The 119,214-nt window shown below is 44.0% G+C and overlaps 2 protein-coding genes across 2 annotated transcripts; both read right to left on the bottom strand.

The window, feature by feature from the left end:
- Positions 1 to 13,074: 13,074 nt before the first annotated feature.
- LOC117530535 (scavenger receptor cysteine-rich type 1 protein M130-like) lies at positions 13,075 to 46,901 on the bottom strand. Its single transcript, XM_034193428.1, is given in 7 exon segments — positions 13,075 to 13,146; positions 13,471 to 13,556; positions 23,037 to 23,366; positions 39,622 to 39,712; positions 39,714 to 39,913; positions 39,996 to 40,301; positions 46,775 to 46,901. Coding segments are annotated over 7 exon segments (1,212 nt in total).
- A 49-nt stretch (positions 46,902 to 46,950) lies between these two features.
- On the bottom strand, positions 46,951 to 116,029 carry LOC117530534 (scavenger receptor cysteine-rich type 1 protein M160-like). Its single transcript, XM_034193427.1, has 7 exons — positions 115,849 to 116,029; positions 94,176 to 94,208; positions 93,969 to 94,079; positions 87,199 to 87,507; positions 86,826 to 87,116; positions 70,310 to 70,635; positions 46,951 to 47,013 (listed from the first exon to the last, which is right to left on the bottom strand). Exons 1-7 carry the CDS (start codon positions 116,027 to 116,029, stop codon positions 46,951 to 46,953), a joined length of 1,314 nt encoding a protein of 437 aa, XP_034049318.1.
- Positions 116,030 to 119,214: the final 3,185 nt, after the last annotated feature.

Genomic DNA, 119,214 nt, shown 5'->3' with positions numbered 1-119,214 from the left:
ATTTTTAGATTTCTCCAGAGTTGTTCAGTCGGATTCAGGACTGGTCAGAGCGCTCTGGAGCAGGTTTTCATCCAGGATGTCTCTGTACTTTGCTGCATTCATCTTTCCTTCAATCCTGGCACTGAAAAACATCTCCACAGCATGATGCTGCCACCACCATGCTTCACTGTAGGGATGGAACCTGGTTTCCTCTAAATATGACGCCTGACATTCAATTGGCAATAATCAAAGGATTATTGACGATTATGATTGTTTTTTTTGGGGGGGGGGGGGGGTCATGCTTTTTAAGCTTGTGTTTCTTACACAGTCACTGATGAGGGCAGTGTGGGAAGATCTGGAGATGGTCTACAGGCTGCCCTCTGCTGTTAATGTGATGACTGTTTTAAATAAATCTCTGGGTAGGATGGCTTCAGTGCAGAGACAGTTTCCCTGAGGGGATTAACAAAGTTCAAATTATTAAATGATCATTATTAAAGCTATAGGGCCTTTCAAGTTTCACAAAACTGAGAAAGTTTAGTTCCTACTGAAATCCAAGCATTATTATGTAGGTTTATTTTTGTAACATGTTACAAAATTAGAACTCATTTTAATGAAAAGGACTTATTTATCTGGGGGGGCTTCCATAGTGAATCCTGTCTTTTCCTTCATTGCTGTCATGTAGATTAACTACAGCAGGAAGCAAGTGTGCGGATGCATTATGTTTTCAGATTACCTGTGACCCATTTTACATTAACCTCCATAAGATTTCTTTTAAATCACTTTCATATCTACCAAATGATGGTCATAGTATCTCATCCCCTGAATTTCTCCCCCTCAGGGGTTGAAATTCTTAACTGTTTCCAGACAGCATGGATTTTGATCATATTGGCAATATCATGTTATGAATCCCTTATCTAAATGCTAAGGAATAAAATTATAGTGGTGCCAAAGAAAATTCTTTTTAATGACTTAAATATTAAAAAAACCCAGTGGCACTATACTTTTAAATAACTGGACAAACTTCACCTGGACCTTTTTTTCCCCTGATCATTAGGCTCATGGAAGCAGGAAGAGAAAGAGGAGGCAGGAGAGTCACTCCCAAGTCCTCCAGGAGGAGCTGGATCACACACTCTCCACAACACCTCAGAACCTGAATGATGGGAGCTCCAGACCTCAGATCTCCACCTCACAGAGACACCTGGCAGGAGTCCAGCAGGAGGTGAGTCCTGAACCCCAAAGATGCTGCTAAACCATAAATCCCGCAGAGATCTCACTTCTCTAGAGCTCCTTTCAGCTCCAGTTGGTTCTAACTGTGGCTGAAACTGGTGTTTTTTTTCCATCAGTCAGGAGCTCAGTGATCCACCTGCATCAGTGTCAAAGATCTGTTCCTTCATTGTGTCCATTTCTGTGTTAGGCTCAGAGGAGGAGGAGGAGCACAGAGACGGGAAGCAGCCTCAGAGTCCTCCAGGAGCTAGCAGAAAACAGCTTCAGTGGAAACGCTGCTGTCCTGCCTGGAAACAGCTCCAGTCCTCAGACCTCAACCAGAGGCCTGGCAGGTGTCCGGCAGGAGGTGAGTTTCTCCTCCAACACAGTGCCACAATGTGCACCTCCTTAACTGACTGAAGACAAATGAATGGTCTGTTTCGAGCTGCACTCTAAGCCCTTTGTGTCCAACAGGAGGACACGTGGTCCAGAGACTTGGCGCTGTTTGAAGCCGAGGCTGTGGACTTCCTGGTCACGCCCCTCTCTCCTGGATTCTACGGGCCCCTGCCCGGTGGACTCCCACAGGACCAATTCGACATGGTGGTGACCAGCCTGCTTGGATGGATGTTTGATACACCGTACAACCCGGAGATGTGACCAGAAAAACATCAGACGCACAAAAAACCTTTATCACTGTGAAAAAGTCAAAGAAAGAATGTATATGTTTTTTAATATCTGTCTATAAATTGTGTGTAAATTATTATTCATAAATATATTTGTAAAGTTCTAACAGCGTCATTCTTTAAATTCAGATGTTTTTCTGAGTAAAATGTTTCATAGATTAGGAGCTGTTTGTTAAAGTGTTATTACCTCAACCAAGTAGGTAGTAAGATACCAGTTCATTAACCTTGGTTGAGTTATTCATTCATTCATTCATTCATTCATTCATTCATTCATTCATTCATTCATTCATTCATTCATTCATTCATTTTTATGCTGCTTTTCTGGCTCTGGGACATGGTGGCAGCAGAATAATAATAATTATAACCAGGCCACACTTGCCCGTCCTCAGCAAAGGTCCCAAATCTCTTCGTGGAGGATCCAGAGGTGTTCCCAAACCAGCTGCGACATATAACCCTTCTAGTGTTCCTTGGGTCATCCTCTGGGCCTCCTCCTAATTGCCCAAAAGACCTCCTGAGGGAGACAACCAAGTGGTTAGTGTTGATGGTCTCACATCACTTAGAAGGAAAAAAGTTGCATTTCCTTGCAGGAGCCCCACCAGGGATTTTGGAAGATTTTGATACTGTTTTACATAAAACTCACTCACTCCTCTTCAGTTAATGGAGTTAATGGTCACGGGAGGCTGGAGCCTATAACAGCAGTCATAGGCCGTGGGGCGGGGTTCACCCTGGACAGGACGCCAGTCTGTCGTGGGGCCATATACAGATAAACAAACACATTTACACCTGCACACACACCTATGGACAATTTAAAGTTTCCAGTCCAATTAACCTGCACGTCTCTGGATTTGGGAGGAATTCAGAACGTGCATCATTTTTTGAGCAGAGCAACTTGCTAAACGTTTGCCTGCATTGATTTATCTCAAACAACAGTGAAATGTATAAATCCAGAGTTTTCTTCAGAAATTGTCCAGAAATTGTCCAGAACTGGCCTGGCAAACATGCTGGAGTCCCCCAAACAGAGGTGGATAATTCTGGTTTCTGTGAGTAAAAGTCCCACACTGCTTTTACCTGTGCACCAAAAACAGGTCATTTCACTAATTAGCTCGTTTACCTGCCTGAAGACATTAACTCATTCAAATATGCTGGTTTAGTGGGTGGATCCAAAAAATATGTGGCTGGACTTTTACTCACAGAACCCAGGATTACCTGCCTCTGACCCCAACCAAAGGGGTCAGAGGTGGGTAGAGGAGAAGAAAAGAGGAGATAGGCTCTGGAGAGAAGGGGAATGAAAGTCAGTACGGTGCATCCCAAAAGTATTCACAACACTTCAGTTTTTCAACATTTTATGTTACAGCCTCATTCCAAAATGGATGGAATATTTTTTCCCTCAAAATTCTACATACCTCACAATGACAATGTGAAAAAGGTTTGTTTTTTTAGATTTTTTTCAATTTTTAAATAATAATAATAATAATAATAATAACAACAACAATAATAATAATAATAATAATAATAATAATAATAATAATAATAATAATAATAATAATAATAATAATAATAATAAAAGCACATGTACATAAGTATTCACAGTCTTTGCTATGAAGCTCAAAATTGAGCTCAGGTGCATCCTGTTTCCACCGATCATGCTTGAGATGTTTCTACAGCTTAATTGGAGTCCACCTAGGGTAAATTCAGTTGATTGGACATGATTTGGAAAAACACACACCTGTCTACATATAAGGTCCCACAGTTGACAGTGTATGTCAGAGCACAAACCAAGTATGAAGTCTAAGGTATTTTCTGTAGACCTCTGAGACAGGATTGTCTTGAGGCACAAATCTAGGGAAGGGTACAGAAACATTTCTGCTGCTTTGAAGGTCCCAATAAGCACAGTGACCTCCATCATCTGTAAATGGAAGAAGTTTGGATCCACCAGGATTCTTCCAAGAGCTGGCTGCCCAACTAAACTGAGCGATTTGGGAGAAGGGCCTTAGTCAGGGATGTGACCAAGAACCCGATGGTCACTCTGTCAGAGTTGTTCCCAAGCCAGCTGGGACATAGAATTCGTCCAGCATGTCCTGGGTCTTCCTGGCCCCTCCTTGCAGTTGCACGTGCTTGGAAGACCTCCCTAGAGAGACAACCAGGGGACATCTTCACCAGATGCATGAACCACCTCAGCTGGCTCCTTTTGATGTGAAAAAGCAGTGGCTCTACTCTGAGTCCTTCCTGGATATTCAATGTTCTCACATTGTCCTGGAGTGTAAACCCAGATACCTGACAGAGGAATCACATTTACACCTCTTGTATCCATAATATTGTTGTTTTGGTCAGTACCCAAAGCTCATGGCCATAGGTGAGGATAGGAGCATAAATTAAGATTGTTGCTTCATGAAGACTTTTTTTCTTAAATGTGTTTTAAATTTAAACAGTTTAAACATAACTGTAAAAAAAGGTAATGAACTTTTTCTAGGACTTTTTTGACAGGTTAGTTTACTTCCACGTTTGTTACCTATAAACAGTTCAGCATTCAGACGTATTGTATTTGCATCAGTTTGTCATTTCCTTTGGAGACCTGGACTTGATCTTCTCTCATGAATTCAGTTTTTATCAGACTGTTCTTTGTACTGTTTCTTGTATTGTTTCTGTTCTGTTGTATTTGTATTGTATTGTGTTTTTGTATAGTTTTGATCTGGGTCATCAGTGAAAATGAAGTTTCTCAGAGGCAGGTGGCACCAAATAGGAGCAGATGTTCCAAAGCCTTCTTCCCAGCTCAGGGTGTCCTCTTCTCACACCCAGAACTCTGTCAGGGAACTGTTTTTAAAACTAGATGATACATCGCATAGCGCCTCGCTCAGGTCAGTGAGTAGTGTGCTGTAGGGAAACTGTAAGTATGTTTCTGATCTGGTTCAGGTGCTTCAGACTTCCATCAGGAAATTATGAACTCGGAAATCATGTTAAACAAGAGTTCATTCAGAATAAAACATCCCACTGAGGGAAAACAGCTAAATCTCTTCAACATATCTGTTTTCTCGAGAAAACCACTGTTTCAGTCATAAAGTTTTAAAGTCGTGGAGTCTCTGGTTTGCAGAGTGAGACTCAACACATTCAGTTCAGTAAAAATATCTGCTTGATATGAGAGATTCATTCTTAAAGTGGCAAAAGGCGACAGTCTCGATCACAGAGCATGTGTATGCATGGAGCATTGCTTGTAGTAGTGCTTCGAGCATGTCATGGTGCTCAGCCAGGAGAAGATTGTGTAATTGTAATTAGGATGGTTAAATGCAGAGGACAGGTTTTGTTGTATGTATATATGTGCAATGACAATAAAGTTTCTATTCTATTCTTCTTGTGATTCTGCCCCATCAGCCCGTTTGGCTGGGTTTTTGAGTTGCCTTTATTTCTGTCTTAATTGTATGTGGGTTTGTTTGTGTTCTGATCTCATGTGGTTGGGTTTTCTTTTGGGGCCTTGCTATTTTGTTTTCCTGGCACCTTTGATTATTGTGTGATCACCGTTCCATTTTAGTGCAGCAGATAACTGAAACAATCCTTCACATGGCGATACAAGCACCAGATTTGGCATGAAGGTTCTTCAGTGTTTGAGAAAAAAGTGCTGGCCACGTGACAATCCAATATGACAGCCAGGTTGGGGTCAATGAAGAATGACACAGGGTCAAAATTTTAAAATGCTCCAATCACATTAAAAGCTTTACCAAATTATGTGTCTGATCACAAAGATTCCAAAAAGGTATACTTTGGACTATCTATGACTGAATGTTATGGAGTTATGGGGTAAAAACAGCAAAAATGGTGACAAAGGTCAGTTTCAGTTTGCACGGGAGTCAAAAGTTAAAGTTGCTCCAATTTTTGTAGAAAGTGGTGCAAAATGTTGGTTGAACTAATAGGATTAATAAATGGAATTGTTTTGACTGTGTTGAATGCTTGGTTTGCAAAGTAAATGTCAAACAATGTTGATGTACATTGGATTCTATGACATATGACGTATGTTACCCTGTAACGTGACAACTGAGCATGACACATGGTGCAAACTATTCCTTTTAAAACCCCTATTAACTCAACCAATATTTTGCATCACATTTTACAAAAATTGGAGCAGCTTTAACTTTTGACCCCTGTGCAAACTGAAACTGACCTTTGTCACCATTTTTGCTGTTCTTACCTCATAACTCCGTAACATTCAATCATAGATCATCCAAACTATACCTTTTTGAAGTAGTTATGCTCAGACAAATAATGTGTTATACTTTTCAAGATGATTGGAGCATTTTTAAATTTTGACTCCTGTGTAATTCTTCATTGACCCCTACCTGACCACCATATTGGATGTTCAAGTGGCCAGGACTTTTTTCTCAAACACTGATTTATGAAGAACATTCGTGCCAAATCTGATGCTTGTATGACCATGTGAACAATTCTGGCCAAAAGTCATACTTATCTGCTCCACTATTTAGTTCTGTATCCCATTGGCCATTTAGTTTCCTTTCCAGGTGCTCTTGCTCTGAGTCGCCTCTTGGTGTCGCCCTGTGATCCTGTTTTATTTTGCACTTCATTCAACAGTCACTTAACATTAATTAATTTTCTGGACAACATTTTCAGTATGTTTATTTCTGTTATTTTGGGAGTTTCTGTTGTAGTATTATCTGAGGGTTTCTTTCTTGGATCAGTTCTGGTTTTACACATTTGGTTCTGTAGTCTATCTGGATTTATGTCATTTTCTGTTTCTTCTTTTACTGTGGTACTTGAGTTAGATTTATGTTGTATTTATCTTTAGGCTCAGGTTTTATTTTCAGTCACCTTATGTTCAGCGTTCACCTGCTTTTTGTCCTTCCTCAGTTTCCTTACCACACCTGTACTAAGTGGCTCGTTTATTTAAGTCCTCACCTGTGCTCGGTTCCTTGCCGTCTGATTCTCTCGTGCTGTGAGATCGCTGTTGTTCCTGTGTCTTCAGGTTTTGCGAGTATTTTGTGCAATTATTGCTTTTCCAGCCCCTTATCAAGTTTTTGTCTTTGTTCCACTAAGTGCCTTTCCTCCGTGGGTGTTGAATGCTGGTTTTTTTCCTGTGTGGATTTTTTGACTACTGGATTTCACCTGTAAATAAATCACTTTGGATTGGAACTTATCCTTTAAGTTTTGCTGCCTGCATTCTGGAGCTTGTTTTCTGACTATTTACAATAATAACTATTCTATTCTATTCTTCCTGGACATCTTATGCAAGTCCATGAGTGGCTTTCCACACATTTCTTGTGTTTTTAATTATTATTTACACACATAGTACATACATCTTCAACCACTTATCCAGGATCAGGTCATGGGGGCAACAGTTCCAGTAGGGGACCCCAAACTCCCTTTCTCAGACCACATTAACCACCTCTGACTGAGGGATCCCGATGTGTTCCCAACTCAGTGTGGAGATATAATCTCTCCACCTAGTCCTGGGTCTTCCCTGAGGTCTCCTCCCAGCTGGTTGTGCCTAGAGCACCTCCGTAGGGAGGTGCCAGGAGGCATCCTTACCAGATGCCCGAACTACCTCAGCTGGTTCCTTTCAATGGCAAAGAGCACAATGAGCTTCTCACCCTATCTCTAAAGGAGACACCAGCCACCAGCTGCTTGTACCCGTGACTTAGTTCTTTTGGTCATGACCCAACCCTGATGACCACAGGTGAGAGTAGGAACAAAGATTGACCGGTAGATTGAGAGCTTCGGCTTTTGTCTCAGCGCCTGAGGTACCTGAGGAACTCCTTCACCTGGGCCAAGACCCCATTCCCTACTCGGAGTCGGCAATCCATCGGTTTCCTGCTGAGAACCATGGCCTCCAATTTAGAGGTGCTGATCCTCATCCCAGCTGCTTCACACTCATCTGTGAACCGATCCAGTGAGTGTTGGTGCTCACAAGCTGATAAAGCCAACAGGACCACATCATCTGCAAAAAAGCAGTGATGAGACCCTGAGCACACCAATCTGAAGACCATCCTCCCCCCGAGTACGCCTCAATATCCTGTCCATGAATATCACAAACAGGACTGGTGACAAGGCGCAGGGTTCAACCCTCACCCGAAACGAGTCTGACTTGCTGCTGAGCCCCCGAACGCAGCTCTCGCTTTGTGAGTACAGAGATTGGATGGCCCTGAGAAGAAAGTTCCAGGGAATTTTATTATGTATTTTACTTTGTTATTATTGTTTTCAGTGCTTTTTCTGTCTAAAGTCGGGGAAATTTTCACAGCCTCTTTCACATAAAAACAATGTAATATTCTACATCCATACTGTGTGTGCAAACATGATGTCATGTCAGCCACGTCAGCGACGCTGAACATCTGTGAGAGAGCCGCGCAGCATTTGAGTGCAAATGCTTGTGCCTACAAAGAACGCGTGCAGCTCGACGTTCCTGTGTGCTGCGCGACATGTCGGTGTCCCTCACAGAGTATGTGTGCGGACTGCTCAAGATTCATGGCTTTATTTTTGCTGCCACTCCAGACAACATTCAGCGGACGGTTGGCTGTCATGCGCGCACGTGTCAGGAGGACTGATTCAGCAAGATTCCACATGACAAAGTTATCACCTTTTCGCCTGTTTTCATGCGATTTTTGTCTTGCGTCAGTCAGATACGAGCCTCAGGATGGAGCCGCCAGACATGAGGAGACAACGGAGGCCAAAGAAAGAAGGTTTATGGATGTGACAGAGGAAGATGCATCTCCACATGGTGTACGTGCTGATCTGTGGCACCAGCGTGTTCCCAAACCTCACTGGATGAGAAAATATTTTGTTTCTCGATCAAACAAAAGTCAACAGACATCAGAAGGACATGAGTGCAGATCTTTAATGACAGAATTCATTTCTTTACAAATAACACAGCACACAATAATATTGACACATTTTAACATATCTGGAATCATAAGCCACCTGTGCTTATGTAAGCCCCTTTCACACCGCGGCCAACGTAGACTTGCACAGCGTACCGTCTACACTGAGTTAATCAGCTATACGCCGTTTTTGCTCCCCCATGCAGCAGTATGCTAAAGACTACACGAGGAGGACACAAGAAATTAAACGTTTAATTTTTTTCGGCGTAGAGCACTGAACACAAAAAGTACGCAGTTTTTAAGCGAGTCTACACAACACTGCGCTACTGTACACCTAGCCTCCGCAATTCTACACACCAGGCCGAAAAATCCTGTACATACTGTACCTGGATTAATAGATTTTATTCATCCTGCTGGACTTTGCTGGCAGTCAAGTTTCAAAACCATGGAAGAAGAAGAGGGAGATTCCACATTCAGAGGACATATCCACGTCCAGTCCTCATGGACAGATCTCCAGCAGAAAGACAATTTCACATCCACCGTACACTTCTCATGCATGGATCGCGTGCAACATCGCCGCTACAGCTCGCAGCTTTCTTTCACCTCCTCCAGTTTGCTCACGATTGCAGCAAGTGTAAAGTCCTGTTGCAGGACCTTTGTGGCCGGGACGGCGGTGGGATCTAACCTGAACGGCTTGCACTAAAGACCATTCCTCTACCAGGTCAGCCAAAGGGGAATTCCCCATTAGCCAAGCTAGCGGGAACGTCTTTTCAATCAGGACCCGGGACCTTCATCCCGCTACAGTCCTTTAATTCCTGCTCACGGACAAATCTCCAACGGGAGAACATGTCCACCGTCCACTTCTCAGGGGGGATCGCACGTGCGACCGCCACATGTAGCTCCGCTTTGCTTCGCTTTTATTTCACCTCCTCCAGTTCTCGTACGAGTGCAGCAAGTTAAGTAGTCCATTAACTCTTGCTCACGGACAAATCGGAAGCGAGAGGACATTTCCACATCCAGATTAATTCCACACTGATGGATGGCTAGTGAGGGGACATATCCACTGTCCATTCCTCATGCACGGAGCACACACGCGGTTGCCGACGGCCACTGCAGGCACTTTCACCTCCTCCAGTTCTCTCACTATTGCAGCAAGTAAAGTCCATTAACTCCTGCTCACGGACACATCACCAGTGGAAGGACGTGTCCATGTCCAGGTTAACTCCTCATGGATAGATAGTCAACAAGGGGACATGTCCATATCCACTTCTCATGCACAGAACACATGCGTGGTTGCCAGCGGTTGCTCCAGACACTTTCACCTTCTAAGTTGTAGCGTGCATGCACGTGTGCATGCACACGTGCATGCGTGCACAAAAGGACTGTTTTGTGCGTAATTCACCGACTCAGACATTGTTCAAAAGGAAATGCAGTAACACTTGGTTTCCTGCTTTACTCAGGGACATGTGATCCAGCTCTGTGGATCCAACCTGTTCTCACACGAATGTCCGCTGCTGCGGATGACTTAAACTTTTTCACACCTTCATGCTCAAAGTCACATGCGTCTGTGAACTGCCATAACACGTGGTTTTCAAGTGCCACTCCGACAGCTGTGATTTCCACTGCTTTGTTTTAAGGGTGAGAGTCCATAGCAGGAGTATTTAAGATGTGTGCCTTAAAAGTGATGCTGCTGGTTTTTTTTACTTTTCTGTGATTAACGCACACACTATGTGGGTTTGAATGTAGCACTCATCTCCTATTACTGCTTCCGACTCAGTTTCTACAAAGTTCTCTCACGATTGTTGCACATTAATAAAGTCCATTAACTCCTGGAAATAATGTCTTCTGACTTTTTCCAGTGTATCAAATCCATCATCTCTCTCTCTCTCTCTCTCTCTCTCTCTCTGCATGCAACGTGAGTGCCGTTCATGTACCGTTTTGAGAACGGAGTGCATTTCCACACTGTCAAAAAAAAAAAAGTAAGTAAGCCGGAGTGGACAGAAAAAACAATGTGAGAGCTACAACCCCTGGCAAAAATTATAGAATCACCGGCCTCGGAGGATGTTCATTCAGTTGTTTAATTTTGTAGAAAAAAAGCAGATCACAGACATGACACAAAACTAAAGTCATTTCAAATGGCAACTTTCTGGTTTTAAGAAACACTAAGAAATCAGGAAAAAAAATTGTGGCAGTCAGTAACGGTTACCTTTTCAGACCAAGCAGAGGGAAAAAAAAAATATGGAATCACTCAATTCTGAGGAAAAAGTTATGGAATCATGAAAAACAAAAGAACGCTCCAACACATCACTAGTATTTTGTTGCACCACCTCTGGCTTTTATAACAGCTTGCAGTCTCTGAGGCATGGACTTAGTGACAAACAGTACTCTTCATCAATCTGGCTCCAACTTTCTCTGATTGCTGTTGCCAGATCAGCTTTACAGGTTGGAGCCTTGTCATGGACCATTTTCTTCAACTACCACCAAAGATTTTCAATTGGATTAAGATCCGGACTATTTTCAGGCCATGACATTGACCCTATGTGTCTTTTTGCAAGGAATATTTTCACAGTTTTTGCTCTATGGCAAGATGCATTATCATCTTGAAAAATGATTTCATCATCCCCAAACATCCTTTCAATTGATGGGATAAGAAAAGTGTCCAAAATATCAATGTAAACTTGTGCATTTATTGATGATGTAATGGCAGCCATCTCCCCAGTGCCTTTACCTGACATGCAGCCCCATATCATCAATGACTGTGGAAATTTACATGTTCTCTTCAGGCAGTCACCTTTATACATCTCATTGGAACGGCACCAAACAAAAGTTCCAGCATCATCACCTTGCCCAATGCAGATTCGAGATTCATCACTGAATATGACTTTCATCCAGTCATCCACAGTCCACGATTGCTTTTCCTTAGCCCATTGTAACCTTGTTTTTTTCTGTTTAGGTGTTAATGATGGCTTTCGTTTAGCTTTTCTGTATGTAAATCCCATTTCCTTTAGGCGGTTTCTTACAGTTCGGTCACAGACGTTGACTCCAGTTTCCTCCCATTCGTTCCTCATTTGTTTTGTTGTGCATTTTCGATTTTTGAGACATATTGCTTTAAGTTTTCTGTCTTGACGCTTTGATGTCTTCCTTGGTCTACCAGTATGTTTGCCTTTAACAACCTTCCCATGTTGTTTGTATTTGGTCCAGAGTTTAGACACAGCTGACTGTGAACAACCAACATCTTTTGCAACATTGCGTGATGATTTACCCTCTTTTAAGAGTTTGATAATCCTCTCCTTTGTTTCAATTGACATCTCTCGTGTTGGAGCCATGATTCATGTCAGTCCACTTGGTGCAACAGCTCTCCAAGGTGTGATCACTCCTTTTTAGATGCAGACTAACGAGCAGATCTGATTTGATGCAGGTGTTAGTTTTGGGGATGAAAATATACAGGGTGATTCCATAATTTATTCCTCAGAATTGAGTGATTCCATATTTTTTTTGCCCTCTGCTTGGTCTAAAAAAGTAACTGTTACTGACTGCCACAATTTTTTTCCTTGATTTCTTCTAGTGTTTCTTAAAGCCAGAAAGTTGCCATTTGAAATGACTTTAGTTTTGTGTCATGTCTGTGATCTTCTTTTTTTTCTACAAAATTAAACAACTGAATGAACATCCTCCAACGCCGGTGATTCAATAATTATTGCCAGGAGTTGTACAAACGTGGCAGAAAGCAACTGAAAGCAAGACTAGGAACGTAACCACATGCAAACACACACAGCCTACACACAGACAACACCAAAAGTTGTACAATTTTCCAGCATACTCCATATGCATCACAGCGCAAATGTATGCAAGCCCAGTGAGAAAGGGGCTGTAGTTGTAATCACAAACTATTCAACATACCAGCTTTAAAAAAAAAAAAAAAAAAAAAAAAAAACATTTCAAGTGATTAAAAAAGAGATGCTGTGCACCTTTTTTCCTGGAGGCATTGAATTCAGCTGTATGCACTCCATTCTCATTTAGAGAACATGAAAAAAGATGCTGGTGCCCTAAAAAGCAAACAATCCAAAAAATCTATACAAGCCTAAAAAGCACAGTTTCTAAATAAATCTATCAGATATAGAATTTATGCTCAAGATTTATAAAAGCCTTTATTTGGAACTTTCTGGATTTAAAAAAATGGAGTCATCATCAAATTACAATCAGAATGGGAAAAAAAAAAAACCCAAAACAATCAAACTGGTCCAGCCTTCAGCATCATCGTTTTGATTTCTTCTTTAATTGATGCTGTGATTTCATTTGGAATTTAATGCCTGTAAATTTATAAAATGGTTTAAATCAGTGAGGCTTTATGGCAGCTAAGAAATCTTCCTGGATTCAATGAGACCTTCTCTGAGGTTCTACTGGGGCTGCTGGACTTCTTCTTCTTCTTCAGCTGGGCCTTCTTCAGTGTTCACCTGCCTGACGGCCTTCTGTGGAAACAAGACAGCACACAGGTCTGGCGCCCTCTTCTGGCCCAATGCAATATACACAGGCTGACTCCTTCAAGACTGACCAACCCTTCTCCTGGAGATCACCTAACCTGCACATTTTCCATGTGTACCTCCTTGAACTGCAGCTGATTAGTGAAGTCTAATGTTTATGAGCTCTTGATTGGCTGCACACATCTGACCTAGTTAATTCACAGAGGGTGGAGGAGGGAGATCTGCGACACATGCAGGGCAGGTGATCTCCAGGAGCAGGGTTGGAGACCCCTGTGTCAGACAGTCCTTTCATGGATTAACATGGTCCCATACCTTCCTGCAGAAACAAGTGGATATGATGACCATCAGCAAAGTCAGCAACATGCCGACCACCAGTCTGATCACAGCAACGGTTTGATCTGCAGATTCACACAATATCATGAGTCCGTTAAATAAAAACACGAGAGCTGAAATCCCCTAAATTACACCCGTTGATTCAGTTCTGAGGGAAGAAGGTCACCTGGTCCTCTCTGGACACTGATGTCAGACATGAATTACTCATCTGTCAATCTGGAAAAAGATTTGTACTTTCCATCAAGCAAATTCAAAGTTCATCATTGTCTTTGTTCATGACACCATTCTTCTCTTGAGCTGGGCTTCCATTATTTAGTTGGGAAAAAAAATCATATTTTCAGAATGTCAACAAAATACAATTGTTGTGGCTGGGGGGCCTGGCTGCCTTTTGTTTCTGTCTTCTGTGCTGTCTTTTGTTTTTCCTTCCAGGTGGTACGCGTTTAGGACTGAGTGGCTGTGTGGCTGAGTTTTCAGGACCTCACCCTGATCACCTGAGGCTGATCAAGTGCAGCTCGTCAGGACTCACAGCTGTGGTGCAGCTACACGGATTGGAGCATGGTGGCATTTAAGTCTGGAGTACACAGTGTGTATTGGCCAGAGACTCGACCTTGTGACCAGACGGGTGAGATCGTCGTCTCGAGAGCCATCTCATCATCAGTGGATGCAGAGAACGTCCAGGTTTGATGCATGGTCTGTGAAAGAGGAGGGGGTGAGGTCTCACGCTCGTCAGCACACTTCCTGAGGTACGTTAGGTTTTTGTGACTAACATTTGTACAGTCAGTAAATGTGGTGTCCCTCACACCTTATTATATTGAGCTGTTATGTTAGTTGTTTAATCAGCTTCCACTGCAGTTACGTTTGTGAACAGGGTGTTCCATGCCTGCAGGGTGGGAAGCTGATTAGTAATTAAGCCAGAAAGTGTTTGCTGTTTATGTACACCTTTGAGTGGTCTCTCTGTGTGTGGAGTGTGGACTCACATGATGGTTTCTTCTTTCACAGACTCGGTTTGTCGCGGCCACCTGGGGGGTGTCGGCGGGGTCCTTGGGTCCGAACAGTTTCTGGCTCCGGACTGTTAGTGCTGCTGGGAGCACACCGCAATTCCACCTCGCAGACCGCGCACTTATTTGTTCGTATTTTCCACCTCACTGTTATGTAATTAAATTTTGTTATCCTTTGTACCGTGCTCTGCTTATTTCATACTGGGTCCTTCAAACGCTGGTCGGTTCTCCGGGCTGCGTCCGACACATAACAACAATAGTGAAGAGTGATGAAAGGTCATCTTGTGACAACTGTCATTTCACTGAGGACTACCATAAATCCATCCATCCATCTGCTTACTCCAGTTAAGAGTCACAGGGTGCTGGGGCCTGTCCCAGCAGTCACATGGTGTGAGGTGGGGTAAACCCTGGACAGGACACCATATAGACAGACACACACACACACACACACACACACACACACACACACACACACACACACACACACACACACACACACACACAGTCAATTTAAAGTTTACAATTCACCGAACGTGCACGTCTTCGGTGGTTGGGAGGAAGCCAGAGGGAGCCCACACAAACACAGAGAGAACATGCAAACTCCACAGAAAGACCCAGTCGGGAGGTGATCCCATGACCTTCTTGCTGTGAGGCAACAGTGCTAACCACTAATCCACTGTGCTACCCCACTGAGGACATTTCATACTTCTTTAGAAGTCAATGTTGCCACAAAGTTATCTCTTACAGGGTGCATCCAAAAAGTATTCACAGTGCTTCACTTTTTCCACATTTTATTGTTACAGCCTTATTTTAAAATTGAGTAAATTCATTTTTTAACCTCAAAATTCTACTCAAAACACCCCATAATGACATGATTTTTTTATTTTTGCAAATTCTTTTAAAATAAAAAACTAAGAAATCACATGTACATATGTATTCACACCCTTTGTTAAATACTTTGTTGATGCACCTTTGGCAGCAATTACAGCCTCACGTCTTCTTGAATGTGATGCCACAAACTTGGTGCACCTATCTTTGGGCAGTTTTGTCCATTCCTCTTTGCAGCTCCACCAGGTTGGATGGGGAGCATTGGTGCACAGCCATTTTCAGATCTCTCCAAAGATGTTCAGTCAGATTCAGGTCTGGGCTGTGGCTGGGCCACTCAAGGAAATTCATGGAGTTGTCCTGAAGCCACTCCTTTGATATCTTGGCAGTGTGCTTAGGGTCATTGTCCTGCTGCAACATTCATCAAGTTTTGACAAGAAGCAGAAAGTTTGACCACATTACACCAATTCTGATATCTCTTCATTAGCTTCCTTTCTCTGTGAGGTCAGATTTTAAGGTTCTGTTACTAACCTATGAAATTACTCATGGACTAGCACCTCCCTACATAAATGACCAAATTACCCCCTACATACCGGCCCAGGCTCTGCGTTCTCAGGGGGCAGGACTAGTTTGTGTCCCAAGGGTGAATAAAAAGTGCTGGCCACAGAACCTTCTCTTATCGGTTCCCTGTTTTGTGGAATGATCTCCCTTTGGAGATAAAACAGTCAGATTTCGTAGAGACATTCAACTCAGACTTAAGTCTGGACACATTTTTTTCTCCTTCTTATATGGCTAGCATACTGGCATAGTATATAACTATGCTTCCTATCTCTTTAACTCTATTTAGTAATGGAAGCAGGTCTGTTATGTGGGCCGCTGAAGAGGAGGTACTGCTGGCCCACCACCACCAGAGGGCGCCCTGCTTGGAGTGCGGGCTCCAAGCAGGAGAGGGCGCCAGACCCAGAGGAAGTGACAGCTGTCACTTATCGCACCAGCTGTCACTCATCTACACCAATACATAAGCCGGACTGCAACTCCACCTCCCCGCCGAGAAATCGACTACCAAGAGGTAATTTCTCTGCTGACTGACACGTTGTGTAATAATCTGAACTTCTGTTGCAGCCGTTTTCCTGGTGTGTTGCCTTGTCTGTGGGATTGGCGCTTGGTGTGACAGCGACGGCTTCGCCTCACACCCCAAACCAGATAAGTGGTTAACCAGGAGCTGCACGAGTGTGTGATTGGAGGTGGAGGTGCTCCCTCCTAACTGTGTACAGACTGTGGACTACTGAGTGTGCGGACTCACACTCATTCATCTTATCTCTGCTTTCTGCCAGCAGTACCAGGGTCGACAGCCGAAGACAGAGGCCACCTGGGGACTTGGGACTTGGCGGCTCCGGTGTTCTTCAGACCGTTGGTGGTGGAAGCCGTGTGGGACGCGGCTTCTCTCTCGTCGGGGGTCTTCTATCTTCGAGCCTGCCCACATGTCACCTGGTGTTAATTGACTTTACAATTTTTGTGTGTTTAGTTGTGTGTTGTCACAACAGTAAATTGTTAATTTTTGGCTTATTCATTGTCCGTTCTTTAGCGCCCCCTGTTGTGGGTCCGTGCTACGACACCTTCCCAACAGGATTTCTCGGCCAATCGTCATGGACTCCGAGGGGCGTCAACTCGAGCTTGAACGGCCAATGGAAGAGCCAGGAGCGCAGGCGTCAGCGGGAGGCGTGTTGAATGAGCTGCAGCAAATCTTAACCTCCTTCAAGGCTCGGCTGGATTTAGTGGCCGAGCAGGGTGGAAGCGCGCGATCAGGGCGCTGCTGCAGTCACTCCTCTGGCTGGTCCTGGGCCTGTAACAGACGTTCCACTGGTCGTTCAACGACCCCCCCCTCCGTCCCCTGAAGCATACATAAGCCCTCCGGAACCGTACGGAGGCTGTGTTGAGACATGCGCAGACTTCCTCATGCAGTGTTTGCTCGTCTTTTCACAGCGTCCTGTCATGTACGAGTCAGACACCAGCCGGGTGGCTTATGTTATTAGTCTGCTTCGAGGAGAGGCACGCGCCTGGGCTACGGCGCTTTGGGAGCAGAATTCACGGCTCCTAACGTCTTATGCTGAGTTTATACGGGAGTTCAAACAAGTTTTTGACCATCCCAACAGAGGCGAGACCGCTTCGAGCGTGCTGCTGTCAATGAGACAGGGGCGCCGCAGCGCAGCCGAGTATGCAGTCGACTTCCGCATCGCGGCAGCGAGGTCCGGCTGGAATAACGTTGCGCTCCGCGCCGCCTTCGTAAATGGACTGTCTCCGGTCCTGAAGGAGCACCTGCTGGCTAAGGAGGAACCGCGGGATTTTGACGGGCTTGTCGATTTGGTTATACGCTTAGACAACCGTTTGAATGAGCATCGTCGGGAGCAGGCCGGGGGGCATGACCGGGCACGAGCCGTCCCTCCCCCTTCCGGTTCCGAAAGGGTGACGTCGTCCCCACGCTTCACTGCCAGAGAGCTCCGTGTGGCTACAGCTCCCCCTGCTGAGGAGGCTATGGACACGAGCAGGGCCAAAATAAAAACAAACGTCAGACAAAGGAGGCTGGCCCGCGGGGAATGTTTTGTCTGCGGCTCTTGTGAGCATATGCAGAAGGACTGCCCCAAAATGGTCAAACTACAACGCCCGTCCTTAGAAACTGGGCTAAGGGTGGGTCATAACACGCATGCGGGGAAACCCCGCAAATCTGCACGAATCCCAGTAATGATCCTTTGTGGGGATTTAACCCTTCACGCCCCAGCACTGGTAGACACGGGGTTGGAAGGGAATCTGCTGGATAGCGGATGGGTAAAGGAAGTAGGGCTCCCCCTGGTGGCTCTGCCGGCACCATTGCAGGTACAAGCACTTGATGGCACCCTGCTTCCATTAATTACACATCAGACACAGCCAGTGACCTTAGTTGTGTCTGGAAATCACAGGGAGGAGATCGTGTTCCATGTAACACCTTCTACCTCCCGAGTGATTTTGGGATTTCCATGGATGGTGAAGCACAATCCTCGGATAGATTGGCCGTCTGGGGTTGTGACGCAGTGGAGCGAAACCTGCCACCGGGAGTGTTTAGGATCCTCGGTTCCTCCCGGCACGACAGCTAATGAGGAGGTTAAAGTCCCCCCCAATCTATCGGCGGTGCCAAAGGAGTACCATGATCTTGCTGACATTTTCAGCAAAGATCTGGCGCTCACTCTTCCCCCGCACCGACCGTACGATTGTGCCATCGATTTGGTCCCGGGCGCTGAGTACCCGTCCAGTAGGTTGTACAACCTCTCACGTCCGGAACGCGAATCAATGGAGACCTACATCCGGGACTCTTTAGCTGCCGGGCTGATCCGGAACTCCACCTCCCCGATGGGTGCTGGTTTCTTTTTTGTGGACAAAAAGGATGGCGGACTCCGTCCATGCATTGAATACAGAGGGCTGAACGAGATCACGGTTCGCAACCGATACCCGTTACCTTTGTTGGATTCAGTGTTCACGCCCCTGCATGGAGCCCAAATTTTCACTAAATTGGATCTTAGAAACGCGTACCACCTGGTTCGGATCCGGAAGGGAGACGAATGGAAGACGGCATTTAACACCCCATTAGGTCACTTTGAGTACCTGGTCATGCCGTTCGGCCTCACTAACGCCCCCGCGACGTTCCAAGCTTTGGTAAATGACGTCTTGCGGGATTTCCTGCATCGGTTCGTCTTCATATATCTGGACGATATACTCATCTTTTCCCCGGACCCTGAGACCCATGTCCAGCATGTACGTCAGGTCCTACAGTGGTTGTTGGAGAACCGGCTGTTTGTGAAGGGCGAGAAGTGTGAGTTCCACCGCACTTCTTTGTCCTTCCTGGGGTTCATCATCTCCTCCAACTCCATCGCCCCTGATCCGGCCAAGGTTGCGGCGGTGAGAGACTGGCCCCAACCAACAAGCCGCAGGAAATTGCAGCAGTTCCTCGGCTTTGCAAATTTCTACAGGAGGTTCATTAAAGGCTACAGTCAGGTAGTTAGCCCCCTGACTGCCCTGACCTCCACCAAGGTCCCCTTCACCTGGTCGGATCGGTGCGAAGCCGTGTTCCAGGAGTTGAAACGCCGGTTCTCGACTGCCCCAGTTCTGGTGCAGCCTGATCCTGATCGCCAGTACATAGTGGAAGTGGACGCCTCTGACTCAGGGATAGGAGCCGTGCTGTCCCAGAGCGTGGAGGCTGATAAGGTTCTCCATCCTTGTGCCTATTTTTCCCGCAGGTTGACCCCAGCTGAACGGAACTATGACGTCGGCAATCGGGAGCTCCTCGCGGTGAAGGAGGCTCTTGAAGAGTGGAGACACCTGCTGGAGGGGGCATCGTTGCCTTTCACAGTTTTCACGGACCATCAGAACCTGGAGTACATCCAGACCGCCAAGCGGCTGAATCCCAGGCAAGCCCGCTGGTCTCTGTTCTTCGGGCGCTTTGACTTCCGGATCACGTACCGCCCCGGGACCAAAAAACAAAAATCAGATGCATTGTCCCGGGTGCACGAAGAAGAAGCCAAAGCGGGGCTGTCGAACCCCACCGAGACCATCATCCCCGAGTCCACTGTCGCCCTGGCAAGGAGCCCGGACCCGGGGACCGGCCCCAAGAACAGAATGTACGTCCCACCAGAAGCAAGAGCTGCCGTATTGGACTTCTGTCACGGGTCCAAGCTGTCCTGTCATCCCGGAGTGCGTAGGACCGTGGCAGTAGTCCAGCAGCGCTTCTGGTTGGCGTCCCTGGAAACCGACGTCCGGGACTACGTCCAAGCCTGTACCATCTGCGCCAGGGGCAAGGCAGACCATCGGAGGACCTCGGGACTCCTCCAACCCCTGCCGGTGCCTCATCGCCCCTGGTCTCACATCGGCCTGGACTTCATCACGGGCCTCCTGCCGTCCCAGGGCAACACCGTTATTCTCACGATAGTGGACCGGTTCTCCAAGGCGGCCCACTTCGTGGCCCTCCCGAAGCTCCCGACGGCCCAGGAGACGGCAGACCTCCTGGTCCACCACGTCATGCGGCTGCATGGGATACCATCGGACATTGTATCAGATCGTGGTCCCCAGTTCTCTTCGCAGGTGTGGAAGAGTTTCTGTAAGGAGCTGGGGGCCACCGTGAGTCTCTCGTCCGGGTACCACCCCCAGACAAACGGCCAGGCAGAGCGGGCTAACCAGGAGTTGGAACAGGCCCTTCGCTGCGTCACCTCCGCGCACCCGGCGGCCTGGAGTCACCATCTGGCCTGGATCGAATATGCCCATAACAGCCAAGTCTCGTCTGCTACCGGCCTCTCCCCTTTTGAGGCATGTTTGGGGTACCAGCCCCCATTGTTCCCGCTGGTGGAGGGAGAGGTCGGTGTGCCCTCAGTCCAGGCCCACCTCAGGAGGTGCCGCCGGGTGTGGCGGACCGCCCGCTCTGCCCTGTTAAAGGCCCGGACGAGGGCCAAGACCCATGCGGACCGCCGGCGTTCCCCGGCCCCCACATACCAGCCCGGGCAGGAGGTGTGGCTCTCGACCAAGGACATCCCTCTTTGTGTTGACTCTCCAAAACTGAAAGACAGGTTCATTGGTCCATTCCGTATCCTCAAGATCATCAACCCGGCCGCAGTGAAACTCCAACTCCCGGCTTCACTGCGGATTCACCCTGTTTTTCATGTTTCCCGTCTGAAGCCACACCACACCTCGCCCCTCTGTGCTCTGGGACCTACGCTGCCTCCTGCCCGGCTCATCGACGGGGAGCCTGCTTGGACAGTCCGCAGGCTCCTGGACGTCCGTCGTAAGGGCCGGGGGTTCCAATATCTGGTGGACTGGGAGGGGTATGGACCTGAAGAACGCTCCTGGGTGAAGAGGAGCTTCATCCCTGACCCGGCCCTCCTGGCCGATTTCTACAAAAGACACCCGGACAAGCCAGGTAGGGCGCCAGGAGGCGCCCGTTGAGGGGGGGGTCCTGTTATGTGGGCCGCTGAAGAGGAGGTACTGCTGGCCCACCACCACCAGAGGGCGCCCTGCTTGGAGTGCGGGCTCCAAGCACGAGAGGGCGCCAGACCCAGAGGAAGTGACAGCTGTCACTCATCGCACCAGCTGTCACTCATCTACACCAATACATAAGCCGGACTGCAACTCCACCTCCCCGCCGAGAAATCGACTACCAAGAGGTAATTTCTCTGCTGACTGACACGTTGTGTAATAATCTGAACTTCTGTTGCAGCCGTTTTCCTGGTGTGTTGCCTTGTCTGTGGGATTGGCGTTTGGAGTGACAGCGACGGCTTCGCCTCACACCCCAAACCAGATAAGTGATTAACCAGGAGCTGCACGAGTGTGTGATTGGAGGTGGAGGTGCTCCCTCCTAACTGTGTACAGACTGTGGACTACTGAGTGTGCGGACTCACACTCATTCATCTTGTCTCTGCTTTCTGCCAGCAGTACCAGGGTCGACAGCCGAAGACAGAGGCCACCTGGGGACTCGGGACTTGGCGGCTCCGGTGTTCTTCAGACCGTTGGTGGTGGAAGCCGTTTGGGACGCGGCTTCTCTCTCGTCGGGGGTCTTCTATCTTCGAGCCTGCCCACACGTCACCTGGTGTTAATTGACTTTACAATTTTTGTGTGTTTAGTTGTGTGTTGTCACAACATTAAATTGTTACTTTTTGGCTTATTCATTGTCCGTTCTTTAGCGCCCCCTGTTGTGGGTCCGTGCTACGACACCTTCCCAACAAGGTCTCTGCCTCACTTCTAATAAATTCTGGGTCTGTTAGTGAAGCTCAGTTCTAGCTGTCGGCCATCATCTTAGTATTCTCTCTGCTTCCCTGTCGATTTACTGCTGGTGAACTCATACCATTGGTGCAGTTATTTCTGGCCGATTGATTCTGCTCTTTTTCTCTCTGTCTGAGGCAATGAAGGCATTGTGCAAGGCTTATGGCTGCACACCACAGGATGCTGGACTGATCACGGGATGTTGGCTGAAGCTTATGCAGCACACTGCAGTCTGCTTTTGGAATGTACTCTTCCAAGAGGACAGCTTGTGCTGTGGTCCACTGGTGACGTGATGGATGGATGCTGGCCCTGCACCCAGGGCACTGCACTCACGACACCCTGCTTGTGGTGCCAATGACTGCATGCTCATCTCAAAAATACACTTTGTTTTTGATGCTATTCTGGTTTTTCTTCTTCCTATTTCTTTAGCTTGATACAACTTTGTAAAAACCTTGTAACTGTAAAAATGGCCTAACCAGGGATGCCCAAGTTTGGTTCTTGAGATCTACCTTCCTGACACTCTCTTAGGCTCAGTTAAAGCCTGCTAACGAGCCTTTCATTGGATTCAGGTGTGTTGAAGCAGGGAGACAACTAAGTGTGTCAGGAAGGTAGATCTCGAGGACAGATCTTGGGCACTCCTGGCCTAAACAGTGGGTCACCCCGCTAAGTCTGGTCTGCTTGAGGTTTCTTCCTCAACATCATCAGAGGGAGCTTTTCCTTACCACTGTTGCCTGTGTGCTTGCTCTAGGGGTCGAGTAAAGTTAGACCTTACTCATGTGAAGCGCCTTGAAGCAGCTTTGTTGTGATTTGGTGCTGTATAATAAAACAAATTAAATTGAAATTGTAAAATCTTTTTGCAGTATTTGGGCCAACCTGATGTGTGATGGTTGAATCATTTCTGAGGCTATGAACAGTCATCATCATGTTTGTGGTGGAGCTCCATCTTACCTGAGACCGCCAGAGACACCAGATGACTCTCAGATGAGAAGTTATGAGAAAAAACGTGGATATGATAAACACAGCTGTAGTTTCCTTGGTGGGTGTAGTCTGCAGCAGGATGCGGGAAGAGGGCGGAGTGATTGACAGCTGGCTTGGTGGAGTTCCATGTTGTGTTGGTGGAGGTGAAGATGAGCTGGAAGGAGCCTCCTGGGTACTGTGGCTGGATGGAGCAGCTGACGGTGAAGGGTGAGCCTCTGAACACCTGAAACTCTTGCTGGTGGACTTCAGAAGCCCCGCCCACAGTGGAATACAAAGAGATGCTTGGCTGAACCAGCAGGTCTGAAAAGATCAAGAGGTCATTTTACATTAGCTTCATGTGGATAATGCACAAGAGCAGCGTTGCTTTCAGTCCCGATAAAATGCAGCAAACGTTTTCAGAGACAGTTTAGTACTTTACTGTGTTCAGCAAACATTGAAACGATGACAGCTGAGCCATTTGTGGTTTAATGATTTGGTAGCTATATGAAAATATAACTCAGCCACATGGGGAGAAGAAGCTGGTGTGTTCTGAGTGCGCGTCTCAAGCCCAGATAAATGAGGACAGCTGTGTCAGAAAGGGCATCCGATGCAAAATTGTAACAAAACCAAACGTGCGGCTCACAAATCTAATCTCCATAATCCCACCCATAGCCATGACCACATACACATTCATACCTATAACACTATAAAGTATCTAATACTCTAAAATATACGTATGAGTAAGAGACACAACAGTTATTGCACTAAATACTGTGATTTCTGCAGTCTGTCCACAGCTCTGGGAAAAAAACTTGTTTCACAATCCGTTTGCAGGGTGTAGGAGGTCTACAGAGCTTTTCACACCAAGTATGCAAACATGGTGCACATCACTCAAAAAAAACCCCATTATTTTTAATGAGGATCTTTGCCCTAATGGTGCATCGCAGTGCAATGCGCAAATTCAAGCTTGCACAACACTTGGCTGTGAACGTGTACCGCTGCTTGATGTCAAACTCACTGCGGTCAAAGTTCAACTCAATCCAACTTTTGCGGCTGCGCACTGACATATCTTCACACATTCAATCAAAACGAAGCATCAGGCCAAAACATGCAAGACAGCAGAGTGCAGAAAGGTGTGTCAGAGGAGCATCAAAACTACTAATTTATGCATAGATGTTTTGTAAATAAAATTCTTACAAATTTGTTTTTTTTTTTTTTAATCAAGATTAACTTCTGATTACTGTACATTTTGAAGATAAAACTTTTCTTATATTAGAAAACTTGATATAGTTTGAAGTAAAAAAATGGTTCTTTAGAAATGTTTGATGTTCGTCTGTAAATTAAAACCATAACGTATCTGTTGCTATTGTTTCAGATGAGATGATTTCTTGATTAACATGATAATGAACCTTATCATCAATTTCCTTGGTGGAAGTCACTGAGGTAGTCAAATTATGCTGCAGTAGCAAAGCCCTAGGTGCTGGCTCCAGGTGTGGAAGAACTGTCTTGGATGAGACGTCTCTTCAACATTGGTCTGGGACAATGCCAAAGGATTGGCAAACCGGGGTGGTGGTCCCCATATTTACAAAAGGGGACTAGAGAGTGTGTGCCAATTACAGGGGCATCACACTACTCAGCCTCCCTGGTAAAGTCTACTCCAGGGTGCTGGAAAGGAGGGTTCGGCTGATATTCGTACCTCAGATTGAAGAGGAACAATGTGGGTTCTGTCTTGGTCGTGGAACAACCAACCGGTCTTGCCCCAAGTGAAGGAGTTCACGTACCTTAGGGTCTTGTTCATGAGTGAGAGGACAATGGAGCGTGAGATTGGCCAGAGAATTGGCACAGCAGGGGCAGTATTGCATTTGCTTTGCCGTATTGTCGTGACGAAAAGGGAGCTCAGCAAAAAGGCTGATGCTCTCGATCTACTGGTCAATCTTCATTTCTACTCTCACCTATGGTCATGAGGGTTGGGTCATGAACGAAAGAACTCGATCGCTGGTAAACATATCTGAAATGGTTTTCCTCAAGAAGATGGCTGATGTCTCCTTTAAACATAAGTTGAGAAGCTTGACTATTCATGAGGAGGTTGGAGTATAGCCACTGCTCCTTTGCGTTGAAAGCAGCCAGCTGAGGTAGTTCGGTCATATGGTCAGAATGCCCCCCTAAGCGCCTCCCTAGGGAGGTGTTACTGGCATGTCCAGCTGGGATGAGACCACGGGGAAGACCCAGGACTAGGTGGAGAGATTATATCCCCACAGTGGCCTAGGAACACCTCAGGATTCCCCAGACAGAGGTGGTTAATGTGGCCTGGGAAAGGGAAGTTTGGAGTCCCCTCCTGGAGCTGTTGCCCCATGACCCGATCCTGGATAGCGATGGGTATTGATAGGATATTATCGATATCGATGCCATTCCGCTTATTGATCAGATTTTTTATTAATTCTCTTATCAATACCTCTTGTGAATTTTCTGTATATTAAAAGTAGGCTTTACAGGTTTTCTATGTTAACAACATTTTATGGAGTCTTAAAGTCAATAAATATGAAATTGGCCACTGGATCCTAGATCTCTGAACAGAAATGCAAATAAATAAAATCTGTACATGGTCACTGGATCCTTGATGTACATGATGGATCCTTGAGCTCTGGACATAAATAAAATCGGCACATGATGATCTCTGGACAGTAATAGAAATAAACAAAATCTGTAGTTTTTGTGAAAAGCATTTCCGTTCAGATATCAATGAGATAAATTTAACTCCATAGTTTCTGAGCTGAGCTCTTCAGCCGACTGCACTGCATGTCAACATCAATGTAATTCATAAAGAATGCAGGATGTCTCATACTGGAAGAAAAAAATGGTTTTGGTTGGTTGCAGTTTTTTTGTCTGTATAACAGCATTTGGAAAGAGGTGTCATTTGATTTAAAACGGCGACTCTCTTTGAAGTTATTAATTCCGACAAAAATCTGCGTGGCTCTATGGAGCTGTGCACTTAGTCTCACAAAACAGAGGATATTATTATTATTATTATTATTATTATTTATTTCCTTTACCTGATGGGCAACTTCAGTTTATGCAGCGGCTGGTGCTCACGCCAGAGAACATTGCGTAAAACTCCGGTGTGGAACAGAGGACGATGTTATGTGTCGGACGCAGCTCGGAGAACCGACCAGCGTTTGAAGGACCCAGTATGAAATAAGCAGCATCCGCTGTTGATGAGATGGCTCCCGAGACGACGATCTCACCCGTCTGGTCACAAGGTCGAGTCTCTGGCAAATACACACTGTGCACTCCAGTCTTAAATGCCAACATGTTCCAATCCATCCAGATGCACCACAGCTGTGAGTCCTGACGAGTCGCAGGTGATCAGGGTGAGGTCCTGACAGCCTCAGCAACACAGCCACTCAGTCCCAAACGCAAGCCACCTGGGAGGAAAACCAAAAAACAGAAACAAACCGGCAGCCAGGCCCCCCCAGCCATATAACAGACGATTCTTGTTTCTTGCCCTCAAGTCCCAGTTAGTGACTTTAATCCACACCAAGGTGACTCATGATTGACATCTTTAAATGGCTTCATGAAAGGGGTTCATGAAGGAATTGTGGACCTGTCGCTTCTGAAAACCAGTGAAGCAGAGAACCAGTGAACAGCGGGTTGAAGCGCTGCTTCATTGCTTCAAGCTTCAAGCTTCAAACAGCTGCAATCAGCATAGAGAAATTATCATTTTCCCAAAAAACACCCTCAAAAACAACAGCCACTCTGGTGTCCCGAACTGAAGGACCGATAAGGGAATCGTTAAGCAACAAGGCTGTTGATGTCAGTGGATCGAATCATTTCTTAACAATATTTTAAAGGAACTGGTATATGATACCCAAACAGCTGAAGATGAGTGAGTGATGAAATCGGATGTTTTATTGAAATTGGCATTACAGTGTACATAATACTGGCCCACCCACCCCCTCTTCAGGCAGAGATGCACGTGGAGTGCCCTGGCTGGAGAAAGCCAAGGGGACACCCATGCTTACTGTTGTATGTCTGTTATGAGGTTTTAGGTGGTCTCGTCTGCCTTTTGTCAGCCTCTGTTTATATCTGTTTTCACTCTTCTCAGTTCCACTGTCTGTTTCTGTGTTCACTCTTCTTCTGCCCTCATCTACTCTGTCTACCTCAGCCCCTGATTCCTCTGCTTCTCTTGATCTCCCTCTGGTGTTTTGGTGGCTTTCTTACACGTCTGTTCCCCTAGCTGTCTTGTGAGTACACAGTTTTTTGCTGCGTTTATCCCTTGTGTTTATTGTCTGGAGAAGATTGATATTTTAGTGTTTTCCCTTTGTTTGAAGAAAGAAGAGTTATGTCTTTACTCTCCTTCTGTTAATGCAATTGTTGGACTTTGTTTTATGAATGCTTTTGCCCCAGAAGACTGAATGTCTGCATTATTGGTGCACTCCTTCCTGACTAGAGTTTGTTTTTTGATGAATTGTCCTTTGAGGAGAAAGTTCCCCAGCCTGTTGGCACTGACACCCAAGGCTGATATTGCACCGATACTAAAAGACAACATGGGAGTTTTCTGTCTACCTTTGAAAGCTGAAGTTCCTGAGTTATTCTGCACTGATACTAAAAAGTATTTGAGTTTCCATCTGCACTTGTAAGAAGTTACTTGAGTTTGTCTGCATATGCTCTAAGAAGATTCCTAAGTTACTCCACTCTTCTGGGAGATAAAATCCTCTTTTGTCCAAAATTGATATTAAGGAGGATTTCTGAGTTTTATATGCATGAGAAGTAACCAGAGATTTTGTCAGCACTGATTCTATGACGAGTCTGGAGTTCCTGGTTGCACTTCGACACCTGAGGCTGGGCCGGCACCACTGCAGTGGAAGAAGCCTGGGTTGTTGACTGCACCTTAAATACAAGAAGAATTTGTTCCTCTGCACTCCTGACAAAGAAGAGAAGTCCTGAACTTTGTCAGCCCTGACATCTTTATCTCTATTTCTGGCTCCACCACCGAAGCATGATAGAATGGACCCACCAAAGATGACCCTCGCAGTCAGCCTTCCCAAGTCAGTTACCTTTCAGTCTTTCAATGAACAATTCTTGATCTGCTATAATTCATTCCACAGTACCACAAACAAGAGACAAAGGAAGAGATACCTGATTACAGCCCAGGCACTAGTTGGTGCCCATCCATGGGCTGTGAAAGTCCTTCCAGAACTCTCATCAGTAGAGACGGTGTTGAGGAAAAAAAACCCAGACTGGGCTCTAGATTCCTTAACATACCTGAGGGGTTTAGACAGCTAGGAATCACCCATTCCTGAGGAGTCCCACACCACACCACCTGCTGTCTCTTCATCGTCCTCCTGAATGACACGGCCCTCTTCACTGTGGATGGCGCCAGTCGCCATTTATGACTTAGGCAGGGGCCCGCGGCCAGAGAAGAGGAGCCATGTCAAGTCCATCAAGAGAGAACTCTGTAGCTCTAATGAAGAGGTGGAGAACACTCTTACTAGCACCGTCAAAGACTTTAAAATGAATCAAGAGCCTATCATGGAAGTAATCCTAGAGCAGCAAGCCGCCACCTCTCCTGAGGACACCGCTGCTCTGATTCATCTCGTCCAGCTGCAGTCACTGTTGTCTTCAGCCAAGAATTTTTTGTCTCTGAATATAGCTTCCCTAGCTGCTCATATATCTGACTTATGGGAACTTTTTATCAACTCCTGGAGTCCTCCACACCTCATCCATCTTTTGTCGCCACCTTCATCTCAACAATCTGCACCACGTTCAAACTCCTCCAATCATCCTTCTCATCTAATCCAGCCCTCCAACCATGTCTGCGATCGGCGGACCTCCTCCACTGACGGTCTTTGAATCTCCACAGCACAAGGACTCATGTATTGATTCCTGGTCTCTGCCCTCGCCAGGCACAGACTGTGGCTCAGGTGGAGCCAAGAATAAGAGGAACAAATGCCGATCTGCATCTGGTAATTACAAGCCCCAGTCAGTAGTGACAGCTGCTGCTGTCCTACCTGCAGCTGAGAGAAACAAGGAGGGGCAGGCTGACCTTCCACTCAAGTTGTCCTCTGACCTCCGGGGGGGTGGGGGGGGGTGTTTGTCTAACCAGCTGTGAGTTTTCTTGCAGGTCACTTGGTGAGCACCATGGCCCGATCCTGAGGCAGAGAAGTTCCACAATGGCCCCATTGATGTCACTGAGGGGAACTTCCTTCCAGTCCATGATGACATTAAAGGGGGGGTGCCTGTCTCCCCTCTGGAGGAAGTCCCAAAGGAGACATTACTTTCTCTCCCGGACAGTATCCAGGAGGGGCCATGTTGATCCGTGGTTGAGCTGATTTCTGGCTGCGAGTTGGGGAAGGGATTATCTAACTATTGTACTGACTGTCTCAGGCCTGAGGAAGCAAGGGCTGTCTGTCTGGGTCCAGGAAGCGTCACTGGGGGGTCAAATCTCCCGGCTCCCAATGGAGTGACCCAGAAGATGGCAGCTTCATCGCTAGACTACGTCAGGGAAGCGGGGCTGGACCTCCCTACTCACAAGGACAATGCTGGTAAAGTGGGGATGGAGGATGATAGTAGAGAAGCTTGAATCTTCGACTGCACTGGGTTGCTTGACGCGAGGACGTTTCGCTTCAAATCACAGAAGCTTCCTCAGCTAAAATTCTTGTTCTGGTAGTTTGACTTCTGTCTTGACTCTTGTAGAGAAGAATAAACAGACGCCAACAAAAGCTGGAGTTTTTTAAACCTAACCAGACCCCTCCTACCGAGAGGCCGACTGCTATAGGCTAGTGACTAAACAATAGCTCTAATTAGCACCTATTGTGCTCTAGTTAGCACCCTCCTAATGACAGGGCAGCTGTCCCTCCTAATGATGGGACAGAAGCCTCTCCTGATGGCTCCCTTGACGACTCTCCTGATGACGTGAATGACTCATTACCATGAACAAAAGACTGAAACTGCTTTGACCTGAGTACCCCATTGTAAAACAGGGGACAAAGCGTGTCTCAGACCCCCTCCCCGATTAAGGCTGGGTTTCAACTGTTTCACATAGAATGCTTCCTTGACACCTCTCTCAAAACATTTCTTCTCTCTGGCTAAGATTTTAACTTCCTTGTCCTCAAATGTGTGGTTAGTGTCTTTCAGGTGGAGATGAACTGCAGACTGAGGTCCATTTGCGCCCTCTCTGCAGTGCTGGTATAGCCTTTTGTGTAAAGGTTGCTTAGTCTCACCTATGTAGTGTTCATTACAGTTTTCCTGACATCTGATAGAATACACTACATTGCTCTGTTTGTAACTAGGGATCCTGTCCTTAGGGTGAACTAATTTCTGTCTCAAGGTGTTAATCGGTTTAAAGTAAACTGGGATTTTGTGCTGTCTGAAGATCCTCTGTAGTTTTTCCCCTACTCTTGCTAAATAAGGGAGAGACACTCCTCTTCTTCTTGTCTCCGTCTCCTGTCTATCTGGTCTCTTTGTTTTCTGGGACTTCTGCACTTTGTCCAGGGACCATCGTGGATACCCACATACTGTGAGGGCTTTCCGTACAAGTTGTTGTTCTTTAGCCCTTCCCTCTGCATTTGTGGGCACCTGTAGGGCTCTGTGTTGAAGAGTCCTGATCACCCCGAGCTTGTGTTCAAGGGGGTGGTTTGAGCCAAAGAGCAGATATTGGTCAGTGTGAGTGGGTTTTCTGTAAACCCCTGTCTGGAGCTGTCTGTTCGCTCCAATCGTAACATCACAGTCCAAGAAGGCTAAATGGTTGTTTCTGGCATCCTTACGTGTGAAATTGATATTGGAATCCACCGAGTTGATATGTTCTGTAAAGTCCTCAACCTCCTGTTGCTTGATTTTAACCCATGTGTCATCGACATATCTGAACCAGTGACTGGGAGAGATGCCCGTGAAAGACATCAAGGCTGTCTTCTCCAAGGCTCTTGCTCCATGTACAGATTGGCTACAATGGGGGATACCGGAGACCCCATCTCACAACCATGGATCTGCCTGTAGTAATTCCCCCTAAACAGGAAATACGTGGTGTTAAGACAGATCTCCAATAGTTGGCAGATGTGGTCTGGTGTGAGTTTGGTCCTTTCAAGTAGAGACACATCCTCCAGCAGTCTCTGCCTCACAGCTGAGATGGCCTCAGCGGTGGGGATGCAGGTGAACAACAATGTCACATCAAATGACACCATAGTTTCATCTGCCTCCAACTGCAGGTCCTTGATCTTGTTCACAAAATCTTGTGTGTTCTCCACATGGTGGTCTGAGTTACCCACTAGAGGAGCCAAAATCCACTTGAGGTGCTTGGCCAAATTGTATGTGATGGAATCTGTGCTAGATACAATAGGCCTGAGTGGCACGTCCTGTTTGTGGATTTTGGGCAGTCCATAGATGCATGGACTGGTGTCCCCAGGGTACAGTCTGTATTATGTCTGCCTGTCGATGAGTCCCTCTTCTCCAGTTTTGGAGGTAGCTAATGATTTTCTTCTTATAGCTGCTCATGGGGTCTCTCTTCAGACGTTCGTATGTACTGGAGTCACTGAGCAAGTGACTGTTTTTTTTTCATGGTAAGGAGTCATTCACATCATCAGGAGAGTCGTCAAGGGAGCCATCAGGAGAGGCTTCCGTCCCATCATTAGGAGGGACAGCTGCCCTGTCATTAGGAGGGTGCTAACTAGTGCACAATAGGTGCTAATTAGAGCTATTGTTTAGTCACTAGCCTATAGCAGTCGGCCTCTCGGTAGGAGGGGTCTGGTTAGGTTTAAAAAACTCCAGCTTTTGTTGGGGTGTGTTTATTCTTCTCTACAAGAGTCAAGACAGACGTCAGACTACCAGAGCAAGAATTTTAGCTGAGGAAGCTTCTGCGATTTGAAGCGAAACGTCCTCGCGTCAAGCAACCCAGTCCAGTCGAAGATTCAAGCTTCTCTACTATGGAAACCAGCTGGACAACTGAGAGCCCACACAGAAACAAAAGATGGAGGATGATCATGTTTATGTACCATTTTTTGTAGGCCTAAGGTAGCCTCAGCACCTGATGATGTCGAGAAAGTGGGGCTGGACATCATGATGGCACCGGTGGGGTGGGGCTTGATGTCTCCACTGCCACAGATGTTGATGGGATGGGGATAGAGGTGCTCTTCTCAACCCCAGTGGAGAACTCCTCGGAGTTGGACGCTCGCCCTCCTGCCTCCACTGGGAACTCCAACAGACCATCAGAGGATAACAAAGGAAATGATGCTAGTGGATTTGTGACAATATACGGGTGATTCTTTAACTACGGGCACTATTGGCCTTGTAAATGTAATTTCCACCACACCATTGCCTTACAATATAAAGCGCCTTGGGGCAACTGTTTGTTGTGATTTGGCACTATATACATGTGCTCTGATGTCACTGTTTATCTCCATAGAAACTACCCAAACAATCTTTCATACAAACTGTTTAAAGGGACATTACAGTGTTGTGGTGGAAATTACGGCAATAGTGTGGGACAACTACATTTTGTTTAAAAAAATCACAACAGTTGTATGACACTGAATACCCCAATTATGTTTTGATTATTTTACTGATATTTTATTCAGAGATATTTTAAAACATTAGAAAAAATGTTTTTTTTTACCATTCATTTTTATCATTGAAGATCAAAAGTCTGGGTGTGGGACAAGCACAAAATGGCAATATTTGCAAATAATGATGCTGAAAAAAGGTGAAAAAGTCATCATAGACTACTAGAACAAATTTCTTAAAACACTTTCATTGTAAAGATAACTATAAAAGTGTGAAATTTCCCCTTTTTTCTGTTTTTCATACAATATGATCAAAGGACATAATAAGTGCCGGTAGTCTAAGAATCACCCATACACTTGATTTTTAGTCCACCTGTCAGCTCACCACGGTCTCATAAAGCCTCTAGGTCCAAGAGGAAGGGGTTATTTACTCTGGTGTGTCATGACCGTGTTGTTGTAATACTACTGCTCCTTTTCTAGGTTTGTGGTCACGCTCATCCTGACCTCACAGGGGATTTGGGAACAAGGGGGAGAAGGCAGATTTAGTTTGTGGTGTTTAGACCAATCCGCCCCTATTGGGCCAGCCTCTCCTGTCCAGGCTTAATCTTGTCTCTCCATCATCTCCTTGTTTCCAGACCAGTCCCAGTTTTATGTCTCCTGGTTTCCAGACCAGCCCCGTGTCTTTGTCTACTGGTTCCTAGACAAGTTCCAAGTTGTTGGCTCTCACTGCGGTATTGTATCACTTCCTGTTCCGGAGCACAGCGGTGTTTTGCTGTATCTGTTAGCTGTTTAATCTGCGCAGTTAGATTGATCTAGTTAACTAGATAACGATTTGTTTCACAGTGTAATCTTCACGTGTCTTAACTAAAGCACTCCCTCTGCTGAATCACCTCTAAATTATTTACACATTATTCACTTTGTGTGTTTTTAGGAATCCGCTAGCTTAGCGCAGCTACTAGCTCTTAGCCGATTTAGCATGGCGGCTTCTCCTGTCTCTCCCGCACTTTTCTGCTCTGGATGTGACATGTTTAGTTATTCTTCGGCCTCCTTTAGCAGTAATGGTACTTGTAATAAGTGTAGCTTATTCGTAGCTTTGGAGGCCAGGCTGGGCGAATTGGAGACTCGGCTCCACATCGTGGAAAATTCTACAGCTAGCCAGGCCCCTGTAGTCGGTGCGGACCAAGGTAGCTTAGCCGCCGTTAGTTCCCCTCCAGCAGATCCCGAGCAGCCAGGAAAGCAGGCCGACTGGGTGATTGTGAGGAGGAAGCGTAGCCCTAAACAGAAGCCCCGTGTACACCGCCAACTCGTTCACATTTCTGTTTTTCCCCACTCGGCGACACACCCACCGAGGATCAAACTCTGGTTATTGGCGACTATGTTTTGAGAAATGTGAAGTTAGCGACACCAGCAACCACAGTCAATTGTCTTCCGTGGGCCAGAGCAGGCGACATTGAAGGAAATTTGAAACTGCTGGCTAAGGCTAAGCGTAAATTTGGTAGATTGTAATTCACGTCGGCAGTAATGACACCCGGTTACGCCAATCGGAGGTCACTAAAATTAACATTGAATCGGTGTGTAACTTTGCAAAAACAATGTCGGACTCTGTAGTTTTCTCCGGGCCCCTCCCCAATCGGACCGGGAGTGACATGTTTAGCCGCATGTTCTCCTTGAATTGCTGGCTGTCTGAGTGGTGTCCAAAAAATGAGGTGGGCTTCATAGATAATTGGCAAAGCTTCTGGGGAAAACCTGGTCTTGTTAGGAGAGACGGCATCCATCCTACTTTGGATGGAGCAGCTCCCATTTCTAGAAATCTGGCCAATTTTCTTAAATCCTCAAAACCGTGACTATCCAGGGCTGGGACCAGGAAGCAGAGTTGTAGTCTTACACACCTCTCTGCAGCTTCTCTCCCCCTGCCATCCCCTCATTACCCCATCCCCGTAGAGACGGTGCCTGCTCCCAGACCACCAATAACCAGTAAAAATCTATTTAAGCATAAAAATTCAAAAAGAAAAAATAATATAGCACCTTCAACTGCACCACAGACTAAAACAGTTAAATGTGGTCTATTAAACATTAGGCCTCTCTCTTCTAAGTCCCTGTTAGTAAATGATATAATAATTGATCAACATATTGATTTATTCTGCCTTACAGAAACCTGGTTACAGCAGGATGAATATGTTAGTTTAAATGAGTCAACACCCCCGAGTCACACTAACTGCCAGAATGCTCGTAGCATGGGCCGAGGCAGAGGATTAGCAGCAATCTTCCATTCCAGCTTATTAATTAATGAAAAACCCAGACAGAGCTTTAATTCATTTGAAAGCTTGACTCTTAGTCTTGTCCATCCAAATTGGAAGTCCCGAAAGCCAGTTTTATTTGTTATTACCTATCGTCCACCTGGTCGTTACTGTGAGTTTCTCTGTGAATTTTCAGACCTTTTGTCTGACTTAGTGCTTAGCTCAGATAAGATAATTATAGTGGGCGATTTTAACATCCACACAGATGCTGAGAATGACAGCCTCAGCACTGCATTTAATCTATTATTAGACTCAATTGGCTTTGCTCAAAATGTAAATGAGTCCACCCACCACTTTAATCATATCTTAGATCTTGTTCTGACTTATGGTATGGAAATTGAAGACTTAACAGTATTCCCTGAAAATCCCTTCTGTCCTGATCATTTCTTAATAACATTTACATTTACTCTGATGGACTACCCAGCAGTGGGGAATAAGATCCATTACACTAGAAGTCTTTCAGAAGCGCTGTAACTAGGTTTAAGGATATGAGTCCTTCTTTATGTTCTCTAACGCCATATACCAACACAGTGCAGAGTAGCTACCTAAACTCTGTAGTGAGATAGAGTATTTCGTCAATAGTTTTACATCCTCATTGAAGACAACTTTGGATGCTGTAGCTCCTCTGAAAAAGAGAGCTTTAAATCAGAAGTGCCTGACTCCGTAGTATAACTCACAAACTTGCAGCTTAAAGCAGATAACCCATAAATTGGAGAGGAAATGGCGTCTCACTAATTTAGAAGATCTTCACTTAGCCTGGAAAAAGAGTCTGTTGCTCTATAAAAAAGCCCTCCATAAAGCTAGGACATCTTACTACTCATCACTAATTGAAGAAAATAAGAACAACCCCAGGTTTCTTTTCAGCACTGTAGCCAGGCTGACAAAGAGTCAGAGCTCTATTGAGCTGAGTATTCCTTTAACTTTAACTAGTAATGACTTCATGACTTTCTTTGCTAATAAAATTTTAACTATTAGAGAAAAAATTACTCATAACCATCCCAAAGACGTATCGTTATCTTTGGCTGCTTTCAGTGATGCCGGTATTTGGTTAGACTCTTTCTCTCCGATTGTTCTGTCTGAGTTATTTTCATTAGTTACTTCCTCCAAACCATCAACATGTCTATTAGACCCCATTCCTACCAGGCTGCTCAAGGAAGCCCTACCATTAATTAATGCGTCGATCTTAAATATGATCAATCTATCTTTGTTAGTTGGCTATGTACCACAGGCTTTTAAGTTGGCAGTAATTAAACCATTACTTAAAAAGCCATCACTTGACCCAGCTATCTTAGCTAATTATAGGCCAATCTCCAACCTTCCTTTTCTCTCAAAAATTCTTGAAAGGGTAGTTGTAAAACAGCTAACTGATCACCTGCAGAGGAATGGTCTATTTGAAGAGTTTCAGTCAGGTTTTAGAATTCATCATAGTACAGAAACAGCATTAGTGAAAGTTACAAATGATCTTCGTATGGCCTCAGACAGTGGACTCATCTCTGTGCTTGTTCTGTTAGACCTCAGTGCTGCTTTTGATACTGTTGCCCATAAAATTTTATTAAGAGATTAGAGCATGCCATAGGTATTAAAGGCACTGTGCTGCGGTGGTTTGAATCATATTTATCTAATAGATTACAATTTGTTCATGTAAATGGGGAATCTTCTTCACAGACTAAGGTTAATTATGGAGTTCCACAAGGTTCTGTGCTAGGACCAATTTTATTCACTTTATACATGCTTCCCTTAGGCAGTATTATTAGACGACATTGCTTAAATTTCATTGTTACGCAGATGATACCCAGCTTTATCTATCCATGAAGCCAGAGGACACACACCAATTAGCTAAACTGCAGGATTGTCTTACAGACATAAAGACATGGATGACCTCTAATTTCATGCTTTTAAACTCAGATAAAACTGAAGTTATTGTACTTGGCCCCACAAATCTTAGAAACATGGTGTCTAACCAGATCCTACTCTGGATGGCATTACCCTGACCTCTAGTAATACTGTGAGAAATCTTGGAGTCATTTTTGATCAGGATATGTCATTCAATGCGCATATTAAACAAATATGTGATGCTGAGTGATGCTGAAAAACTAATTCATGTATTTATTTCCTCTAGGGTGGACTATTGTAAGTCATTATTATCAGGTTGTCCTAAAAGTTCCCTGAAAAGCCTTCAGTTAATTCAAAATGCTGCAGCTAGAGTGCTGACAGGGACTAGAAGGAGAGAGCATATCTCACCCATATTGGCCTCCCTTCATTGGCTTCCTGTTAATTCTAGAATAGAATTTAAAATTCTTCTTCTTACTTATAAGGTTTGAATAATCAGGTCCCATCTTATCTTAGGGACCTCATAGTACCATATCACCCCAATAGAGTGCTTCGCTCTCAGACTGCAGGCTTACTTGTAGTTCCTAGGGTTTGTAAGAGTAGAATGGGAGGCAGAGCCTTCAGCTTTCAGGCTCCTCTCCTGTGGAACCAGCTCCCAATTCAGATCAGGGAGAACAGACACCCTCTCTACTTTTAAGATTAGGCTTAAAAACTTTCCTTTTTGCTAAAGCTTATAGTTAGGGCTGGATCAGGTGACCCTGAACCATCCCTTAGTTATGCTGCTATAGACTTAGACTGCTGGGGGGTTCCCATGATCACTGTTTCTTTCTCTTTTTGCTCTGTATGCACCACTCTGCATTTAATCATTAGTGATCGATCTCTGCTCCCCTCCACAGCATGTCTTTTTCCTGGTGCTCTCCTCAGCCCCAACCAGTCCCAGCAGAAGACTGCCCCTCCCTGAGCCTGGTTCTGCTGGAGGTTTCTTCCTGTTAAAAGGGAGTTTTTCCTTCCCACTGTCGCCAAGTGCTTGCTCACAGGGGGTCGTTTTGACCGTTGGGGTTTTTTCCGTAATTATTGTATGGCCTTGCCTTACAATATAAAACGCCTTGGGGCAACTGTTTGTTGTGATTTGGCGCTATATAAATACAATTGATTTGATTTGATTTGATTTTTGTTTCCTGGTTCTGAGACCAGCACCAATTTATTACCTTCTGATTTCCAGACCAGTCCCACATTTCTGTTTCCTTGTTTCCAGACCACTCCCGGTCTTCGGACTGGTGTGCCTCCCTGTGGTAGGCCTTTCTCCAGCCACTGGGGTCCTCAACACTGAAGCACCTGTGCTTTGGATAATGCCATACAGTTCCCTCACAATGCAAGTAATACTCCTCGTGTTCATCTCCCTAAGTAACCAGTTGTTTGATACAAAGTTATTCCATTCCAGTTGTTCCCAAAGATCCTCCAAAGAAACTCACCACCAAAGACACCCAGTCATTGCAATCATACATTACGACAGGACCATTAAGACTTGGACCTTTGTTCTACTATAAAGAGGTTGGACTTGCCACAGTATTGGTGAATAAGACCCTTCACCTGTGTTTCCATCAGGGTCACTGCAGTAGGTCCAGCATCAGTGTGCATGTTGATTTGGCACAGGTTTTACACTGGATGCCCTTCCTGACACAACTCCACACGACATAGAGACTGGGCAGCGGGGGCCTTGAACCAGGAAATATCTGCACTGGAAAAAAGCACCCTAACTGGTAGACCCCCCTCCCCCGCTGGATAATATATACTTACTATTGAATCAGAATTGAATTTATTGACAAGTAAGTTCACACATACAAGGAATTTGATTTGGTGTTACTGGTGCATAAACAACAATGAAAAAGAAAAGGAAAAATACTTCTGTAAGAAGTAAAAGTCAAATAGTGGTATTTGAACTATCCATTTTTTTTCTTTGAAATCTTAACAGTGACAAATATATTTTTTGCAGTGAAATAAGAGTGGAAAATTTGTTTAGGTGTGTGGAGGCAGGAACCAGAAATGATTATGCTTTATGATTTATTTATTTATTGATTTATTATGTAAATAATATGCTTTATGTACTGATAAATAAGAATTTACTCAAACAGCAGTTTTCCCTCCCATCATGTTAACTGTACTACAACCCCAATTCCAATGACCTTGGGACGTTGTGTGAAATGTAAATAAAAACAGAATACAATGATTTGCAAATCCTCTTCATCCTATATTCAATTGAATACACCACAAAGACAAGATATTTAATGTTCAAACTGATGAACTTTATTGTTTTACTGCAAATATTTTCTCATTTTGAAATGGATGCCTGCAATACGTTTCAAAAGGTTGGGACAGTGGTATGTTTACTACTGTGTTACATCACCTTTCCATCTAACAACATTCAATAAGCGTTTGGGAACTGAGGATACTAATTGTTGAATCTTTGAAGGTGGAATTCTTTCCCATTCTTGCTTGATGTACAACTTCAGTTGTTCAACAGTTTCGGGGTCTCCGTTGTTGTATTTTGCACTTCATAATGTGCCACACATTTCAATGGGCGACAGGTCTGGACTGCAGGCAGGCCAGTCGAGTACCCGCACTCTTTTACTATGAAGCCACACTGTTGTAACAGCGTTAAAACGTGTTGCAGGCAACCATTTCAAATGAGCAAATATTTGCATAAAAACAATAAAGTTTATCAGTTTTAAGATTAAATATCTTGTCTTTGTGGTGTATTCAACTGAATATAGGTTGAAGTGGATTTGCAAGTCAGTGTATTCTGTTTTTATTTACTTTTTACACAATGTCCCAAAACTGGGGTTGCAAAAAATCTCTGTTTCTTGTCTCCTCTGTGTCTGCTGCCATCTAGTCTTCTCCATTTGATCTGAAATGAGCGTGTTGTCTTCAAAAGCCTCACAGAGGAACTGATGGACTGACCTGAACAGGTGATCTGATGGCTGTAGGAAGAGGAAACTGAAGTACCACAGTCCCTCAGTGCAGATCCAGCCTGAACACACACAGATGTGGTCCCTCCACGCGGGTCTGTTTGATGCAAAATATGTCCTATTTGTATAAACAGCAGAGCCACAGTCCAGATGTTGACACACCACACCTGCTGTCTTCAGAGACCAGTTGCGTCCCCCGTCATCCACCGGTCTCCAGTCTTCCTGGACTTTGACTTCCAGTGTCCCGGCACAGCGACTGGCTCCTCCTGCCAACCTGAAAGGCTCTGAACACAGACAGAGTTGTGAGTAAAAGAAGGAAGGTGAGTTGGACTTGAAGCCAAATCAAAGCTGCAGCTCCTCTTCTACCTGAACAGGTGAGTCCAACAGCTTTAGCAGGTGAGCAGGTGTTTCTGTCTGAGCCTGAGCTTCCACAAGCCAAAAGACCAGACTCCTTTCCTCCACACTGGAACTCTTTGGTCCACTTTGGAGCCGCCACATCTCCATAAAGCGCCCCCTGGAGGACTACAGGAGGCCCACAGCCCAGCTCCCTGCAGACCACCTGTGCATCCTGCTGGTCAAAGTCATCTTCACACACTGAGGACCAGGACTGGTTCCACTTCACCTCCAGTCTGCCTGAACACAGACTGGACCCATTAACCAGTCTGACAGAGTCTGGATGCAGAAACACACATGAAAAGATCTTTATTTCCTGTGATTAGCTGGACAAGCACAGGATTAATGGACTCAGTCAGTCTGTGAGTCTAAAGAATTCCCACCACTAAATATATAAATCTGTTTCTTCTCTGACATGTTGGGTTCTGATTGATACAGGTGGGGAAAGTCATGTTGGAGTCGAGAGTCCACCTTTAGGGCTGCTTCACACATAAAAGTCCGAAACAGCGCAAAACAGTTCAAAATTACCACACGAAACATCGTGCTGACGGGCAGGCATGCATGAACCCGGTGCAAGAGCAGAACACGCGCGTCCAGTTACTTATTTGCCTCACTGTACACTGTTAAACCGAACACATTTTAATAAAATAATTAAGTTAATGTAACTCAAACTTTGAAAAAGTTATTTTCACTCATTTCCATTAATTAAACTAGCTCAAAAATGAATTGTTGTCATAACAACTCAGTTCCTTTAAGTGCATTTAAAGTTTTGGGGCATTTAAGTGTTGGTGATGTATTATTTCCAGTGCATTCCATTCACTCATTTAATTGAGTTTATGTAACGGAGGCCAGCAGGGTCGCTGTGCATATGTAGTTAGTAAACCTCACTCCCAAGAGTTCAGAAGTCCTGGGATTTAGCCTTCTGGTTAGAGAGTCCGACTTCCATGCTGGAGATCGTGAATTTGCGTCCCGAGGGGAGCGAATGGGCAGAGTCTTAACAACACAATGCAGAGTCAACAAGCAAACAAAAGAATGCATCAAAAAAATGTAGTGCCCATTTTTTAGGCAGAAATTTGTCACTTTTTTATTGAAAAACATAAACTAGATTTACATAAGTTTAATTAACTATAAATGAAGTTACTAAAACTTTAACAATTAAATTATTGAAAATTATTTTATTTAAGTTGGCAAACTCAAATGGTTTAAGGCAATCAGCCGACTTGTGGAGTACTCAGTGCACAGGCGTCAAACAGTCTATTCAAACCCAGTGCAAGCATCTCTTAGTTATGCTGCTATAGACTTAGACTGCTGGGGGGTTCCCATGATGCACTGAGTGTTTCTTTCTCTTTTTGCTCTGTATGCACCACTCTGCATTTAATCATTAGTGATTGATCTCTGCTCCCCTCCACAGCATGTCTTTTTCCTGGTTCTCTCCCTCAGCCCCAACCAGTCCCAGCAGAAGACTGCCCCTCCCTGAGCCTGGTTCTGCTGGAGGTTTCTTCCTGTTAAAAGGGAGTTTTTCCTTCCCACTGTTGCCAAGTGCTTGCTCACAGGGGGTCGTTTTGACCGTTGGGGTTTTTCCGTAATTATTGTATGGCTTTGCCTTACAATATAAAGGGCCTTGGGGCAACTGTTTGTTGTGATTTGGCGCTATATAAATAAAATTGATTTGATTTGATTTGATCTCTACAAAGACCTTTACTGTGAAGGTCACAGTGTCTTTGGGTCTCATTCACATACAGTGCATATTCCAGGGGCAGCTGACCACTAGAGGGTGCTAGTGTGCTGACCCCTCAAAATATGGAGAAAAGAAAACATACTACAACATAAAAACAAATAAAATAAAAAGTGAAAAAGTATGGTTTGCTCAGAGTCAGGGAATGCACGTTCCTGACAGTATTCATTAAAATGCATTTCCCAGGTTGAGGATACAGAGAAAAAAAGGTCAATGCTGAGATAAGTGAATGTTGCTAGAAGTTCACCACTTTCCCCTCATACAAATAAATGTCTGATGGCTGAATCCAGGAAGTCATTAAAAACCAGGGCCCATATGCACGAAGCAGCCTAAGGCTAAAAATAGATCCTAGTGATGTTATGATATGATATTCTAAGAAAACATTTCTTAAAATTTTATGTTAATTTACTGTCTTAATGTATTTATAAATTGTTTAGGTTCTTGTTATCATATTCACACATTAATACTATCATTATTTTTTATCATTATTATGAGTATTTATATTTTATTTTATTATTACTTCTATTTTGTCATTTGATAATTGGCATGTGAAACAGTGTAACAATTCATTTTGTGGTGAACTGTGTGAAATAATGAAAGACAAGCGAGTGCTTTTGTCTTTTGGGCACTCTGCCACTAGGAAGCACTGTTATTTTTAAGATAAAACAACACAGGGATGACATCAAACACGATACACTTTTCACTTATGGTGACAACATGGTGACACACACTAAACCAGGGGTGGGCATCGAGGGCCGAGACACTGCAGGTTTTCCATACAACCATTCACCTCAGCAGGTGGGTTGCTGATGAGCTTCTCCTCTGAACATAAACACCTGGTTGTCAATGAAATCACCTGCTGAGACACCTGATCATTAATGAAATCACCTGCTGAGGTGACTGGTTGCACGGAAAACCTGCAGTGTCTCGGCCCTTATGGCACATGATTGCCCACCCCTGCACTAAACCAAATGAACTACAAAATCACAATAAATCAACAACACTAACAACATTTTTAAACTAACATGAACCCCAATAACAACATTTAAAACCCCCAAACCCAGAACTCCCATAATGTATTGCAGGACAAGAATTTACAGGTTTAGTGACTGGCCTGGCATCGCTCCAAATTAATTATGCTGAGTATCATCATCATCATCATGACATTAAATAATTTTCATGATTACACATTTCTTAATGAAGTTATATGATTAGTTGATTTTACTGTTCATTCATATGTAGGAGCACAGAGTGAATTTATTTTTTTTATTTCCCCTTCCCTTTCTGTGACAACCAATCACAGCTCTTACAGGACCACATCATACCTAGCAACAGGGTCAACCCTGCCTCCTCACTAAGATAGGAGTTTCTGTCAACTCCTTGCCCAGAGTTGCTCTCAGACACCTCTTGGATCTCTCTTGGGCTGGGAGTCCTTCCTTTCGCCCATTAATGTCGGCGACATAAACATATTATTTACTGTTGTTGTCAATTACATTGATCATTCAATAAATCTATCGAGCTTGAATACAGAAGTTTCTGTTCTTAATATTGTACTTCGTAATGATATTTTCATGAATACTTTTAATAAGCCCATATATATGTACCATTAAAGCCTACAGTAGTTTATCATTAACAAATTGTGTCAGTCTATTTAATCCTCTGGAGTCGACGCCATCGTATACGACGGCTAAGGACCAAGCTTTACTAAATTATAAATAACTTTTGAATGATATGAGATAGAAACTACTCTTTTTTGCTGAAACGTTAACTCCACGGACATTCGAGCCAGCCATTGGCCATCTTTGTACTCCTCATAAAAGCTGTGTAATGACGTGCACAATGTGAGTGTCCAATCGGAATTTGTTCACCGTCACATGGTTTTCCAAAATCCAATCGTACGGCAGATTTACCTCACATGAAAGCCAAAGATCGTTTTCAGGAGTGATATGTTACTAGTTGGCCCATTTGAATAGCCCCCTGGGTGCTCCAATAAGTACATACTATTAGTACATACTCAGTGTGCCCTGTGCCATTACGCACAGCAATCAGTGAAAGCAGGAGCAGAGAGAGAGCCTCTGATGACAATCTCACATGCTCAAACAAAGAGTGCGTAACTATCAGGATTGCTCCACTAGTTTGCTTATGAATGTTACTGGATAACATCTTTCTCTGCGTAAAGCACTGTTTACCATATCAATGGACAACAACATGCATAGACCATTTTGTATATATTGTTCAAAATATGCATTTGTGTTTATTGTTTGAACCTTTTTGTTGTGCAGTCTTTCACACAAGACCGCAAATTACCTTTATAAAGTGTCAAAACAGTTGTTTATTATAGTTTGCTGTGAGTTTTGAATAAATGTGTGTGGAAAATTATTTTCTACTTTATGGTGCAAACCAACGTCGTGATGAAGCCTCACAGGACATGTTGGGGCATGTCCAGCTCATGCACAATTTCTCGGATACGCACACGACTAAAAAGCTACCGACAGCCGTCTGAAATCCATCTCAAAGCCGTCCTGTGAGACCAACACGGAGGTGGTTTTGTCCCGCGCAATGAGCGGCACGGTGGCGCATCCGTCTGCTTCTTTTTCCATGAAAAAAACTCCTGTAAGAGTGGAATGTGCCGAAAAAGTGCTGATGTCCATGCCTTATGCCTTTTTTGTGGAAGTCAGACGATGTCCCGGATCAACAAAGCCTTCATGTTGGAAATGATCTGGTTGTTTCAGCGGGGTGTCAGCCTGACGAACGGCGCTCGGAGTGCGCTGTGCTCTCAGACGCTGTGGGCGGTCTTTAAACTGGCTGGAGCACTCCTTAATCTGTGTAATCCCCATAAAATGGTCCCTGAAAGCCATCTGAATTTTCCGAATGGTGTCCACCTGGAGGTCTCTCACAGTTTCTGGAAACATTTGACGCAGCAAAGCTCCAAATCATTCAGACATTTATTCGCAATAAAAATCCGACGAGAGGGGTGGACCACTGCTCACACAAAGCCTGCTCACAGGCGAATGACGCAAACCGACAGGCATGAAAAAACTCACACATGCGCATGAAGGTTCAAGCTTGGCTGATGCAATCACACGTGATTCAAATCCATATGGTTTTTGCAAAAAATAAAAAGGTCCGATACTTTTCTGACAGACCTCGTATATTTTTGTAACATATTTACAATTATATTATGTACTTACATTGAGCTTACTAAATAAACTCACGCACGCATACACTCTTGTCATATGTAGATAATCGGCATGCGAAAGAGGTTCAAACATTTTCAAGCTGTATAACAAATGATTTCATTTTGCTGAGTTTCCTCATCATGACATTTATTTTCACAATTACACATCTTAATACAGCAGCAGCCGGTCAGCTCTGTTTGAGCCTGATCCCATCAGCTGTCAGAAGCTAAGCAGTGTGGGATCTTGTTAGTACTTGGATGGGTGACCTCTTTGAAACACCAGCAGCTGTGTATGTTTCTCCAGATGAAACTGCAGTTGTGTCAGGAAAGGCATCCGGCGTAAATCTTGTGCCAAATACTAAAGTGGATCTGGCTGTATCCGCTGTGGTGCCCCCAAACAAAACGGGGGCAGCTGAATGGACACCAACAGCAACAACGACATCTTAATACAGTTCAGGTTATATGATCAGTTGATTTCACTGTTGCTTCATAACTAGGAGCATAGAGGGCATTTATTTTTTATTTCTCCTTCCCTTTTTGTGACAACCAATCACCCCCCCCCCCCCCCAACACTGGGGTCAACCCCACCTCCTCACAAAGATAGGAGTTTCTGTGCCCTCGGACACTTCCTGGATCACTCTGAGGCTGAGATTCCTTGGATATGGGCCCTGGATCTTAGTCTTGATCCAGACAATCGCAAAGCCAGAGACTCTGATTCCTCACTCCACTCCTGAAGTGATATAATCAAGGTATCCATTGATTGCCAAAGATCACAGCTTACCCACAGCGTAACGGTCAGAAAAACTTTGTGCACAACAAAAGCTCCTTAAGTCACTGGTTTCCACAACCCGACCCAACAGCCAGTCCATGAAAAACACCTGAACACTGTAGCAGCCAGAACACATCCCTGAGGAAACACCAGTTTCAATAAGGAAAAAGTCTCTGCCTCTGGTCCGTACAGCGGACACTGTGTGTGTGTGTGTGTGTGTGTATAGGCCGGCTGTGATGTTTGATCTGCTGTTTCAAATCACCAAGACAAGCATTCCTACTGCAGCTGCTCCATGTGTACATGTGAAGAGTTCAGATGCAAAACCCAGTAAGTATTTTTTTTTTTATGGAGAAAAATGCAGTTGAAAATGGAGATTTAATTTAAAGGAAACCATATTCAGAAATGCACAGACTTTCATTAATAAAATGAAAACAGTTTGTTCAAATTCTTTCATATTTTGCACACTGATGGTCCATTGACAGCCAAGTACATGTTGGCCTCAACTAAAAATTTCTGGTTTTGGAGATACTGGATTTGCGTCTGAACTCTTCATGTTGTAACGGTGTGTGTGTGTGTGTGTTTCTCTATGATCCTGGTGTGAGGTGCATTCCTATCACACAGACGCCACAGTGTATGTCACATTTTCCCCATTAGAGAGAAGACAAAGAATGCATTTTTTCATCTGCACAATATAGTGAAAATTAGACTGATTCTGTCTGTGGTTGATGCTGAGACAATGATTCATGTTCTGGTTTCATCGAGAATTGACAGATGGAAAGTTCACGTCTCAGTCCTTCCGACCACAATTGTTCTGCCCCCTTTTACAATCCAGTGAAACCAGTAATTGTTACGGAGACAGATAGAGAAAGACTCTGAACACATCACTGTGACTTACCTGAACAGGTTATCTGAAGGCTGGAGAAAGATAGAAATAATGGTACCACACAGTCCTGCAGTGCAGATCCAGACTGAGCACAGTCAGAGATCATCATCCACACGTGTTTGTACGAGACATCATTTGGACTTCCTGTATTGAGCACAGTGCCACAGTCCAGAGCTCGACACACCACCCCTGCTGTCTTCAGGGACAGTGCAGTCATCCACTGGTCTCCACTCTTCTTGGACTTTCATCTCCAGGGTACCAGCACAGCGACTGGCTCCTCCCACCAACCTGACAGGATCTGAACACAGACTCATGAGTACAATAAGTAAAGTGAGACTATTAAACTGAAAACTTTCAATGATTTTACTGTTTGTATTTCGGCCGTTGTATTACCTGTTGAGTTTTGTGTTGCTCCAATCTGGAGTCCTGAGGAGACAATCAGAAAATAATCAGGAAACTATGAAAAAGGACGTCAGATGGAGTAGAGTGAGAGGACAGACGCTGTCACCTTCCTGCTCCAGTGGTTGAGCACAGCTAACTAAAAGTTAGCTTGATAACCGTTTAAAAAAATTAGCAGAAGGTACAGCTTAAAAGCTAAAAAACTTGCAGTATTGACTTCAGTACTGACAGCTACTGACACATCAATGAGCCAGCACTTCTGTCTCTAATCAGCCTTCTCTCAGCGAAAAGAGACGTGGTGACTACAGAGGAAGGAAAGGAGGGAAAAAATATTTTATACACCATGCAGACTTGCAGGCACATCACACAAGTCTTGCACAGGCAGACAGTTTTGACTTATGGTTAAAATTTTAAAGAAACTAATTCCAGACAAGTTATTGAAATTAATGTCACCTCTGTCATTTTACAAAGTGAAAATATCAGTTATATGTTTTAGTTTTAAAGTAATGCACTAATTTTGAAGACACACATACACCCACACATACACACACACCTTCAACCACTGATTTATGTAGCACATAAATCATGAACACTCTTGATTCTTAAAGCTACAAGTACAAGATACTACAACCCCAATTCCAATAAAGTTGGGACATTGTGTAAATGTAAATAAAAACAGAATATAATGATTTGCAAATCCTCTTCAACCTATATTCAATTGAATACACCACAAAGACACGATATTTAATGTTCAAACTGATCAACTTTATTGTTTTTGTGCAAATATTTGCTCATTTTGAAATGGATGCCTGCAACACATTTCAAAAAAGTTGGGACAGGGCAACAAAAGACTGGGAAAGTTGATGAATGCTCATAGAACACCTAATTGGAAACAGGTGAGTGTCATGATTGGGTATAAAAGGAGCATCCCCAAAAGGCTCAGCCATTCACAAGCAAAGATGGGTGAGGATCACCACTTTGTGAGCAACTGTGTGAAAAAATAGTCCAATAGTTTAAGAATAATGTTTCTCAACGTTCAATTGCAAGGAATTTAGGGATTCCATCATCTACAGTCCATAATATAAGGATCACCACTTTGTGAACAACTGTGTGAAAAAATAGTCCAATAGTTTAAAAACAATGTTTCTCAATGTTCAATTGCAAGGAATTTAGGGATTCCATCATCTACAGTCCATAATATAATCAGAAGATTCAGAGAATCTGGAGAACTTTCTCCATATAATCGGCAAGGCCGAAAACCAACATTGAATGCTTGTGATCTTCAATCCCTCAGGCTGCATTAAAACTGACATCACTGTGATTGTTATCAGTGCAAAGTTCAAAAGCCAGCATCTGTGATGGTATGGGAGTGTGTTAGTGCCCATGACATGGACAACTTACACATCTGTGATGGCACCATCAATGCTGAAAGGTACATCCAGGTTTTGGAGCAACACATGCTGCCATCCAAGCAACGTCTTTTTCAGGGACGTCCCTGCTTATTTCAGCAAGACAATGCCAAGCCACATTCTGCACGTGTTACAACAGTGTGGCTTTGTAGTTAAAGAGTGCGGGTACTAGACTGGCCTGCCGCAGTCCAGACCTGTCGCCCATTGAAAATGTGTCGAGCATTATGAAGTGCAAAATACGACAACGGAGACCACAGACTGTGAACAACTGAAGTCGTACATCAAGCAAGAATGGGAAAGAATTCCACCTACAAAGCTTCAACAATTAGTGTCCTCAGTTCACAAATGCTTATTGAGTGTTGTTAGAAGGAAAGGTGATGTAACACAGTGGTAAACATACCACTGTCCCAGCTTTTTTGAAACATGTTGTAGGCATCCATTTCAAAATGAGCAAATATTTGCACAAAACAATAAAGTTTATCAGTTTGAACATTAAATATCTTGTCTTTGGTGTGTATTCAATTGAATATAGGTTGAAGATTATTTGCAAATCATTGTATTCTGTTTTTATTTAGATTTTACACAACGTCCCAACTTCATTGGATTTGGGTTTGTACAAGTCGTTATCAGTTTACCCAAGTGTACTTACACTTTTTGCTACACATGAAATTGTACACCAAGTACACGCTTTTGTTTTTTGTTTGGTTTTTTTTTGGTATGCCTGGCTGTCAGTATAAATTTAGTATACTTTAAGTATAATCTGTTAAATATATCTCTGATAAGTACACAAGTAAACTGAATATATACTTGCTTCTTTTTGTAAGAAAAAGTCCATAAAACAGCAGCCGAATGGCAGAATGTGGCCCCATACTAACATGAATGTAATATAGCTTCAGACAACAACAACAACAACAACAACAGTGAAGGAAACCGGCAAATCTTTCATCAGTGCCTTCATTCATTCAGTCAGTCATTTCCAGATCATTTCTATCATTATCAGGGTCTGTGTTGTCAAGGCAGTAGACTAAAACAGCTCATCCTATACTTCCTTATCCTCAGCCAAGTCCTCTAATACAGTGAGTTAAATAAGTATTTGATCCACTGTCCATTTTGGAACTTTTCCCACCTACAGAGAATATGGAAATCTGTATTTTCTTATTGTAGGTAAACTTCAACTGTGAGAGAGAGTCTAAAAAACGAAAATCAGAAAATCACGTTGTATGATTTTTAAATAATTAATTTACATTTTATTGCATGAAATAAATATTTGTTCACCTACCAACCAGCAAGAATTCTGGCTCTCACAGACCTGTTAATTTTTCTTTAAGAAGCCCTCTTATTCTGCACTCTTTACCTGTATTAATTGCACCTGTTTGAACTTGTTACCTGTATAAAAGACACCTGTTCACACACTCAATCAATCACACTCCAACCTGTCCACCATAGCCAAGACCAAAGAGCTGTCCTTAGGACACCAGGGACAAAACTGTAGACCTGCACAAGGCTGGGATGGACTACAGGACAACAGGCAAGCCGCTTGGTAGAAGACAACAACTGTTATGATTATTTATTAGAAAGTGGAAGAAACACAAGATGACTGTCAATCTCCCTCGGGTCTGGGATTCCATGCAAGATCTCACTTTGTGGGTAATGATGATTCTGAGAAAGCTCAGAACTACACGGGGGGACCTTGTCAATGATCTGAAGAGAGCTGGGACCACAGTCACAAAGATTACATTAGTAACACACTATCCCGTCATGGTTTAAAATCCTTTAGGACAGCTAGGTCCCCCTGGTCAAGCCAGCACATGTCAGGCCCGTTTGAAGTTCACCAGTGACCATCTGGATGATCCAGAGGAGGCATGGAAGAAGGTCATGTGGTCAGATGAGAACAAAATAGAGCTTTTTGGGATCATCTCTACTCGCTGTGTTTGGAGCATGAGAACAACCCCAAGAAAACCATCCCCACCATGAAGCATGGGGTGGAAACATTATTTTTGGGGATGTTTTTCTGCAAAGTGGACAGAACAACTGACTATTGACTATTGAAGGGAGGATGGATGGGGTCATATATCGCCAGACTTTGGCAAACAACCTCCTTCCCTCAGTAAGAGCATTGAAGATGGGTCATGACTGGGTCTTCCAGCATGACAATGTCCCCAAACACACAGCTGGGGCTGCAAAAAAACAAGGCATTAGGGAAAATGCAACTGGACAGACATTGAAATGGAAGATCTGTACAAAGGTTTTGGACTTCTGCCATTGGTGTCACTGCCAAGTCTCCAAGACTACTGTAAACAAAATAATATTTTGTCTGTGCCCTTTCCAGTGAAAGTAATGTCCAGAGACAGACTTAGATCAATATTCTGGAACATCCACCTAAGTGATCCAGATCAGGATGTAGAAAACGGACAGAAAAAAGGGAACAGCAGGTAATGATAAACTGTTTCGAGTCAGGCCTCTTTATGATGACATCCTCAGTGCCTGCAGGCTTATTACCACCCGAGGAGGAAGGTGGCAGTGGATGAAAGGATGGTGGCAATGAAGGCAAAAACTGGAATGACTCAATATTTGAAGGACAAGCCAACAAAATGGTATCAAATACTTATTTCATGCAATAAAATGCAAATTAATTATTTAAAATCATTCAATGTGATTTTCTGAAGTTTTCTTTGATTCTGTCTCTCACAGTTGAAGTGTACCTATGATAAAATTCAGACCTCTCCATTCTTTGTAGGTGGGAAACTTGCAAACTCGACAGTGGATGAAAGACTTATTTGCCTCACTGTGTATCCAACATCCACACCTTCAAGGCCACTGAAGGTTTCAACCATTTGCTGTTGAAAAGCCTCTGGGGCTCTTGAGCTCATGTGTTGTGCTGCTCAGATTTGCGGTGATTTCCTCTGCAGTAGGAAGGACGTAGCTTTCTCTCCTTACAGCATCATTTAACCTCTTTCAACTCCACGCAGATACATCCCTTTACAGTCTTCATTGGAACTGGAGCCACAGGTGCACACCAGTTAGGAGGTTCAGTCACTCTGCTTTTTTTTTTTTTTTTTTTTTTTCAGAGTGGTTATGTTAGTGGTTAGTGGTTATGTGAAGCCATTTATTGCCAAACAACTGTTTACGCTTTTTAAATCATAATGACAACAGAAATTAACCAAATAACATCAAATGTTTACATACCCTGGTGATTTTGGCCTGATGACATGCAACATCAGGCTGGACTGGGGAAATTTTTCAGGCTGAGCATTTTTAACCAAGACCAGGACATCACCAGGTATCAAAGGGGAAAAATTAAGCCTGCTGTGACAGTGTTTTTTTTTTTTTTTTTTTTTGGTCCCTTAACCGATCAATGTGCACCAGGAGACACATACATTTTAACACTATAAGAAGCATTATGAAAAGTTCTCCCGAATACAGTTATCATAGGCTTATCAAAAGTACGATCTACTGACAGTAGGTCACATTACTTTTTAGACATAATAAGCCGTCATTTCATTCAGCTTGTTACTTAAATTTAGAAATAGAAATTATATAACAACATTTGTTATAGAAATACTGTAGGCTATACTATAATATCATTACTTGTGTGATACAATTCATCATATAAAGCAAGAATGACTGGATGACTGGACCAATGACGGGATACAAGGTTGAACTTTTGAAACTGCAATACACAAAAAGGCCATAAGATGGAGACAGTTGTCTATCTCACTACAAGCTACAAGTAACATCAAGGATTTCTTTTATTACCAATTTGTGTTGCTAATCATTTTAGAGAATGGACTCTTCAATTTAAAGTAAAATGTTAGGTATGTGAAATTATGCCAGGACTTGGGAAAATACATTTTAGACAGGGACACCGTTATACCACGCCACCGCACCGCGCAAAACAGCATACTTCATATGACCGACGCACGACCGTCACACAAATAGAATAAAGAATAAAGAAACAACCTGGCGGTGATAGCATGGTAGCTAGCCATGCACACCATCTGCACAGGTTACATTGCTAGGCTAGGTTACGTGACTGGCAGAGTTAGCACGAACGAAAATAATATCCAACCTTAATTCATATCTGAGTGACCCAGTTAGACAGCACTTTACTTAGGATCAGAAGATCAGAATGTCTCTCTCACACACAGATGTCTGATTTATGAACAAGTTAGGTTGCTGTTCATCAGTTAATAGCTTAAGTTAACCTTCACTTACCGTCATGGCCGTAGTGGTCCCCGCCTCACTTTATAGTCACCCTTTCTTGACTTCAATGAAAATATATACTTGTTTTATAAAAGTAAAATAAAGACCTCTTTCTTGACCTCATATTTAAACTGTTGAAGCACTGTAACAGTAAAACTTGTAATTTCTAAACTACATTGTTAATAAATGTAACTATTAAATTCTTTCTAACATTTTTCTACCATTTCAATTTTCTCTAAACATTTTACTTGTCGAAATTATTATTATTTTAAGTAGTATTAGTAGTTGTACTAAAAAATGCTTCAAAACGGGACCTTTAATCTAGGGGTGCTGTGAGGGGGGGACATCCCTGCCCCACGCCCCCATTCCATCTGGATTCGCCCCTGCTTTGGCGTTGAGCACAAAGAATGGATAACATTTATTTATGCAGAAAACATGACCAGATGTACAGGTCAGAAAGTTTTATTGCATTTTCACATCTTGCGCTCCCCAGAAAGAGAGTTTAGGTGCATTTGAGTGGAAAATAGTATTAGCTGTTGACGCGTCTCGGAGGATCAGCTGTTTTTAACGAGCAGATACGGAGCGGCTCAGCTCAGCTCTAAATAGAGGAAAAAAGCATAAAAATGTCCTTTGTAAAGCTCAGTGGAGGTGTGCTGTATCACCGCACCTTTAAGAGGGTGACACGAGTCGTAGCTGCTACAAAAAAAAAAAAAAAACAAAAAACGCGGATTGAAAAGCTCACAGCTCGCATTACTTCATTAAAAAAAATAAAAATAAATAAAAAAATAAAATCTGCAGGCCAGTTGGCCATCAGGCCAGCGGGCAAATGCCTGGTGTGCAATACTATTAGTCCAGCGGTGGCACACAGGTTGACACAAACGGGTTTGACTGGCTACTAAAGGTAACCATCCTCATCTGTGATCTGTTTGCTTGTAATGCGTGTGTGTAAAAAAGGTCAAGTTTCTGGACTCCAGACAGACCCTGGCATCTTCATCCAGTGCTGCACTGATGTTTCTGGTTTCTAAGTCATGAGGAAGGAAGCAAAAGAATTATCAAAGAAAAGGTATTTGACTGTATAAAAGAAGGAAAGGGATATAAAATGATATCCAAGGGACTGAGAATGTCAATCAGCAGTGTTCAAAACTAAGTGTTCGAATTAAGAAGTGGAAAATTAGGGATTCTGTTGGAACCAACCACAGTGAGGTAGAACAAGAAAAATATCAACAACTGCCAGGAAAATTGTTTGGGATGCAAATAAAACCCCCAAAAGCTTCATTTGAAATATAGGACTCTCTGAAAAAAAGTGGTGCAACTGTGTAGCACATAAATCATGAACAACTTGATTCTTAAAGCTACAAGATACAGTATGGTCCATAAGTAATTGTGGCAGTAGCACAATGGTGGCGAATAAAACCATTTGGTAATTTCATTAACATTTAAAATTACAGCCAGTTTTAAAGGATGTAAGTAAGTGGACAACTTAAATATAAGGATTATTGTTTGTCATAGTGACAGCACAGATGGGATGATTTGGAGACAAAAGTCAGAGAGGAGAGACTGAGATGAGTACAATAAGGAGGCACTTGAAGAAAAATGGGCTGTATGGTCAAGTTGCCAGAAGAAAGCCATTAGTACGCAAGTGCCAAACAGCACAGAGAACAAAGTCATTTGATGATGAGACCAAAATGTAACTTTTTGGCCACAACGATAAACGTTGTATTTGGAGAGGAGTCAACTCGGCCTATGGTAAAAGGTACACCCTTTGTACTGTGAAGCATAAAAGTGGCTTGCTGATGTTTTGTGGATGTGTGAACTACAAAGGCACAGAAAAACATGGTCAAGGTTGATGGCAGGATGAATGCAGCATGTTATCAGAAAATACTGGAGGGAAACTTGCACTCATCAGCAGTGGTGGTCCTAGAGTGATTTACTCCCTGGGTGAAACCCCCTGCGTGCACCCCCCCCGCACACACTAACATGGCCACCCACCTCCATGAAAACACTAACTTCGTCCAGAACACTCACAATCCCACAAATTAACTCACAACAGCTACTTTCAAGAACAAATTTCCGGTATTAATGTCTACTGCAATAACAAAGATAAACAATAATTACTTCAATAAAGTTTTTGAACATAAAAAAACAAAAGACTCAGTGACTTCACATTACAACTATGTACAGCACAGGTATTTAAAAAGCACAACTGCACTACAGCACCACCCGATGGTCAAAATATTGCACGTCATTCAGTTTTACCAACAGAGTGCACTATGCATTATCATAGAGTACCATTCACCATAATGAACAAGACTTAAACCTCCATTAAAGTCGCACCATAAAATAACAAAAGAAGTTAAACAATCCGTATATTACAGAATACCATGAAGTGACAAAAAATGTACAAAAAAAAAAACCTATAAAGTGGCAAAAATGGTAAAGCGCAATCATGTATCATAAATAAATGAACTAACGACAGAGGTAAATTCTATACCCATTACTGTACACATAAGAAGAAATAACAAACACTATTGTGTATCATCAAGGCAAAAATGGCAAACCACAATAATTGTCATAAATAACAAGAAGTGCAAAAGAAGTAAGAGGAAAACAGTCTATATACAAAAGTTTGCAGGAGGGCATCATAATTGTTTGCCACAGTGTTCACTATCCGTGATGTGAAATTCCATTGAGTAGGAGCATTTCTGGGCAACCTTGAGCAGCCTGCAGACTCAAGAAAAGACATCCTCTTTGTGGATTTTGAGAAAAATGTGGCAAACCAGAGAGTGATGCAAAAAATATTCTGCACTCAGATAAGCATTTAGCCCCCTGAGACAGAACCAGATTCAGTCTGTGTGCATAGCAATGCACAAACATTGCACTGGGGGCTGCTGCTTTAACTTTGGCCTGCAAACCATTGAGAGCTGAAGCCATGACAGCAGCCATGGCTTCTTCGTAAGGAAGACTATCAAATGATGCTTCGCCAAAATCCGGTCACAACATTCAAATTGTCTGCCATTATGTGCAGCTTGCTACCTAGCTAGCTCGCTAGCTGGGACTGGCGCGAGGCTAGTGTGAAGTTTGTCCGCCTGTGAGTGCTTTGTGACGGTGAAGGAGCTAGCAGCACCCGCTGCTCAGTAGGGACAGAAACTGCGATAGAGTCAGAAAGAGTGATATTAGTCTCCAAACACAAGCAGCTACAAAAAAAACAAACACCAGAAATAGAAGCTCGATTTGTTGCTAGTCGTTTTTGCCGCTAAGAGAATTAGGAAAGTCTCCGGTTCAACTCAGAACAGAATGAAAATTAAAAAATGCTCCCACAGATGTTACACCAAAAGATCGCTGATTCGCTCATTTCGCTGTCAATCAAAAAGGGATTCAGCCTCAGACAGATCATCCATCATCATGCAGAAGCTGAGCGTCCGGGCCAGCCCACTGCCCCATAGACCCCCAGACACACTTAGCGTCCGATGGGCGGGACAAAGCCCAGCATTTATCCAATGACTCGTCTCGTTTTGCTGCAGTCTTTGCTTCGCTATTAAACTCTGTGGTCGCTCAGCGTCCACACTGTTTAAACACTGTGAAGCTGCGAGAATACGTAAATCAATACATACCTTTTTCCTTTGCTCGTTTTCCTCTTCTTTCTTTTTCTTTTGAAATTGGGCACCTGATGGCTTTGATCGTTTCCTAGCCATGATTATGTCTTACTCCGTTTCGACCACCTCCTCGTCCAAACATTGAATGATTCCCCCCTCCCCCTGCACAAACTCTGCACTGTGCAGCGTTGCTCACCTAACGCGAGAGGTGAGATGGGGGGCGCTCTGCCGTAACGTAACCACGAACTCCCCCGTCAGGACCCCCCCCCCCCGTTTTTTTTTTTTTTTTTTCCGCACGCTTGTGCCGCCCCCCTTGATGCCGCCCCGGGCAGCTGCCCGGTCGGCCCGCCTCCAGGACCGCCCCTGCTCATCAGCCTGGAAGCCGTGCATCGGATGTACTTGGACATTCCAACATAACAACGATCCAGAACACAAGGCCAAGTTGACCTGTCATTGGCTACACCAGAATAAAGTGAAGGTTCTGAAGTGGCCAAAACAAACGTATGTCAAAGGACACAGGAACAGTTTTGTTCCACAGGCCATCACACTGATGAACAATTTAACATGTCAAAAAACAAACTAATTCATATACCTCATGTACAACTTAACTTCAATCTGTTTGTCTGTTTCACACGTTTTTATTCTCTTATTTATTTTATTTTCTTGCACATTTAATTTGCACTTTTTTCTTTTTTTTTCTTTTGCTTTTTACTGTGAATTATTTAGTGTTTAGTGTATATTTATACATGCCATATAGAGAGAGCGCAGCTCAAATCAAAGTGAAATTCCTTGTGTTCTCTGGATACTTGGCAATAAAAGCTATTTTAATTCTGATTCTGATCCTTGCCACCTCAGCCTCCTGACCTCAGTATCATTGAGCCACTCTGGGGATATCTCAAACGTGCAGTTCATGCAAGACAGCCCAGGAATTTACAGGAACTGGAGACTTTTTCCAAGAAGAATGGGCAGCTTTACCATCAGAGAACATAAAGAGCCTCATTGACAAAACACTCCAAGTTGTCATTTAGGTTAAAGCTTGGAGTGTTTTGTGAACACACACTGCTCCAGCAGTGGCTCCAGGCACATTTTGTTTAATGTGTGGAGATCAACGTTCACTTCGGTTTCTTTTGTTTTTCTGAGGAGGTGCCGTCGGGTGTGGCACTCGACCGCTCTTCCCTGCTCAAAGCCCGGACGAGGGCTGTTAAGGATTTTTATTATATATATATGTTATCACTGTTAAACATTTGTTGTACCTTCGTTTTTCTTATGAAAACGGTGTTGTGCTGTTTGCACTTCACCCTGAGAATGTGTGTTATTCAACCTTGTTTTAGCTTTGTCTTCTTTCTCATGAGAACGGTGTTGTGCTGTTTTGCACCTGTCTTAACCAAGCCTGAGAATTCAATTTTGTTTTAGCACTCTGGGTCAATCTGAGATGGGAATGAAGGGCTGGATGTACTTATTATTATAATATAACTTTGTTTTCGCAGCCTCTTAACGACTGGGAGTAAGAGAACGTTTTGACTGTTGTGATGTGGTGCTTAGTGTGAAGGAGTGTGAAGGACAGGACACTTCAGGCAGATGCAGAACAGCTGATAACTGCAACAGATGAACGAGATGTGCTGACCTGTGTAAAAGAAAGTGTCCTTCCTTACAGCTGCACTTATTGACGTATGCGTTTATGTTACGGGAAGAAACTTGTCTTGCGTCATCACCCCACCCTTAGGACAAGTTTTTTGTTTATGTGATGAGGGCGTCTCTTAATAAAAAGAGCGGAAAAGCAGGCCAGACTTTAGTGTAGCCTTGGTGTACAGCCTGGCCGCACTCCGCGCGTAAAATTTGACTTTCTGTCTCACTGGTGTTTCTTGACTCTGTTTGTCTTGTTAAAGGTTTTAAAAATGTTTGGAGTGAAAATACCCAACATTGACTGGGGCTCGTCCGGGATCTCAACAATACCGGAGGTGTCCAGCGGAGGTCGTCAAGTCCAGACGTAAATCCTTGGCCAAGGTCCGATCGATTGATCGTGTCTGCCATTGTCGACCACCGTTGGCATCGTCTGGTTGACGAGATTTTCCCGAAGAAGACAGACAGGAAGTCGAGTCAGTGAGTAGAATTTCTTTGTAAACAGTACCGAGTGAGTGGTGATCAGATCACATAAACAGTTAAATTCCGCAAGCGATGATACAGAATCGTCTGTTAATGCAAAGCAGTTAAACTCTGTAAGGAGGGTGCGGACTCCTCTGTTATATACGCATACCGGTAGGGGATAAAAATGATCACATAAAACAGTTAAACTCCGTAAGCGATGATACAGAATCGTCTGTTAATGAAACACAGTTAAACTCTGTAAGGAGGACGGACTCCTCTACGGTTGCGAGGGACGCAAGTAGTTAAATTCCGGAAGGAGGATACGGACTCCTCTGTTTTAATCTAAAGGAAATCCCGGGTAGTACGTGCACTGTAAAAAAGCAGTTAAATTTGGCAGGGACGGCGGAGTCCCCTAATGCAGGACATTAGTTAAATTTCACGGGAGGGCGAGCTCCCCTGGGCTAAGAATACGCGTACGATATTAAAAGTGTTTCTATGTGTAAATAGTGTTTTGTGTAAGTGTAAATAACTGTGTGAAAGTGTAATACTTTGGACAACGTTAGTGACAACCGTGCGTGTGGAAGCAGAGGCAAGTGATTCCGCTTCCTACGGGGAGGTGAAAGGAATCAACCACACGACGGCAAATTAATTGTCACGTCCAAAGAAAGTGTGAAAACTTCAGATTTAGAAACCCTAGGTGTGCCCCCGTCTGAAGTCCAAATTATAACAAGGGATAATAAAAATGGGGGGTAAGACGTCTATAAATAAGGGAAATTTATCAACTGACGACTGGAAATTTATGGAAGCAAGAAGAATCCAAAAACAACAAAAATTGGAGACCTGGATTAATAAACATGACTTTGACGGACGACTGAACCTGATCAGTATACAGAAGCTAAAGAAGGAGTTAGAACAGCAACATAAAGGTGATGAGAAAAAGATGCAGAAAGTAGGGGCAGATTTAGTGGCATTTTGGGAGGAAGAAGCAGAGAACAGACAGAAGGGAGCAGAGAAGCGACGATTAGAGAAAGCAAGGAAAAAGAAAGCTGTAGGTAAGGCAGAAGAAGATGTGATAATTCAGCACAGAGAACCAGAACAGCCTCAACAATCACCGCTGGCTGGATCGTCGGTGACAACAACACCTTTATCTCCTCTACCAGAGGATGACGATGTACCGCCACCCACAGTATGATTTAGCAGTAAAACCTAAGGTAAAAAGTGAAAAACCAGAAAAACCAGAAAAACCACAAACACGCAGTCAAGCGAAAGTGCCCACAGCCCCTCCCATGGTGGAACACAGTGACCAGGAGGTGCCTATCCTATGATAGAAGTACCAAATCCTCGTGCAGGAATAGCAGGACAGCGATCAACCATGCTCGTATATCGAACATGGATGCTGATAATATCAAAGCAGCAGTCGACATGATACCATCGCCACATGTCGATATGAGGGATTTATGCAGGATATAGAAAACGTTAGAAGTTCTTACCACCTTAGTGGACCTGAAGTCCAACAGGTGTGGATGAAAGCATGTGGCCCTAAAATGGAGTCAGATACGTGGAGACTGGAATCCTGCAGACCAGGATGGCGTACCATTGCCACATGATGATCCAGTCTTGAAAACAAGAGTGGAAGCTATGATTACACGGGCAAAAGGTGTGTTAGGACCAAAGATAAATTATACTGAAATTACCAGGACAACTCAGAAAGAAGGAGAACCATGGATAGAGTTTAGATGCAGATTTGAGAGTGTATTTAGAGTCCATAGTGGCATATTGCCAGGAACACCAGTGTATGAAAACAAATTGAAAATGTTTCACCTGTGAAGCTGACAATGACCGATTTGATTCATGATGGCAACTCAACAGCTGTCATAACAGTAACAGGTGCCACTGAAGATGTTTTAAATTGAGATTCACAGGTATGCCATTACATGTGTCACTTTGTAACCATATTTGACAGAATGGCAAGAATTGGGACTGACAGTCTAACAGCTTTGTCAGCCACTGATTGGAGCAGAGTTGGACCACGAACGGAGTTCAGTCCATCAACTAAATTGTATAAAGTGCCAGTTAATGTCTCATTGGTGCTGACAGCTGGAACACACATTGATGTGTCCACTTCACAATCCTGAGTGTTTCAGTTGAGTCCTGAAGAGGATGATCTTCTCTCTTCTGTACCATCAGGATTGTGGACAACAGGTCCTTCAGACGTAGGACTGAAAAAATGCACAACCTGTAGTTATAAGACCAAAAACAGAATACAGACCATGTGTAAGACAGTATCCATTGAAACCTGATGCAATTGAAGGAATCAGGCCGGTAATAGAGAATTTATTAACAGCAGGAGTAATAGTGCCATGTCCAGATTCACCATGTAACACACCCATATTTCCTGTAAAAAAAGGCTCCGCCCTCAGTGGGATGGAGATAGATTCAAGATCTGCAGGCAGTAAATGCTGCTGTGATTAAAAGAGCACCATGTGTACCAGATCCGCACACACTGTTAAGCTCATTGAGATTAAATTCTAGTTGTTTTTCTGTAATAGATATCAGTAATGCATTTTTTTTTTTTTCTGTACCAGTACACCCAGATAGTCAATTCTGGTTTGCTTTACCTTTAAAGGACAACGATATACATTTACCAGATTACCGCAGGGTTACGCAGAGAGTCCAACTATTTATTCTCAAGTCATGTCAGCATGTTTAGCCAATTTCGTTCCACCGGCAGATAGCCAACTATTAGTGTATGTTGATGACATTTGATGCCTCTGACACACGAGAAAACTGCTAACTGACACAGTAGCATTATTATGTTTCTTATTTGATAATGGCCACAAAGTGAGTAAAAACAAAGTTCAGTTGTGTAGGGATAAAGTAAAATATTTAGGACATTATCAGCCACAGGGCGCACGATCCTGTCTGACAGGAAGGAAGCAATTTTACACGCTCCAAAACCACAAACCAAAAGCAGATGATGTCATTTTTTGGACTGACTAATTACTGCAGGGCATGGATTCCCTGCTATGCAGAATTGACTAGTCCACTTTCTGATTTGATGTACAAGGATGATATTTCAATGTCACCGTGTTGGAATGGAACAAAGAAGCTGAGGAAGCTTTTGTAAAAGTAAAACAAACATTAGTGTCATCCACAGTTTTGGCACTACCAGATTATAGTAAACCATTCATTCAAACAGCTGATTGTAAGAATGAGTCCATGACTAGTGTTTTGGTTCAAGTGTATGGCTCAAAATTGAGGCCAGTTGCCTACTACTCATCTAAATTGGATGCAGTGGCAAGTGCTCTACCACCATGTGTACAGGCTGTTGTTGCAGCTTTAGGCTGTTCAAAGTAGCAGTAATGGCTATTCCATCAGTTGACACTGGAATTCCACATGCAGTTTCTGCACTTCTGTTGCAGAAAAAATGAGCCTTTTGTCCCCAGCAAGACATCTTTCGTGCATGTCCTTGCTATTATCACAACCACACTTACGGTAGAGCGCTGTACGACATTGAATCCATCCACATTGATACCCTACCTGGGATGGTGAGCGCACAATTGTCTTGATGTAGCTACGGTCTGTACGAAAGCACGCCCAGACCTCCAGGACACACCCATCCCAAACAGTACAATTGTGTATGTGGATGGTTCTTCCACTGACAAAGCTTATGGACAAACACAATCTGGATATGCTGTTGTCACAAATTCAGAAGTATTGGATTCTGCTTCATTGCCATCGTCATTTTCAGCACAAGCAGCTGAATTAGTTGCTTTAACTGCAGCTTGCTATCTGTTTAAAGGTACGGCTGTATCAATTTATACAGACAGCCAGTACGCTTTCAGCACAGTGCATGTGTTTGCAAAACTGTGGGAGGAGCGTGGAATGGTGAATCATCTGGAAAGCCAGTGACATGCCACTCTCCTAACTGCCCTACTGCAAGCTGTGAAGTTGCCTCAACAAATTGCTATATGCAATGTGCGGCTCACACCAAAGGCTTGACAGTGTAGTCAATTTAAAGTTTACAATTCACCGAACGTGCACGTCTTCGGTGGTTGGGAGGAAGCCAGAGGGAGCCCACACAAACACAGAGAGAACATGCAAACTCCACAGAAAGACCCAGTCGGGAGGTGATCCCATGACCTTCTTGCTGTGAGGCAACAGTGCTAACCACTAATCCACTGTGCTACCCCACTGAGGACATTTCATACTTCTTTAGAAGTCAATGTTGCCACAAAGTTATCTCTTACAGGGTGCATCCAAAAAGTATTCACAGTGCTTCACTTTTTCCACATTTTATTGTTACAGCCTTATTTTAAAATTGAGTAAATTCATTTTTTAACCTCAAAATTCTACTCAAAACACCCCATAATGACATGATTTTTTTATTTTTGCAAATTCTTTTAAAATAAAAAACTAAGAAATCACATGTACATATGTATTCACACCCTTTGTTAAATACTTTGTTGATGCACCTTTGGCAGCAATTACAGCCTCACGTCTTCTTGAATGTGATGCCACAAACTTGGTGCACCTATCTTTGGGCAGTTTTGTCCATTCCTCTTTGCAGCTCCACCAGGTTGGATGGGGAGCATTGGTGCACAGCCATTTTCAGATCTCTCCAAAGATGTTCAGTCAGATTCAGGTCTGGGCTGTGGCTGGGCCACTCAAGGAAATTCATGGAGTTGTCCTGAAGCCACTCCTTTGATATCTTGGCAGTGTGCTTAGGGTCATTGTCCTGCTGCAACATTCATCAAGTTTTGACAAGAAGCAGAAAGTTTGACCACATTACACCAATTCTGATATCTCTTCATTAGCTTCCTTTCTCTGTGAGGTCAGATTTTAAGGTTCTGTTACTAACCTATGAAATTACTCATGGACTAGCACCTCCCTACATAAATGACCAAATTACCCCCTACATACCGGCCCAGGCTCTGCGTTCTCAGGGGGCAGGACTAGTTTGTGTCCCAAGGGTGAATAAAAAGTGCTGGCCACAGAACCTTCTCTTATCGGTTCCCTGTTTTGTGGAATGATCTCCCTTTGGAGATAAAACAGTCAGATTTCGTAGAGACATTCAACTCAGACTTAAGTCTGGACACATTTTTTCTCCTTCTTATATGGCTAGCATACTGGCATAGTATATAACTATGCTTCCTATCTCTTTAACTCTATTTAGTAATGGAAGCAGGTCTGTTATGTGGGCCGCTGAAGAGGAGGTACTGCTGGCCCACCACCACCAGAGGGCGCCCTGCTTGGAGTGCGGGCTCCAAGCAGGAGAGGGCGCCAGACCCAGAGGAAGTGACAGCTGTCACTTATCGCACCAGCTGTCACTCATCTACACCAATACATAAGCCGGACTGCAACTCCACCTCCCCGCCGAGAAATCGACTACCAAGAGGTAATTTCTCTGCTGACTGACACGTTGTGTAATAATCTGAACTTCTGTTGCAGCCGTTTTCCTGGTGTGTTGCCTTGTCTGTGGGATTGGCGCTTGGTGTGACAGCGACGGCTTCGCCTCACACCCCAAACCAGATAAGTGGTTAACCAGGAGCTGCACGGTGTGTGATTGGAGGTGGAGGTGCTCCCTCCTAACTGTGTACAGACTGTGGACTACTGAGTGTGCGGACTCACACTCATTCATCTTATCTCTGCTTTCTGCCAGCAGTACCAGGGTCGACAGCCGAAGACAGAGGCCACCTGGGGACTTGGGACTTGGCGGCTCCGGTGTTCTTCAGACCGTTGGTGGTGGAAGCCGTGTGGGACGCGGCTTCTCTCTCGTCGGGGGTCTTCTATCTTCGAGCCTGCCCACATGTCACCTGGTGTTAATTGACTTTACAATTTTTGTGTGTTTAGTTGTGTGTTGTCACAACAGTAAATTGTTAATTTTTGGCTTATTCATTGTCCGTTCTTTAGCGCCCCCTGTTGTGGGTCCGTGCTACGACACCTTCCCAACAGGATTTCTCGGCCAATCGTCATGGACTCCGAGGGGCGTCAACTCGAGCTTGAACGGCCAATGGAAGAGCCAGGAGCGCAGGCGTCAGCGGGAGGCGTGTTGAATGAGCTGCAGCAAATCTTAACCTCCTTCAAGGCTCGGCTGGATTTAGTGGCCGAGCAGGGTGGAAGCGCGCGATCAGGGCGCTGCTGCAGTCACTCCTCTGGCTGGTCCTGGGCCTGTAACAGACGTTCCACTGGTCGTTCAACGACCCCCCCCTCCGTCCCCTGAAGCATACATAAGCCCTCCGGAACCGTACGGAGGCTGTGTTGAGACATGCGCAGACTTCCTCATGCAGTGTTTGCTCGTCTTTTCACAGCGTCCTGTCATGTACGAGTCAGACACCAGCCGGGTGGCTTATGTTATTAGTCTGCTTCGAGGAGAGGCACGCGCCTGGGCTACGGCGCTTTGGGAGCAGAATTCACGGCTCCTAACGTCTTATGCTGAGTTTATACGGGAGTTCAAACAAGTTTTTGACCATCCCAACAGAGGCGAGACCGCTTCGAGCGTGCTGCTGTCAATGAGACAGGGCGCCGCAGCGCAGCCGAGTATGCAGTCGACTTCCGCATCGCGGCAGCGAGGTCCGGCTGGAATAACGTTGCGCTCCGCGCCGCCTTCGTAAATGGACTGTCTCCGGTCCTGAAGGAGCACCTGCTGGCTAAGGAGGAACCGCGGGATTTTGACGGGCTTGTCGATTTGGTTATACGCTTAGACAACCGTTTGAATGAGCATCGTCGGGAGCAGGCCGGGGGGCATGACCGGGCACGAGCCGTCCCTCCCCCTTCCGGTTCCGAAAGGGTGACGTCGTCCCCACGCTTCACTGCCAGAGAGCTCCGTGTGGCTACAGCTCCCCCTGCTGAGGAGGCTATGGACACGAGCAGGGCCAAAATAAAAACAAACGTCAGACAAAGGAGGCTGGCCCGCGGGGAATGTTTTGTCTGCGGCTCTTGTGAGCATATGCAGAAGGACTGCCCCAAAATGGTCAAACTACAACGCCCGTCCTTAGAAACTGGGCTAAGGGTGGGTCATAACACGCATGCGGGGAAACCCCGCAAATCTGCACGAATCCCAGTAATGATCCTTTGTGGGGATTTAACCCTTCACGCCCCAGCACTGGTAGACACGGGGTTGGAAGGGAATCTGCTGGATAGCGGATGGGTAAAGGAAGTAGGGCTCCCCCTGGTGGCTCTGCCGGCACCATTGCAGGTACAAGCACTTGATGGCACCCTGCTTCCATTAATTACACATCAGACACAGCCAGTGACCTTAGTTGTGTCTGGAAATCACAGGGAGGAGATCGTGTTCCATGTAACACCTTCTACCTCCCGAGTGATTTTGGGATTTCCATGGATGGTGAAGCACAATCCTCGGATAGATTGGCCGTCTGGGGTTGTGACGCAGTGGAGCGAAACCTGCCACCGGGAGTGTTTAGGATCCTCGGTTCCTCCCGGCACGACAGCTAATGAGGAGGTTAAAGTCCCCCCCAATCTATCGGCGGTGCCAAAGGAGTACCATGATCTTGCTGACATTTTCAGCAAAGATCTGGCGCTCACTCTTCCCCACCGCACCGACCGTACGATTGTGCCATCGATTTGGTCCCGGGCGCTGAGTACCCGTCCAGTAGGTTGTACAACCTCTCACGTCCGGAACGCGAATCAATGGAGACCTACATCCGGGACTCTTTAGCCGGGCTGATCCGGAACTCCACCTCCCCGATGGGTGCTGGTTTCTTTTTTGTGGACAAAAAGGATGGCGGACTCCGTCCATGCATTGAATACAGAGGGCTGAACGAGATCACGGTTCGCAACCGATACCCGTTACCTTTGTTGGATTCAGTGTTCACGCCCCTGCATGGAGCCCAAATTTTCACTAAATTGGATCTTAGAAACGCGTACCACCTGGTTCGGATCCGGAAGGGAGACGAATGGAAGACGGCATTTAACACCCCATTAGGTCACTTTGAGTACCTGGTCATGCCGTTCGGCCTCACTAACGCCCCCGCGACGTTCCAAGCTTTGTAAATGACGTCTTGCGGGATTTCCTGCATCGGTTCTTCTATATCTGGACGATATACTCATCTTTTCCCCGGACCCTGAGACCCATGTCCAGCATGTACGTCAGGTCCTACAGTGGTTGTTGGAGAACCGGCTGTTTGTGAAGGGCGAGAAGTGTGAGTTCCACCGCACTTCTTTGTCCTTCCTGGGGTTCATCTCCTCCAACTCCATCGCCCCTGATCCGGCCAAGGTTGCGGCGGTGAGAGACTGGCCCCAACCAACAAGCCGCAGGAAATTGCAGCAGTTCCTCGGCTTTGCAAATTTCTACAGGAGGTTCATTAAAGGCTACAGTCAGGTAGTTAGCCCCCTGACTGCCCTGACCTCCACCAAGGTCCCCTTCACCTGGTCGGATCGGTGCGAAGCCGTGTTCCAGGAGTTGAAACGCCGGTTCTCGACTGCCCCAGTTCTGGTGCAGCCTGATCCTGATCGCCAGTACATAGTGGAAGTGGACGCCTCTGACTCAGGGATAGGAGCCGTGCTGTCCCAGAGCGTGGAGGCTGATAAGGTTCTCCATCCTTGTGCCTATTTTTCCCGCAGGTTGACCCCAGCTGAACGGAACTATGACGTCGGCAATCGGGAGCTCCTCGCGGTGAAGGAGGCTCTTGAAGAGTGGAGACACCTGCTGGAGGGGGCATCGTTGCCTTTCACAGTTTTCACGGACCATCAGAACCTGGAGTACATCCAGACCGCCAAGCGGCTGAATCCCAGGCAAGCCCGCTGGTCTCTGTTCTTCGGGCGCTTTGACTTCCGGATCACGTACCGCCCCGGGACCAAAAAACAAAAATCAGATGCATTGTCCCGGGTGCACGAAGAAGAAGCCAAAGCGGGGCTGTCGAACCCCACCGAGACCATCATCCCCGAGTCCACTGTCGCCCTGGCAAGGAGCCCGGACCCGGGGACCGGCCCCAAGAACAGAATGTACGTCCCACCAGAAGCAAGAGCTGCCGTATTGGACTTCTGTCACGGGTCCAAGCTGTCCTGTCATCCCGGAGTGCGTAGGACCGTGGCAGTAGTCCAGCAGCGCTTCTGGTTGGCGTCCCTGGAAACCGACGTCCGGGACTACGTCCAAGCCTGTACCATCTGCGCCAGGGGCAAGGCAGACCATCGGAGGACCTCGGGACTCCTCCAACCCCTGCCGGTGCCTCATCGCCCCTGGTCTCACATCGGCCTGGACTTCATCACGGGCCTCCTGCCGTCCCAGGGCAACACCGTTATTCTCACGATAGTGGACCGGTTCTCCAAGGCGGCCCACTTCGTGGCCCTCCCGAAGCTCCCGACGGCCCAGGAGACGGCAGACCTCCTGGTCCACCACGTCATGCGGCTGCATGGGATACCATCGGACATTGTATCAGATCGTGGTCCCCAGTTCTCTTCGCAGGTGTGGAAGAGTTTCTGTAAGGAGCTGGGGGCCACCGTGAGTCTCTCGTCCGGGTACCACCCCCAGACAAACGGCCAGGCAGAGCGGGCTAACCAGGAGTTGGAACAGGCCCTTCGCTGCGTCACCTCCGCGCACCCGGCGGCCTGGAGTCACCATCTGGCCTGGATCGAATATGCCCATAACAGCCAAGTCTCGTCTGCTACCGGCCTCTCCCCTTTTGAGGCATGTTTGGGGTACCAGCCCCCATTGTTCCCGCTGGTGGAGGGAGAGGTCGGTGTGCCCTCAGTCCAGGCCCACCTCAGGAGGTGCCGCCGGGTGTGGCGGACCGCCCGCTCTGCCCTGTTAAAGGCCCGGACGAGGGCCAAGACCCATGCGGACCGCCGGCGTTCCCCGGCCCCCACATACCAGCCCGGGCAGGAGGTGTGGCTCTCGACCAAGGACATCCCTCTTGTGTTGACTCTCCAAAACTGAAAGACAGGTTCATTGGTCCATTCCGTATCCTCAAGATCATCAACCCGGCCGCAGTGAAACTCCAACTCCCGGCTTCACTGCGGATTCACCCTGTTTTTCATGTTTCCCGTCTGAAGCCACACCACACCTCGCCCCTCTGTGCTCTGGGACCTACGCTGCCTCCTGCCCGGCTCATCGACGGGGAGCCTGCTTGGACAGTCCGCAGGCTCCTGGACGTCCGTCGTAAGGGCCGGGGGTTCCAATATCTGGTGGACTGGGAGGGGTATGGACCTGAAGAACGCTCCTGGGTGAAGAGGAGCTTCATCCCTGACCCGGCCCTCCTGGCCGATTTCTACAAAAGACACCCGGACAAGCCAGGTAGGGCGCCAGGAGGGCCCGTTGAGGGGGGGGTCCTGTTATGTGGGCCGCTGAAGAGGAGGTACTGCTGGCCCACCACACCAGAGGGCGCCCTGCTTGGAGTGCGGGCTCCAAGCACGAGAGGGCGCCAGACCCAGAGGAAGTGACAGCTGTCACTCATCGCACCAGCTGTCACTCATCTACACCAATACATAAGCCGGACTGCAACTCCACCTCCCCGCCGAGAAATCGACTACCAAGAGGTAATTTCTCTGCTGACTGACACGTTGTGTAATAATCTGAACTTCTGTTGCAGCCGTTTTCCTGTGTGTTGCCTTGTCTGTGGGATTGGCGTTTGGAGTGACAGCGACGGCTTCGCCTCACACCCCAAACCAGATAAGTGATTAACCAGGAGCTGCACGAGTGGTGATTGGAGGTGGAGGTGCTCCCTCCTAACTGTGTACAGACTGTGGACTACTGAGTGTGCGGACTCACACTCATTCATCTTGTCTCTGCTTTCTGCCAGCAGTACCAGGGTCGACAGCCGAAGACAGAGGCCACCTGGGGACTCGGGACTTGGCGGCTCCGGTGTTCTTCAGACCGTTGGTGGTGGAAGCCGTTTGGGACGCGGCTTCTCTCTCGTCGGGGGTCTTCTATCTTCGAGCCTGCCCACACGTCACCTGGTGTTAATTGACTTTACAATTTTTGTGTGTTTAGTTGTGTGTTGTCACAACATTAAATTGTTACTTTTTGGCTTATTCATTGTCCGTTCTTTAGCGCCCCCTGTTGTGGGTCCGTGCTACGACACCTTCCCAACAAGGTCTCTGCCTCACTTCTAATAAATTCTGGGTCTGTTAGTGAAGCTCAGTTCTAGCTGTCGGCCATCATCTTAGTATTCTCTCTGCTTCCCTGTCGATTTACTGCTGGTGAACTCATACCATTGGTGCAGTTATTTCTGGCCGATTGATTCTGCTCTTTTTCTCTCTGTCTGAGGCAATGAAGGCATTGTGCAAGGCTTATGGCTGCACACCACAGGATGCTGGACTGATCACGGGATGTTGGCTGAAGCTTATGCAGCACACTGCAGTCTGCTTTTGGAATGTACTCTTCCAAGAGGACAGCTTGTGCTGTGGTCCACTGGTGACGTGATGGATGGATGCTGGCCCTGCACCCAGGGCACTGCACTCACGACACCCTGCTTGTGGTGCCAATGACTGCATGCTCATCTCAAAAATACACTTTGTTTTTGATGCTATTCTGGTTTTTCTTCTTCCTATTTCTTTAGCTTGATACAACTTTGTAAAAACCTTGTAACTGTAAAAATGGCCTAACCAGGGATGCCCAAGTTTGGTTCTTGAGATCTACCTTCCTGACACTCTCTTAGGCTCAGTTAAAGCCTGCTACGAGCCTTTCATTGGATTCAGGTGTGTTGAAGCAGGGAGACAACTAAGTGTGTCAGGAAGGTAGATCTCGAGGACAGATCTTGGGCACTCCTGGCCTAAACAGTGGGTCACCCCGCTAAGTCTGGTCTGCTTGAGGTTTCTTCCTCAACATCATCAGAGGGAGCTTTTCCTTACCACTGTTGCCTGTGTGCTTGCTCTAGGGGTCGAGTAAAGTTAGACCTTACTCATGTGAAGCGCCTTGAAGCAGCTTTGTTGTGATTTGGTGCTGTATAATAAACAAATTAAATTGAAATTGTAAAATCTTTTTGCAGTATTTGGGCCAACCTGATGTGTGATGGTTGAATCATTTCTGAGGCTATGAACAGTCATCATCATGTTTGTGGTGGAGCTCCATCTTACCTGAGACCGCCAGAGACACCAGATGACTCTCAGATGAGAAGTTATGAGAAAAAACGTGGATATGATAAACACAGTAGTTTCCTTGGTGGGTGTAGTCTGCAGCAGGATGCGGGAAGAGGCGGAGTGATTGACAGCTGGCTTGGTGGAGTTCCATGTTGTGTTGGTGGAGGTGAAGATGAGCTGGAAGGAGCCTCCTGGGTACTGTGGCTGGATGGAGCAGCTGACGGTGAAGGGTGAGCCTCTGAACACCTGAAACTCTTGCTGGTGGACTTCAGAAGCCCCGCCCACAGTGGAATACAAAGAGATGCTTGGCTGAACCAGCAGGTCTGAAAAGATCAAGAGGTCATTTTACATTAGCTTCATGTGGATAATGCACAAGAGCAGCGTTGCTTTCAGTCCCGATAAAATGCAGCAAACGTTTTCAGAGACAGTTTAGTACTTTACTGTGTTCAGCAAACATTGAAACGATGACAGCTGAGCCATTTGTGGTTTAATGATTTGGTAGCTATATGAAAATATAACTCAGCCACATGGGGAGAAGAAGCTGGTGTGTTCTGAGTGCGCGTCTCAAGCCCAGATAAATGAGGACAGCTGTGTCAGAAAGGGCATCCGATGCAAAATTGTAACAAAACCAAACGTGCGGCTCACAAATCTAATCTCCATAATCCCACCCATAGCCATGACCACATACACATTCATACCTATAACACTATAAAGTATCTAATACTCTAAATATACGTATGAGTAAGAGACACAACAGTTATTGCACTAAATACTGTGATTTCTGCAGTCTGTCCACAGCTCTGGGAAAAAAACTTGTTTCACAATCCGTTTGCAGGGTGTAGGAGGTCTACAGAGCTTTTCACACCAAGTATGCAAACATGGTGCACATCACTCAAAAAAAACCCCATTATTTTTAATGAGGATCTTTGCCCTAATGGTGCATCGCAGTGCAATGCGCAAATTCAAGCTTGCACAACACTTGGCTGTGAACGTGTACCGCTGCTTGATGTCAAACTCACTGCGGTCAAAGTTCAACTCAATCCAACTTTTGCGGCTGCGCACTGACATATCTTCACACATTCAATCAAAACGAAGCATCAGGCCAAAACATGCAAGACAGCAGAGTGCAGAAAGGGTGTCAGAGGAGCAAAACTACTAATTTATGCATAGATGTTTTGTAAATAAAATTCTTACAAATTTGTTTTTTTTTTTTTTAATCAAGATTAACTTCTGATTACTGTACATTTTGAAGATAAAATATTAGAAAACTTGATATAGTTTGAAGTAAAAAAATGGTTCTTTAGAAATGTTTGATGTTCGTCTGTAATTAAAACCATAACGTATCTGTTGCTATTGTTTCAGATGAGATGATTTCTTGATTAACATGATAATGAACCTTATCATCAATTTCCTTGGGGAAGTCACTGAGGTAGTCAAATTATGCTGCAGTAGCAAAGCCCTAGGTGCTGGCTCCAGGGTGGAAGAACTGTCTTGGATGAGACGTCTCTTCAACATTGGTCTGGGACAATGCCAAAGGATTGGCAAACCGGGGTGGTGGTCCCCATATTTACAAAAGGGGACTAGAGAGTGTGTGCCAATTACAGGGGCATCACACTACTCAGCCTCCCTGGTAAAGTCTACTCCAGGGTGCTGGAAGGAGGGTTCGGCTGATATTCGTACCTCAGATTGAAGAGGAACAATGTGGGTTCTGTCTTGGTCGTGGAACAACCAACCGGTCTTGCCCCAAGTGAAGGAGTTCACGTACCTTAGGGTCTTGTTCATGAGTGAGAGGACAATGGAGCGTGAGATTGGCCAGAGAATTGGCACAGCAGGGGCAGTATTGCATTTGCTTTGCCGTATTGTCGTGACGAAAAGGGAGCTCAGCAAAAAGGCTGATGCTCTCGATCTACTGGTCAATCTTCATTTCTACTCTCACCTATGGTCATGAGGGTTGGGTCATGAACGAAAGAACTCGATCGCTGGTAAACATATCTGAAATGGTTTTCCTCAAGAAGATGGCTGATGTCTCCTTTAAACTAAGTTGAGAAGCTTGACTATTCATGAGGAGGTTGGAGTATAGCCACTGCTCCTTTGCGTTGAAAGCAGCCAGCTGAGGTAGTTCGGTCATATGGTCAGAATGCCCCCCTAAGCGCCTCCCTAGGGAGGTGTTACTGGCATGTCCAGCTGGGATGAGACCACGGGAAGACCCAGGACTAGGTGGAGAGATTATATCCCCACAGTGGCCTAGGAACACCTCAGGATTCCCCAGACAGAGGTGGTTAATGTGGCCTGGGAAAGGGAAGTTTGGAGTCCCCTCCTGGAGCTGTTGCCCCATGACCCGATCCTGGATAGCGATGGGTATTGATAGGATATTATCGATATCGATGCCATTCCGCTTATTGATCAGATTTTTTATTAATTCTCTTATCAATACCTCTTGTGAATTTTCTGTATATTAAAAGTAGGCTTTACAGGTTTTCTATGTTAACAACATTTTATGGAGTCTTAAAGTCAATAAATATGAAATTGGCCACTGGATCCTAGATCTCTGAACAGAATGCAAATAAATAAAATCTGTACATGGTCACTGGATCCTTGATGTACATGATGGATCCTTGAGCTCTGGACATAAATAAAATCGGCACATGATGATCTCTGGACAGTAATAGAAATAAACAAAATCTGTAGTTTTTGTGAAAAGCATTTCCGTTCAGATATCAATGAGATAAATTTAACTCCATAGTTTCTGAGCTGAGCTCTTCAGCCGACTGCACTGCATGTCAACATCAATGTAATTCATAAAGAATGCAGGATGTCTCATACTGGAAGAAAAAAATGGTTTTGGTTGGTTGCAGTTTTTTGTCTGTATAACAGCATTTGGAAAGAGGTGTCATTTGATTTAAAACGGCGACTCTCTTTGAAGTTATTAATTCCGACAAAAATCTGCGTGGCTCTATGGAGCTGTGCACTTAGCTCACAAAACAGAGGATATTATTATTATTATTATTATTATTTATTTCCTTTACCTGATGGGCAACTTCAGTTTATGCAGCGGCTGGTGCTCACGCCAGAGAACATTGCGTAAAACTCCGGTGTGGAACAGAGGACGATGTTATGTGTCGGACGCAGCTCGGAGAACCGACCAGCGTTTGAAGGACCCAGTATGAAATAAGCAGCATCCGCTGTTGATGAGATGGCTCCCGAGACGACGATCTCACCCGTCTGGTCACAAGGTCGAGTCTCTGGCAAATACACACTGTGCACTCCAGTCTTAAATGCCAACATGTTCCAATCCATCCAGATGCACCACAGCTGTGAGTCCTGACGAGTCGCAGGTGATCAGGGTGAGGTCCTGACAGCCTCAGCAACACAGCCACTCAGTCCCAAACGCAAGCCACCTGGGAGGAAAACCAAAAAACAGAAACAACCGGCAGCCAGGCCCCCCCAGCCATATAACAGACGATTCTTGTTTCTTGCCCTCAAGTCCCAGTTAGTGACTTTAATCCACACCAAGGTGACTCATGATTGACATCTTTAAATGGCTTCATGAAAGGGGTTCATGAAGGAATTGTGGACCTGTCGCTTCTGAAAACCAGTGAAGCAGAGAACCAGTGAACAGCGGGTTGAAGCGCTGCTTCATTGCTTCAAGCTTCAAGCTTCAAACAGCTGCAATCAGCATAGAGAAATTATCATTTTCCCAAAAAACACCCTCAAAAACAACAGCCACTCTGGTGTCCCGAACTGAAGGACCGATAAGGGAATCGTTAAGCAACAAGGCTGTTGATGTCAGTGGATCGAATCATTTCTTAACAATATTTTAAAGGAACTGGTATATGATACCCAAACAGCTGAAGATGAGTGAGTGATGAAATCGGATGTTTTATTGAAATTGGCATTACAGTGTACATAATACTGGCCCACCCACCCCCTCTTCAGGCAGAGATGCACGTGGAGTGCCCTGGCTGGAGAAAGCCAAGGGGACACCCATGCTTACTGTTGTATGTCTGTTATGAGGTTTTAGGTGGTCTCGTCTGCCTTTTGTCAGCCTCTGTTTATATCTGTTTTCACTCTTCTCAGTTCCACTGTCTGTTTCTGTGTTCACTCTTCTTCTGCCCTCATCTACTCTGTCTACCTCAGCCCCTGATTCCTCTGCTTCTCTTGATCTCCCTCTGGTGTTTTGGTGGCTTTCTTACACGTCTGTTCCCCTAGCTGTCTTGTGAGTACACAGTTTTTGCTGCGTTTATCCCTTGTGTTTATTGTCTGGAGAAGATTGATATTTTAGTGTTTTCCCTTTGTTTGAAGAAAGAAGAGTTATGTCTTTACTCTCCTTCTGTTAATGCAATTGTTGGACTTTGTTTTATGAATGCTTTTGCCCCAGAAGACTGAATGTCTGCATTATTGGTGCACTCCTTCCTGACTAGAGTTTGTTTTTTGATGAATTGTCCTTTGAGGAGAAAGTTCCCCAGCCTGTTGGCACTGACACCCAAGGCTGATATTGCACCGATACTAAAAGACAACATGGGAGTTTTCTGTCTACCTTTGAAAGCTGAAGTTCCTGAGTTATTCTGCACTGATACTAAAAAGTATTTGAGTTTCCATCTGCACTTGTAAGAAGTTACTTGAGTTTGTCTGCATATGCTCTAAGAAGATTCCTAAGTTACTCCACTCTTCTGGGAGATAAATCCTCTTTTGTCCAAAATTGATATTAAGGAGGATTTCTGAGTTTTATATGCATGAGAAGTAACCAGAGATTTTGTCAGCACTGATTCTATGACGAGTCTGGAGTTCCTGGTTGCACTTCGAACCTGAGGCTGGGCCGGCACCACTGCAGTGGAAGAAGCCTGGGTTGTTGACTGCACCTTAAATACAAGAAGAATTTGTTCCTCTGCACTCCTGACAGAAGAGAAGTCCTGAACTTTGTCAGCCCTGACATCTTTATCTCTATTTCTGGCTCCACCACCGAAGCATGATAGAATGGACCCACCAAAGATGACCCTCGCAGTCAGCCTTCCCAAGTCAGTTACCTTTCAGTTTCAATGAACAATTCTTGATCTGCTATAATTCATTCCACAGTACCACAAACAGAGACAAAGGAAGAGATACCTGATTACAGCCCAGGCACTAGTTGGTGCCCATCCATGGGCTGTGAAAGTCCTTCCAGAACTCTCATCAGTAGAGACGGTGTTGAGGAAAAAAACCCAGACTGGGCTCTAGATTCCTTAACATACCTGAGGGGTTTAGACAGCTAGGAATCACCCATTCCGGGTCCCCACCACACCACCTGCTGTCTCTTCATCGTCCTCCTGAATGACACGGCCCTCTTCACTGTGGATGGCGCCAGTCGCCATTTATGACTTAGGCAGGGCCCGCGGCCAGAGAAGAGGGGCCATGTCAAGTCCATCAAGAGAGAACTCTGTAGCTCTAATGAAGAGGTGGAGAACACTCTTACTAGCACCGTCAAAGACTTTAAAATGAATCAAGAGCCTATCATGGAAGTAATCCTAGAGCAGCAAGCCGCCACCTCTCCTGAGGACACCGCTGCTCTGATTCATCTCGTCCAGCTGCAGTCACTGTTGTCTTCAGCCAAGAATTTTTTGTCTCTGAATATAGCTTCCCTAGCTGCTCATATATCTGACTTATGGGAACTTTTTATCAACTCCTGGAGTCCTCCACACCTCATCCATCTTTTGTCGCCACCTTCATCTCAACAATCTGCACCACGTTCAAACTCCTCCAATCATCCTTCTCATCTAATCCAGCCCTCCAACCATGTCTGCGATCGGCGGACCTCCTCCACTGACGGTCTTTGAATCTCCACAGCACAAGGACTCATGTATTGATTCCTGGTCTCTGCCCTCGCCAGGCACAGACTGTGGCTCAGGTGGAGCCAAGAATAAGAGGAACAAATGCCGATCTGCATCTGGTAATTACAAGCCCCAGTCAGTAGTGACAGCTGCTGTCCTACCTGCAGCTGAGAGAAACAAGGAGGGGCAGGCTGACCTTCCACTCAAGTTGTCCTCTGACCTCCGGGGGGGTGGGGGGGGGGTGTTTGTCTAACCAGCTGTGAGTTTTCTTGCAGGTCACTTGGTGAGCACCATGGCCCGATCCTGAGGCAGAGAAGTTCCACAATGGCCCCATTGATGTCACTGAGGGGAACTTCCTTCCAGTCCATGATGACATTAAAGGGGGGGTGCCTGTCTCCCCTCTGGAGGAAGTCCCAAAGGAGACATTACTTTCTCTCCCGGACAGTATCCAGGAGGGGCCATGTTGATCCGTGGTTGAGCTGATTTCTGGCTGCGAGTTGGGGAAGGGATTATCTAACTATTGTACTGACTGTCTCAGGCCTGAGGAAGCAAGGGCTGTCTGTCTGGGTCCAGGAAGCGTCACTGGGGGGTCAAATCTCCCGGCTCCCAATGGAGTGACCCAGAAGATGGCAGCTTCATCGCTAGACTACGTCAGGGAAGCGGGGCTGGACCTCCCTACTCACAAGGACAATGCTGGTAAAGTGGGGATGGAGGATGATAGTAGAGAAGCTTGAATCTTCGACTGCACTGGGTTGCTTGACGCGAGGACGTTTCGCTTCAAATCACAGAAGCTTCCTCAGCTAAATTCTTGTTCTGGTAGTTTGACTTCTGTCTTGACTCTTGTAGAGAAGAATAAACAGACGCCAACAAAAGCTGGAGTTTTTAAACCTAACCAGACCCCTCCTACCGAGAGGCCGACTGCTATAGGCTAGTGACTAAACAATAGCTCTAATTAGCACCTATTGTGCTCTAGTTAGCACCCTCCTAATGACAGGGCAGCTGTCCCTCCTAATGATGGGACAGAAGCCTCCTATGGCTCCCTTGACGACTCTCCTGATGACGTGAATGACTCATTACCATGAACAAAAGACTGAAACTGCTTTGACCTGAGTACCCCATTGTAAAACAGGGGACAAAGCGTGTCTCAGACCCCCTCCCCGATTAAGGCTGGGTTCAACTGTTTCACATAGAATGCTTCCTTGACACCTCTCTCAAAACATTTCTCTCTCTGGCTAAGATTTTAACTTCCTTGTCCTCAATGTGTGGTTAGTGTCTTTCAGGTGGAGATGAACTGCAGACTGAGGTCCATTTGCGCCCTCTCTGCAGTGCTGGTATAGCCTTTTGTGTAAGGTTGCTTAGTCTCACCTATGTAGTGTTCATTACAGTTTTCCTGACATCTGATAGAATACACTACATTGCTCTGTTTGTAACTAGGGATCCTGTCCTTAGGGTGAACTAATTTCTGTCTCAAGGTGTTAATCGGTTTAAAGTAAACTGGGATTTTGTGCTGTCTGAAGATCCTCTGTAGTTTTTCCCCTACTCTTGCTAAATAAGGGAGAGACACTCCTCTTCTTCTTGTCTCCGTCTCCTGTCTATCTGGTCTCTTTGTTTTCTGGGACTTCTGCACTTTGTCCAGGGACCATCGTGGATACCCACATACTGTGAGGGCTTTCCGTACAAGTTGTTGTTCTTTAGCCCTTCCCTCTGCATTTGTGGGCACCTGTAGGGCTCTGTGTTGAAGAGTCCTGATCACCCCGAGCTTGTGTTCAAGGGGGTGGTTTGAGCCAAAGAGCAGATATTGGTCAGTGTGAGTGGGTTTTCTGTAAACCCCTGTCTGGAGCTGTCTGTTCGCTCCAATCGTAACATCACAGTCCAAGAAGGCTAAATGGTTGTTTCTGGCATCCTTACGTGTGAAATTGATATTGGAATCCACCGAGTTGATATGTTCTGTAAAGTCCTCAACCTCCTGTTGCTTGATTTTAACCCATGTGTCATCGACATATCTGAACCAGTGACTGGGAGAGATGCCCGTGAAAGACATCAAGGCTGTCTTCTCCAAGGCTCTTGCTCCATGTACAGATTGGCTACAATGGGGGATACCGGAGACCCCATCTCACAACCATGGATCTGCCTGTAGTAATTCCCCCTAAACAGGAAATACGTGGTGTTAAGACAGATCTCCAATAGTTGGCAGATGTGGTCTGGTGTGAGTTTGGTCCTTTCAAGTAGAGACACATCCTCCAGCAGTCTCTGCCTCACAGCTGAGATGGCCTCAGCGGTGGGGATGCAGGTGAACAACAATGTCACATCAAATGACACCATAGTTTCATCTGCCTCCAACTGCAGGTCCTTGATCTTGTTCACAAAATCTTGTGTGTTCTCCACATGGTGGTCTGAGTTACCCACTAGAGGAGCCAAATCCACTTGAGGTGCTTGGCCAAATTGTATGTGATGGAATCTGTGCTAGATACAATAGGCCTGAGTGGCACGTCCTGTTTGTGGATTTTGGGCAGTCCATAGATGCATGGACTGGTGTCCCCAGGGTACAGTCTGTATTATGTCTGCCTGTCGATGAGTCCCTCTTTCTCCAGGTTTTGGAGGTAGCTAATGATTTTCTTCTTATAGCTGCTCATGGGGTCTCTCTTCAGACGTTCGTATGTACTGGAGTCACTGAGCAAGTGACTGTTTTTTTTTCATGGTAAGGAGTCATTCACATCATCAGGAGAGTCGTCAAGGGAGCCATCAGGAGAGGCTTCCGTCCCATCATTAGGAGGGACAGCTGCCCTGTCATTAGGAGGGTGCTAACTAGTGCACAATAGGTGCTAATTAGAGCTATTGTTTAGTCACTAGCCTATAGCAGTCGGCCTCTCGGTAGGAGGGGTCTGGTTAGGTTTAAAAAACTCCAGCTTTTGTTGGGGTGTGTTTATTCTTCTCTACAAGAGTCAAGACAGACGTCAGACTACCAGAGCAAGAATTTTAGCTGAGGAAGCTTCTGCGATTTGAAGCGAAACGTCCTCGCGTCAAGCAACCCAGTCCAGTCGAAGATTCAAGCTTCTCTACTATGGAAACCAGCTGGACAACTGAGAGCCCACACAGAAACAAAAGATGGAGGATGATCATGTTTATGTACCATTTTTTGTAGGCCTAAGGTAGCCTCAGCACCTGATGATGTCGAGAAAGTGGGGCTGGACATCATGATGGCACCGGTGGGGTGGGGCTTGATGTCTCCACTGCCACAGATGTTGATGGGGGATAGAGGTGCTCTTCTCAACCCCAGTGGAGAACTCCTCGGAGTTGGACGCTCGCCCTCCTGCCTCCACTGGGAACTCCAACAGACCATCAGAGGATAACAAAGGAAATGATGCTAGTGGATTTGTGACAATATACGGGTGATTCTTTAACTACGGGCACTATTGGCCTTGTAAATGTAATTTCCACCACACCATTGCCTTACAATATAAAGCGCCTTGGGGCAACTGTTTGTTGTGATTTGGCACTATACATGTGCTCTGATGTCACTGTTTATCTCCATAGAAACTACCCAAACAATCTTTCAAACAAACTGTTTAAAGGGACATTACAGTGTTGTGGTGGAAATTACGGCAATAGTGTGGGACAACTACATTTTGTTTAAAAAATCACAACAGTTGTATGACACTGAATACCCCAATTATGTTTTGATTATTTTACTGATATTTTATTCAGAGATATTTTAAAACATTAGAAAAAATGTTTTTTTTTACCATTCATTTTATCATTGAAGATCAAAGTCTGGGTGTGGGACAAGCACAAAATGGCAAATTTGCAAATAATGATGCTGAAAAAAGGTGAAAAAGTCATCATAGACTACTAGAACAAATTTCTTAAAACACTTTCATTGTAAAGATAACTATAAAAGTGTGAAATTTCCCCTTTTTTCTGTTTTTCATACAATATGATCAAAGGACATAATAAGTGCCGGTAGTCTAAGAATCACCCATACACTTGATTTTTAGTCCACCTGTCAGCTCACCACGGTCTCATAAAGCCTCTAGGTCCAAGAGGAAGGGGTTATTTACTCTGGGTGTGTCATGACCGTGTTGTTGTAATACTACTGCTCCTTTTCTAGGTTTGTGGTCACGCTCATCCTGACCTCACAGGGGATTTGGGAACAAGGGGGAGAAGGCAGATTTAGTTTGTGGTGTTTAGACCAATCCGCCCCTATTGGGCCAGCCTCTCCTGTCCAGGCTTAATCTTGTCTCTCCATCATCTCCTTGTTTCCAGACCAGTCCCAGTTTTATGTCTCCTGGTTTCCAGACCGCCCCGTGTCTTTGTCTACTGGTTCCTAGACAAGTTCCAAGTTGTTGGCTCTCACTGCGGTATTGTATCACTTCCTGTTCCGGAGCACAGCGGTGTTTTGCTGTATCTGTTAGCTGTTTAATCTGCGCAGTTAGATTGATCTAGTTAACTAGATAACGATTTGTTTCACAGTGTAATCTTCACGTGTCTTAACTAAAGCACTCCCTCTGCTGAATCACCTCTAAATTATTTACACATTATTCACTTTGTGTGTTTTTAGGAATCCGCTAGCTTAGCGCAGCTACTAGCTCTTAGCCGATTTAGCATGGCGGCTTCTCCTGTCTTCCCGCACTTTCTGCTCTGGATGTGACATGTTTAGTTATCTTCGGCCTCCTTTAGCAGTAATGGTACTTGTAATAAGTGTAGCTTATTCGTAGCTTTGGAGGCCAGGCTGGGCGAATTGGAGACTCGGCTCCACATCGTGGAAAATTCTACAGCTAGCCAGGCCCCTGTAGTCGGTGCGGACCAAGGTAGCTTAGCCGCCGTTAGTTCCCCTCCAGCAGATCCCGAGCAGCCAGGAAAGCAGGCCGACTGGGTGATTGTGAGGAGGAAGCGTAGCCCTAAACAGAAGCCCCGTGTACACCGCCAACTCGTTCACATTTCTGTTTTTCCCCACTCGGCGACACACCCACCGAGGATCAAACTCTGGTTATTGGCGACTATGTTTTGAGAAATGTGAAGTTAGCGACACCAGCAACCACAGTCAATTGTCTTCCGTGGGCCAGAGCAGGCGACATTGAAGGAAATTTGAAACTGCTGGCTAAGGCTAAGCGTAAATTTGGTAAGATTGTAATTCACGTCGGCAGTAATGACACCCGGTTACGCCAATCGGAGGTCACTAAAATTAACATTGAATCGGTGTGTAACTTTGCAAAAACAATGTCGGACTCTGTAGTTTTCTCCGGGCCCCTCCCCAATCGGACCGGGAGTGACATGTTTAGCCGCATGTTCTCCTTGAATTGCTGGCTGTCTGAGTGGTGTCCAAAAAATGAGGTGGGCTTCATAGATAATTGGCAAAGCTTCTGGGGAAAACCTGGTCTTGTTAGGAGAGACGGCATCCATCCTACTTTGGATGGAGCAGCTCCCATTTCTAGAAATCTGGCCAATTTTCTTAAATCCTCAAAACCGTGACTATCCAGGGCTGGGACCAGGAAGCAGAGTTGTAGTCTTACACACCTCTCTGCAGCTTCTCTCCCCTGCCATCCCCTCATTACCCCATCCCCGTAGAGACGGTGCCTGCTCCCAGACCACCAATAACCAGTAAAAATCTATTTAAGCATAAAAATTCAAAAAGAAAAATAATATAGCACCTTCAACTGCACCACAGACTAAAACAGTTAAATGTGGTCTATTAAACATTAGGCCTCTCTCTTCTAAGTCCCTGTTAGTAAATGATATAATAATTGATCAACATATTGATTTATTCTGCCTTACAGAAACCTGGTTACAGCAGGATGAATATGTTAGTTTAAATGAGTCAACACCCCCGAGTCACACTAACTGCCAGAATGCTCGTAGCATGGGCCGAGGCAGAGGATTAGCAGCAATCTTCCATTCCAGCTTATTAATTAATGAAAAACCCAGACAGAGCTTTAATTCATTTGAAAGCTTGACTCTTAGTCTTGTCCATCCAAATTGGAAGTCCCGAAAGCCAGTTTTATTTGTTATTACCTATCGTCCACCTGGTCGTTACTGTGAGTTTCTCTGTGAATTTTCAGACCTTTTGTCTGACTTAGTGCTTAGCTCAGATAAGATAATTATAGTGGGCGATTTTAACATCCACACAGATGCTGAGAATGACAGCCTCAGCACTGCATTTAATCTATTATTAGACTCAATTGGCTTTGCTCAAAATGTAAATGAGTCCACCCACCACTTTAATCATATCTTAGATCTTGTTCTGACTTATGGTATGGAAATTGAAGACTTAACAGTATTCCCTGAAAATCCCTTCTGTCTGATCATTTCTTAATAACATTTACATTTACTCTGATGGACTACCCAGCAGTGGGGAATAAGATCCATTACACTAGAAGTCTTTCAGAAAGCGCTGTAACTAGGTTTAAGGATATGAGTCCTTCTTTATGTTCTCTAACGCCATATACCAACACAGTGCAGAGTAGCTACCTAAACTCTGTAAGTGAGATAGAGTATTTCGTCAATAGTTTTACATCCTCATTGAAGACAACTTTGGATGCTGTAGCTCCTCTGAAAAAGAGAGCTTTAAATCAGAAGTGCCTGACTCCGTAGTATAACTCACAAACTTGCAGCTTAAAGCAGATAACCCATAAATTGGAGAGGAAATGGCGTCTCACTAATTTAGAAGATCTTCACTTAGCCTGGAAAAAGAGTCTGTTGCTCTATAAAAAAGCCCTCCGTAAAGCTAGGACATCTTACTACTCATCACTAATTGAAGAAAATAAGAACAACCCCAGGTTTCTTTTCAGCACTGTAGCCAGGCTGACAAAGAGTCAGAGCTCTATTGAGCTGAGTATTCCTTTAACTTTAACTAGTAATGACTTCATGACTTTCTTTGCTAATAAAATTTTAACTATTAGAGAAAAATTACTCATAACCATCCCAAAGACGTATCGTTATCTTTGGCTGCTTTCAGTGATGCCGGTATTTGGTTAGACTCTTTCTCTCCGATTGTTCTGTCTGAGTTATTTTCATTAGTTACTTCCTCCAAACCATCAACATGTCTATTAGACCCCATTCCTACCAGGCTGCTCAAGGAAGCCCTACCATTAATTAATGCGTCGATCTTAAATATGATCAATCTATCTTTGTTAGTTGGCTATGTACCACAGGCTTTTAAGTTGGCAGTAATTAAACCATTACTTAAAAAGCCATCACTTGACCCAGCTATCTTAGCTAATTATAGGCCAATCTCCAACCTTCCTTTTCTCTCAAAAATTCTTGAAAGGGTAGTTGTAAAACAGCTAACTGATCACCTGCAGAGGAATGGTCTATTTGAAGAGTTTCAGTCAGGTTTTAGAATTCATCATAGTACAGAAACAGCATTAGTGAAAGTTACAAATGATCTTCGTATGGCCTCAGACAGTGGACTCATCTCTGTGCTTGTTCTGTTAGACCTCAGTGCTGCTTTTGATACTGTTGCCCATAAAATTTTATTAAGAGATTAGAGCATGCCATAGGTATTAAAGGCACTGTGCTGCGGTGGTTTGAATCATATTTATCTAATAGATTACAATTTGTTCATGTAAATGGGGAATCTTCTTCACAGACTAAGGTTAATTATGGAGTTCCACAAGGTTCTGTGCTAGGACCAATTTTATTCACTTTATACATGCTTCCCTTAGGCAGTATTATTAGACGACATTGCTTAAATTTTCATTGTTACGCAGATGATACCCAGCTTTATCTATCCATGAAGCCAGAGGACACACACCAATTAGCTAAACTGCAGGATTGTCTTACAGACATAAAGACATGGATGACCTCTAATTTCATGCTTTTAAACTCAGATAAAACTGAAGTTATTGTACTTGGCCCCACAAATCTTAGAAACATGGTGTCTAACCAGATCCTTACTCTGGATGGCATTACCCTGACCTCTAGTAATACTGTGAGAAATCTTGGAGTCATTTTTGATCAGGATATGTCATTCAATGCGCATATTAAACAAATATGTGATGCTGAGTGATGCTGAAAAACTAATTCATGTATTTATTTCCTCTAGGGTGGACTATTGTAAGTCATTATTATCAGGTTGTCCTAAAAGTTCCCTGAAAAGCCTTCAGTTAATTCAAAATGCTGCAGCTAGAGTGCTGACAGGGACTAGAAGGAGAGAGCATATCTCACCCATATTGGCCTCCCTTCATTGGCTTCCTGTTAATTCTAGAATAGAATTTAAAATTCTTCTTCTTACTTATAAGGTTTTGAATAATCAGGTCCCATCTTATCTTAGGGACCTCATAGTACCATATCACCCCAATAGAGTGCTTCGCTCTCAGACTGCAGGCTTACTTGTAGTTCCTAGGGTTTGTAAGAGTAGAATGGGAGGCAGAGCCTTCAGCTTTCAGGCTCCTCTCCTGTGGAACCAGCTCCCAATTCAGATCAGGGAGACAGACACCCTCTCTACTTTTAAGATTAGGCTTAAAACTTTCCTTTTTGCTAAAGCTTATAGTTAGGGCTGGATCAGGTGACCCTGAACCATCCCTTAGTTATGCTGCTATAGACTTAGACTGCTGGGGGGTTCCCATGATCACTGTTTCTTTCTCTTTTTGCTCTGTATGCACCACTCTGCATTTAATCATTAGTGATCGATCTCTGCTCCCCTCCACAGCATGTCTTTTTCCTGGTTCTCTCCCTCAGCCCCAACCAGTCCCAGCAGAAGACTGCCCCTCCCTGAGCCTGGTTCTGCTGGAGGTTTCTTCCTGTTAAAAGGGAGTTTTTCCTTCCCACTGTCGCCAAGTGCTTGCTCACAGGGGGTCGTTTTGACCGTTGGGGTTTTTCCGTAATTATTGTATGGCCTTGCCTTACAATATAAAACGCCTTGGGGCAACTGTTTGTTGTGATTTGGCGCTATATAAATACAATTGATTTGATTTGATTTGATTTTTGTTTCCTGGTTCTGAGACCAGCACCAATTATTACCTTCTGATTTCCAGACCAGTCCCACATTTCTGTTTCCTTGTTTCCAGACCACTCCCGGTCTTCGGACTGGTGTGCCTCCCTGTGGTAGGCCTTTCTCCAGCCACTGGGGTCCTCAACACTGAAGCACCTGTGCTTTGGATAATGCCATACAGTTCCCTCACAATGCAAGTAATACTCCTCGTGTTCATCTCCCTAAGTAACCAGTTGTTTGATACAAAGTTATTCCATTCCAGTTGTTCCCAAAGATCCTCCAAAGAAACTCACCACCAAAGACACCCAGTCATTGCAACATACATTACGACAGGACCATTAAGACTTGGACCTTTGTTCTACTATAAAGAGGTTGGACTTGCCACAGTATTGGTGAATAAGACCCTTCACCTGTGTTTCCATCAGGGTCACTGCAGTAGGTCCAGCATCAGTGTGCATGTTGATTTGGCACAGGTTTTACACTGGATGCCCTTCCTGACACAACTCCACACGACATAGAGACTGGGCAGCGGGGGCCTTGAACCAGGAAATATCTGCACTGGAAAAAAGCACCCTAACTGGTAGACCCCCCTCCCCCGCTGGATAATATATACTTACTATTGAATCAGAATTGAATTTATTGACAAGTAAGTTCACACATACAAGGAATTTGATTTGGTGTTACTGGTGCATAAACAACAATGAAAAAGAAAAGGAAAAATACTTCTGTAAGAAGTAAAAGTCAAATAGTGGTATTTGAACTATCCATTTTTTTTCTTTGAAATCTTAACAGTGACAAATATATTTTTTGCAGTGAAATAAGAGTGGAAAATTTGTTTAGGTGTGTGGAGGCAGGAACCAGAAATGATTATGCTTTATGATTTATTTATTTATTGATTTATTATGTAAATAATATGCTTTATGTACTGATAAATAAGAATTTACTCAAACAGCAGTTTTCCCTCCCATCATGTTAACTGTACTACAACCCCAATTCCAATGACCTTGGGACGTTGTGTGAAATGTAAATAAAAACAGAATACAATGATTTGCAAATCCTCTTCATCCTATATTCAATTGAATACACCACAAAGACAAGATATTTAATGTTCAAACTGATGAACTTTATTGTTTTACTGCAAATATTTTCTCATTTTGAAATGGATGCCTGCAATACGTTTCAAAAAGGTTGGGACAGTGGTATGTTTACTACTGTGTTACATCACCTTTCCATCTAACAACATTCAATAAGCGTTTGGGAACTGAGGATACTAATTGTTGAATCTTTGAAGGTGGAATTCTTTCCCATTCTTGCTTGATGTACAACTTCAGTTGTTCAACAGTTTCGGGGTCTCCGTTGTTGTATTTTGCACTTCATAATGTGCCACACATTTTCAATGGGCGACAGGTCTGGACTGCAGGCAGGCCAGTCGAGTACCCGCACTCTTTTACTATGAAGCCACACTGTTGTAACAGCGTTAAACGTGTTGCAGGCAACCATTTCAAAATGAGCAAATATTTGCATAAAAACAATAAAGTTTATCAGTTTTAAGATTAAATATCTTGTCTTTGTGGTGTATTCAACTGAATATAGGTTGAAGTGGATTTGCAAGTCAGTGTATTCTGTTTTTATTTACTTTTTACACAATGTCCCAAAACTGGGGTTGCAAAAAATCTCTGTTTCTTGTCTCCTCTGTGTCTGCTGCCATCTAGTCTTCTCCATTTGATCTGAAATGAGCGTGTTGTCTTCAAAAGCCTCACAGAGGAACTGATGGACTGACCTGAACAGGTGATCTGATGGCTGTAGGAAGAGGAAACTGAAGTACCACAGTCCCTCAGTGCAGATCCAGCCTGAACACACACAGATGTGGTCCTCCACGCGGGTCTGTTTGATGCAAAATATGTCCTATTTGTATAAACAGCAGAGCCACAGTCCAGATGTTGACACACCACACCTGCTGTCTTCAGAGACCAGTTGCGTCCCCCGTCATCCACCAGTCTCCAGTCTTCCTGGACTTTGACTTCCAGTGTCCCGGCACAGCGACTGGCTCCTCCTGCCAACCTGAAAGGCTCTGAACACAGACAGAGTTGTGAGTAAAAGAAGGAAGGTGAGTTGGACTTGAAGCCAAATCAAAGCTGCAGCTCCTCTTCTACCTGAACAGGTGAGTCCAACAGCTTTAGCAGGTGAGCAGGTGTTTCTGTCTGAGCCTGAGCTTCCACAAGCCAAAAGACCAGACTCCTTTCCTCCACACTGGAACTCTTTGGTCCACTTTGGAGCCGCCACATCTCCATAAAGCGCCCCCTGGAGGACTACAGGAGGCCCACAGCCCAGCTCCCTGCAGACCACCTGTGCATCCTGCTGGTCAAAGTCATCTTCACACACTGAGGACCAGGACTGGTTCCACTTCACCTCCAGTCTGCCTGAACACAGACTGGACCCATTAACCAGTCTGACAGAGTCTGGATGCAGAAACACACATGAAAAGATCTTTATTTCCTGTGATTAGCTGGACAAGCACAGGATTAATGGACTCAGTCAGTCTGTGAGTCTAAAGAATTCCCACCACTAAATATATAAATCTGTTTCTTCTCTGACATGTTGGGTTCTGATTGATACAGGTGGGGAAAGTCATGTTGGAGTCGAGAGTCCACCTTTAGGGCCGCTTCACACATAAAAGTCCGAAACAGCGCAAAACAGTTCAAAATTACCACACGAAACATCGTGCTGACGGGCAGGCATGCATGAACCCGGTGCAAGAGCAGAACACGCGCGTCCAGTTACTTATTTGCCTCACTGTACACTGTTAAACCGAACACATTTTAATAAAATAATTAAGTTAATGTAACTCAAACTTTGAAAAAAGTTATTTTCACTCATTTCCATTAATTAAACTAGCTCAAAAATGAATTGTTGTCATAACAACTCAGTTCCTTTCAGTGCATTTAAAGTTTTGGGGCATTTAAGTGTTGGTGATGTATTATTTCCAGTGCATTCCATTCACTCATTTTAATTGAGTTTATGTAACGGAGGCCAGCAGGTGTCGCTGTGCATATGTAGTTAGTAAACCTCACTCCCAAGAGTTCAGAAGTCCTGGGATTTAGCCTTCTGGTTAGAGAGTCCGACTTCCATGCTGGAGATCGTGAATTTGCGTCCCGAGGGGAGCGAATGGGCAGAGTCTTAACAACACAATGCAGAGTCAACAAGCAAACAAAAGAATGCATCAAAAAAATGTAGTGCCCATTTTTTAGGCAGAAATTTGTCACTTTTTTATTGAAAAACATAAACTAGATTTACATAAGTTTAATTAACTATAAATGAAGTTACTAAAACTTTAACAATTAAATTATTGAAAATTATTTTATTTAAGTTGGCAAACTCAAATGGTTTAAGGCAATCAGCCGACTTGTGGAGTACTCAGTGCACAGGCGTCAAACAGTCTATTCAAACCCTGCAAGCATCTCTTAGTTATGCTGCTATAGACTTAGACTGCTGGGGGGTTCCCATGATGCACTGAGTGTTTCTTCTCTTTTTGCTCTGTATGCACCACTCTGCATTTAATCATTAGTGATTGATCTCTGCTCCCCTCCACAGCATGTCTTTTTCCTGGTTCTCTCCCTCAGCCCCAACCAGTCCCAGCAGAAGACTGCCCCTCCCTGAGCCTGGTTCTGCTGGAGGTTTCTTCCTGTTAAAAGGGAGTTTTTCCTTCCCACTGTTGCCAAGTGCTTGCTCACAGGGGGTCGTTTTGACCGTTGGGGTTTTTCCGTAATTATTGTATGGCTTTGCCTTACAATATAAAGGCCTTGGGGCAACTGTTTGTTGTGATTTGGCGCTATATAAATAAATTGATTTGATTTTTTTTGATCTCTACAAAGACCTTTACTGTGAAGGTCACTGTCTTTGGGTCTCATTCACATACAGTGCATATTCCAGGGCAGCTGACCACTAGAGGGTGCTAGTGTGCTGACCCCTCAAAATATGGAGAAAAGAAAACATACTACAACATAAAAACAAATAATAAAAAGTGAAAAAGTATGGTTTGCTCAGAGTCAGGGAATGCACGTTCCTGACAGTATTCATTAAAATGCATTTCCCAGGTTGAGGATACAGAGAAAAAAAGGTCAATGCTGAGATAAGTGAATGTTGCTAGAAGTTCACCACTTTCCCCTCATACAAATAAATGTCTGGTGGCTGAATCCAGGAAGTCATTAAAAACAGGGCCCATATGCACGAAGCAGCCTAAGGCTAAAAATAGATCCTAGTGATGTTATGATATGATATTCTAAGAAAACATTTCTTAAAATTTATGTTAATTTACTGTCTTAATGTATTTATAAATTGTTTAGGTTCTTGTTATCATATTCACACATTAATACTATCATTATTTTTTATCATTATTATGATATTTATTTTATTATTACTTCTATTTTGTCATTTGATAATTGGCATGTGAAACAGTGTAACAATTCATTTTGTGGTGAACTGTGTGAAATAATGAAAGACAAGCGAGTGCTTTTGTCTTTTGGGCACTCTGCCACTAGGAAGCACTGTTATTTTTAAGATAAAACAACACAGGGATGACATCAAACACGATACACTTTTCACTTATGGTGACAACATGGTGACACACACTAAACCAGGGGTGGGCATCGAGGGCCGAGACACTGCAGGTTTTCCATACAACCATTCACCTCAGCAGGTGGGTTGCTGATGAGCTTCTCCTCTGAACATAAACACCTGGTTGTCAATGAAATCACCTGCTGAGACACCTGATCATTAATGAAATCACCTGCTGAGGTGACTGGTTGCACGGAAAACCTGCAGTGTCTCGGCCCTTTATGGCACATGATTGCCCACCCTGCACTAAACCAAATGAACTACAAAATCACAATAAATCAACAACACTAACAACATTTTTAAACTAACATGAACCCCAATAACAACATTTAAAACCCCCAAACCCAGAACTCCCATAATGTATTGCAGGACAAGAATTTACAGGTTTAGTGACTGGCCTGGCAATCGCTCCAAATTAATTATGCTGAGTATCATCATCATCATCATGACATTAAATAATTTTCATGATTACACATTTCTTAATGAAGTTATATGATTAGTTGATTTTACTGTTCATTCATATGTAGGAGCACAGAGTGAATTTATTTTTTTTATTTCCCCTTCCCTTTCTGTGACAACCAATCACAGCTCTTACAGGACCACATCATACCTAGCAACAGGGTCAACCCTGCCTCCTCACTAAGATAGGAGTTTCTGTCAACTCCTTGCCCAGAGTTGCTCTCAGACACCTCTTGGATCTCTCTTGGGCTGGGAGTCCTTCCTTCGCCCATTAATGTCGGCGACATAAACATATTATTTACTGTTGTTGTCAATTACATTGATCATTCAATAAATCTATCGAGCTTGAATACAGAAGTTTCTGTTCTTAATATTGTACTTCGTAATGATATTTTCATGAATACTTTTAATAAGCCCATATATATGTACCATTAAAGCCTACAGTAGTTTATCATTAACAAATTGTGTCAGTCTATTTAATCCTCTGGAGTCGACGCCATCGTATACGACGGCTAAGACCAAGCTTTACTAAATTATAAATAACTTTTGAATGATATGAGATAGAAACTTACTCTTTTTTGCTGAAACGTTAACTCCACGGACATTCGAGCCAGCCATTGGCCATCTTTGTACTCCTCATAAAAGCTGTGTAATGACGTGCACAATGTGAGTGTCCAATCGGAATTTGTTCACCGTCACATGGTTTTCCAAAATCCAATCGTACGGCAGATTTACCTCACATGAAAAGCCAAAGATCGTTTTCAGGAGTGATATGTTACTAGTTGGCCCATTTGAATAGCCCCCTGGGTGCTCCAATAAGTACATACTATTAGTACATACTCAGTGTGCCCTGTGCCATTACGCACAGCAATCAGTGAAAGCAGGAGCAGAGAGAGAGCCTCTGATGACAATCTCACATGCTCAAACAAAGAGTGCGTAACTATCAGGATTGCTCCACTAGTTTGCTTATGAATGTTACTGGATAACATCTTTCTCTGCGTAAAGCACTGTTTACCATATCAATGGACAACACATGCATAGACCATTTTGTATATATTGTTCAAAATAGGCATTTGTGTTTATTGTTTGAACCTTTTTGTTGTGCAGGTCTTTCACACAAGACCGCAAATTACCTTTAGAAAGTTGTCAAACAGTTGTTTATTATAGTTTGCTGTGAGTTTTGAATAAATGTGTGTGGAAATTATTTCTACTTTATGGTGCAAACCAACGTCGTGATGAAGCCTTCCAGGACATGTTGGGCATGTCCAGCTCATGCACAATTTCTCGGATACGCACACGACTAAAAAGCTACCGACAGCCGTCTGAAATCCAGCTCAAAGCCGTCCTGTGAGACCAACACGTAGGTGGTTTTGTCCCGCGCAATGAGCGGCACGGTGGCGCATCCGTCTGCTTCTTTTCCATGAAAAAAACTCCTGTAAGAGTGGAATGTGCCGAAAAAGTGCTGATGTCCCAGCCTTATGCCTTTTTGTGGAAGTCAGACGATGTCCCGGATCAACAAAGCCTTCATGTTGGAAATGATCTGGTGTTTCTCAGCGGGGTGTCAGCCTGACGACGGCGCTCGGAGTGCGCTGTGCTCTCAGACTCTGTGGGCGGTCTTTAAACTGGCTGGAGCACTCCTTAATCTGTGTAATCCCCATAAAATGGTCCCTAGAAAGCCATCTGAATTTTCCGAATGTGTCCACCTGGAGGTCTCTTCACAGTTTCTGGAAACATTTGACGCAGCAAAAGCTCCAAATCATTCAGGACATTTATTCGCAATAAAATCCGACGAGAGGGGTGGACCACTGCTCACACAAAGCCTGCTCACAGCGAATGAACGCAAACCGACAGGCATGAAAAACTCACACATGCGCATGAAGGTTCAAGCTTGGCTGATGCAATCACACGTGATTCAAATCCATATGGTTTTTGCAAAAAATAAAAAGGTCCGATACTTTTCTGACAGACCTCGTATATTTTTGTACATATTTACAAATTATATTATGTACTTACATTGAGCTTACTAAATAAACTCACGCACGCATACACTCTTGTCATATGTAGATAATCGGCATGCGAAAGAGGTTCAAACATTTTCAAGCTGTATAACAAATGATTTCATTTTGCTGAGTTTCCTCATCATGACATTTATTTTCACATTACACATCTTAATACAGCAGCAGCCGGTCAGCTCTGTTTGAGCCTGATCCCATCAGCTGTCAGAAGCTAAGCAGTGTGGGGATCTTGTTAGTACTTGGATGGGTGACCTCTTTGAAACACCAGCAGCTGTGTATGTTTCTCCAGATGAAACTGCAGTTGTGTCAGGAAAGGCATCCGGCGTAAATCTTGTGCCAAATACTAAAGTGGATCTGGCTGTATCCGCTGTGGTGCCCCCAAACAAAACGGGGGGCAGCTGAATGGACACCAACAGCAACAACGACATCTTAATACAGTTCAGGTTATATGATCAGTTGATTTCACTGTTGCTATCATAACTAGGAGCATAGAGGGCATGTTATTTTTTATTTCTCCTTCCCTTTTTGTGACAACCAATCACCCCCCCCCCCCCCCCAACACTGGGGTCAACCCCACCTCCTCACAAAGATAGGAGTTTCTGTGCCCTCGGACACTTCCTGGATCACTCTGAGGCTGAGATTCCTTGGATATGGGCCCTGGATCTTAGTCTTGATCCAGGACAATCGCAAAGCCAGAGACTCTGATTCCTCACTCCACTCCTGAAGTGATATAATCAGAGTATCCATTGATTTGCCAAAGATCACAGCTTTACCCACAGCGTAAAGGTCAGAAAAACTTTGTGCACAACAAAAGCTCCTTAAGTCACTGGTTTCCACAACCCGACCCAACAGCCAGTCCATGAAAAAACACTGAACACTGTAGCAGCCAGAACACATCCCTGAGGAACACCAGTTTTCAATAAGGAAAAGTCTCTGCCTCTGGTCCGTACAGCGGACACTGTGTGTGTGTGTGTGTGTGTGTGTATAGGCCGGCTGTGATGTTTGATCTGCTGTTTCAAATCACCAAGACAAGCATTCCTACTGCAGCTGCTCCATGTGTACATGTGAAGAGTTCAGATGCAAAACCCAGTAAGTATTTTTTTTTTATGGAGAAAAATGCAGTTGAAAATGGAGATTTAATTTAAAGGAAACCATATTCAGAAATGCACAGACTTTCATTAATAAAATGAAAACAGTTTGTTCAAATTCTTTCATATTTTGCACACTGATGGTCCCATTGACAGCCAAGTACATGTTGGCCTCAACTAAAAATTTCTGGTTTTGGAGATACTGGATTTGCGTCTGAACTCTTCATGTTGTAACGGTGTGTGTGTGTGTGTGTTTCTCTATGATCCTGGTGTGAGGTGCATTCCTATCACACAGACGCCACAGTGTATGTCACATTTTCCCCATTAGAGAGAAGACAAAGAATGCATTTTTTCATCTGCACAATATAGTGAAAATTAGACTGATTCTGTCTGTGGTTGATGCTGAGACAATGATTCATGTTCTGGTTTCATCGAGAATTGACAGATGGAAAGTTCACGTCTCAGTCCTTCCGACCACAATTGTTCTGCCCCCTTTTACAATCCAGTGAAACCAGTAATTGTTACGGAGACAGATAGAGAAAGACTCTGAACACATCACTGTGACTTACCTGAACAGGTTATCTGAAGGCTGGAGAAAGATAGAAATAATGGTACCCACACAGTCCTGCAGTGCAGATCCAGACTGAGCACAGTCAGAGATCATCATCCACACGTGTTTGTACGAGACATCATTTGGACTTCCTGTATTGAGCACAGTGCCACAGTCCAGAGCTCGACACACCACCCCTGCTGTCTTCAGGGACCAGTGCCAGTCATCCACTGGTCTCCACTCTTCTTGGACTTTCATCTCCAGGGTACCAGCACAGCGACTGGCTCCTCCCACCAACCTGACAGGATCTGAACACAGACTCATGAGTACAATAAGTAAAGTGAGACTATTAAACTGAAAACTTTCAATGATTTTACTGTTTGTATTTTCGGCCGTTGTATTACCTGTTGAGTTTTGTGTTGCTCCAATCTGGAGTCCTGAGGAGACAATCAGAAAATAATCAGGAAACTATGAAAAAGGACGTCAGATGGAGTAGAGTGAGAGACAGACGCTGTCACCTCCTGCTCCAGTGGTGAGCACAGCTAACTAAAAAGTTAGCTTTGATAACCGTTAAAAAAATTAGCAGAAGTTACAGCTAAAAGCTAAAAATAACTTGCAGTATTGACTTCAGTACTGACAGCTACTGACACATCAATGAGCCAGCACTTCTGTCTCTAATCAGCCTTCTCTCAGCGAAAGAGACGTGGTGACTACAGAGGAAGGAAAGGAGGGAAAAAATATTTTATACACCATGCAGACTTGCAGGCACATCACACAAGTCTTGCACAGGCAGACAGTTTTGACTTATGGTTAAAATTTTAAAGAAACTAATTCCAGACAAGTTATTGAAATTAATGTCACCTCTGTCATTTTACAAAGTGAAAATATCAGTTATATGTTTTAGTTTTAAAGTAATGCACTAATTTTGAAGACACACATACACCCACACATACACACACACCTTCAACCACTGATTTATGTAGCACATAAATCATGAACACTCTTGATTCTTAAAGCTACAAGTACAAGATACTACAACCCCAATTCCAATAAAGTTGGGACATTGTGTAAAATGTAAATAAAAACAGAATATAATGATTTGCAAATCCTCTTCAACCTATATTCAATTGAATACACCACAAAGACACGATATTTAATGTTCAAACTGATCAACTTTATTGTTTTTGTGCAAATATTTGCTCATTTTGAAATGGATGCCTGCAACACATTTCAAAAAAGTTGGGACAGGGCAACAAAAGACTGGGAAAGTTTGATGAATGCTCATAGAACACCTAATTGGAAACAGGTGAGTGTCATGATTGGGTATAAAAGGAGCATCCCCAAAAGGCTCAGCCATTCACAAGCAAAGATGGGTGAGGATCACCACTTTGTGAGCAACTGTGTGAAAAAATAGTCCCAATAGTTTAAGAATAATGTTTCTCAACGTTCAATTGCAAGGAATTTAGGGATTCCATCATCTACAGTCCATAATATAAGGATTCACCACTTTGTGAACAACTGTGTGAAAAAATAGTCCAATAGTTTAAAAACAATGTTTCTCAATGTTCAATTGCAAGGAATTTAGGGATTCCATCATCTACAGTCCATAATATAATCAGAAGATTCAGAGAATCTGGAGAACTTTCTCCATATAATCGGCAAGGCCGAAAACCAACATTGAATGCTTGTGATCTTCAATCCCTCAGGCTGCATTAAAAACTGACATCACTGTGATTGTTATCAGTGCAAAGTTCAAAAGCCAGCATCTGTGATGGTATGGGAGTGTGTTAGTGCCCATGACATGGACAACTTACACATCTGTGATGGCACCATCAATGCTGAAAGGTACATCCAGGTTTTGGAGCAACACATGCTGCCATCCAAGCAACGTCTTTTTCAGGGACCGTCCCTGCTTATTTCAGCAAGACAATGCCAAGCCACATTCTGCACGTGTTACAACAGTGTGGCTTGTAGTTAAAGAGTGCGGGGTACTAGACGGCCTGCCGCGTCAGACCTGTCGCCCATTGAAATGTGTCGAGCATTATGAAGTGCAAAATACGACAACGGAGACCACAGACTGTGAACAACTGAAGTCGTACATCAAGCAAGAATGGGAAAGAATTCCACCTACAAAGCTTCAACAATTAGTGTCCTCAGTTCACAAATGCTTATTGAGTGTTGTTAGAAGGAAAGGTGATGTAAACAGTGTAAACATACCCTGTCCCAGCTTTTTTGAAACATGTTGTAGGCATCCATTTCAAATGAGCAAATATTTGCACAAAAACAATAAAGTTTATCAGTTTGAACATTAAATATCTTGTCTTTGTGGTGTATTCAATTGAATATAGGTTGAAGATTATTTGCAATCATTGTATTCTGTTTTTTATTAGATTTTACACAACGTCCCAACTTCATTGGATTTGGGTTTGTACAAGTCGTTATCAGGTTTACCCAAGTGTACTTACACATTTTTGCTACACATGAAATTGTACACAAAGTACACGCTTTTGTTTTTTGTTTGGTTTTTTTTTGGTATGCCTGGCTGTCAGTATAAATTTAGTATACTTTAAGTATAATCTGTTAAATATATCTCTGATAAGTACACAAGTAAACTGAATATATACTTGCTTCTTTTTGTAAGAAAAAAGTCCATAAAACAGCAGCCGAATGGCAGAATGTGGCCCATACTAACATGAATGTAATATAGCTTCAGACAACAACAACAACAACAACAACAGTGAAGGAAACCGGCAAAATCTTTCATCAGTGCCTTCATTCATTCCGTCAGTCATTTCCAGATCATTTCTATCATTATCAGGGTCTGTGTTGTCAAGGCAGTAGACTAAACAGCTCATCCTATACTTCCTTATCCTCAGCCAGTCCTCTAATACAGTGAGTTAAATAAGTATTTGATCCACTGTCCATTTTGGAACTTTTCCCACCTACAGAGAATATGGAAATCTGTATTTTCTTATTGTAGGTAAACTTCAACTGTGAGAGAGAGTCTAAAAAACGAAAATCAGAAAATCACGTTGTATGATTTTTAAATAATTAATTTACATTTTATTGCATGAAATAAATATTTGTTCACCTACCAACCAGCAAGAATTCTGGCTCTCACAGACCTGTTAATTTTTCTTTAAGAAGCCCTCTTATTCTGCACTCTTTACCTGTATTAATTGCACCTGTTTGAACTTGTTACCTGTATAAAAGACACCTGTTCACACACTCAATCAATCACACTCCAACCTGTCCACCATAGCCAAGACCAAAGAGCTGTCTAAGGACACCAGGGACAAAACTGTAGACCTGCACAAGGCTGGGATGGACTACAGGACAACAGGCAAGCAGCTTGGTAGAAGACAACAACTGTTATGATTATTTATTAGAAAGTGGAAGAAACACAAGATGACTGTCAATCTCCCTCGGTCTGGGATTCCATGCAAGATCTCACTTTGTGGGGTAATGATGATTCTGAGAAAGCTCAGAACTACACGGGGGGACCTTGTCAATGATCTGAAGAGAGCTGGGACCACAGTCACAAAGATTACATTAGTAACACACTATCCCGTCATGGTTTAAAATCCTTTAGGACAGCTAGGTCCCCCTGGTCAAGCCAGCACATGTCCAGGCCCGTTTGAAGTTCACCAGTGACCATCTGGATGATCCAGAGGAGGCATGGAAGAAGGTCATGTGGTCAGATGAGAACAAAATAGAGCTTTTTGGGATCATCTCTACTCGCTGTGTTTGGAGCATGAGAACAACCCCAAGAAAACCATCCCCACCATGAAGCATGGGGTGGAAACATTATTTTTGGGGATGTTTTTCTGCAAAGTGGACAGAACAACTTGACTATTGACTATTGAAGGGAGGATGGATGGGGTCATATATCGCCAGACTTTGGCAAACAACCTCCTTCCCTCAGTAAGAGCATTGAAGATGGGTCATGACTGGGTCTTCCAGCATGACAATGTCCCCAAACACACAGCTGGGGCTGCAAAAAAACAAGGCATTAGGGAAAATGCAACTGGACAGACATTGAAATGGAAGATCTGTACAAAGGTTTTGGACTTCTGCCATTGGTGTCACTGCCAAGTCTCCAAGACTACTGTAAACAAAATAATATTTTGTCTGTGCCCTTTCCAGTGAAAGTAATGTCCAGAGACAGACTTAGATCAATATTCTGGAACATCCACCTAAGTGATCCAGATCAGGATGTAGAAAACGACAGAAAAAAGGGAACAGCAGGTAATGATAAACTGTTTCGAGTCAGGCCTCTTTATGATGACATCCTCAGTGCCTGCCAGGCTTATTACCACCCGAGGAGGAAGGTGGCAGTGGATGAAAGGATGGTGGCAATGAAGGCAAAAACTGGAATGACTCAATATTTGAAGGACAAGCCAACAAAATGGTATCAAATACTTATTTCATGCAATAAAATGCAAATTAATTATTTAAAAATCATTCAATGTGATTTTCTGAAGTTTTCTTTGATTCTGTCTCTCACAGTTGAAGTGTACCTATGATAAAAATTACAGACCTCTCCATTCTTTGTAGGTGGGAAAACTTGCAAACTCGACAGTGGATGAAAGACTTATTTGCCTCACTGTGTATCCAACATCCACACCTTCAAGGCCACTGAAGGTTTCAACCATTTGCTGTTGAAAAGCCTCTGGGGCTCTTGAGCTCATGTGTTGTGCTGCTCAGATTTGCGGTGATTTCCTCTGCAGTAGGAAGGACGTAGCTTTCTCTCCTTACAGCATCATTTAACCTCTTCAACTCCACGCAGATACATCCCTTTACAGTCTTCATTGGAACTGGAGCCACAGGTGCACACCAGTTAGGAGGTTCAGTCACTCTGCTTTTTTTTTTTTTTTTTTTTCAGAGTGGTTATGTTAGTGGTTAGTGGTTATGTGAAGCCATTTATTGCCAAACAACTGTTTACGCTTTTTAAATCATAATGACAACAGAAATTAACCAAATAACCATCAAATGTTTACATACCCTGGTGATTTTGGCCTGATGACATGCACACATCAGGCTGGACTGGGGAAATTTTTCAGGCTGAGCATTTTTAACCAAGACCAGGACATCACCAGGTATCAAAGGGGAAAAAATTAAGCCTGCTGTGACAGTGTTTTTTTTTTTTTTTTTTTTGGTCCCTTAACCGATCAATGTGCACCAGGAGACACATACATTTTAACACTATAAGAAGCATTATGAAAAGTTCTCCCGAAATACAGTTATCATAGGCTTATCAAAAGTACGATCTACTGACAGTAGGTCACATTACTTTTTAGACATAATAAGCCGTCATTTCATTCAGCTTGTTACTTAAATTTAGAAATAGAAATTATATAAAAACATTTGTTATAGAAATACTGTAGGCTATACTATAAATATCATTACTTGTGTGATACAATTCATCATATAAAGCAAGAAATGACTGGATGACTGGACCAATGACGGGATACAAAGGTTGAACTTTTGAAACTGCAATACACAAAAAGGCCATAAGATGGAGACAGTTGTCTATCTCACTACAAGCTACAAGTAACATCAAGGATTTCTTTTATTACCAATTTGTGTTGCTAATCATTTTAGAGAATGACTCTCAATTTAAAGTAAAATGTTAGGTATGTGAAATTATGCCAGGACTTGGGAAAATACATTTTAGACAGGGACACCGTTATACCACGCCACCGCACCGCGCAAAACAGCATACTTCATATGACCGACGCACGACCGTCACACAAATAGAATAAAGAATAAAGAAACAACCTGGCGGTGATAGCATGGTAGCTAGCCATGCACACCATCTGCACAGGTTACATTGCTAGGCTAGGTTACGTGACTGGCAGAGTTAGCACGAACGAAAATAATATCCAACCTTAATTCATATCTGAGTGACCCAGTTAGACAGCACTTTACTTCGGATCAGAAGATCAGAATGTCTCTCTCACACACAGATGTCTGATTTATGAACAAGTTAGGTTGCTGTTCATCAGTTAATAGCTTAAGTTAACCTTCACTTACCGTCATGGCCGTAGTGGTCCCCGCCTCACTTTATAGTCACCCTTTCTTGACTTCAATGAAAATATATACTTGTTTTATAAAAAGTAAAATAAAGACCTCTTTCTTGACCTCATATTTAACTGTTGAAGCACTGTAACAGTAAAACTTGTAATTTCTAAACTACATTGTTAATAAATGTAACTATTAAATTCTTTCTAACATTTTTCTACCATTTCAATTTTCTCTAAACATTTTACTTGTCGAAATTATTATTATTTTAAGTAGTATTAGTAGTTGTACTAAAAAAATGCTTCAAAACGGGACCTTTAATCTAGGGGTGCTGTGAGGGGGGGACATCCCTGCCCCACGCCCCCATTCCATCTGGATTCGCCCCTGCTTTGGCGTTTGAGCACAAAGAATGGATAACATTTATTTATGCAGAAAACATGACCAGATGTACAGGTCAGAAAGTTTTATTGCATTTTCACATCTTGCGCTCCCCAGAAAGAGAGTTTAGGTGCATTTGAGTGGAAAATAGTATTAGCTGTTGACGCGTCTCGGAGGATCAGCTGTTTTTAACGAGCAGATACGGAGCGGCTCAGCTCAGCTCTAAATAGAGGAAAAAAGCATAAAAATGTCTTTGTAAAGCTCAGTGGAGGTGTGCTGTTATCACCGCACTTTAAGAGGTGACACGAGTCGTAGCTGCTACAAAAAAAAAAAAAAAAAAAACGCGGATGAAAAGCTCACAGCTCGCATTACTTCATTAAAAAAAATAAAAATAAATAAAAAAAATAAAAATCTGCAGGCCAGTTGGCCATCAGGCCAGCGGGCAAATGCCTGGTGTGCAATACTATTAGTCCAGCGGTGGCACACAGGTTGACACAAACGGGTTTGAATGGCTACTAAAGGTAACCATCCTCATCTGTGATCTGTTTGCTTGTAATGCGTGTGTGTAAAAAAGGTCAAGTTTCTGGACTCCAGACAGACCCTGGCATCTTTCATCCAGTGCTGCACTGATGTTTCTGGTTTCTAAGTCATGAGGAAAGCAAAAGAATTATCAAAGAAAAGGTATTTGAACTGTATAAAAGAGGAAAGGGATATAAAATGATATCCAAGGGACTGAGAATGTCAATCAGCAGTGTTCAAACTAAGTGTTCGAATTAAGAAGTGGAAAATTAGGGATTCTGTTGGAACCAAACCACAGTGAGGTAGAACAAGAAAAATATCAACAACTGCCAGGAAAATTGTTTGGGATGCAAATAAAAACCCACAAAAAGCTTCATTTGAAATATAGGACTCTCTGAAAAAAAGTGGTGCAACTGTGTAGCACATAAATCATGAACACTTGATTCTTAAAGCTACAAGATACAGTATGGTCCATAAGTAATTGTGCAGTAGCACAATGGTGGCGAAATAAAACCATTTGGTAATTTCATTAAACATTTAAAAATTACAGCCAGTTTTAAAGGATGTAAGTAAGTGGACAACTTAAATATAAGGATTATTGTTTGTCATAGTGACAGCACAGATGGGATGATTTGGAGACAAAAGTCAGAGAGGAGAGACTGAGATGAGTACAATAAGGAGGCACTTGAAGAAAAATGGGCTGTATGGTCAAGTTGCCAGAAGAAAGCCATTAGTACGCAAGTGCCAAACAGCACAGAGAACAAAGTCATTTGATGATGAGACCAAAATGTAACTTTTTGGCCACAACGATAAACGTTGTATTTGGAGAGGAGTCAACTCGGCCTATGGTAAAAGGTACACCCTTTGTACTGTGAAGCATAAAAGTGGCTTGCTGATGTTTTGTGGATGTGTGAACTACAAAGGCACAGAAAACATGGTCAAGGTTGATGGCAGGATGAATGCAGCATGTTATCAGAAAATACTGGAGGGAAACTTGCACTCATCAGCAGTGGTGGTCCTAGAGTGATTTACTCCCTGGGTGAAACCCCCTGCGTGCACCCCCCCCGCACACACTAACATGGCCACCACCTCCCATGAAAACACTAACTTCGTCCAGAACACTCACAATCCCACAAATTAACTCACAACAGCTACTTTCAAGAACAAATTTCCGGTATTAATGTCTACTGCAATAACAAAGATAAACAATAATTACTTCAATAAAGTTTTTGAACATAAAAAAACAAAAGACTCAGTGACTTCACATTACAACTATGTACAGCACAGGTATTTAAAAAAGCACAACTGCACTACAGCACCACCCGATGGTCAAAATATTGCACGTCATTCAGTTTTACCAACAGAGTGCACTATGCATTATCATAGAGTACCATTCACCATAATGAACAAGACTTAAACCTCCATTAAAGTCGCACCATATAAATAACAAAAGAAGTTAAACAATCCGTATATTACAGAATACCATGAAGTGACAAAAAATGTACAAAAAAAAAAAAACCTATAAAGTGGCAAAAATGGTAAAGCGCAATCATGTATCATAAATAAATGAACTAACGACAGAGGTAAATTCTATACCCATTACTGTACACATAAGAAGAAATAACAAACACTATTGTGTATCATCAAGGCAAAAATGGCAAACCACAATAATTTGTCATAAATAACAAGAAGTGCAAAAGAAGTAAGAGGAAAACAGTCTATATACAAAAGTTTGCAGGAGGGCATCATAATTGTTTGCCACAGTGTTCACTATCCGTGATGTGAAATTCCATTGAGTAGGAGCATTTCTGGGCAACCTTGAGCAGCCTGCAGACTCAAGAAAAGACATCCTCTTTGTGGATTTTGAGAAAAATGTGGCAAACCCAGAGAGTGATGCAAAAAATATTCTGCACTCAGATAAGCATTTAGCCCCCTGAGACAGAACCAGATTCACTCTGTGTGCATAGCAACGCACAAACATTGCACTGGGGGCTGCTGCTTTAACTTTGGCCTGCAAACCATTGAGAGCTGAAGCCATGACAGCAGCCATGGCTTCTTCGTAAGGAAGACTATCAAATGGCTTCGCCAAAATCCGGTCCACAACATTCAAATTGTCTGCCATTATGTGCAGCTTGCTACCTAGCTAGCTCGCTAGCTGGGACTGGCGCGAGGCTAGTGTGAAGTTTGTCCGCCTGTGAGTGCTTTGTGACGGTGAAGGAGCTCAGCAGCACCCGCTGCTCAGTAGGGACAGAAACTGCGATAGAAGTCAGAAAGAGTGATATTAGTCTCCAAACACAAGCAGCTACAAAAAAAAACAAACACCAGAAATAGAAGCTCGATTTGTTGCTAGTCGTTTTTGCCGCTAAGAGAATTAGGAAAGTCTCCGGTTCAACTCAGAACAGAATGAAAATTAAAAAATGCTCCCACGGATGTTTACACCAAAAGATCGCTGATTCGCTCATTTCGCTGTCAATCAAAAAGGGATTCAGCCTCAGACAGATCATCCAATCATCATGCAGAAGCTGAGCGTCCGGGCCAGCCCACTGCCCCATAGACCCCCAGACACACTTAGCGTCCGATGGGCGGGACAAAGCCCAGCATTTATCCAATGACTCGTCTCGTTTTGCTGCAGTCTTTGCTTCGCTATTAAACTCTGTGGTCGCTCAGCGTCCACACTGTTTAAAACACTGTGAAGCTGCGAGAATACGTAAATCAATACATACCTTTTTCCTTTGCTCGTTTCTCCTCTTCTTTCTTTTTCTTTTGAAATTGGGCACCTGATGGCTTTGATCGTTTCCTAGCCATGATTATGTCTTACTCCGTTTCGACCACCTCCTCGTCCAAACATTGAATGATTCCCCCCTCCCCCTGCACAAACTCTGCACTGTGCAGCGTTGCTCACCTAACGCGAGAGGTGAGATGGGGGCGCTCTGCCGTAACGTAACCACGAACTCCCCCGTCAGGACACCCCCCCCACCCCGTTTTTTTTTTTTTTTTTTCCGCACGCTTGTGCCGCCCCCCTTGATGCCGCCCCGGGCAGCTGCCCGGTCGGCCCGCCTCCAGGACCGCCCCTGCTCATCAGCCTGGAAGCCGTGCATCGGATGTACTTGGACATTCCAACATAACAACGATCCAGAACACAAGGCCAAGTTGACCTGTCATTGGCTACACCAGAATAAAGTGAAGGTTCTGAAGTGGCCAAAACAAACGTATGTCAAAGGACACAGGAACAGTTTTGTTCCACAGGCCATCACACTGATGAACAATTTAACATGTCAAAAAACAAACTAATTCATATACCTCATGTACAACTTAACTTCAATCTGTTTGTCTGTTTCACACGTTTTTATTCTCTTATTTTATTTTATTTTCTTGCACATTTAATTTGCACTTTTTTCTTTTTTTTTTCTTTTGCTTTTTACTGTGAATTATTTAGTGTTTAGTGTATATTTATACATGCCATATAGAGAGAGCGCAGCTCAAATCAAAGTGAAATTCCTTGTGTTCTCTGGATACTTGGCAAATAAAAGCTATTTTAATTCTGATTCTGATCCTTGCCACCTCAGCCTCCTGACCTCAGTATCATTGAGCCACTCTGGGGATATCTCAAACGTGCAGTTCATGCAAGACAGCCCAGGAATTTACAGGAACTGGAGACTTTTTCCAAGAAGAATGGGCAGCTTTACCATCAGAGAACATAAAGAGCCTCATTGACAAAACACTCCAAGTTGTCATTTAGGTTAAAGCTTGGAGTGTTTTGTGAACACACACTGCTCCAGCAGTGGCTCCAGGCACATTTTGTTTAATGTGTGGAGATCAACGTTCACTTCGGTTTCTTTTGTTTTCTGAGGAGGTGCCGTCGGGTGTGGCACTCGGACCGCTCTTCCCTGCTCAAAGCCCGGACGAGGGCTGTTAAGGATTTTATATATATATATATATGTTATCACTGTTAAACATTTGTACCTTCGTCTTCTTTCTTATGAAAACGGTGTTGTGCTGTTTGCACTTCACCCTGAGAATGTATGTGTTATTCAACCTTGTTTTAGCTTTGTCTTCTTTCTCATGAGAACGGTGTTGTGCTGTTTTGCACCTGTCTTAACCAAGCCTGAGAATTCAATTTTGTTTTAGCACTCTGGGGTCAATCTGAGATGGGAATGAAGGGCTGGATGTACTTATTATTATAATATAACTTTGTTTTCGCAGCCTCTTAACGACTGGGAGTAAGAGAACGTTTTGACTGTTGTGATGTGGTGCTTAGTGTGAAGGAGTGTGAAGGACAGGACACTTCAGGCAGATGCAGAACAGCTGATAACTGCAACAGATGAACGAGATGTGCTGACCTGTGTAAAAGAAAGTGTCCTTCCTTACAGCTGCACTTATTGACGTATGCGTTTATGTTACGGGAAGAAACTTGTCTTGCGTCATCACCCCCACCCTTAGGACAAGTTTTTTGTTTATGTGATGAGGGCGTCTCTTAATAAAAAGAGCGGAAAAGCAGGCCAGACTTTAGTGTAGCCTTGGTGTACAGCCTGGCCGCACTCCGCGCGTAAAATTTGACTTTCTGTCTCACTGGTGTTTCTTGACTCTGTTTGTCTTGTTAAAGGTTTTAAAAATGTTTGGAGGAGAAAATACCCAACATTGACTGGGGGCTCGTCCGGGATCTCAACAATACCGGAGGTGTCCAGCGGAGGTCGTCAAGTCCAGACGTAAATCCTTGGCCAAGGTCCGATCGATTGATCGTGTCTGCCATTGTCGACCACCGTTGGCATCGTCTGGTTGACGAGATTTTCCCGAAGAAGACAGACAGGAAGTCGAGTCAGTGAGTAGAATTTCTTTGTAAACAGTACCGAGTGAGTGGTGATCAGATCACATAAACAGTTAAATTCCGCAAGCGATGATACAGAATCGTCTGTTAATGCAAAGCAGTTAAACTCTGTAAGGAGGGTGCGGACTCCTCTGTTTATATACGCATACCGGTAGGGGATAAAAATGATCACATAAAACAGTTAAACTCCGTAAGCGATGATACAGAATCGTCTGTTAATGAAACACAGTTAAACTCTGTAAGGAGGACGGACTCCTCTACGGTTGCGAGGGACGCAAGTAGTTAAATTCCGGAAGGAGGATACGGACTCCTCTGTTTTAATACGTAAAGGAAATCCCGGGTAGAAATACGTGCACTGTAAAAAAGCAGTTAAATTTGGCAGGGACGGCGGAGTCCCCTAATGCAGGACATTAGTTAAATTTCACGGGAGGGCGAGCTCCCCTGGGCTAAGAATACGCGTACGATTATTAAAAGTGTTTCTATGTGTAAATAGTGTTTTGTGTAAGTGTAAATAACTGTGTGAAAGTGTAATACTTTGGACAACGTTAGTGACAACCGTGCGTGTGGAAGCAGAGGCAAGTGATTCCGCTTCCTACGGGGAGGTGAAAGGAATCAACCACACGACGGCAAATTAATTGTCACGTCCAAAGAAAGTGTGAAAACTTCAGATTTAGAACACCCTAGGTGTGCCCCCGTCTGAAGTCCAAATTATAACAAGGGATAATAAAAATGGGGGGTAAGACGTCTATAAATAAGGGAAATTTATCAACTGACGACTGGAAATTTATGGAAGCAAGAAGAATCCAAAAACAACAAAAAATTGGAGACCTGGATTAATAAACATGACTTTGACGGACGACTGAACCTGATCAGTATACAGAAGCTAAAGAAGGAGTTAGAACAGCAACATAAAGGTGATGAGAAAAAGATGCAGAAAGTAGGGGCAGATTTAGTGGCATTTTGGGAGGAAGAAGCAGAGAACAGACAGAAGGGAGCAGAGAAGCGACGATTAGAGAAAGCAAGGAAAAAGAAAGCTGTAGGTAAGGCAGAAGAAGATGTGATAATTCAGCACAGAGAACCAGAACAGCCTCAACAATCACCGCTGGCTGGATCGTCGGTGACAACAACACCTTTATCTCCTCTACCAGAGGATGACGATGTACCGCCACCACAGTATGATTTAGCAGTAAAACCTAAGGTAAAAAGTGAAAAACCAGAAAAACCAGAAAAACCACAAACACGCAGTCAAGCGAAAGTGCCCACAGCCCCTCCCATGGTGGAACACAGTGACCAGGGAGGTGCCTATCCTATGATAGAAGTACCAAATCCTCGTGCAGGAATAGCAGGACAGCGATCAACCATGCTCGTATATCGAACATGGAATGCTGATAATATCAAAGCAGCAGTCGACATGATACCATCGCCACATGTCGATATTGAGGGATTTATGCAGGATATAGAAAACGTTAGAAGTTCTTACCACCTTAGTGGACCTGAAGTCCAACAGGTGTGGATGAAAGCATGTGGCCCTAAAATGGAGTCAGATACGTGGAGACTGGAATCCTGCAGACCAGGATGGCGTACCATTGCCACATGATGATCCAGTCTTGAAAACAAGAGTGGAAGCTATGATTACACGTGCAAAAGGTGTGTTAGGACCAAAGATAAATTATACTGAAATTACCAGGACAACTCAGAAAGAAGGAGAGCCATGGACAGAGTTTAGATGCAGATTTGAGAGTGTATTTAGAGTCCATAGTGGCATATTGCCAGGAACACCAGTGTATGAAAACAAATTGAAAAATGTTTCACCTGTGAAGCTGACAATGACCGATTTGATTCATGATGGCAACTCAACAGCTGTCATAACAGTAACAGGTGCCACTGAAGATGTTTTAAAATTGAGATTCACAGGTATGCCATTACATGTGTCACTTTGTAAACCATATTTGACAGAATGGCAAGAATTGGGACTGACAGTCATAACAGCTTTGTCAGCCACTGATTGGAGCAGAGTTGGACCACGAACGGAGTTCAGTCCATCAACTAAATTGTATAAAGTGCCAGTTAATGTCTCATTGGTGCTGACAGCTGGAACACACATTGATGTGTCCACTTCACAATCCTGAGTGTTTCAGTTGAGTCCTGAAGAGGATGATCTTCTCTCTTCTGTACCATCAGGATTGTGGACAACAGGTCCTTCAGACGTAGGACTGATAAAAAATGCACAACCTGTAGTTATAAGACCAAAAACAGAATACAGACCATGTGTAAGACAGTATCCATTGAAACCTGATGCAATTGAAGGAATCAGGCCGGTAATAGAGAATTTATTAACAGCAGGAGTAATAGTGCCATGTCCAGATTCACCATGTAACACACCCATATTTCCTGTAAAAAAAGGCTCCGCCCTCAGTGGGATGGAGATAGATTCAAGATCTGCAGGCAGTAAATGCTGCTGTGATTAAAAGAGCACCATGTGTACCAGATCCGCACACACTGTTAAGCTCATTGAGATTAAATTCTAGTTGTTTTTCTGTAATAGATATCAGTAATGCATTTTTTTTTTTTTCTGTACCAGTACACCCAGATAGTCAATTCTGGTTTGCTTTTACCTTTAAAGGACAACGATATACATTTACCAGATTACCGCAGGGTTACGCAGAGAGTCCAACTATTTATTCTCAAGTCATGTCAGCATGTTTAGCCAATTTCGTTCCACCGGCAGATAGCCAACTATTAGTGTATGTTGATGACATTCTGATTGCCTCTGACACACGAGAAAACTGCATAACTGACACAGTAGCATTATTATGTTTCTTATTTGATAATGGCCACAAAGTGAGTAAAAACAAAGTTCAGTTGTGTAGGGATAAAGTAAAATATTTAGGACATGAATTATCAGCCACAGGGCGCACGATCCTGTCTGACAGGAAGGAAGCAATTTTACACGCTCCAAAACCACAAACCAAAAAGCAGATGATGTCATTTTTTGGACTGACTAATTACTGCAGGGCATGGATTCCCTGCTATGCAGAATTGACTAGTCCACTTTCTGATTTGATGTACAAGGATGATATTTCAATGTCAACCGTGTTGGAATGGAACAAAGAAGCTGAGGAAGCTTTTGTAAAAGTAAAACAAACATTAGTGTCATCCACAGTTTTGGCACTACCAGATTATAGTAAACCATTCATTCAAACAGCTGATTGTAAGAATGAGTCCATGACTAGTGTTTTGGTTCAAGTGTATGGCTCAAAATTGAGGCCAGTTGCCTACTACTCATCTAAATTGGATGCAGTGGCAAGTGCTCTACCACCATGTGTACAGGCTGTTGTTGCAGCCTTTATGGCTGTTCAAAGTAGCAGTAATGTTGTTCTATTCCATCAGTTGACACTGGAAATTCCACATGCAGTTTCTGCACTTCTGTTGCAGACAAAAATGAGCCTTTTGTCCCCAGCAAGACATCTTTCGTGCATGTCCTTGCTATTATCACAACCACACCTTACGGTAGAGCGCTGTACGACATTGAATCCATCCACATTGATACCCTTACCTGAGGATGGTGAGCCGCACAATTGTCTTGATGTAGCTACGGTCTGTACGAAAGCACGCCCAGACCTCCAGGACACACCCATCCCAAACAGTACAATTGTGTATGTGGATGGTTCTTCCACTGACAAAGCTTATGGACAAACACAATCTGGATATGCTGTTGTCACAAATTCAGAAGTATTGGATTCTGCTTCATTGCCATCGTCATTTTCAGCACAAGCAGCTGAATTAGTTGCTTTAACTGCAGCTTGCTATCTGTTTAAAGGTACGGCTGTATCAATTTATACAGACAGCCAGTACGCTTTCAGCACAGTGCATGTGTTTGCAAAACTGTGGGAGGAGCGTGGAATGGTGACATCATCTGGAAAGCCAGTGACTCATGCCACTCTCCTAACTGCCCTACTGCAAGCTGTGAAGTTGCCTCAACAAATTGCTATATGCAAATGTGCGGCTCACACCAAAGGCTCTGACAGTGTTTCAAAAGGAAATGACGTTGCTGACAAAACCGCAAAGGCGGCAACAGCTCTTTCTATTTTTCTCCTATATGACACCCCTCCGGATATGACCACAAAAGAAACCCATATTGCCAAAAAATATGTTTAAATGGGCAGCTATTATGAGCCATGGCGTGACGCATGTCTCATCAGGGGGTATGATATCGCAATTGCAATCTATTTTTTGTCTTTATGGGTTCGATGCATATGCAAAACAGCATTGTAGAGCATGCATGACGTGCAAAACACAACTCACAAGGCAATTTGAGACCCCAAAGAGGCAAATTTCCAACACCACAATATCCCTTTCAAGTGATTCATATGGATTATATACAGCTGAGTAAACATGAAGGGAAGGAATTTTGTTTAGTCATAATTGATGCCTTCTCAAAATGGGTAGAATTGTTCCCTACAAAACATGCAGGTGCACTTACAGTGGCTAAGGCATTGTGCAAAGACATCATTCCATGATTTGGAATACCAGAAACAGTCTATTCAGATAATGGAGCGCATTTTGTTAATACAATAGTGCAATACGTAGGAGAAGCGCTACAGGTCAATCTCAAAAATCATTGTGCTTATCAACCACACAGTGCCGGATTAGTGGAAAGGACAAAGGGCACATAAAAGGGCGCAATAAAAATAAGATTAAGGAAATGTATAGAAGAGACAAAACAAACCTGGATTGAATGTTGGACCTAGTAAAATGTATATGAGAATAACACCAACACCATCAGGGTTAACACCATTTGGGATACTTTATGGACGACCATATCGTCTACCAATTTTGACATGGATACTAAAACAGCAGATGAGGAACAAACATTAGCAAATTTTATGAAAAAGACATTAACACAGAAAGAGATAACTTAAACACATTTACTGCCGAATAATTTTGATCTTCCACAGGACGGCCTTCCAGTAGTCTAGCCAGGAGACTGGGTGTTCATCAGAGTCCAGTCCTCGTTGGGAAGGTCTATACCAAGTGCTGTTAACAACACCAACTGCAGTAAAGATAGCGGAGAGATCAACGTGGATACATCACTGTAAGATACAGCGTGTGTTGGCGGCCTCCACAGTGGAAGGGGAAGTCTGGCTACAAAGGGAGTCTATTTAATTAGCAATAGATTGTCTCAATGCCAGTGAAGCAGGGAGATCCTTGCACTATTAGGTGAGGTGGTTAACAACACTGTATCCTAGCAATCATGACTGAACTACAGCAGACCCCGGAGCGGCGTGCTCAGCGCCGCCGCTGCCGGACTGTTGGTAGGGCAGCCGGTTGCGTTGTGATCTTAGTGTGTTTCGTGCTCCTCGGATTCCTGGCCTGGTGGAATGGAATTACGTTACTAATTGTTATGTTTGTTCACAGATACCTATATCCTCAACACACCCAGCTCTGACGGCTAAACCGTACCCTGCTAGGGTGACAGAATGTCTTATCATACGGATGCATAATCAAACTGTATTTCGGGGGCAGCAGTTCTCAGCAAATCTGATAAGATGTAACACCACTTGCCTCAGTGCAACCACTTATATGATAGGGATTTCAACAGAGGACGTACAAGCGTGCCCAAGTGCTGCTCCATTGACTAGACTGAAGGGAAATGCAAAAATATCATCACGTTAAATTGTCATCACAACGGCCATTCCCAATTTGCTTTTACGGGACAGGGAATAAAAATGTAGGTAAAATTAAGAAACGTCTGTGTACCCAAACGTATGTTTTATCAAATAATTTAAGCCTAACCAAAACATAATATGTGGATGGTACTTATCTTCATCACATTGGACGGGGATGTAATTATACAGGCTCCTGTCCATGGGGAACGGATGAATCATGTGCTTATGTTAGTAAGTTTTTGCTACCACCTATAAATGGTATTCCGGTGTATGATGACATCTATTGGCTTTATGGTTCCAGACTGTACATGAGTCTCCCACCAAATTGGGGTGGTGTGTGTGCACCTACCCAGGTGACTGACCATACATATGTGGTAGGACCTCCACAGAGAAGAATGGCAGCACCAGACGGAGGAGATTGATATACCCAGATGTGTTACCACATGATCACATGTGGGGCTCGGATGTACTAAAGGACCAAAAAATTGTGGTCTGTAGGAGATAAAATAGCACATTCATTGTTCCCCTGGATAGGAGTGGGAAAAAATTCATTAATGATTGAAACTCTGAATTATCGATTGGGTCTGTTCATGAATGTAACTAAAAAAATAGTAGCAGCTCAAAACACTGAAATAGATGCTTTACGTACCATGGTGATGCAAAATCGCATGGTTTTAGACTTGCTTACTGGTTCACAGGGAGGAGTTTGTGTTCTGCTGAACACAACATGCTGTACTTTCATCCCAGACTCCATTCATTCAGTGGATATGCAGGACGCATTGGAAGAGCTGAATAAACTTCGTGATGCAATGCATAAAGACACCCTAGCCGTGAACCGGTGGAATCCCTGGTCCTGGTTGACTTCAGGACCATGTTGGCAGTTACTATTGAAAATGGTGACACCAGTTATTATAGTCCTAATTCTGATTGGACTTTGCATGTGTTGTGTGATCCCTTATATCAAAACAATGGTTGGCAAAATGGTGTCAAATACATTTGTACAGTGTAATCTGGCCTTCCAACAAACTATGCCAAAATATCAAGCATTGAAACAGTCAGACCTTAGTGGAGAAAACTGTAATGACTGTACTGAGAATTATGATGATATTGAAAAGCTCACAACTCCAGTTCAAGCTTGAACTGTTGACGTGATGAGTTAACACACTCTTAGCCTATGAAGCTTTAGCTGAAAAAGTAATAAGACAAGTGGTGTAGTCGAATAATACAGAAAAAACAGTTCATTTATACCAGTCAGTAGGAGTGATGTATGGTGGTGGTGTGGTGATAACAGAATCTTTGACAGACTGCCACGAAATGTGTCAGGTTATTGTGCATTAATATCATTATTGTTACCCATGACCCCTGAAGACGTTACGACATATGCAGCCTCTCTTATTCCTGAGGATTGGCAGAAAGGCATAGCCAGACATAGAGTAAAAAGAGATTGGAAAGGAGTAGGAAATCCAACATATATTGACGCAATAGGAGTCCCCAGAGGAGTGCCTGACGAGTATAAACTGGTTGATCAAATAGCAGCTGGATTCGAATCTTCCATCTGTTGGTGGTGTTCAATTAATAAAAACGTGGACAGAATAGATTAAGTTAATAAACTAACTAACTAAGCTGGGTGATGCCTACTGTATGTTTAACAGGTGATAAACAGGTGGGAAATGTTAAGGATTTTATATATATATATATATGTTATCACTGTTAAACATTTGTACCTTCGTCTTCTTTCTTATGAAAACGGTGTTGTGCTGTTTGCACTTCACCCTGAGAATGTATGTGTTATTCAACCTTGTTTTAGCTTTGTCTTCTTTCTCATGAGAACGGTGTTGTGCTGTTTTGCACCTGTCTTAACCAAGCCTGAGAATTCAATTTTGTTTTAGCACTCTGGGGTCAATCTGAGCTGGGAATGAAGGGCTGGATGTACTTATTATTATAATATAACTTTGTTTTCGCAGCCTCTTAACGACTGGGAGTAAGAGAACGTTTTGACTGTTGTGATGTGGTGCTTAGTGTGAAGGAGTGTGAAGGACAGGACACTTCAGGCAGATGCAGAACAGCTGATAACTGCAACAGACGAACGAGATGTGCTGACCTGTGTAAAAGAAAGTGTCCTTCCTTACAGCTGCACTTATTGACGTATGCGTTTATGTTACGGGAAGAAACTTGTCTTGCGTCATCACCCCCACCCTTAGGACAAGTTTTTTGTTTATGTGATGAGGGCGTCTCTTAATAAAAAGAGCGGAAAAGCAGGCCAGACTTTAGTGTAGCCTTGGTGTACAGCCTGGCCGCACTCCGCGCGTAAAATTTGACTTTCTGTCTCACTGGTGTTTCTTGACTCTGTTTGTCTTGTTAAAGGTTTTAAAAATGTTTGGAGGAGAAAATACCCAACAAGGGCCAAGGCCCATGCAGACCGCCGGCGATCCCCGGCCCCTGCATACCAGCCCGGGCAGGATGTTTGGCTGTCAACGAAGGACATTCCATTACAGGTGGAGTCACAAAAACTAAAAGACCGGTACATCGGCCCCTTCTCCATCCTCAAGGTCCTCAGCCCGGGTGAATCCGCAGTGAAGCTGGCAGCTTCAGCTTCACTGCGGAATCACCCGGTTTTCCACGTCTCCCGGATCAAGCCGTACCACACCTCTTCCCTCTGCACTCCTGGACCGACACCGCCTCCTGTCTGGATCATCGATGGGGAGCCGGCCTGGACAGTGCGTAGGCTCCTGGACGTCCATCGACGGGGCCGGGGTTTCCAGTATCTGGTGGACTGGGAAAGTTATGGACCTGAAGAACGCTCCTGGGTGAAGAGGAGCTTCATCCTGGACCCGGCCCTCCTGGCCGATTTCTACCGCCGGCATCCGGACAAACCTGGTCTGGCGCCAGGAGGCGCCCGTTGAGGGGTGGGGGGGGGGGGGTCCTGTTGTGTGGGCCGCTGAAGAGGAGGTACTGCTGGCCCACCACCAGAGGGCGCCCTGCCTGAAGTGCGGGCTTCAGGCACAAGAGGGTGCCGGAGCAACTGGGAGTGACAGCTGGCATTCATCACCAGCACCAGCTGTCACTCATCATCGTCAACCACATCTTCATAAAAGCCGGGCAGCATCTTTACCTCACTGCCGACAAATTGTCTACCAATCAGGTAAACACTCAGCCGTTGTTTCGTGCCGTACAACATTCTGAACATTCGCAGGCGTACCTGTTTGACTGGTCAGCAGCTGGAAGCTGGGAGGAGACGACGTCTTCGCTCCTCGGATAAGTAGTCCTTCAGGCGCTGCACGTTTTTGTTCCTGTGTGACTGGGCTTAAGAGGTGGAGGTGTTTCCCGCCCTTTCTGACTGTTTGCTGGGTGTTCACGCACCCACCATCACCTGTCTGTTCTTCCTGCCAGCAGTACCCGATCTGACAGCCGGAGGCAGTGGCACCTGGGGACCCAGCGCTTGGTGGCTCCGGGGTGCTTCAGATTCGGTGGCAGTGGAAAGCGTGTGGGATCCGGCTCTTTTCTGTACGGGCGTCTTCTATCCTCGAGCATGCCCACACGTCACCATGAATTATTGACTGTTGATCTCAATTGTGTTGTCTGTTGCTCTGTTGTGCACATTTACAACATTAAATTGTTATATTTTGGCTTATTCCATTGTCTGTTCATTTGCGCCCCCTGTTGTGGGTCCGTGTACCTACACTTTCACAACACACTGATTTTTTAAAATGTTTTACACGTAGACCTGTTAAGTCCCTCCTGGTGTGGACAGTTGCATGCGCCCAGTAGAGTATAACCTAAATATTGGTTAATTGCTGTCATAATAGCATTTATAAAAGGGATGTTGTCTGAAATTGAGGCTTTTAAGTGCCACAGCTCTAGAAGTGGCCATTCACATGTTGTTTTTCTGTGCATTCCGGGACATGTGTCCATCTCCTCATCGCCGTGCTGTCATATGTACTTTGCGTTCCGGTACCTAATGATTTATAAATTAAGCACTGCTTTTGACTAGACGACTAATAAAAAAATTTCGACTAGTCAGATGTTAGCTAGTGGTAGTCTACATTTATGACTAGTTTTCCCATCTCTACTAGTGACCCACCCTTTTGCACCTTGATTGTTGATATTGTTGATTTTTTCTGACCTCTGTGCCTCATTTTTTATATTTTGTATCACCATCCTTAATACTTTGTTTCTTTTTCAGGTTTCAGCCTGGGTTTTCCTCTGCCTGCTGCTTTTCCTTGTGTTTCCTGCACTGTAGTGTATGTCTCCCCGTGCCGGTGCAACTTGAGGTGCAACCTCCAAGGACTGGTGGAAGGTTTGAAAAGTCGGAGTTACAGTATGATCAGCTATCAGCCGGAATCTACGTGACATTTCTTTATCAAGAATGTCCCCAGCAATGTGGTCACAAATATTTATGTATTTACACCAAAGTCACAGTGTTCCAACAAGTCATGCACACAGGGACAGCAGGCTACACCTGTATGGAGAATGTCAACGAGGCAATCCAGATTGATTGTTTTGTCTTTAATGTCTGTGAGGACGTCAGTGGAAGTTGTGAGACGCAGCTCCCGAACATCACAGGTGCACTGGTGACCCCATGTGCACTGACTGGGGTTAATATGTCATGTAGACTTTTTATAGTGTAATTTTGCATTCTTCACGAGTTAAACAGAATCCTACCTGAGTTTGACAGCAACACCAACACCAACAGCATGTGATCCATGTCCAGCTGAACTGTCTGTCCCTGTCTCTTCTGTCCTTTCCACTTGTCAGCTGTCCTCTGAGAAGAAAATATGCTTCCAACCTTTATCTTCTCATCGGGCTGTTGAGAAGCAGCTTCTGTGAACCAATCACAGCCCATAAAACCACCATTGCACAACGTCCGGCCCAGGGGCCTTATCAGGCCTCAGGTCTGTGGAGGTAAAAACGTACAAAAGACAATAAGATTTATTTGGTCTTAAGGTGAACAAACAGCAGACAAACTGGCAAAAAAAGGCCCAAAAAAGAGGTTTGATGGCAGGTAACCACACCAGATCCATCCTTCAGGGCATGGTGAAACTGAAATTTGACATTAAACATCATTTCCAAGGTCATTTATGTCATTAGGGTCATACACTCATACTCCCTTGCGTCTGTTTGGTTTTTACTCCGTGTATCCACTGTACCTCTTGAAGGTGTGTAAGAAGGATGAGAAGGAGAAGATAATAACATCACCGCTGTACACATAATTACACTGACAACACTACGGGAATTCATTTAGGTAAATATTTGGTTATGATGGCCACACTTTGATCATAAACCTGTGTCACACACTGTACAGTAGAAGCTTTGTCAGTATCCTAACGTAGCCACCAGGCACTGCTGTCCACAGTTCTCAGTTCTACATGTAGGGGACCCTCACCAGGGGTCATCCCTCGGCTGCTCGGGCCCTGTGATCCCAGAGTCTATGATCCCCCTATTAACAGACATTAACCTTGCTGTTATATTCATGCAAGGACACATTTTAAGTTAGAATAGTTCGTTAATATTGTCCAGGCTTTGTTACTGAGCACGGTTTCAAAAAAGCCATAACCACAACATAACCAGTGAGTCTTGTTAAAAAGAATATCTTTGGTGTTCTCGATCAAATCTGACCTGATTAAAAAAAAAAAAATACAAAAAAAAAAATATAAATAATATATTATCAGGTGACCCCTGAGATACAGATTTGAACAAAAGCTCATAAAGGTCAGTATTTGTGATTGACTGATGATGAAGTCACAAGGCAGGGGTCACCACCCTGTTCCTGGAGAGCCCCTGCCCTGTATGTTTTCATCGTCAACCGATTCAAGTCACACCTGTTTTTTTTTTTAAGTGGTGTCTTCCAGCTGTTGACTGGCCGAGCACACCTGATAGCGTTAATTGGCTATCATCTCACCTGTTACTTAAGCACTTCCTCATCTGTCTGCCACCGGTGGTCCACTGTGTATTGTTACTCCTGAGTTCTGGCCTTGTGCTGTGATTCTTTATGCTCCTTAGATGTAAGTACTTTTTCACCTTCCATGTTTTTGTCCTTTTTGTGATTTTCTGCTCTTGTAAATATTTTCACTACAGCTTCCATGGTTTTTTTTTTTTTTGCTGCACTGTGTTTTCGGGGATTGTGATTGTTAATTCACCTCTGTACTTTCGGAACTTTTTTCCCACAATAAAATCACAGTTTGACATACCTATGGTGTCAGATCAGTGACAAAACCCCACTCGTGTAAAAATTACGTTCACGCATAGATATTAACTCCACGCGCAAAGGTGCTGCGCGTGAGGACCAACGCTCCCCCCATCCGCTTGAACTTGATTTCTGCTCACGCAAAGTTTATTTGTACTCACAGGAAGTTGATTTCTGCTCACACACAGAGAATTCCTGCTCGCTTGCTTGAAACTTATGGCACTATGGGGGCGGGATTATGGCACTATGGGGGAGGGAACCAGGTCGGCACTGGCTCTGCTGTGATTGGCCGTCTCCAGAGAGTGATGTTTGATTGACAGCGCATGGCTACAGTGCTGAAAAGAAACCTGGGGTTGTTCTTATTTTCTTCAATTAGTGATGAGTAGAAAGATGTCCTAGCTTTACGGAGGGCTTTTTTATAGAGCAACAGACTCTTTTTCCAGGCTAAGTGAAGATCTTCTAAATTAGTGAGACGCCATTTCCTCTCCAATTTATGGGTTATCTGCTTTAAGCTACGAGTTTGTGAGTTATACCACGGAGTCAGGCACTTCTGATTTAAAGCTCTCTTTTTCAGAGGAGCTACAGCATCCAAAGTTGTCTTCAATGAGGATGTAAAACTATTGACGAGATACTCTATCTCACTTACAGAGTTTAGGTAGCTACTCTGCACTGTGTTGGTATATGGCATTAGAGAACATAAAGAAGGAATCATATCCTTAAACCTAGTTACAGCGCTTTCTGAAAGACTTCTAGTGTAATGAAACTTATTCCCCACTGCTGGGTAGTCCATCAGAGTAAATGTAAATGTTATTAAGAAATGATCAGACAGAAGGGAGTTTTCAGGGAATACTGTTAAGTCTTCTATTTCCATACCATAAGTCAGAACAAGATCTAAGATATGATTAAAGTGGTGGGTGGACTCATTTACTTTTTGAGCAAAGCCAATAGAGTCTAATAATAGATTAAATGCAGTGTTGAGGCTGTCATTCTCAGCATCTGTGTGGATGTTAAAATCGCCCACTATAATTATCTTATCTGAGCTAAGCACTAAGTCAGACAAAAGGTCTGAAAATTCACAGAGAAACTCACAGTAACAACCAGGTGGACGATAGATAATAACAAATAAAACTGGTTTTTGGGACTTCCAATTTGGATGGACAAGACTAAGAGTCAAGCTTTCAAATTAATTAAAGCTCTGTCTGGGTTTTTGATTAATCTATGTGTGAACACTTTTTTTTTACACGAGTGGGGTTTTGCCACTGATCTGACACCATACATACCTCCCTGAGTTTTTGCTGCTCTGCATTATTTGAGTTTAAAGTGACTTTGCCATTGAGACGTAACACTTGGTGTTATACTGGTCCATAGGCTTCAAGGCTTCTGGTTTTAAGATGTTATATAGCCTACGTGAGGAAAGGAGAGCTCCTGGCAGCAGGTCTATGGAGCAGTTCTGGGGCGACGTGGTGGCAAAGACAGAACGTTATCCTTACTAAAGACCTCCCAGAGGTCATGGTATTTGGGGGAAACCTTGGACAAGTCTGGAGGTGTGGTAGGGACACTGGCCCCCCCTCTACTGGAGACAAAGCAGACCACAGACAAACTGAATGACAGAAGGAACTCTAACCCAAAATCTTTCCCAAAGTCCAGTCAATATGGGGCTTAAGCCAAGGATATCCTAAAATAAAAATGGCTGGCATTTCTAAGTCTGAGGTGATACCGAATGATAAGGTCTCATGATGATAACCAGAAATGATCACAGGAATTGAAGAGAGTCGATGGGTTACTTTGGTCAATAGTCTGCCATTCAGTGCACAAGTGGATACAGTTTCCTCCACCTTCTCCAG

This window comes from Thalassophryne amazonica, chromosome 18, assembly GCF_902500255.1.
Source record: "Thalassophryne amazonica chromosome 18, fThaAma1.1, whole genome shotgun sequence".
In the NCBI taxonomy this organism is placed as follows: domain Eukaryota; kingdom Metazoa; phylum Chordata; class Actinopteri; order Batrachoidiformes; family Batrachoididae; genus Thalassophryne; species Thalassophryne amazonica.
The sequence above is the reverse complement of the archived record's forward strand: the minus strand, read 5'-3'. Positions and strand labels throughout refer to the sequence as shown.

Excerpts from the sequence above, each read along its gene's own strand:
- LOC117530534 (XM_034193427.1), bottom strand. The coding sequence starts at position 116,029 with ATGGGCTGTGATTGGTTCACAGAAGCTGCTTCTCAACAGCCCGATGAG. Across the intron at positions 87,508-93,968 it reads CTGGTCCCTGAAGACAGCAG|CAGACTCTGTCAGACTGGTT; the intron begins GGGTGGTGTGTC and ends TGTTTCTGCATC. Across the intron at positions 87,117-87,198 it reads TGTTGGACTCACCTGTTCAG|AGCCTTTCAGGTTGGCAGGA; the intron begins GTAGAAGAGGAG and ends GTCTGTGTTCAG.